Source organism: Tinamus guttatus, unplaced genomic scaffold, assembly GCF_059628265.1.
Source record: "Tinamus guttatus ecotype Peru unplaced genomic scaffold, ASM5962826v1 Tinamus_guttatus_pri_ptg000142l, whole genome shotgun sequence".
NCBI classification, from domain to species: Eukaryota; Metazoa; Chordata; class Aves; order Tinamiformes; family Tinamidae; genus Tinamus; species Tinamus guttatus.
Genome location: NW_028288676.1, coordinates 199,587 through 343,765, shown reverse-complemented (window position 1 = coordinate 343,765; position 144,179 = coordinate 199,587). Strand labels below are relative to the sequence as shown.

General features: G+C 40.4%; 1 protein-coding gene across 2 annotated transcripts; it reads left to right on the top strand.

Annotated features, from left to right (window-relative positions):
• Positions 1-66,676: 66,676 nt before the first annotated feature.
• On the top strand, positions 66,677-134,731 carry PAM (peptidylglycine alpha-amidating monooxygenase). 2 transcript variants are annotated; one of them, XM_088522001.1, is made up of 25 exons: positions 66,677-66,768; positions 67,932-68,052; positions 75,984-76,041; positions 81,435-81,522; positions 86,455-86,540; positions 88,203-88,286; positions 96,928-96,976; positions 97,501-97,568; positions 99,005-99,085; positions 99,206-99,282; positions 99,648-99,751; positions 102,151-102,338; positions 103,646-103,717; positions 114,449-114,754; positions 119,461-119,590; positions 123,973-124,089; positions 124,665-124,737; positions 125,263-125,470; positions 125,990-126,190; positions 127,350-127,468; positions 128,610-128,709; positions 130,044-130,097; positions 131,854-132,051; positions 133,273-133,329; positions 133,820-134,731. In XM_088522001.1, the coding sequence occupies exons 1-25, from the start codon at positions 66,677-66,679 to the stop codon at positions 133,999-134,001; spliced, it is 2,913 nt and encodes a 970-aa protein (XP_088378127.1). In that variant the 3' UTR covers positions 134,002-134,731. The 2 variants fall into 2 exon arrangements, with proteins under 2 accessions (XP_088378127.1, XP_088378128.1); XM_088522002.1 differs by lacking the exon at positions 114,449-114,754.
• Positions 134,732-144,179: the final 9,448 nt, after the last annotated feature.

Sequence of the window (144,179 nt, the reverse complement as noted above, 5' to 3'; positions counted from 1 at the left end):
CTCCTGCTTACAAACTCTGTGGTATCAATTTGAAGTGGCTGAGCGCTTTCTTTAATCCTTTGTTGATTAAATCTTCCCAGGATAACATTTCGAAAGGTAGCGAAGGCCATGTCATGAGGACAGAGGTGCATGTACCGCTCTGGCTGTGCTTCCTCCAGCCCAACACAAAAACCCAGCAGATTCGTGTACAAGAGCATGCAAAATATCTAGTTCCCCAGGGAAAACTGATTGCTGTTCCTCTGCAGATTGATTCCTTTTTTTCTGCTGTGCAAGCTTCAGACACCCATTTTGAAATCTCTTGAGAGCATTTTCTTAGATACACAGGCAAGAGGCACCTCCCCAAAGCCCTCCTTTATTTTTTTATGCACTGTTGCTTTAGGTGTATGTAATTCAAGAAAATATTTGAAATGGAATTTTGAAGTGTAATTAAAAATGAACAAAAAAGCAACCACCAGACAGTAGGTACTTGTCAAGGCCCTCCGTTGCGGCTGAGAGAGGCCGCACAGCTGCTCTTCTCTCAGGTAGTCAGTACCTGCATCACGCCCCGGAGTCGCGGGCAGGGGCAGGATAAGCGATAGTCTTGGATTAATCTATTCCTGCTTCTTCCTCATGCCCTTTTCAGGAGCATGGGTACAGAGAGAAGAGGGCTAGAGACTGGCCCCAGTGGTCTTCACAGGACTGTGTGTCGCTCTGCTTGACCTGTGGACACCTGAGCTGCCCCACAAAGAGAACCATAGTGGTTCTGACCACAGCTGTGAAAGAATGAAGCAAAGAAATACCAGAATCAAATACTTATTTCTGTCTGATGGCTGATGCGTTTTAAGGCCCAAAGCCAGAGCACTTCATTTTTGATGTTTTTATTTGTTGAATACCAGCAATGTTTTCTGTGCTTAAAAAATGCCAAGGTCTCTTCTTTGACAGAGCTGCTCTCTAGATGACATGCGCAGGAGGACGGACACACGCTGAGAGCTGGAGGATAGAGCGTCTTTTGAAGCTGCATTTTCACTGATTCGCATGCTTGTGAAAAAGCCGCGCTTTCTTCCTTCGATGCCTTCAAAATGGAGAGGCGAACAGGATCAAATATTTCTCCTGTCTGTTTAGAAGCTTCCCTTCCTCCTAAAAACAGCTTGGCTGAGTTTTCAGTAGAAAACCTACTGCTGTAAAGTCCATGGATCTCTGAGTCTTCTCATTGAGCACAGACACAAATTCAGCTTCAAAACGTGGTCCTGTTTAATTCCAGCTCATGCTTATTTGGTTATTCTAATTTTCAGAAGTCTTTCTGCTTACATTCTCAAAAGGACCATGTTTTCCTTTCTTCTGCATCAGCAGTTTTGTGCCTACTGGGAGCTTGGTACCCTTCAAGTTTCTGGGATTGCTCTGTCACTGCAAAGAAGAAACTCCGAAATGCATATGTTTTAAGTAATCTCTTTTCTAAAGCAGCATGACCTTGTCAGAGACACACTGTTACATGTCTTGCTTGACACCCTGTTGAGCTTTACATCTGGAAACCGCCATCGTGTGCTGAGGTTTTATAAAATGCGACTGTCTCATACAGCAAGGAAGGTCTATAGTCTTGCTAATATTTTTGCTAATATATTTCAAGTTTGTATCTTGCAAACTACAAAGCTGAGATCTAGCTTTCTTTTTCTTTTTTTTTTTTTTTGGCGTCATATAGCATATAATCCTTGTTTCAAACAGGGTGAACATTTTTACTTGCCTTACAGTAAGAGAAGTGGGCAACATTTAATATAGTCTTACAACTCTCTGAGAGACTTTACTGAAACAACTCTTGTTGGCACCTGCAAAAGAGAATCACTTTGTTTCTCAGATTTTCATTAAACTTTTACAGTCTAGTTATTGCTTGTTCAAGGGCCACAGCCTCCTATGTAAAAGATAGCATGAGTGAGAATAGAGTAAGAAAACTGCCTCTGAAAGGATTGATATTTGCTTTATCTAGGGGCCAGCCCTTCCTCAGACCTCACGTCTACCTGCCAAGCAGTCTAAAATGTATCTGCTTAGGAGGGGTGTCTAAATACTTGAGATTGAGAAAAGGAAAACCAGGTTATTTGTAAGGATCTGGTGCACAAATGAAGTCTCACAGTGCATGCAGTTCTTGGGTCGAGTGAATCCTGAAGCTGCACACAGGGTCTGGAAGTGAATTACGCAGGATGGGATCTGGCTTGCCTAGGAGAGCGTTAGGTTACTTTCAATAGTGGTTGTACTTAATGTGTCTTAAAATGAAACAAAACTGCTTAAATTGAAAGAGAACCTGTAGAACAAACTATTAACTGCCTTTGGGGAGGAAAAAAAAAAAAAAAAAGGAAACTAATGGAAACCAACAGTGATTAGCGGGAAATCAGTCAAAACAGATGAGGTTGGAGGTGCCATAGCCCTGCAGCCCCCCCTCTCCCTCTGGCATAGGCTCTTCCTCTCCTTTAACCCTCACCAGTGTGGACTGATGAGCCGCAGATTAATCCGGACTTCAGGCAGGGCTGCAAATGTCAAGCCTAATGACAGGCTCGGGTGTACAGGGTCTCGGATCATGTGTCAGCCTTATGGTACGCTGAGCTTTGATACAGTTAATGTATGCTACACAGGCATCTATCTATACACATGTCCTGTTCTGGGCTACGGCTTCAGCTTCCTTCTCTCCCTGCTAATTCGCAGCTATTTGGACTGCAAACAAGACCAAATAAGGGACAAATGTGGAAGGCCTGCAGGAAATGGCGTAATGCACCTCATCTGTCTCCGTGAGGAATTAATGCATTTGCTTAGAGAGCATTATTTAAACATAAACATTATTAGCTTTTCCCTCTCAGGTTATTTACAGTGTGGCGACTGATGGCTCATCGTGGTGCAAGAAGCAGACTGTTTTTAAGGAATGGTAGCACGTTTCCCCTCCCCATTGAAAAAAAAAAAAAAAAAAAAAAAAAAAAAAAAAAAAAAGAAGCCCTAATGCTTATGCAATGCTGGAGATGATAGGAGTGGAAATAACCTGAAGGAAAGGCGAGCCTATATAGTGTACAAAGATCACATAACACAAACAACTAGGGCTGTGCTATGTCCTCTAAGTGCTCGTGCTTCTTTATTTTTGGCAATTTCTTCAGGCAGATGTTGGAAAAGTTGCACTAACTCTCTGCTGGTCTTGCCCTAATGTTGTCTAAACCAGTCTGGTGAACATCAGTTCGCGTCCACACTTCTCTAGCCCTGCCATCAGCACTGCAAGAGTAATTAAACCGCGAGGAACTGAGGAGGGAGATAAATCTATATCAGGCTGAATTTATTATAAAATGGTTTTCACCTTTAAAAAAAAAAAAGAAAAAAGCATGCAGGTGTTTTGCCTTGCTCTCTTCTTTTCTCTAAGTGGACCAATCCTAAGAATCAAAATAGAATAAATTCCCTCTGGCCAGAATAGCCTAGCCTGTACCATAACAAGCTCCACTGATGCCTGGAAATGCCCTTGGGATGTTTTTCCAAGGCACTCTCTCCAGTTACTGTTCAGAGATCCGGAAATGATTAAGCTCTTTATCTGGATCCTAGACAAATCTTGTGGGTCTCTGGGAGAGTGAGTGTGGGAAGAAATGCCGTTCTGCTTTGGGGAGGAGGGAAAGACACTGATGCTCCTTACCGAGCCAGTCACTTGGGGATACAAACCAGCATTTCCTTAATCTACATTCATTTTTCTGTTTAATTATAAAGCAGGAGTGAGAGAAAATGGGAAGATGAGCCGGAAAGCAGTTTCAGGAAACTTAGAGCAGGTCCTCTTTAATTTAGCTTGAAATGTTGGTAAAACTGTGTGGGGAATAATATGGCTCTGATTCTATGCAGTAATATTTTATTTTTAGGTCACTCAAGCTGTGAATAAAGCAAGAAGCCCTTGGGAGACTTTTCTTTTTCTTTTGCAGACCTGGCCTCCTGCTAAAATATTTTTCCTCAGCTGTGGTGACATGGGTTTTCTATAGGCCTCTGTATTGGCTCCACTTACACTCTCAGAAGAAATCACTTTAATTATGGATATGGGAATACACACAGTGCTTACAGCATCTCAGGGAAAGAGGGGGGAATTAGCCGAAGCCCGAGCCCGTGTTGTAAGTGACCAATTAAGCAGATTCTAGGTCAAAAAAAGGAAAAATTAGCCTGGCCTCTAGCCTTGCAGCACTTTAATTTTCATGACATACTCTGCACATTGCATCTCTAACTAGCATAAGGTCCAGCTGCAGTCCCCTTAAATCTTTTTTATGAAGGTAGTTGTTGGTCTAATTTATTCCTAGCTGTGAAATTTTCCATTGACATCAATTTTGCAAACATAGCAAGGTTTTTCTCCTACTATTATTATTAAAATGGAGGGGGTAATTGTAAGGTTAATTTATCAGCTCCATCCGGAGCTGTAATTACAAGGGATGAGTGAATTGGTTAAGACAGAGCAGGACTGAATACAAGGCTGGAAAACGAAGATGCTAGAAATTGCCTGCCATGACGCTCTAAAAGGGAGCCATAAGTCATGACAGCGACAGCAAGCAAGAAGGAGACTGACTACCTTGAGGACATTGTTGTGAGGCTTGGAAGATGCTGGTCCTAACACCAGTGCTACTGGAAGCTGCATGGCCTTTGGAAAGTCCATCTGAAAGATGATTCCAGCGGGCTCTAATGGAGTAAAGCTGCCCAAGAATCTTTATGGCATAGTTCAGCCCAAACCTAAACTATCTGGTTCATTCCAATACACAACGTGCGCTGGCTGACCAGAAGACAGCTTTGTGAGAAGCCTGTATAAAAGTATAACAAAAAAAGTCCATTCTGAGACAGTGAAATCTGCCACTGCAGGTCTTCATCAGCCAGCAAACTAGTTTCAGAGGTAACGCTCCATCTGCATGCAGGAATATCACTCATTCTCTGAATGTCTACTTTACTTAATGTACCTGGCTGCATGTGCACTTGCAGGTTGCTGGGGGAATCATTCAACCCTGCAGTGATCGATTTGGCCAAAGACAGATAGATATATATGTATATAAAGCACACATATATATTTCCCCTTAGCTATGACTTATTCTTTATTACTCTTTCTCTCTTGTGTGCACGAAAACATTCAGATGCAGATATCAGAAGTCTTTCCATGTAGTCTTGTCCACCTGGGTAAGCAACCTTCATCCTGCAGTATCCTGACATTATCCCACCCAGAATCTAGCAAAAGAACAAAACAGCTTGTCCAAACCCCTTACACTTCAAAGACCAACACTGAGGATGATTCTTCCCTCTAGGATATCTATTTGTAACAAGCTGAGATGAAGGAGAGGAGGGAAAGAAACAGAAGAGCAAGAGATGAGGCGAGCGACGGAGCAGGCCGCCACAGTGGTCAGAGAGGACGTAAGGCCTGGTCTCTGGGCGGACACTGCTGAGCGCGGGGTCACACGGAGCCCCTGGTGAGACAGTCTCTGCCCTGGGGGCCATGGCCGGAGCGGAGGCACTGGGACCACCTGCCGGCTGGGGATGCTCCCCAATGCAGCAAGCGAGTGGTGAAAACAAAACGGCCACAGCTCCAGCCTCGAGAACCAGCTCCTGGCCTGGCTGCCAGCCAGCACTTCACTCCCATTTCACTCCCGTCCCAGCAGTACCCCTGCCTATTTCCTATGCCTTTTATCAAGAACCCCCCTTCCTTTCCACACTGCAGTTTTGTATGCTCGGCATCCTTCACTTTCCCTCCTTTCTTCCCTTGGGAATAATCTGTGCTTTGATCACCCGCGCACGGCGTTATGCCTCACTCCTGGAAGCCACATTCCTGTTGGAGTTGCGCTGTGCTGTGTCTGCAAGACAGAAGGACGCTGGATTGCTCCACACGGAGATTTACACACTGCTCTTGAGGGCCTTCTTGGTTTGGACACGAGTCCCTGTGTGGTCACCATTGTGGGCCATGCGCCTCCAAGAAGACATCTATTTCACCGATGAAGCAACAAATGAATTTGCTCTTCATCTTCATTCTTGCATTGAATACGATGCATTTTCAACAACAAGATTAAGTTCAGTTTTTCAGTCACAGAGGTTGAGAAGGGGATCGGAGAGTTTTATGATGTGCAGTCACTTCCATACATTGTAAGCATGCCAGCAATATAGCAGAGTTATAATTACTAGTTAAGAAATGTTTGTTATTATACAAACCACTTTCCTAGCTTATTCAAATTATGTCCTCATGATAAAAGTCTCTTAAACAAATATGAAATAAAAACAATTAAATTTTTATATAACTAAAACCCCCGTGTAGTAAATGATGTAATATAATTACTGAATGACTGCCTAATCTGTTAAATGAACCAAATTCCTAAATGAGTAAATCTGCTGGATACCCACAGATTCCAAGGCAAATAACTTTGTGGCTATATTGTTAAGGTTGCAGACATTTTGCCCTTCAACTCAGCACTTACAGGTTTGTGTTTGTCGGTATAAATAAGAGAGGCTGAGACAAGGCTCCTCCTAGGAGCAATATGTCTCCAGTGAAGATTTTTCAGTAAAGAAAAAAATACATGCAATGGCTGCAAAATTAGGATGCTTTAATTTCAGATATAGGCCACGTATCGTAGCTGTCCCCCTTACACATGGATACAGATCAGAAACCCACAGTATCAGGCACCAGGGAGAGACACAGGATCTTTGCTTCTGGATCATCAGTAAACAAATTCAGACAACCTGCTGACTGCTTTTAGAAACATAGTATGTGATGCTCAGTTTTTGTCACCCGAGGTCAAAAATGTGCACAGAGCTCGGCCTTGTTGGCTATACGCTCTCAGTGAAGAAAAGCAAAATACATGGCGAGTAGTGAATATACTGCTGCAGGCTCTGATGCTGCAGTTCTTAATTTCAGACTAAAACTGTAAGCACTTTTCTACACTGATTTAGAATAGACCAGTACAGTGCTAGCCCCTGAGACATGAAAAATGACAAGTTAAATAAATGTAACGTTTTAATATTGCTTGTTTGTATACTGCCTACCAAAAATGTAAATGGAACAAGTTAAATGTCTATTCCTGAATCATAATTTACCAGAACAAGCAGTTTTCCAAAACCACTTACTTTGAAGGAAGATGATAATGGCTATTTCAATATTCTGAAATATCCTAGATGTAGGTTACAGAAGATAAATATGGAGGCTTTCTAAAACAAATTTATAAGATCTTCAATAAATATACACTCCTCAGTGCAATTGTTGAGTAGAAAACCTCCAGAAAACTGTAAGTTTTTGTACAGATATTCATCCAGTAAGTCCCTGCATAGAAAGAGTTACTTCTCAACTAACCAAGTTGCTTGCGTAAAGCTGGCAGAGCCCCAAAAGGCAGAAACACTCTCAGTTTTTAAGTCACAAGAGAACTATTAATCCTAGTTCATATTCCTAACTAGTTTGAATTTTGGTCTTGCACATCAAATATATGGCCTTAAACAAGGCACATTCGTTTTCTTAAATGCTGCAGTGGAACTTCATGCATCCATGAAGCCTTTGGCCATGCTCATTTCAGTGGTTTGTGCTTTTTTCTGGATTCCTTCTTGGCACATGCAGGCTGTCAAAAGCATATTTATACATATCTATGCATATATATGTGTGTGTGTATGTATATGAAACAATAGATAATAGATAATAATCACTAAACTGACAAAAAGAATTGGGAATAACGTTTTCTGCACAGTGGTCTTTCTTGTACATGTTACGCTCTTAGGTTAGTTAATTGGGCCAATCTTGAGGGGCTTTGCAGAAAGCTGCAGTCACGGTAGAGGGGATATTACAGCTGCAGGGTTGCTCTAGACCCTTTCCTGCAAGAAAACTTAACTGTCCATTTCTGTCCCTTTACATTTAGGCAAGCTGGCCCTTGCCTATGTTTTCAGATTTGTACATGCAGGCAAGTCTCTGATTTCTTTCACTGGCATATCAGGAAGGGTATTAGTCTTGCAGCCTGTCAGTATGACAAAGACAAAAGTTGTTTCATTCTTTTTTTTTTTTTTTTTTTGCTCATTAAGCTTGCTCCCCTGTATTTGACTCAGTGTGGGACCTCAATCTGTCTGAGGTTAACAGAAAGAATAGACAGAAAAGTTGTATTTAAAAAGAAAACTGCCCTTTGGAAAATGAGAGCTAGAATGAGTCAGGAAACATCTCCAAAAGATTCCTCTCCTTTTCTGCTGACAAAGCTTATAGTAGAGGCTTTTTTCTCCCCTTACAAAATCATTTCATTTTGAGACTTTCTCACTTTTTCTTTTTCTGACTAGGAAAACTAGTATTAGAAATTTCATCAAATAATTATGTTCAAAATCGCTCTCCCAGGTTCAATTCCAGTGTTAAAGATTAAAATATAGCTATGTAGGTGAAACTCAGTCATGAAAAGCATTGCATGCTAGAATTACACTACTTTTAGCTTATGCATTTTTAAATTGGATATTAGCAAGCACAACCATAAACCTGGGTACAAATACAAGCAACTATATTAGGACTGGTTACTATCTGCTAATGATAAATGTTAATAATTATAATGGAGAGAGAGACACTGGGAACGTAAACATTAAAAAAATGAGAAAGATAAAATGGAAGAATGAAAAAATATGTTTTTGTTTCCATAGGAAAAGCTTTTAGCGTGCAACTTTTTTTTTTTTTTTTTTCCGGATGCCTGCTCGCATTTACAAAATAATCAGTTACACAGTCTAACCCTGTAAATCAGCGTAATGAATCTCTCTAGAACAGACCTCTGCCCCTCAAAAACTACCACCAGAAGCCATTGCTTCTTCCAGAAGATTCCCAATCTACATATCAGTGAATCCCAGTCTCGGGATGCACCATGAGGCTTGCCAGCAGGCAATGCCTTTCTGTCTTATTTGGGCTATGATTATTTATTCAAGGAATATTTAGTAATTTAATTCTTTCATTTCAGTGAATAGAAGCCAATATAAAAAAGTGAAAATTATATTTAATATTCAGTGTAATTTATTTTTATATTTTTTTATTCCTGCTGATAATTTGATTCCTCTCCATTAATCTTCCCTACTTCATGTCAAATGTTGAATGTCTTCAGCTCTATTAGTGGGATGCTTGAAGAAATCTGTCCAGCTCATTTCCCAAGTGAAAACTTTTAATTTAAATTCAGTATAATCCAGTAATATAACTATACAGAGTCACACAGAATTCTGTAATAGGCTTCTGGAATTGAATTCTGCCAGCGCAGCTTATACCTGAGATGACATAACAAAAAGCTGAATGAGAGGTGGCTTATGCATAGGTTGGTAACATCACAAGCTACACACAGTGCCTTTCATACTGAGTTGCCTTGTCCTGTCAGTGAGTTAATGAGCAATAGCTCAGTTTGGCTGTCCAGATAACCCACTAATGGGAATCTGAGCTGGCCTTAACTACCCCTTCTGCTCCTTACAAGTTTTAGGCAGATCTGGCTGCTCACCTTCTAGAATGGTTCGTCTATTAATCTTATTTGATGAAATGAATTATCACATGTTTATAATGAAAAGCTCTTGTTACGGGACATACACAAACATATCACATTCCACATCTCCTTTTAACAAGATGAGGTTTACAATGTTTAAAGGACCTCCTGAGACAGAAATGCCATTAAAATGAGACAAATGTGTAATTTCATAAAAACAACTACGAACAAAAAAAATGGCAAAAATAAATACTAAATGCTAGCACCAACAGCATCAGAGATTAAAAAAACATCAACATGATTGGAAGGTTATTAGCAAAGTCATGGCTTTTCATTTGCATTCATAATGTTGAAACCAGCTATACTTTTAAAAAACTCTTACTGTTTCAGAAGTCTTTACTAGTGAAATGCTGTGGAGATAAGTCAGGATTCCTACCACATCGAGTGCTATGCTGCTGTGTTTTCAATGAATAGGACCAGGATTTCTTGAAATCTTTGTAATGCATGAACAGAACTACTTATTTCACCTTCAGGGAAATCCATTTTAATAAAGTAGGAAACTCAAACATAAGAAGTTACTCAGGAGCTTTTCTCTTACAGAACTGGGCACTAGGCCCATGCCCAGAAATAAGTGAAGAAATAAGTGGTCATCCTTTAAGGATTGATTAGTATTTTTCAGATATATTTTCAGGATATTTCCCAAAACGTTAAGGCATTTTTCAGTATTCATAGTGTCTATTTCTGATTTTTTTTTAACAAACCAATATTAATTTTCCTCAATAGGAATGCTGTTTCCTAAAATAGATATTTGTCTTTTTACTCAATGAACACCGCAGACTCTGTACTACAGGCAACATTTCTTTTATTTCTCATAAACAAGTCATACTAACAGCCATACTAATTCATAGCCATTAATAGCGTCTATCCCTCTACACTGTATTTCCCACTGCCCTCTGCCCTATGGTTAAAATATAAGGGGACTTAATGGTAGCTTGTTTAAATTACTGAACCCCACCCCTGCTGTTAATATTTTAATGGAAATGTAGCTACTTATTTTATGATCTACAGTTCACAGAGAGACTGACTGTGTTAGCGTTTTGTCACTCTGCCATCCCAAACAAGAGGCCAGCTATTAGAAACTGTGGTTTAATAGGACTAATATTTCCTTTCCTAAAACTATCACTGTGCCAGTGGTAGAAGTAAAGGTCAAGCAAGGGAAGGCTAGCTGAAAAGAATATGGACAAATGCACTATTTTATGGTTTTAGGACAAGGTCCAGCAAAGGACTTATGTAGTTAAGTGCAGCACTTCACTTAGAGGAATTCAAAACACAAGATGAGGGACAGTCTCCTGGGCTGCGTACACAATGTGGTGAAATAGGTGTCCTAAAAATCTTCGGCAAGATGCTGTCCTAAAACACCTACCTGCTTGAGCAAGGAATCTGATAAATTTAAGCTCCAGCACCGGTTAACACAGACTATGGGGAAAGGAGGAAAAACAGGCAGACGTCTTGAACCTTTCTGTTCTCCAAGGCTTATCTTCCTGAGTCAACGCTGAAGGCAAATGTACCTCAATACCTAGGATGCGGAGATAGGAAGCTGGTCTGCAGGTTGGTATCTATGTCAAAAATTCCTCTTGAATTAATGGACTGTGGCACAACTCTCTGTTAACCAGATGTGCTGGGGTGCTGCTGCCATATTTAGCAATTAAGCCACTTCCCAAGAGACCTTTCACCTGTAGATTCTTAACACAACTGCAAATTGCTTGCACACAGAAAAGCTTCAGCCATACCATACTTTACTTTTTAGTCAAGATATGTTTTTGTCAGATGCAAGCATATACCATTTTGCCACAAAGACTCAGGAATTTAGTAAATAGCTATAGTAATGCATCTGCTCTGAATACACAAAATATTTATGTTCAGAAGGACTGCTGAAGCATTCCTGCATTAACATTTTTCATTCACTTTTAGAAGTTTGTTTTACATGCCAGAAGAAAATCAAAAGGGATTGAAGTCATGTGGCACTACAAATATCAATTAAATTTAGATATTACAGGTCTTTATTGCCATATGAATATTCTCATACAATACAGCTGATCTTTCAATGAGTGAATTTACATTTTAGAATTAAGGACATAATGCCTTAATTTATAAACTATAAGGAAAGTGGTAGCAGAATCTAACAGGAGAGAAAATGATATCTCTTGGAAGATATCCAAATATCCAAATTTCCAAATATCTCTTGGAAGCAGCACGAAAAGGACTACAAAAATCAGAGGGAAATGTTCTGAAAATTGAGGGCAATGAATATGTATCTTAATTTCATGTCATTAAAAAAAAAAAGTGATTTTTTTTGTGGTTGAATAGACTACTCTGTGTCTGTCTAGAACAAGCATTTCTCACGCAATTTATGAGGAGGGTAAACTTACCATTAGAGTTACAATGGAACAGAGAACTGAGTTAAACTTCTTTCTTTGTATTTTGGGGAATCTGATGCATTCCTACACAATAGCAATAGTTACATTTGCCACAAATGAAAATGGATGAGAAACAGGTTAGTTGGCTCTAGCAATACTGCATTCAGTGATTTCTGAAGAACCATATACCAAAGTAAAATTGTGGTCCTTTACCTTGTTACCTGCTCTGTTGCAGGATCTAATGAAAGAGATTCAGCTTCTGGAAATCTGGGTCCACTGGCCACAGACAAAAGCATGTTGTGCATGAGGGACTCTCAGGTAGGCCCACAGGCCTTGTCAGCTTTCTGCCTGAGAGCCAGAAAAGAATGAGTTTTGGTGGCAGGCGATAGAGTCACATTCTCCCACAAACTCCAAATTGATTTAATAGCTTGTTATCATTCTCTGTAGGTGATCATTGTTCACCTGAGGGACAATGACCTCCACAAAGCAAACTCTAATCATTAAGCTGAAGGACATCTGCCAGATTTCAGTACTTTCTCCTGCTGTTTTCTTGCTCTAGTTAGGGGTGATTGGAGGAGGAATCTCCTGTTTGGCAAAGATCACTCCAGGACAGAAGGAAGCGAAACAGGAAACGAGCAACACTTTACAAGAAGGAATATGATTTCCCATTTTAAAGATTAAATGCATTTCTAGAGCTCTGTCTAAAGAAGGTGGAGCAAATCTGTATGATAAATGGTTAGATATCTGTCTTTAAGGCCCTCAGGCTTTGAAGCAGGTTTCCTTTGTTGGTGGATGTCTGAACTGGCTCCTCTCTTTTCAAGGGAGTACAATCTGGGCACCTTCCTCAGACATTTTATGGTGATGGGACCCTGCCTTTCACATTCTGGGAAAGGAGGATAGTTTGAGATCTGGGCTTTGTGACCTGATTGCTAGTGACTATTGCCCTTTACTCTCTAAGATTTGTAGAACTTCGACTAGCAAATTCTGTAATAAAGAGGGATAAGGAAAATATGGTAACCAAGTCATATTGACTGATAGTTTAATAAAGGTGTTTCAGTTAGTTTGGCATGTTATCTAATTGGCTCTATATCCACAATCGAATACCTTTACTTTTACTCTTAGAGAAGACTAGTTGTCCAAATACCACGAAACAGAATAGAATTGGGGAAAACAGCTTTTTTTTTTTTGTAGTGTTGTTGTAAGGCCCAGTTAGTATTCAAGTACTGCTTAGTAAACCTAAAGTACTAAGTAAATATTAAGTCGAATCATTTCATTTCTTTCACCTGTCTTTCTTACCAGTGTTGTAACTTCATTCTTCCCCATCAATTCCCCCCGTAAATTCAGATTTAATTTACTGGGTGGAGAAAACTAAGAGCTGCTGTCCACCCAGCATCCCACTGCTTGTTTTGGCACACACATCCTGGGATGCAATATATATTTGTGACAGAATAATCTCCCCAAGTATTCATACTGAGGTTACATCCTCACCCGGAACATTATTTTCTATTGTCTGTGTGGTAATAATTACCTTGCCCACCACGAAGTTAGCCCAGAACAAATCCCTCTGTCTGGATTTTAAAAAGCTGTGGATAGTCGGTCCATGAAACTGCTTTCATCCTGGTCCAACAGCAGTAAATTTATCCCTGGATAAATCATGGCTATATGTTGCCATGATTTCAATTGCTTATTTTTCAGTGCTTTTTTCTCACACTCTGCAACATAAATCTGCTCATTTATACACAGCTGCCACAGTAGCATTTGTTCTGGACTCAAAAATTGCCTCTCTGTTCATGTGCCCCTGGCCACAGCTACCCTTAAAAACTGATGTTAGCATAGAATAAAGTGACTTTGAAAGTTAAACTGTTACTGTGAGTTCAGCAGACTTTGCTAGCGGATTTTGTCTTGCTCTATGCAAACAATCATTTATATGTGCAGTCAGTCAGAGATGCATATGCAGAGTAAGATATGGCATTACCTCTCATCTTCTCCCTTAATCGATTTCATCTCTTCTGTCCACAGTTATTCTTCCATAAGAAAAATTATCAGACCTCCTCCCTTCTTTACAATGTGCCTGTGGTGAGCTCTCCCAAATTAGGCACCAACAACTCTGGAATTCTGTCACAAAACTGAGTAACGGAAATACTACTTAAATACTTAAAACAGAGCAGCAGCCCAAACCACTGACAAATAAAAAAGATTGCTGCAAGACTTTCTTAAAATTCTTTTTAAAATTATATGTTACTTCCCTTTCTACATGCAAGGGTTATTGCACTAGGAAAAATTAAACCTTTTACAATGATGTATTTCACTAGAGATCTCACTCTCATACCTGCAGCACTCTCATCAGGTTTTCTAGGTAAGTATGACAGAAATCAGTCATAAACTGGGATTTAGTATAAGTCACTGTTTAATGTAATTATGTCAAACATAAATCAATGCAGAACCACTGTTTTCCTGAACTACATTCTTAAAAATTTTAAAGATGCAGTGGAAGTCTCGTTCATTTCTGCTTAGTATTTTTGGAAAGTCTCCTTTCCTTATTACCACAGATGTATGACCTTTTTTGTCATACATACATGTCAGAAAAAAAAAGGGTATATAAAAAAAATAAACTTTAAGTACAACATGCATAAATCCCAGAGGCAAAGGGGCAAGAGTAGGGTTATTTAAAGACACAAGAAAAGCCTCAGGGGAAATTTGGATAATTTTCAAGGACAGGTATTAGAGCTGGCACATTCGGATTAATGACAACTAACTGAATTATTTGCACCAGGGTGCCAGTAATCCCAAGGAGGACATATATTCAGCGCTGTCAGATTTCTTTTATGCTCTAAGATCAAAAGCCCAGTAGTGTGTATGTAAGACAGCAACACCCAAAAATACTGACAGCAAGGACAACAAATATTTTCCATTTTAAAGTTATGTCTTACTAGAAACCACTCTCAGTTGTACATAAAATATGTCACTGCTCTAGGGATTACAGTGTTATCAATAATTTGTCCTTATGATATTGCTGTAATTTATTGTTTTATTATTTATGTGTTGGCTTGGCAGAGCTAGAGATGCAAATCTCCTGTTCACAGGCGAGGCACTACCAGTGCCCCAAAACTTTGCCTCATTTGCGGCCCACAGAAACCATTCATTACACACAGGAGTTAAAAGTAAAGTTTAGCTGAGCTGGGTTAGTGGCATATTTACCAGAGACAAAATTAAACCTCCGATGCCTAAGTATTTGTTTTGTAGCATTTTCATATAATATTGAGGTATAAAAAGGACATTAGCTATGCGTGGGTTACATGCCTATATAATATGTACCCAGCTCTCTGGGACTGTTTTTAAATTGGAATTTATCTTGGTGAGTGCGTGAAAAAATCTTGGAAAAAACGATGAATAAGACTGCAGCCTGAAGGAGTTCATGGGCTGATTTCTATCCTCAAAAGAGCTCTTCAAAGACTTTCATCCTTTATGCTGCCAGCATGCTGTTCCATTTGCAAAGCAAAATCTCCATGCAGCTCTCCAGTGTCTGATGCAGTCTGTCCTTTTATACATGCTAGAGAAAAAAGGGAAGGTAGCATTCTGTTTTGCCTGAAACAGTCAGGAAAAAAAAAATAAGCATCTGTAGCAATATAGAATAAGTGATGCTGGAAACAAAGAATTAAAAAAGATGTATCTATCTAAAATATTTCATCAAAATACATGCTACTGCCTTTTATGATTTAGTACCTTTTATGGCTGTCTGCCAATGACAATATTATTGTTTTGCAGAAGTATAAGCAAAGGGATTCGAAAGCTTTTTCGACAAGTTCATACAATACTTCCTCATATATCTATTAATAGCAGGTGGCAACTGTCTGCATGGTTGAGGCACTCATCCCGAAAATCTTCAGGATGGAAGTATACTTGTCACAACACAGGAGCTTGGGACGTGCAATTACATCCACTCCTGCATACAAGGAATTCCTAGTCCATTACTGCGAGGCTGCAGCTGCAGACCAGTCACCTCTTCTAATTTTATGGTACTGTTTCCTCTCAAATCGCTGGATTTAGTTACTTAAGCAGGTACCTGACTTCCTGGCGCTTAAATTCCTTGCTGAATTGGGACCCAGTGCAGAAGTCTGTAGATCTGAAACATGGATTTGCAAACCAGCTGCTGCACCGTTTAATTTCACATAAAGCCTTATTATAAATGGTCTTTTATGAAAAAGCACATTCAGAATATTCTGTTCTTATTGGAAAATCCTTAAAGTTAATAACCAATCGTCTAAGATGCCAAGGATTTCACTGTCCCCAGGAACCATGTTTTGGGGGAAGTGGAGTACTTTATAGGACCTAGTGCTTGGTGTATTTATTTTTTCTGCGCTTCATGCTAGGAGGTTACAACATACACCACAAAAAAAAAAATCAATTTTTCTATGCAAGGTAATATTGAATTAGAGAAAAAGGCACTCTAAGTCTTCAGATTACAGACAGGAGGAGGCAAAACTTAAACATCACATTTTAACTTACTCATTTTGACTGCCTTTGTGAGGCAATACAAATTCACTTGGCACGGATATCACCAGGTAGGTAATATAAGCAAAATTAAAATCAAAAAGCATTCAAACAACACTCAAAGTAATGAAAGCAATATGAGCAAATGGAGGTAAATACAGCAGAATTATTTAGAGAGCCATTAAACATGAAGTCTCAGGTAGGCTGCCGTATGTTTACAGTAATGAAAAATAAAAGACTTGGCAGTGTCTACTCAAATTAATGACTTCATTACTGCTGAAGTAAGGTATTCTCAAAAAAAGAAAAAAAAAGCTGAGACTTTGATTTAATTTTGAAGACAAAAGTTGTACAAATTTAAAATATAATTTTGAAGGAAATCCCCTTGGTGAGCCCCAAAATTTACAGTATCGCTTTCGAATGCATTTTCGAAGAGTTATTAAAACAACCCTTTTATGCTCTCTTCCTTATAATCACAGAACCATTACGGTTGGAGAAGACCTTCAGGATCAGAGTCCATCCGCGAGCCCCCATGTCCCCACGCGCCTCATCGATGCGTTTCTTGCTTGCTGCCAGGGACGGTGCCTCCACCACTTCCCTGGGCAGCCTGTTCCAATGCTTCACCACTCTTTCCCTGTAGGAATTCTTCCTAATGTCCCAACCTCCCCTGGCTCGACCTGAGGCCATTCCCTCTTGTCCTAGCGGTAGTCACTCTGGAGCGCACACGGACCCAGGCCTCCCTACAACCTCCTTTCAGTCACTGGGAGGGCGATATCCTTCCTTCCTCAAGGCACTCCGTCGTGCCCGCGAATCAGGCGCCTGCCCTTTCCGAGCACGCGGGGCCGGATTTTGACACCCGCGGAGCAGGGAGAGGAGATGCGTGGGGCAGCGCGGCGCGGGCGGCCGCCCCCGTCCCGCTCTGCGCAGAGAAGCGCCCGCTCCGGCCCGTGCCCGGCACGGAGCGGCCGCCCCCGGCCGGGCCCCGCGCACCCTCCGCGGCTCCCGCCACCCCGGGCGCCACTTCGCGCCGCGCGTGGCAGGGGGCGCTGCCCCGCGGCCCCACGCGCCCCGCGGGCCGCGGTCGCGGCGCGCAGACGTGAGCGGCGCCTCGTCCCGGCGCGGGGCGGGACGGGGGCGGCGCGCGCGGCCGCCGGGGCGGGGCGGGGCGGGCGCGGCAGCAGGAAGGGGGTCGCGGCGGCGGCAGCAGCCGCGCGGTGCGGAGCGGAGCGGCCCCGGGGAGCGTCGCCGCCGCCGCCGCGGCGGGTTTCGCCCCGTGAGTTTGCTGCGCGCCCGGCCGCGGGGGGCGAGGCGCGAGGCGCGGCCCGGCCGTGGGGGCGCCGGGGCGGGGGCTGCGCGGGCGGCCGTGCCCGGTGCCGGGCGGGCTGCGGCGGTGGCGCCTTCGCTCCGCTCGCCCGTGGCCGCCGCGCCGCAACTTTTCCGGGTGCGGCGGGAGCGGGAGTCGGGAGCGGGTCGCCCCCCTCGCCGCGGTCCCGGTTCGGGGCGGTGCGGGAGCCTCCGCTCCGCTCGGCCCGGCCCGGCCCGGCGGGCAGCGGGCGGCCGTGCGCGCTGGTGCGGCGCCTCGGCCGCTGTTGTGACTGCGCGCTCGGTGCTTCCGAGCCGCGTGTGCGGGAGCGGGGCCAGGAGTTGGAGCCCGCGCCGCGGATGCGGAGCGCGGAAGTGCGAGTCGCCATGGGAAAGAGGAGCCGCTGCGGCTGAGGTGCCCAGCGAGCCCCGCCGGGGGGCTCTGAGATGTGTCCCCCAGGGCGGGTGAGAGCCCGTGTGTCCCGCTGAGGCGGAGCAGCCTCTGTCTTTGCAGGTACTGCGGTGTTAAAAATACTACTGGTAAATCCAGCAGCTGTCGGGAGATTGCAGTCACATCTTCAAATCTGAACCAAACTTCACTTTCCTCCCCACCCAAGACTTGGACTTTGGTTATATTTCTGTTCCGTACTGAGGATCCGAATTAGGGAGATGGCTGCAGAGCTAGGTGCAGAGAGGAGGCCGGTGCGCGTTGCCGGCCGCAGCCGCCGTGCGGAGCGGGCAGCCGGTGAGCCCGGTGGCCGTGCCGGGCTCTTGGACGTGGCCTTCCCAGCACGGCCCGGGAGCAGCCGTGGGACAGGGGCCCTTGTGCGGCAGCGCTCCCGGGACGGAGGTCTCTGCCCCGTCCCGTCGGGGGTCAGCCCGCGCCGCAGAGCCTCCTTCTCGCTGCTCTGCGTGCTTGCTGCCCTGCGGAGCGCGATACCCGCCAGCCTGCTGCGTGCCAGAGAGGTTTTCTCTCTTCAAAACATGAAAACACTGTGTCTAGTGAAGCACAAATATTTTAAAGCCTCCCGTAGTAATTTGCCACTCTTCTATTATAAGCATAATGTGATCTAACCATCACAGATGACATTTGAGTTAAAGAATTTATTAAAGGTCATGGGATGCTTACGTAGATAGCAGTAATAATATGCACAATTACAGCTACTGGTACAAACATTTGAAAGGGATCACAAGCCAAGGCAAATGTGCCAGAAGGTGTTTCTGACTTGTAACTGGAAACAATTTATAACAATTAGGAGTGCATTTTTTCATGGAGTAGGTCATATTGTATGTGCCTGGACAGATTGTGCATCTTCAGAAGGCTGTCTGGAGCCAGCTCCTGCCAGCAACTGGCTGCTAGAATAGCTGAGGTCAGGTCCAGGGTGATGGTTTCTGTGTTTCAGGTCAAATAATCTGAATAAGAATTAAAAAAACCCAACTTGATTAAGGCATTATAGTGCAGCAGAATATATAGAGCACCTACAAGCATTCTATGAGTATTCCCAAATCCAACTCAAAACTGAAGTTGCAGTTTCATTTTGAGAATAGCTACAAATATATGCTTTTTTTTTTTTTTTTTTTTTTTTAAGTTACGAAAGGAGCTTGGGCATACTCTGAATACAAGCCTAGCTGGAGATCTACTTTTTCGTGCTGCAAAACGTGGGTCACTCAAACACAAAGTTTTTCCAGGGACAGCAGTAAGTGTATGGTTGAGCTGGCTACATTCAGGCTACATTCTGCATTCAGAAAGGGACGGAGCTATTGAGACTTTAAGTTTTTGAAGATTTTGAAGCTTCTGTCAAAACTTCAGTTTTCATTTTCTGCTGTGTTTTTCCCCCGGCTGCCCCCTGGAAATGACAATACAATAAAAGCTTTTGGCTGCGAAAAAAAGAGTGAGGTTTTCCATCTTTAATAAATAATCCCTTTTAATATGACATTTGAGAGACTCTGTTTCTGTTTTGACAACTGTATTGGTTCTCCCCTTCAGTTTTCTGCCAGTGCATGGAAAAAGGAGAAAGTATTACTGTTGCTCAGGGGTGTTGAAGGAAATAGATACCAAAACACTGTGGAGTAATGATTCAATATCTCTGTGCCAAAAAATAGAGAATTTTATTGATGTAACACATCAAAAAAATTTAATTAAAGCAAATATATCAATCTGCTTGTGCATATTACAAAAAATCTAGAGGTCCACTTCGTATGTAAGAGTGTGATAATTCTGCTTGATTTTTAACTTTTACTTTCAAAACTTTGTGAGAAATAAGTTGCAGTCACATGAGCAAAAAGCAAACACTCTCGAAGTTCAAGAGCTTGTTTGAATAGTTCTGGAAACTTGATGTTTTCCAGGAATGCACATATATCCTGAATGGATTGTGTTGTGCGTTTGTGTTGAGAAGCACGAGTTGCATGTAGGATGCACCTTCCTTTTTCTCTGTACATGAAAATGTGAATGAATTGTGAAAGTAGACTCTAGAGGGGTACATGTAGGTACATATATGAAGAGGCTGAAAGGAAGGAATATTTTCTGATTTAATGACGAGAAACAAGCTGCCTCTCCCTGAGTTAGGAGCTTAGCAGTGGCAGAGCTCTCTGCAGCCCTCATTGCACTAGGCATTCTCTAACCCATCGTAGTTCTCAGAGGGAGATTTTTCTCTCACTGCTTCCATCCATCCCTGTTTTTGTTGTGGTTAATCTAAATATTTAATAAGAGGAATCCACAATTTCAGACATAAAAAAGTCTGTTTTGCAGAGACCGTAAGAAATAAATGGTAACTTAAGTGTTTTCACTGTGTAACAAGCTTGTTATGTTTTATGCAACAAATGTCACTAGGAAAACATCGCTTTTAAGATACTGCTTTTCTGCAACAATGGAACAACGTGTGCAACCAGATAAAAGTGAAACAGTTGGAAGTGCAGCCACTCTCATAGTAAAACTTGGTGCAGTAATCTGTAGATGGGAAGATTATTCTTTTTTGGAACAAAAACAAACTTCAGTCACTCATTTGTTATGTTTTATATTATATATATATAATATATGTGTGTGTGTGTATATATATATATATATATATGATGCTTTGACACTGATATCCTCATATTCCTGTATACTGGTGCCAGGACAGATGATGTCCCAGCAGTTTGGCCTGCAGCACTAAGGGGAGCAGGGGATGCTGGCCGTCAAGTCCCTGTTGTGTCCCTTGGGTCATTCATTGGTGATGCTGCTGCATGATCTTTTATGAGCTTAATTTCAAGGTTTGCTTTTGGCACCTATTGAAACTGGCTTATTTCTTTTCAGGATCTTGTGTTGTTAGTGTACTCCTCAGGTCTCTCATGCTCATAAGCAAGAAGGTTTACTAAAAGCAGAAATGTGTGTGTTACATTTCGGATTCATAAAACTTTTTCCTTCCTTAGTCACCGTACTAACTCAACATTGGAGGACTACTGTAAAACTGTAGAAGATAATGTATTATTTATTTATTTTTATCCCTCCCCTTCCTCAGTGCAGGAGTGATGTTTTTTGATTAGTTGTGCCATTCCATTTCAATTATAGGCCTGTAAATAATGTCTTTCAGTCTTTATAACGGTCGTGTTTGATCTAGGCCTTCCCGGCTTGTTTCCAAAAGTATCTTCCTAATTTCCAGCTGAACATTATTTATGCCCTCTATGTACTCATCTGCTCGTGTTTAATACCATCCTGTGGCTTAATTGTTATTTCTTTTCTTGTGGTTGCTCTGTGTAAATAGACGATGGTATGTACCATTCACACTTGCTCTTAGATTTTTATGTTGCTAGGCTAAACAAGCCAGGCTGGCTTAGCCTCATTATATATATTACTTGTACGTATATGAAAAGAGAGGGAGAGAGATTATTGAAAGCCTAGTAGCCTTTTTTTCCCATTTCTTTCTTGTGTACGGTGACTGTGACTTAATGTTATGCATGAAGATGATGACAGTAGTTACTAGATACCTTACTATTCTTTTTCTCTCTCTTTTAAAATTATTATTATTAGTTTATTATTATTACATCCATCATGATAACTATGATCATGGGATCTCCAGTTGTCTGTTCTATTGATAATCTAAAATAATTGAAATTTCCTGTTGTTTGACATTAATGTAGCCATCTTTGAATTTGTTTTTGTTGTCTTGATCCTCAAGATTATACATGCATTTTCTTTAATAATTCTCTCATCTTCCTGTAAATAGATGATACCTGCTCAGTTGTTCTTCATCAGTTCTTACATGTGCACTCTATTATTCTGTGCCAGTTGCATTTATAAAATATTAAGAATCTGTTTTTGAGTCCCTCTCAGTTAACGAAACTACCACAATAACTTAACTATTAATTGAATGTTACCTGTAATTGTCTTAGCTTTAACCAATTTAATACTGATTTTTGTACATCTTCTAATTCAGTTTCTTTTAGCTGAACTGATTATTCCATGGTATACTAAATTAAACTATCCTGAATTACCTCAGACAGGCTTGCCGGCATTTTATTCTGCCTAAGGTAGGGGAGGGAAGAATCTTCTGTTTTATCAAAGGAGGAGGTTGTAATCTACCAGGACAACCCGAATAAATTCATATTTTTAGCTCTTCTGCAACACCATTTTTCATTTGCTTCAATCTCCAGTGGTTATTTACTTCAGAATCTGTTTCATCTTTCCTTCACTTTAATTCAGTTTTATTAAAAATGCCTTCAGTAAAACTAAAATACACTCTTGTACAAGGCCATAGATATTAAATAGTAATAGCTGTAAGGTATACTTCTAAACTTCAGGATGACTTTCAGTCTTGGGTACCTACAAAGGTTGTCTGATACTTCTCACAATAAGATTCTGAGGTCAGTTTCTTATAACTGATAAATTTTAGATATTGGTGCTGAACCCTTCCATGTGAGGATTGAGCTGTTGATTTGCTGCGAAGAGAGTAGGGATGAGGACTTTTACTAGAGCAGAAGCTGAGGAAAAGTAGTCTAGAGCTGAGATGAAGCTCAGCTACTGAAGTGATAAGCCAGTTTGCAGAGAAATAAAACGTCTGTAGGCACTGTTGGGATATGAGCCGGTGGGGATGTATGGTCAGGAAAGGAGAAATTCTGTTAAGTCTGTGAAGGGGCTGACGAGAAGCAGGATCAGGTGAGGAATTGGAATAGGACAAGGGCTATATGGCTAGAGGAGAGAATATGAGGCAATAAGGACACAGTGGGATGGTCATGCAGCTACCCTGCTTGGCCAGAAATGTGCTCCTTCACAGGCCTTCGTTAGCAGGTGTTTTAGAGCCCCACTTTTTGAACCTGCAGATTATGTCAATAATTACTTGGCATAACTGGATGCTGTGCTTTGGGGTGCTTCGGTATGCATGCCCAATCCAACATCATTAATATACAACTGCATTACCTCAGCTGTGTCTCTCAATGAAGCCACAGCATTTTCCTTTAGAAGCAGGTTCCCTTCTGTGGTCTGTGATTTCTTCAGCTTCTCATCCTGCTTGAATCACCTGTACACAAACTGCACTGTTATTTCTTTTCAGATATTGAACTGGTATTAGCCCAGTGTTTTATCCACATCACCAGGGCTTATTGCCTGGGGACTGTTTTTGATTCTGGAGTGCCAGTGATTATTTTGCTCCGTAAACTAACTTGCTTAATAGAGGCCCTTTTCTCCTTGAAACAGTTTCTGGGTCACAGTCAGGGAATATTTCTAAAGTTGAGTATTTCCAGAGTGGAGGCAGGAGCTTTTATCATTTTCCAAATCAGACTGGTGTGTTTACAAGAGTTTTTTTTTTTTTTTTTTTTTTTTAAATTGGCAGTACTCTGTTGCAGGCTTCTGTGTGAAACACAGCCTTGGTATCCTGTGGATTATTTAAACTCCAATTTTTTGCATCCAGTTGGTTAAATCCTTTCATGTACATGTTGTACCCTCAACCTAAGGTAAGGAGCTGGATTGCATGGTACTAAGAATCTCAATCGCATTATAGAAGAGATTAGGATTTCTCATTTTCCAGTGTTTGGGGATTTTAATACATCTTTCTCATCCTGATTTTGAACAAATAGCTTTTTCTTTCTCTCCTCCTGCTTACTGCTGTTTGTGATGGAACAGTGTTAATGTATTTTGATCACAAAATTAGTGTGCTTTTATTTAAGCATGTTAGTTTAGACTAGTCCTTTCAGGAGACCTTTCTGTGATGCCTATTTTTAGAGAACCTATCTAAAATATACCTTAGCTTTTATTACATGTGACAGTTGATGAGACTGTTGGTTTCATGTATTTCTTTCAGCAAAAACAGGCTGGCAAATCCTGTCTTTCTGATACTCTCATCTTCTAGAGTGCCGAGTTTCTCTCCCTTTGAGAGTGATATGGAATCGCAGAATGGTCCATGTTGGAGATGGTCTAATCCAACCCCCACTTTGAAGGGACACCCTCTTTAAGGCAGGTTGCTCAGACTTTTGCCCAGTTGAGTTTTGAATACTACAGAGGATGGAGGCTTGATGCACTTTCTGGGTACCCTGTTCCAAGAGGTGACCACCATCACCATAAACAAGATGGGTCTTACATTTAAGTATGACTTCCTGCATTTCAGTTTGTGCCGGTTGCCCTCTGTCCCTTCACTGGACACTGCTGAGGAGAGTGGCTCTCTATTTCCACACGCTGACAGCTATTAATATACATTGATAAGACCCCCCAAGCCTGCTCTTTTTCAGTGTGAACAGCCCCAGCGCTCTCATCCCCTCTCATATGAGATGCTTCAGTGCCTTCCCTGTCCTTGTGGCCCTTTGCAGGACTCAGTACAGGATGTCCATGTCTCTCTTGACCTGGGCAGCCCGGCACTGGAGAGGTGTTTTGGCAGTGCTGATCCAGAGGGGAGGAGTCATCTCCCTGGGCCTGCTGGTAACACCCTTCCTCATGGAGCCGAGGCGGCTGCTCATCCTCGGCCTGTGCCACGGGGACACTCGGGGCCTTCTGTGCAGAGCGGCCTCGCAGCGGGTCAGCACCAGCCTGCACTGGCGTAGGGGTTGTTCCTCCCAGCAGCAGGGCTTGGCATTTCCCTTTGAACTTCATGAGGTTCCCGTTGGACCATTTCTCCATCACGCAGGTTATTAATGAAGGCTACACCCAGCCCTAGCTGTGGAGCTGATCCCTGCAGTCACCGCTGCGTCGCTAGACTCCAGTTGGGCTCTGCACCGCTCGCCATGGCCCTGGAGCCTGGTGCTTTGGCCAGGCCACGTCACCCTCCACTTACATAGTCTTTACCATGTCAATTTGTTGGTGAGCATCTCATGAGACACTTTTTGAAATACACTTAGTTAGGTGCATATTATTAACATAAAAGTCATCTTAAGCATTATTTATATGGTTACTTTCAAAATTCACAGAAAAGGAGAATTCTTAAATGCTTATCCCAGGATTTTGAATGCATCCATTGCTGCCCAGTGGAGGTCCAGCTCCAGCAGTGCTTGATGATGTTTGTTTGTTTTGTTTGTTGTTTTTTTTTTCTTTTCTGAAAATAACACTGCAGGCCTAAAACATGCTCCTTTCAGATGTGATCTCAAAATCTAAAGTGGGTTTAAATTGTTAGTTAATAAGGCACAGTGATTTATGCAAAAATGTCTTCTAATTCCCATAAGAAATTGCCCATATAATTTACTCTCGAAGGGCAATTATCTTTTGTATTATCCATAACTCACGAGCTGTGATGGTAGTGGCAGTGAGTTATTATGGTCTTTCCTGTGTGGAATGGACCTTAATAACTCTATCACACCAAAGATGTTTTAAAGTTATGGATTGTATGAAAGGAAGATAATAACTCTTCTTGATGAGAATAATCTATATTTCTGTCCGTAAGCCCTCAGTAATTCACAGCAGTGGACACAAAGCAATCTCTTCTTTTGCTGTGTACTGGGGGGAAAATATCAGAACAGCACCTCTTCAGAATATAAGCTTCATACTTGCCTATGCTTACGGTTAAAATTGCTTCATTTCTGGAATTGGTTTATTTATTATTTAAGTATTTTATGGTTTAGTGTAATTGCTGGAGACAAAAGGATGTCTTGAGATAGTTCTCTCTCTGCATATTTGAAAATGAATAGAAGGTAATGCTTTTACTTTAGCAGATTTGCAAAACTCTTAAATGAACTGGATCAGTTTTTATATCCTACCTCATATGGCAGTGCCTCTTTTTGTAGTGGTGTTTCTTTTTATGGGTAGACTTATGTGAATTTTGTTTAAGTAAACTCTTAACGTTTTCAAATAAAGTGTGCTTATGTATTTTAATAACTGAATCAAAGTGGTTTGAGTTGTTTGTGAAATAATGTAACTAACTGGAGTCCCAAGCATATGGATAGACAAATACACAGAATTTCTAATCATAGTTTTGAGGTAAGAATATGAATCTCAATGAACTTGTGAAAGAAAAAAACACCCGTAACTATTTTGGGAATAGGCTGTTCTCATCTGTTTTTGCTTCTTTTTTTAATCTTAAAATGTAAGCAGGGGTTTATGACTGCAATATGCATAAATAGCATGCTCGGTTGCTAACGCTTATACATGTGCAAGATGTACAACTTGCCTAGGCTTTAAATGAGCGTGCAAGCTGAGGTAATTTGGGCAGCTCATGGTCGCCAGCAGAATACTTGAGGATTACTCTGCGTGGGCCTGTAACACCTGCCTTGCCTGTCGCTGTCCATGCTCTGACTTGCGATGTGCAAGACACCTCATGCTATATGGTGAGAGTGCCGATGCATCTGAGACTGTCTAACTTGAAGCAAAAATAAGCATGACTAGATGCTGTCAAATTGAGCATGTTGCACTGAAGTTTTCTCTCTTTCCTTATGATTTAAAATAAATAAATAAATAAATAAATAAGATCAAGCAGACAGGCATTATATTAGTCTGCCTAAGTTTTGGTCCCTATTCTGCTATTAGCCTGAAAAGTTTGACACCAGCTTTTTGTTTATATATATTCTTCATATGTCTCTGTGTGTGCATGTGTACATACCACAGAATGGTTAAGGTTTGAAGGGGGCTCTAGAAATGATCTAGTCCAACCCCCCTGCTCCAGCAGGGACACCTAGAGCACGTGGCACAGGGTGGCATCCAGGTGGGTTTGGAAGATCTCCAGAGAAGGAGACTCCACAGCCTCTCTGGGCAGCCTGTTCCAGGGCTCTGTCACCCTCACAGTAAAGAAGTTCTTCCTCACATGGTGGTGGAACGTCCTGTGTTTCAGCTTACACCTATTACCCCTTGTCCTGTCACCAGCCACCACAGAGAAGAGCCTGGCCCCATCCTCCCTACAATCACCTGTCAGCTACTTGAACATGTTGATCAACTCTCCTCTGAGTCTTCTCTTCTCTAGACTAAACAGGCCCTGTTCGCTTAGTCTTTCCTCATACAATAGATGCTCCAGTCCCTTAAATCATCTTCGTGGCTCTACGCTGGACCCTTTCTAGAAGCTCCACGTCCCTCTTATACTGTGTGTATATATTTTATCTTTATATATATAGATATATATACACTCCATGGGATAGATAGAGTGGATGTTGCTTCTTTCTAGCCACTTTTTCTATCAAGTAATCTTTTTCAACTTCAGAGGTGTTTTTTGATACTCCTTTCTCTTTTTATATGATCTTCAAAACATAGTTCTTGATTTGCAGGATAGACTTCAAACACTAGTCCATGTCATATGATAGGTTGCGTTTTTTCTTGAAGCTGTATAAGGCTAATTAGAAAAGATAATATTAGTTAAAATGATACTACGTTATTATATCGACTCACGTGCTCTTGCTGCGCTAATGATGTGCTTAAGCCAGTGCAAAGGTCTTCTGGTGAATTTGGTGATAAATTCACTCCTTCCACCTGCTATAGTTTGCTTTTGAGTGTAATTGGAATGGGAACAGTTGTGTATTTATTACTCAGACATATTTTTATGGGTATGATCTGAACTAGCAACGTACTAAGGAGCTGGAAATGGCTTTTGACTGTGGAGCAGAGCTTCCTACTCTTCTGCCGCTGTGGTAACCGTGTCAATCTTGTTTGTGTGCTGTAAAAATGAGTCTTGTTGATATGTTGGCTTTTGTCATCCTGTGACATAGCAGTAAAGCAGTTCCATTGTTAATGCAGTTCAGCAAGGAGGATGTCTGTCCATTTGATTATTTGTGATTAGATTACTTCTTGTAGTAGTTGCTGATTCAGAAGTGAACTGCAAGGTGTTTTTTTTGTTGTTTTTGTTTTTTGACATGCCATCCCTTCAATGTGAAGTACAGGATCAGCAGTGATCTATTTTGGATAAAATGTTTTGAAGTGTTGTCTGTGCTTAGCATCTGACCACTGCTTGATCATTGAAGAGGATCTCTGGTTTGTGAGAAGTATCTTCCAGTTCTTTGGTCATCCCAAAGCTGTGTTCTGAAGTTTGTCTTTTATTTTTTCCCAAACAGTAAGAACAGGATAAATAGCTTCTTGCATCAGTTTTGCCTACTGTTTGCATGATTAAGTACTCAAAAACTTTCTGGTATTCACTGTGGATTCATTATGGGACTGTTTTGTTCTTACTGTGTGTTTTACAGTGTAAAGGTGCAGGAGGATGCTTAAAAATTTATCTTCTGTTTGTTACTTTTCCTTTAGGGTCTAAATAAATATTTTGATATAACTAATATTTAGTTTTACTAAAAAAAAAGCTTTGTATTTTTTTTCTTTTTCTTTTTTTTAAGACAAACTGGTCAGCTATGCAACACTTGCTGACTTGCTAAGGTGAGCCATAACACACAGTGCTTTACTCTGCCCTGCAGATAGAAAAAATAGTGGTATATTTTTAGGAGATATATAATTATGATTGCAGGAACTTTGTAAAGCTAATATTGAGTTTAAATGTTTATCAAGACTCTTAAACAAGTGTGCCCTATGAGAAGTGCATATCATTTAATCTATTTTATACAAATAATTATTGAATATAGTAGTTAAATATTCTTACGGCATATAGATTTTTTTTTAAAAAACTTTATTTCAGAGTATTTGTTTGTGGTGGGGTTTTTTGTTTGTTTATTGCTGTTTTTCCTGCTAAGATTCATTTATGTTCAAAGTGGCCCAGCCCTTAATGTGGAAACTGTAGCTAGGAAACAGATGGAACAAACATAATATCTCTGGCTTTGTAGAGAAAACATGTCAGCTTTCATTAGAAGTACCTATTATTATCTCTGGTGGATGAAGAGTGTAAAACTAAAATAGGAAAAATGACTTTGCTAATGTAAAATGGTGACGCTGGTCATGCGTCTCAAAGGTGATGGGAGATACAGCTTCAGTATAGCACAGCAACACTAAGCGAGTGCTCCAAAATCTGCACTGGTGCTCAGGCACCTGAGAAAATCTCTAGCAGGGTTTTTAGACTCACTGCCATGCTCCACTTGGGGAGCTCAGGAAAATTAAACTGAAATACCTTGTCTAGGACATCTGTAATCCACTAATTTTTATTCAGTTCAGTAAGACTTCCTGCTGGCCTGTAGCTCCTCGTGCTTCGTAACCTGTTAGGCTTCTCGTCCCTTCAGAGCCTCTAAGGCAGTGGCTTTGCTTTTTCAGGGTCCTACATGACAGTAAGGACTGAAAGACCGAGGTGCTCTCAAAGCTTTTGAAATGAGTCCATGGTGGAAAGCAAGCTCTAACAAAGTGCTAGCATGAATAAGTAAAAAAGCTTCAGAATCCACAAAGAGGGATTTTCTATCCCAAGCACAAAAGCACAGTCTAGTAAAATGCCCTAGATGACTTGTATAAAATATTGCGTGTGTTGTACTTTTCTAGTGTCAAACTAAAGGGTCTTCTGAAAACAAAAGGCAAACAAAAGGAATTAATGGTTTAATTAACCCCAAGCCTATCTCTTTTTGTTTGCATAAGTGCAATTTCCTGTCATCTTCAGGCAATTTGCAGGCTTTTTTTTCACTTATAAATAGTGTTCTCGAAATATTTGGTTACTCTATTTGACCTCTTTTATGCAGATTCTGTTTTGATTGTTCATTTAGCAGGTATGTTTATACTTACGTACATATTCATGTTTCAGCTGTATTGAAAATGGCTTCAGAATGGACTATAAAGGATTATCTTATGCATCTTCTAGAATTTCTCTTGACTGTTCGTATATATGTTTCTAGCAGCTTCAGCTGTAAGATGCCCTCTGTATTTACTCAGGTAAGTTCTTAAAAGGTGGACAAATGTCCACCTTTAAAGCACTTTTGTCTTTAAAGTTGTTGATGCTGTCGAGATCTTTCTGGCAAGAGCTTAATGGGCCCTGTGGCTGCCAGCCCATTACAGCTGCCTGTGTCCTGTCCCTGTGGCTGTGGATCCTCGTGTCCCTCCGTAGCTCTTGGCCAACCTGTCCTTTCCTATATCTTGTTCTTGCCTGCCCTGTTTAACCAGTCCTGACTTCTCATTTCTTCAGCCCATCAACTATAGACGTAGTGTCCCCAAACACCATTCTCCCATTCTGACAGTTGTCCCCTCTTAATTCAAAAATGGGCATTTCTCCTGCGTTACTCTCGCCAAGAATTTACCTAGTTACAGGAAAGAGTTTTTTCCTGGGTTCAGTTAAGGTACCTGGCTCTGGAACCTGAGCTTGTCTCTTCAGAACCTGTTATCTCAATCAAATGTGGATATTTTTTGGTGAAGGAAGAAGTGCTAGAGTGGCAATGCTGTATCAGTCCTCAACTGTGAGCATGCCAGAGCTGCTGTGTTTGATGCCCTGCTGCCCCGGTGCCTTCCAAGGAGCCACCTATCAGTAAAGAATGTTGCCCAGGGCTGATGACGTCGCTTTGCTGAGACCTTCTTCTTGCTTTTTTCTTTCTTTCTTGCAATGTTTAAAAATAACAATCAGCCTGATAGTTATATTTTCAAAATATTAGTTTGGGACATTTGTTTACTTTGAAATTGGCTTTTGGAATTGGGCAGTTTTCTGTAGCTTTGTTGTTGTTTTCTGCTCTGTTGATAATTCATGAGTTTTGTGCCCTCTTTTACACTTGATTTATCATGTCATATTTTCATTTAATGCTAAGCATTTTTTCATTAAGCAACTGAATTAGGGGATCCAACACTGAAGTATTGCTTTAGTTGAAACTTGGAAGTCCTTAGAGAACTCTGAGCTCTTTAGACTGATTTGAACTTTCAAAATTTTTGTCTTATTAGATGTATTTGGAAGTGAGTTTCTTTCCAAAGAATGGAATATGTTTACCAGTGATGTGTGAGATTTATTTTCTCGGTTAGTGCTGAGATGCTGTTTGTACAAGGCTCTGTCTCTATAGTTACTGCGTGTGGTGTGGCATGTGGTTTTTCTGCTTGTTTGTTTATTTTAAATTTATTTTCCCATTCTCTGCCTCTCCCCCGCCCCCCACTGCCGTAGGCATTAAGGCACTTTCTTGGAGGATCTTCTAATTGTGAAGGTGTCCCTCTGTGTCTTATTTAATCTTTTTTCATCTTTGTCAAGATGGCTTGACTCAAATGCCAGCAGGTTCTTTAGGGAAAAAGGTATTGAATTAGTGTGTGTATATATGCTAATTGAATGTGTGTGTGTGTGTATATATATATATCTATATCTATATATATGTATTTTTTTCAAGTAATATTCAATTGTGACCAAGCACCTGCTGAGTCATTGTATTTGTAAATGATCTTTGAGGTAAGGTCTTTGTCATAAACCCATACAGCCTTTGGAGTATGAGTTTTGTTCGAGGTTTGTTATTTGCTTATCTATTGATGTATAAAATAGGAAGTTCTCCAGGACAGGAATTTGTCACCTGCCATCCTTGACACACGCTGCAGGTTGCAATTCTACTTTGAGATGTGTCGATACAGTGTCTTCTTCTAAAGCCGACCTGCATTCTACTGCTGCGTTACTACTGCAGCCAAAATCAAGTCCTTGAGCCCATGAACGGTTCTGTCAATCACTCACCATGGACATGGCTTGTGTGTGTGTGTGTGGTTTTCTTTTTTTCTTTTTTTTTTCTTTTTTTCTTTTTTCTTTTTTCTTTTTTTCTTTTTTTTTTCTTTTTTTCTTTTTTCTTTTTTCTTTTTTCTTTTTTCTTTTTTTCTTTTTTTCTTTTTTCTTTTTTTCTTTTTTTCTTTTTTTCTTTTTTTCTTTTTTTCTTTTTTTCTTTTTTTCTTTTTTTCTTTTTTCTTTTTTCTTTTTTTCTTTTTCCTTTTTTCTTTTTTCTTTTTTCTTTTTTCTTTTTTCTTTTTTCTTTTTTTCTTTTTTCTTTTTTCTTTTTTCTTTTTTCTTTTTTTCTTTTTTTCTTTTTTCTTTTTTCTTTTTTCTTTTTTCTTTTTTTCTTTTTTTCTTTTTTCTTTTTTCTTTTTTCTTTTTTCTTTTTTCTTTTTTTCTTTTTTTCTTTTTTCTTTTTTCTTTTTTCTTTTTTCTTTTTTCTTTTTTTCTTTTTCCTTTTTTCTTTTTTCTTTTTTCTTTTTTCTTTTTTCTTTTTTCTTTTTTCTTTTTTCTTTTTTCTTTTTTCTTTTTTCTTTTTTCTTTTTTTCTTTTTTCTTTTTTCTTTTTTCTTTTTTCTTTTTTTCTTTTTTTCTTTTTTCTTTTTTCTTTTTTCTTTTTTCTTCTTTTTTCTTTTTTCTTTTTTTCTTTTTTTCTTTTTTCTTTTTTTCTTTTTTTCTTTTTTCTTTTTTCTTTTTTCTTTTTTCTTTTTTCTTTTTTCTTTTTTCTTTTTTTCTTTTTTTCTTTTTTTCTTTTTTTCTTTTTTTCTTTTTTCTTTTTTTCTTTTTTCTTTTTTCTTTTTTCTTTTTTTCTTTTTTTCTTTTTTTCTTTTTTTCTTTTTTCTTTTTTTCTTTTTTTCTTTTTTTCTTTTTTTCTTTTTTTCTTTTTTTCTTTTTTCTTTTTTCTTTTTTCTTTTTTCTTTTTTCTTTTTTCTTTTTTTCTTTTTTTCTTTTTTCTTTTTTTCTTTTTTTCTTTTTTTCTTTTTTCTTTTTTCTTTTTTCTTTTTTCTTTTTTCTTTTTTCTTTTTTCTTTTTTTCTTTTTTTCTTTTTTTCTTTTTTTCTTTTTTTCTTTTTTTCTTTTTTTCTTTTTTTCTTTTTTTCTTTTTTTCTTTTTTTCTTTTTTCTTTTTTTCTTTTTTTCTTTTTTTCTTTTTTTCTTTTCTTCTTTTCTTCTTTTCTTCTTTTCTTCTTTTCTTCTTTTCTTCTTTTCTTCTTTTCTTCTTTTTTTTCCTTTTTTTGTCTCTGTGGACTATCATTTAAACTTCAACATGTGACATTAAGACATGATGATGTGGATAATCTATTTTGTTTGCACATGTTGTGTGTGTTAGTTTGGGGACAGAACAGGTCAGTGCTTCCTGATTGGGTTTGCCCGTGCACATCCTGTAATTGAAAGTACCTGCTGAAAGAAAGCTAATGGCTCTTATCTTTCATATGTTTTCCCTCCATTTTCCAATATAGAAAGAGGCCAAGAGATTGGTGCAAGCGGGGCTCTGGGGTTAATGATTTGCCCGCTTATGCGAACGTGGTGCGTTTTACGCAGCCGTGGAACGGGCTGTGTTTGTTCTGGCGGCAGCTGCCGCTGCTCCCGGCCCGGGCTCCCGCTCCGGGTTAGCGTTCGTGTTTGCGCCGTGCGAGGGAGCACCGCTGCAGGCTGCCGCCTGCCTCCGAGCGGTCTCTTCTGCCCATCAATCCGGCCGTGCTCTGACAATGGAAGGAGCTGCTTTTAAAGAAAATGAGATATCGAGGCCAAGGCACATGTCCTAGGCAGGTGGATAGGCAGTTATTTCAACGCCTGCAGCTCATGTTCAGCTGCATATTTTTTTCCCAGATAACTGAATTGCTGCTTGCCTACCCTTCAGTCTTAAATATGAACGCTGTTTGCACGTACTCGAAGGGTGTCCTCTGAGCCCAATTAAAGCAAATATTGTTCCGCTCTGGATTTTTATCTTTGACTTTAGCTCCCCCGAAAGGGGCAATAACACAGACCCTTGTAAAGGAGCAAACGAGATCTTGTTGTAAAGCAATTCGAGCGTCTTGTGTGTCTGAATCCTCTGAGGCCATTGCCCTTGCTATATGGCAAGCTGTCAGAGCATTTTTTTCCCCCTTGCTCTTAAATTTTGAGGTGCCTGCAGCAGATCTGGTCTAATCTTTGCTGAGCGATACCCGAAGTCCTTCTCTCCTTTTAGAGGAGCTCTAGGGGGGAGGTGGTTTAATCCAACAGTCCACATCAGACAGGGGTAGGCCTGGGATATCCAACTTCGACTAAGGTGTTTTTGACTGGTGTACAAGCCACAAGAGCACTTGGAGTAATGAAGCCTCTCACATACCCATATTGAGGGAAAATAACGTGTTTGCTGGGTAGCAAAGTGAAGCTTTAAGAACTGTGTAAAATACAAAGCAGTTGTGCTGTGCAGTGGATGTGAGGAGTGTGGTGCCCTTAGAAGGTGCATGCCAGGCTGCTGCTTGCACCCACATATTTTCATTTGTATCAAATTTCATAAAAGCCAGTTAGTCCTGAGTTAGTTCTGTTCATGTGAAACTGTCCCTTGATCCCTTTGGTCCTGCTAAATAAAACCTTAATGCTTATCTGTGTATAACACTTCTTGAAGCTCGTTTTGAAGGCCAACTGCAGCATCTGCATAGGCAGTACGCTGGTTTCTGGGGCTCCCCCGAGTACTGTGTTGACGTGGCAGCACCAGATCCTGAGCGTAAGTGCCGAGATGTTCCCAGGATGAGATATTTGGGCGGTGTTGGTGTGGAAGAAGCGCCTCACGCGGCCTCCTCCGTTCCCTAGGTAGGAGGTGAGGGCTGTCTCCACCCTGGTGCCAGGGAAGGTGTCAGCAGCGGCCCTACAGCACTGCCTGACAGGGCTGCTCTCTAACAACACCAAAATATGATTTATGGACGAGACCTCCTGTACGTCTGGCTTGCTTTTGTGGCCTCCTCGGCCTTGAAACAGCCTGTGGCTCCTAATAATCTTCAGAAGCTGCACCACTACATCCACTGTTCATACCCTGGGGACCTGCTTGCTGTTTCTTGGCGAAACCTTTTTGACTGGTGCAGGGGCCTGCGTTAACACCAGCGTTAAGAACAGGAGTTGCATATGCTACTAGTAGATTGGGATTTAGGATTATGATGGACGCCAAGCAGGCTGTCTTGATAGGCTTGCATGCAGATAAGTAAAAAGGTGCTTTGCTTGATGACCTATTTCACTCCTGCTTCTTAATTTCTCGTATGCTCAGTCTTTTCAATTTACTTGCAAGAAAATCTTTCTCCTGATTCTGTTAACTCTTCTGCATGTTGCCAAAGAGCTCCAGTTAAGCAGCAGATCCCCATCAGATGCAATTTCCTACATGTCCTGTATTCTGGCACAGAATTAAGGTTTCATGTTCTTCATGTCTACCTAGCTGCTTATGCACGTGGCCAAAGAAACTATAGCAGAACATGATGCAGTGACAATTGGTTCCCCTTTGATTTTTCTCATATCCATTTTTTTCTGTTAACCGGGCTTTCTTGGGGTAAATGCTATAGATATTGTTCTTGTGACTGTTTTGTGGAGGTTCCAGCTATACCTTTGTGCCGTCATGTCATTATTGATGGTTATGTACAAATTCCTTATTTGAATTGCCTAACTCAAGCGTGCCATGTCCTCTTTTAACAAAATCAGTCACTGTGAATCATCTTTAAACAAAAATAATCCTTTCGACATGCTCTCTGTTTGCCTACCTGGAGGGTCAAAATGGGAATATGTATTTCTCCTTTCACCAAGGAGCTCTGAAGGCCGAGGGCTCTCTGTGCCTCCCTCCTCAGTTCATTTGGCTCTAATAAAAGCTGCAGTCACCTGTGAGTGTGCCTGCCTGGCTCTAGAGAGAAACTTGTCATTTCTTACCTGCAGAAGCAACGTATAGTGCTGTCACAGGCCTTCTGGAGATCTCCAGGCAGAGTAAGGAGCGTGGGCTGCATCTTGAAATGGAAGTGGTGCCAAATTACGGGAGGGACAGTGGAGTGCAAAAGAGGCCTCTCCTGCTAATGCTTGGTGTAGTCACATCAGCTTTCATGCCAGCAAAGCATCAAAGAAAGCTAGCCTAGCCCTCAGAGACTGAGGGATAACCCTATCTGAGGGCAAAGCAGGCAATCGCAAAACAATCTGCGAATACTCTGTGAAAAGCTGTGTTGCCCTGCCAAGGGTGGGACCGGGGAGGCTATCTAATAGTTAAGCATATGTAGATAGAAATCAAGAATAGGGGTTAGAGGAGAAGAACTTGCATTTCTCAATGTCTCTGGGGGGAGCAGTTGGATAGAGCAACGATAAGATTTTTTTTAGATAATGGAAAACTGGGATTTAGTTTGGAATTTTTGTCCAAATTGCAGAAGTGGAAAATGAAATGAGGTTTGAACTTCAGTACTCTTGGTATGTGCATTGCTTTGTGTTCTGAAACAATGAAATATGAACTGCTTCCTCCTCCCAAATGTAACTAGATACTGCTGTGTGCACTGGCATTCCCTTTAAAGAAATAATTTCCAATATATGAGAAATAATCTCTCCTACTGTTTGTACATTTCAAGGATCAATACTTGCAAGGGGCGAAATACATATGGGTGTTGTAGTACTGCATTTACGTGACTGCTTTCATCTTCAGAGCTATGCTCTTCAGAACTGGATTACAGAGCATCTCTTGCTTTTTTTTTTTTTTTTTTTGAAATATGAGTGTATCAGCTAGAAACAGTACTATAGTGTTGTAACTTTATAATTATTTGCTTTTTTATAGCTAATATCTGGATATTGCATAAAGCAAAAGTGCTTGGGCAGGAGTCTTTCTATGCAGAAATCTAATTAAAGATGCATAAGTTTTCTAAAAGTGCATTGTATTTGAAGTGTAGCAACAACAAAAAAGGAATGGGGTAGCTGCAGACAGAACCAGGACACAGTCTGCAAAAATAAGTAAATAAAAAAGGAAGCTGTGTCATCATTCTGCTGTTGGTATTTCTGTGAACGCCTTCTAGGACTACCCAGTTCATACTGTTCCTGAGGCAGGCCCAGTGCCAAGTAAGAACCACTTAGTTTGCTTAGGCCGGGTAGCAGGAGCAGATGCCTGGCCCGAGGCGCGCCGAGCGCGTCGCTCACGCGCAGACATCCGTGCGATAGGGGCCCGCTGCTCCGGAGCCTTGCCCTTCCTCTGCCCCATGCCGAATCCCAGCGCTCTTCTGGAAACCTTCCTTGCTAGGGAAGGCTGGAGAAACCCTCCACTAGAAGATAAGCCTGTGTAAAATAAAGCAAAATGATCTCCTAGTTCAAAATATTTTTCTAATTGAATATTCAGTCAATAATTCCTTATATGCCATGAGGTAAATAGTAATCTTTTTCTCCATAATACAAATTTATTGCTTCCTGTTTAAACAAATAATTGTCTAATTCTTGTCAATGGTATTTTAATTAGTGCACAGTGTTAACATGGTGAATATTTTCACTCGAAAAGCTGGTAGGTTTTTATAGATTTCTTTTTTCATGCACCAGTGCATAAAATGGCTTAATTTCGTATTTTAGTATGGGAAGGGATAAAAGGTGTTGAAAATATTTGGATAAACTGTAGCAAATGTTGTGCTCAACCTCCATTTCTTAGGGAAACTTGGAAAGAGGAGAGGGTTAGGGGTCTGAAGTAAACAGCAGCAAGTAACTTGAAATGCCAGAAATTTAGAATATGCTGTCATTGCTTAAACTACTGCTGTTTTCATTTCTTGTACCGCTGCAGAAGCAACATTTTTGTTTTATTTTTGGAGGGAGAGGGGAGAATCGAGGAAAAGTAATCTTCAAAGTATGAATAAGAGCATATGAGGAGACTATCAAATGTCTGTAAAAACAAGTTAAGCTTGTTTTTATATGCACTGACTGTAACTTTCCAGTACTTGACCCTCTGACTTTTTTTTTTTAACTGTGTGCTGCTGTTTTCTATCATAATTTGCAATTGCTGTTTTAGCATATGATGATGTTCTGACCCTGCGCCTGTCTACAGTCATATTCTAAAATTGAAAATAATGTAACTGCTTTATTTTTTTGTTGTTGTTTTGTTTTATTTTACTCTGGGAACCCATATCTTGTTCAGCTCAAATCAGCCTCGAAGCAGCATGCAAATCTGCCATTAGGTTTATAACTTGACCTAAATTGAGTGAATTTTTGTCCAGGTTTCAGAATGAACAAGCGCTGTTGCCTTACAGCATGAGCTTCCTGTAGCAAATGAAGTTACTGTGCAAGGGATGAACAAGCTGAACTTTCTTCTTGTTTATCCGTTAAAGCATTTGAGTGAGCGAGCTTGAACTAGCCCCAAAGAAATGCTGTCTCTTGAGATCAAGTTGAAGAAACTGAGGCAGTTACTTGATAACTAAATAAACTCCCCTTTCAGGTGATGGAGGGGAGCTATGAGAGGCTGGATGCTGTTTTGTTCTTGAATATTATATTCCTCCTCTTTCCAAGACCAAAAGAAGGTGGTGGGAAAGGCATTTCGGATAACCGGATTTTGGCATTTTGGATAAAGCTATGTGCCTTTTAAGACTGTGAAGGTTTTCATTTTCATCTTTTGTAACTATATTTGCTACCCTGTAAGCAAGGGAGTAACCTGTCACTTCTGCTAGAATAGGCTTTTTTGTTCGGCTTCAGGCTGGTCTGTGTGGGCCTTCTTTTTGTTTTGCTGTCAATTTCCTCGAAAAGGAGTTGGTAGTGGCGCGCACCTTGGTATCTCCCACATCCTGCCTTTAGAAGACATTTTACCGATGTGTGCCACGGGGAGGAAGATGCTTGGTCACTAGAGATGCCTAAATTATTGCTGTGTGCGTGGTGGTGGTTTGATGAAGGCAGCTCCTTGTTCATCACCGCAGCTACTCTGTCAAAGGTGTCCCACACTCCTACCTGGAGGCACGTTGCTTTGATACGGGAGCTGACATCAAAGGGCTAAGTGGGATGAGGGAAAACAGAGGGAGGAAAGCAATAGTGAAACAGTTGTGATGTTTATTCATGAAGTGAGAGGACTGGGATGAAGAAGACAAGGAGAAAAGTGAGGGATTAAGTCATGTTTGGAAGTAAAAAGGAAAACATCGAGTTGTTATCCACTTTGAAAAGTAGCCCCCGTGTATGTGAGATTTCAGAAGGGAGCCACATTTCCATGGAAAGGAGCCACTGAGTTTTTAAAAACAGATGTGCGAAATTTTGTCCGTGATGTTTGTCATCTTGATTGGCAGCTAATTCTGGAAGCAGAGAGGGAAGATAGGACGGAATGAATGGACAGACAAATTGAAGGAGACAGACTGTGAGGTTTAATAGCCTTCTCCATCTACCATGTCATGATCAGGACCTTCCAGCAGCTTGCGGAAAATAGAGCTTCTTCTTCCCGAGCACTTGATCCTGTGCTGGGCTGAAGCTGTGCTATTAATTTATGCAGCCTTTCTATGGCAACTCTCCTGGTTATTCCCAGCTATGGGAATCCTAACTAGTAGCATATGTGCAGAATCTGCATGTTGGCATCGGCCTCCCACATAGGAGGTACTTAATGGTTCAGTAGGAAGAAATGGATATTTTTGCACAGACACACTGCGATAGGGTGATGTTAGCAGGCACTCGTGCTTGATACTAAGCAGTAATGGGGCAGGGGGAGGTCAGGCTGCTGGCCATGCATAAAGCTTCAGTATGGTGTGCCTGTCTCTTGCCTCCAGAAAAAGCCCAAGCTTCCATTATTAAGATGCAGTGAGATTTTTGAAGGGTTTCTTTGCTCCCTCCCATCCCTCACCTGTCTATTTAGTTTTTAGGTAGTTTTCTTTTGCATGCAGATTGAAGAGATCAATATTGAAGTTTTCTGAAAACTTGAGCCAAAGCTTCATAATAAATCCTAAAGATAGCTGTGTATCTGCCTACTCATAGTATTTACTTGAGCTTTCTCTTTCCTAAGTGGTGTTTTGGCAGGTTTGACCAAAGCTGAAATGTGCAACTCTTGGATAAGTAGGAGATAGTCCAAGGACCTTATAGCACGGTTATGCTCTGCCTGACTCATAGTATTCGCCTGCTGTTTGTCGTGATCAGTCTGTTGACCTTCCGTTATAGAAACAGGCCCTGTGTGAAAAGCAGAGCTTTGGAGAAAAGAGTATCTTCCTTAATGCAATGATATCGATAGGTGCAAACAGAGCAAACAAAATAGGGATGCTTATGAAATTGCTACCTGACAGTATTATTTCTTGACCTGTGACATCTGGAAGAGCTCGCAGATGTCAGGAAATAACGGTAATGGATTCGAGCTCTGACACTTGTCACTTTAGAAAGTCACGTCGCAATTAATAGATGCAGGATTCATTGAGTCCTTTCTGCACGGTGTCACTCTCGGTGCTTCAGTGACAACCTTCATTTCCTCCTTAGCAAATGGCAGCCGGGGAGCCGGAGCCTCAGGAAGTTGTTAAAGCAATTAAAGGCTCCTCTGCGAGTGCCTCCTCGCGTGGTTACCATAGTATCCTGTGCCTCCAGCCTTTCCTGCTGATGTCAGTGTGCACGCAGGGGTTGTTCGGAGCATCTGCATGAGGATGATTCAGCCCTAGCCTGGCATCGGGAGCTGCTCTCCGCATGTTCTCTTGCCTAGTATCATCTTAGGGATGCGTGAGACCAGAGGGTAAGTGGTCTTTGCCTCCTGCTTTGCAGTGTTACCTGTCCTTGTGCTGCGGGGCTGCTCTTTTTTTGTGCGTCCTGTGTTGCCTCGTGCACTAAATACAGAGGGAAATGTTTTATTTGCACGAGTTTCGTGGCTTATGTAACTTGGACTTAGCCAAGTCTAATCTAGCTGATGTTTGGTCATAGCAGAGCCTGCAAACCGAGAATTCCTCAAGTTAAAAACTGGATTATCAAGTCATTAGTTTCCTACCAATTAAAACTCCTAAATCTTTTACTTATAGTCATTGAGTGGAATACAGAATACCTAACAATATAATACCTCACTAATATATTACCTCATTTTTAAGTAATGTACTTCAATCTTCCCCCTCAATTCCCTCTACTTCTAGGTGAAGCATGCTGAAGCAAAAATCTGCGTTAGGGGTTAATATCTGGGTAGTGGAAGGTATGTTTTATGTGCAAATATTCTGCATGCAATTTTGTTTATATAAGGAAATGTGAATTCTTATTGGAATCTGTTATATGGATCTTTTAACAAGCAGAGGTTCTGTTTCACATTTGAGTAGTGGTAAAACATACAAAATCCTGAAGAAAACGATTTAATGGAGAACTTGGAGGACTTACACTTATATTTTGGCCTTGTAAGCTAAGTTTATTTGCAAGCATGTGATGCAAAGCTGTTAAGTATTTGGTTTCAGAATTGATGGATATTTTTCCCCCTTTCCCCAGTCCAGTTTCTACATTGTTTTAGATGATTGTGTCTGCATTTGGCCATGGCCAGGGACTAGTGTGTTTGATTCAGTGCTGTTAACAAATATATGCCTGCAGGAGCTGAAATACGGAATTAATAAATTAAATACTCTTTTCATTTTTTTTAATGGTGTTTATTTATATATAAATACATATATATAAATATATGTAAAATCTGTGTTGAATATTTGCAGAAAGGCAGGGGAATGGTGAAAGAGCTACTAGTGCAAATGAAAACATTTGTAAAAGGAGTTTCGTATTGCACGAAGATGTGTACATTAGTATATATTATTTAAAATGGATATTTTGTTCTAAATATACAAGTCTGTTAATATATGCTTTAGTATTGTTGTTGTTTTCCTGCTAAGCTTATAGGATAAAATATAGTAGTTATTCTTTCAGTCATTAGTTTTGAATATGTATTTTTCTGGCTACAGTCTCCATTGTTTTTTTTTAGATTGGAAATCTGGAATTGAGGTGCTGTAGTGACATTTCTTCACCAAGGTATTTAGTATGCACTGGGTATTAAATAAGGCACGTGGCCCAAGCTAATGATACAGGAGATCAGATATAGAAATGACATTAATGCCGGTAGACACGATGTATTAGAGGTGTGTCTGTTGTCAGACAATTCTTCTGGTGGGATTTTCTGCTAATTTTAAGTCCATGTAGACTCAAGCTTTTCCTTGTCCTAATGAAAAGGATGTGCTGTGTTTTCTTCCTCTGCTTGGCTTCCCTGGATATTTATATAGGGAGGAATGATATTTTCCTCCCTATAAATTGAAGAGGGCACCTCGCCATGAAGTTTTGCCTTTGATACTTACTAAGGACTGCTTGTTTAAGTACTAAAAGCCCTCTCAGTTTGTTCACAATATATCCTCTTTTATTACTTGGCTTTTGGTGTTATCTCTTCATGACTGGACGTCACGGTAGACGACAAGTTGACCATGAGGCAGCAGTGTGCCCTCGTGGCCAAGAAGGCCAATGGGATCCTGGGGTGCATTAAGAAGAGCGTCCCCAGCAGGTCGAGGGAGGTGATCCTGCCCCTCTACTCAGCCCTGGTGAGGCCACATCTGGAGTATTGTGTCCAGTTCTGGGCTCCACAGTACAAGAGGGATGTGGAGCTGCTGGAGAGAGTCCAGCACAGGGCCACAAGGATGATCAGGGGCCTGGAACATCTGCCCTATGAGCAGAGGCTGAGGGAGCTGGGCCTGTTCAGCCTGGAGAAGAGAAGGCTGAGAGGGGACCTGATCAGCAAGGGAGAGAGTGAGGAGGATGGCCTCTTTTCAGTGGTGGCCACTGACAGAACTAGAGGTAATGGCCACAAACAGAAACACCAAAAGTTCCACAGGAACTTAAGGAAAAATTTCTCCTCAGTGAGGGTGACAGAGCACTGGAACAGGCTGCCCAGAGAGGTCGTGGAATCTCCTTCTCTGGAGATCTTCAAAACCCACTTGGATGCAGTCCTGTGCCATGTGCTCTAGGTGACCCTGCGTGTGCAGGGGGGTTGGACTAGATGACCTCTAGAAGCACCTTCCAACCTTAATGATTCTATGATTCTTTCCTTTGCAATCTTAATCTGGACAGGTTCCCTAGCAGACAGGTATGGCCAATAAAATGTATGTGCAGAGTGCTTGAGTTGAAGTTGCTTGGAGATCCCCCCCAGAATTTCCAGTCTTCACAGTGGCATCAAAAGAGCCAATTCTGGCGTTTTTGTGGTGCTTTCAATGTTCCTTTTGAGTGACTACATAGGGAAATCGCTAGGGGAATGTATTCCCAGGTGTGTGTGTGTGTGTGTGTGTGTGTGTGATGCAGCACCTCATGAAGTTAACAAGAAGGCTGATAGATGGGTTTACATGCAAATAAGACTGTGATCCCCCATATTAAGAATAGTCCTTCTAAACCAGAAAGTGCTTTAGAAGACAGATTATGATTATCTGGATATTGTGCGAGTACAATAAAGCATTTGTTCATTTTTCATGAACTGGTAAATTGTTTTCGTTAAGCAACTTCATGTGCCTTCTGGCCTAAGTAAAGCTATTGATAATGTGGTGATTTACAAATGGAGATGTCATACGTGAAAGAACGAACCAAACTAGAAAAAAAAAAGGAAAGTCTAAATCTTCAAAATCACTTTCTAAATTTTGTTTTTATAACCCGTGACAGCAGGATAGAGCTCTTTCTCAAGAGCCTCCTCTCTGCCTCTGGTAGCAGGAGTTTGGGGTCAGCTGGGGTTTTCTTAGGCAGGAGGCTCTGGCTTTTTCCGAGCTTTTGACTCTACATTCACATTTCACAACTGAACAATTCTTTCAGCAGCTCTGTATTTGTTCTTCCATTTAAATCGTGTTAGGTCACTTACAGATGTCCCTGTTTGAATGAACTCTATTTATATTGTAATACTTGTAAAAGGAGTTGAAGCCCTCTAATAGAGCAGTGTCATTAATCATGGGCTTGTTTTCTGTGCTCGAGGAGAAACGAGGCAAGGTGTTAGGGGGCTTGAGGAAAAGGATAAAGACAGGCTTAAAAATGCACATTTTTGCTTTCAAATCTAAGACATGGGCCTTGCAGGCTAGTGCCATGACTGAATTGGAGGGAATTTCAAAAGGATGGTGAGAATGAAGATATTGGGATACTTATCTTACAGGGAAACCTCCTGAAGAGGTTCTCAAACAACAACAACAAAAAACTGTGTGTGTGTGTGAAATATATATGAGTGTGTATATATACAGAAATGTATCTGCCTGGTGGAAATCCAAAGCTTGAAGCTATTTTGCCTAGCGAGATCTTTAAAGCCTTGAGCATCTCTCCCTTCCTCCTGCAAGTTAGTTAGTGGAGGAGTGCAATCTGTGATATTTATTCAGCCCCCTCCAGTGTCTCAGGACTTTCTGCACAGTTTTGCGCGGGACGCAGTGAGGAGGGCCGTGCGGTTCGCGCCGTAGGAGAGGACTTGCCTACTAATATCAGTAAGATCCGCTGACTGGATGCCCAGGCTATTTTTAGCTCTGTCAAAATAACTTACTTAGAGATAAGCATATGCCTGGTTCTGGAAGATTGGATTTTTATTTATTTATTAATTTTGTTTTGTTTTAATCAGCAGGGTCAGAAATAGAGAAAAGTTAACATTCAACACTTGAGCGCATCATTCTCTGAATTTCTTCTCTGTAGCCTTATTAAAATGAGGAACAGTCTGCGGAAAATTTTTACAACAGGTTTCTTTTAAATTTCTTTTGCCCAGGACCATGTGGAATTTAAACTAAATGAGTTTAACAAAATAACAGCCAGACTAAAGTAGTAAAATAATGGTTAAAAAAATAGTAGTCTGAAGTGGTATTTTTTTTAAATGGGTTATTATAGATCTGAGATTTTTAGAAATACTTACAGTACGTGCTAAACCATTTTCTTTCCACTAGTGTGTTTACTTCTATAATGGTATTCTCCTGTTCTGAAACCGTAGCTTTCAGATCTCAGGAATACTATGATATACTGTGAATGTGGTTGTCTACCAGCAGGTGGGTGGCTCGGCTGATTGTTTTTTAGAAGAGGGGTGAAAAAAGCATCGAAAAGGCAAAGAAACAGCAAATATAATAATAACAAGAAAATGCCTTAATGTTTGAAAGGGTTCATGTTACCCATGAACTGGGTTTTTGTACCTGTGATGTTTCATTACAACATCTAATTGGAAAAACTTCTAAAAAGCAAAATAGCAGCTTTTAGCTTGTCCTGCATGAGGAGGGGATGGGAGGAGGAAAAAAAGATTAAAAAAAAAAAAAGACGGTAAAGACCTAAGATTTGCTTTGGTGGTGGCTTGTGGGGTTTTTGATTTCTTGTTTTTCTGGGGTGGTGGTCTGTTTAAGTCACCTAGCTGTTGTGCTGTCCTACCTGTGTGTATATTTGTTTTTTTCCACGATGAAAGTGAAATTGGTGAAGCTGCACCGTTAATCAGCAGTCAGTGGTGACAGGCTGTGTAGGGCGCTGCGGAGCCGCCAGGACTGCTGCGTGGTGGCCCGAGGCCTCGCGCGGACCCGCGCGTCCCTCCCCAGCCTGAGCAGAGCGACGGCTGCTCCCCAGAACCGCGCAGGCACCGAGAGGAAAACGCGGCAACGCTCTTAGATGTGTCAGGATAAGAGCTGTTGGGATGTCCAGGTGCGTAAAGAAGCCCCAGAAAATTGTGCATAAAGCCTTTCATACTCTTCCTCCGAGAGTGTTCTTTAGGAAAGATTTTAAGACTCATAACAGTCAGTGTAGTACCATTTTTTTCTTCCCCTTTAGCTTTACTTGCTATTTCAGGGCTGCATAATGTGTGTGCTTTACGTCTCTCGTATGATTCAGTAATGCACAGCACTCTTAAGTTAGGATGAATTTAATACAAATAGGTAACATCTTTTCTGTCATGTTTATGTATGACAGAGGGCTATGAGACTCTTCAGTGTTAATGTAATATCCTTAAAAGCGTTATGCTGGAGTTCAGAGAAGAATGCTTGAAAAATGAGAAGGAAAATAAACACGGGGTTTCTTGTATTTCCAAATATCAGTACTTCAGTGTAAAATCTAAGATGAAAACTTGCATTTTTATATTAGTGAGAGAATATGAGTTTGTTTAACAGTTACTGTCAAGATACTTCTACCTTTCTCCCCTCCTCCTTCTTCCAGGAAGCTGTGCAGCTTTATTCACACTCTAATATTTTATTTTAACTTCTATTCTTTTCCTACAAATACTGCTCAAGAGCTAATCCTGGTAAGCTCTTTAGTTGTTTAACTTTGAATGTTACCCAATGAATGATTTTGCTATAGTAACTAAACACAAATATATACGGCAACTAAAATGCAGATGGGAAACCTCCTTCAAGTGTTTTGAGTGGCAGCTACACTGGTCAGTGCACTTGGTGCTGACCGCAGGGACCAGTTGTCCTCGGCCTGCTCAGACAGGGTGGTCTTTGTATCATTTTTTATGTTGTTGTCCTTCTGGTAAGGCAATTTTAACTTTCTGCTGAAATATGTTAAAGATAATTGGGAAACGTGTTTAACAAAATAATAATTCGTTATTATTGGGTAGCAATAAATTATTATTGGGTAAATGAGAGATTTGTAGAGTCAAAGCATTTACTAAGGTGGCAATTTAGTGACACCAGTAGTTTTACCACCAAGAGTGGCTTGGGTCCTCTCTTGCATCTAATAAAAGCAAGTCTGTAGTACACTAAAGCAGCCATGAGAATGGTTTTAAATTTAGGAATAATGTAAAATTTAAAGTTTCCTTATGGAGATAACTCATGTTCTTTGAGGTACTATAAGATCAAACTTAGGCTAATTAAAAAAATCTGTTTAAAATTTCTATTGGGGCATGCCTGTTTTCTTTCCTTCCTATCTTTAGATTTGCTCTTTGTGAGACTGAGGTTTTGACTACATCAGGAAAGTAAGAAAAAAATCTTGTTTCCGTCCTTTTCAAGGATCTCCTGACAAGCACAAAATGGCAAAGCAATGATGCAGCTGTGTCTGTTATAGCTGACAGTCTGAAACAAAGGACGGATGCAAAGTATTTGTTCTTTTTCACTTCCAGCAAGAGCTGAATTAACTCTGAAGTATAATGATTAAAATTTCAGAAGTTTGATTTCCTCGCTGATCAAAGGAGAGATGTGAGAGCTGCTGTAGGCAAAGGTTGGAGCAGCGCAGCTGCTGCAGCCTCTCCTTTGGAAACGTGGTTGGGTGGGTAGGTTTTTAGCTTGGGTCTAGGGGTGGGCGAACAGGGAGAGCAGGTTTGTTTTCCCAGGCAACCTGAGTTTGCTCAATTCAAGCCTGTCCATTTTCGTTATAAACTTCTCTCTGGAAGCAATCTTTGACATTACGCTGCTGGTTTACTTACGCTCTTATGCGGTTTTCAAAAGGATCTACACTGAAAATAGCAAAATATCTATCCAGGAACACTTGCACCCTTTACCATAAAAAATAGCTGACTTTTAAAATTAGGATTGCAGCTTGGATTATTTTAATCCGGATTTGAATTTGCTGACAGACAACTTGGATTAGTTAAATATGATCCACATTTGATCTTGTTTTGAACTTTTTCATCCTTGGGTGAAGTGCAATAGAGTATGAGGGAATCTCTGATTTTGGAGTTGTAACAGGAATAGCTGCAGCAATTAGGGAGATACCACATTAGGGAGATCCCGTTGGTTCTGGAAACGTCATTTTGAACAATGCAGCCTTCACCTTACTTAAAGTGATCTTTGTGTGTCTCGTGTAAATATGTTGTGTGTTGTGAATATATCTCGGATATGGCTTTTAACTCAACAGCTTTCTTTTGATTCAAAGGTAGAGTTTTAATTTGTCTGTTCAGTTTTATGAGCATTATTATCTACTTTTCTGGTTCTCTTTGTGCAGCATTATGAGTGACAGAACTGGAGCTGAAACTGAATAGTTGGTTTAATGCTGTGTACAGTAATGGCTCATAGAACAACTGTTCTGGTTCCTCTTTTCAAACCAACAAAAGCTGAACAGAAAAGCAACCTCCGACCGGATGCTTCATCTCTTTTCAGAGCAGTATCTTGAAAGGGCAGTTGTAGCTGATGTCAAGACCAATATTTTTTTCTTTCATTCATAGGGTGCTAGCTATAACCTCTATGAGCAAAGCCCATGAAAAAAAGCCCCCTGAATAAAGCCTTTTATTTTTCCTATAGCATAAGAGCAATCATCAAATTATTTCATATCAGATCAAAAAATGGAATTTTCTGGTGCAAAATTATTGCAATACTTCACACTAAATATATGATGAGGTCTTTTTTTTTTAATCAATGCTAGAACATGGGTTTCAGCAAGATAGCATTTCTGTGCAGAATTTTCAATACTCCTATAAAAAAATTTGGATTTTTTTCTACTTTGCTTGCAGCTTTTTTTTTTTTTTTTCCTAACCTCTGCACTCTCTAGTGTACATCATTTGAGTAAAGATACATAGGTGAAAATAGAGCTTTTATGTCAAAAAAATCTGTGTCATGTTTTGTTTAACAGTTGGGAGGTTAGTGTAGGGAAAAAGAGTTGTTATCAATCCGTAGTGTCCGAGCAATGATTAGAAGCTTAAAAAGTTGAATGTTTTTCGTGAGTGGCACTTCCCCTTCACCCCACTTAAAGAAAACAAAAGTTTTTTAGCCAAACTAATTCCAAAAACCTGCTATAGTGGGAATCTGGTTGTCAAAATTCAGAAATCTTGTATCATGCTTCATTTGCCATGGCTTCGTTACTACTATGTGCTTGGACCTGACTCAAGCTTATTCCCCAGAGCTCTTTAGTAGTGCAGGACACTTGTCTAATTAAACATGCTTAGACCTTCCCTAATCTCTCCTACCCACAGACATGACAATTCAGTAGTTGGCAGTGTGGGACCCTAGCTGTAGTTGTAGGGAGCTCTATGCTTTGAATGTCTATAATTCTCTCAAAACACTGGGAGGAGAGGAACCAGACCCTCTGTTTCCTTTTATCGCCTCCCACGGTGTCTCTGAGTGACAGGGGTACAGAGGCAGAATGAATTCATTTGAAAATAAGTTTGGCAAGGCTTTTATCTGCTTCTGTGCTTCCCCTTAACCCGCTTTTATTTAATTATTTTTTTCTTGAGCACTAAGCATGTGTTTGGTTATTCCTGAGCATTTTGTATGCTGGAAATCTGTTTGATGAGCAGTTTTATTTGATGTCTTGAGTTATAAAACATTTCACAGGCGTCTCAAAAGACTTTAATGTATTACTCTATTGTGGTAACCTCTTCAGGTCTCGGATCTAAGCAAAACAGTGACTGTTGTCACTGAGCCTATTTCTGCTGCTGCTGTTCTGCTGTTGTCACTTGAGACTATTTCTGCTGCATTGACCTGCTTGACAGGGGCTGCAATGCTATGTGGTCCTATCCCCTTAATTTTAGCAAAATGTTTCTGTTACAGAGGAGTTGCACTCTAGATCTCGGTAAGGCTAAGCCTCATGGGATTGTGAGGGGTATGTATATATGGCGCGTGCATGTATTGTGTGTGTACGTGTGTGTGTGTGTGTTTTGTGTCTGGGTCTGTGTGTGTATGTATATATACAATTTTTTTGTGCTAGTGACTTTTTTGCCCTCTCTATATCTACCCATTTCTTTCTCTACAACGACAGTGATTCTTTGATGAAACCTGCCTACTCCAGTAACTAAGCACAGCTGCCATCCAGTGCCTGCTGGAACTGAGGCCCCTGTTGGTTTTCCTTCTGAATGAGGTGTTATTCTGCTATCCCTCGTAGAGTCTAAAAGAAAATTAACCTGCAGAAGAGGTATAAGCAGGAAGCCTATGTGGTTCTTGGCTGTGGGCAAGTACCTCAGTATCTCTGGGTGACTCTGAAGAACCCGTGCAGAGGCAAAGCATGTGGTGCTGCTCCGAGGGCCTAAGGAAGGGGGCAGGAGCGAGGCCGTGAAGTCGCCGCTACCACGAGGCAGACTTTGGCTTTGGGAATGGCCAGAGGGTTCGGCGGAAGGGGCGGTTCAGGGAAAGTGGAGTAAACGATGCTGTAGTCCTGTATGTGATGGCAGCTCGAGTGGCTGCGTGCCACCTGGGCTGCGGGTAATGCTGAGGCAGCGAGGGAAGAGAAGTTGAATTTGACTTACCTGTTTATACACACATACACGCGTGCTGTCTGGTAGACTCAATGTACAGTTTACAGCCCCTCTATTGTTCATGGCCTTTGAGGGTAGAGACCATAACTTAAATCCTAGAGGCCTCCTGCCTAATAGCACTTACATTTCTGCACTATTAGGCCACTTTCCAAAGGGCGCTCCCTTTGAAGCTTCATTTAGGAGGCTGCTTTCTAGCTATTTGTTTACTGCTTGGCAATCTCTTCAGCTCACTCTGAAAATAACGCTGTGGCACCTGAAATAGAAAAATGTGAGGTTTTGGAGCCTGTGCCATGATAGATCTTCCGGATGCGTCACAGGGAGAGAAAAGAGCTCATAAGCAAGCCAGGGGGGAAGAGCAGGCTTTGGACTAAAAGAACAACGCAGTTATTTCTGCTGGGGCTTGCACCCCCCGACACCTGGTCTGCCCTGGAAAACGGGGATCACTTGTTTGCATTTAGGGGATTCTTCTGCAGGATTGGTTTTTGGGAACTTCAGGTGAAGTTTTTGGGATCTAGTTAGGAAGCAATAGTGCTGTGTTTTATTGTGCGTTTATGTGAGGAATAGTGACAGAAGTGGAGTAAGTACTTGTGCATTTTATTTCCACATCTGTCAATGAGTTGCATAAAAGGCTATGTTAAAAAGCATATGTGGAAAAAGGGAGTTACACTAAATGTGCAGGCATGTCCTCTCCCTGCTTTTTTGCTTTGTTTTAAATTTTGTGACTTCGATAGTTTCTGAAAGGCTTGACTTGGTCGCAATGTCTGCTGTAAAAGAAAACTCTTCTACACCTTCAACTTTCTAAATTGTATACTAATATGGGAGAGTTGTCATCTCTGAGTTTCTTGAATGCTTGCCAGTTTGCTGGCTCTGTTGCTCAAGTGTTTTGAATCTCTTTTTAGAGATACAGTTCAAGGTGAAAATTTCTTTGGTCTCTATATTGTTTCAAGTGTGGTATTCAAGGATGCTTTGTAATCAGTCTTGACAACCTTCATATTATTGCTTCCAGAATTTGTTTGAAGGAGCCAAATAATTTGACCTTAACTATAATAAAAGGTTTTAATCCAGTGCTGGCAATTTGGAGCTCAAAATGTTTTTTAATTTTAGTTTTTTGGAATTATTATTACTCTTCTGAAGACGGTATATGTTTTCCTTTACATGTAATACTAGGCTAATCTTATAATTAGGCTAATCTTGTAATGTAATCTATGTAATAGGCTAATCTTCCTTGAAGATGCCTTTTTCCTCTTTCTTCAAAGGTTATTTTACAGTTTATATATTAAGAATAACTTATTGTTATTAATGAATACCAGTAGAAAAATGGGCAAAAGGTTCTAAAAATATAGAACTCTGTCTTGCTACTTTTATTCTGTACATCTTTACAGAGAAAAGACACTGAACAATGTCTAAAAACAGCAATCTATTCAGAGGAATAGTATCATTTCAGCCCCTAGCTGAAGAGATAAAGCATTATGTTTAGACTAGTCATAATTCTGTGTTATAAAATAAGCTTTCTCTATAAAATGGTGTTGGAGAGGGGGATTGTCCAAAATCTGACTAATTTTCTAAATGCTCATTTAAAGGTTATATGGTTGCTGTGATGTTTAGTTTGGGGTTGTTTGCAGAGCCCTGTACTCCTCCTCCTCCTGCCCAATTTAATAGGCTCCTGATAGACTCTGGGAGCTTCTCTGCTTCAATAGCTTTTCTACAGCAGCTGTTAGTTAACAGGAGTCGCTCAGATTGGAGTGCTGACATAAATCAGGTACGTGGCGCTTAACAGAAGGTGATGTTTTGACGTGACAAGACACCACAGAAATTAAGGCTGTTCAAGAAAACCAGTCATTTTAATTTCTGCTCTTGCAGAGAATCCAAATAATCCCCTGATAAATGTAAAAGGCAGGAGAGAAACTGCCTTCCAAAGACAAATCCAAACAATGTAAGGCATATAACAACAACAAAAAAAGGCTGTGTGACAATTATTTTATTGCAGTTTGTAACTCTTCAATTTTCCTCCATTTCTGTCCCTGTAGTGGTCGAATTAAGGAGCGTAGAGATAAGTGGAATTTATAGGTACTCAGGTTAGGAGAAGGAGGCAATCCTTGGCATTTCCCAAGATGTTTCTGTATATCTTAATTTAGAGTTTATTTTAATTTTCAGTAAGCAGTAGTCGTAGTTTGAGAGCCTGAGAGCATCCCTGCCTGTTCCCATACCACTTGCCAGATGTGCGCAGATCTTTGCATTTGACTACAAAAGCTCCCTTGCTAAGCATAAATCTTTTTGCCTTCTGATACGTTGTCTCAGAAGGGATTGAACTAAAATTCTTGGGGGCTGCCTAAGAGATATATTCCAGAAGTGCTTTGAGCTCGTATCTGTACCCAGAGCCGGGCACTGTGCGAGCAGCTCCTGGTGTTTTGGCAGATGGAGGGGCTGCTTCTGAATCCAAGGGGTAAGATGAGGATGCCCAGGTTTGGGGAAACACGAATATCCATGGATAAGGGGCTCGACATATATTTCATTGGGATCTTTACAGACCCACAAACATGCTTCTGATTTTTCTGCTAGGAAGGGAAAAACAGAAGCACTGCCTGCCGTGCCCTGCCTTGTCAGGTTGGGTTGAGACCCAAAACCTGTGACCCTGGCTGCCTAGTGGTGCCTTTTTGCTCATTGCTGCTCAGTGCTGTGATTTGACACAGGACTGACGAGTGCTTCCTGTCTTCTTTCATTACTGCAAGGCTATCATTCACTTCTTTACAGCTTATTTCACAACAGTGCTCTTGCTAGTCACTGTAAACAGTAAACAAAAACAGCGCAGTAATATGCATCATAAATCCCATTGAAAATGAATTTGCATGTGTAACTTTTATCTTCAGTGTTTTGTTTTGCAAGACAAAATGTACTAACCACATCTGCTGAATCATCATATGTATCATCACATTTTTCAGCCATGACTTTGATAAAGGCTGATTATTTGTGTAACTCCCTCTTAGTAGCAAGTCTTGTCCTTATTTGGCTTTTAAATGAAGTAGGTTAAGGCTATTTTTCAATATTTAGATTCAGGATATATAAGTCTTTAATAATTGCTTTCAAATAAAGTGAAAAGTGGAAAAAAAGTCTGTACTCATAAAGCTTTCTGTGGAGTAATATAGCAAAGGCAGATTTTTTTCTCCATATCACTATTTGTGATAAATAGCAGTAGCTTTACTTGATGCTGCTATATTGCTATTATATCTCTTATTATGGTTCTAGTATGTTCTGTGCAAGATCATCTCTTAAAATGGGAAACCATCCCCAGCAAAAACCGTATGTAAAAAGCCTTCTGGCGTTAAACTGAAAAACATGTGTATGTGATATCCCCACTAAGCTCCAGGAGATACTTTCCTGAAAAGACTCATTTGTTATTAAGTGCATGCTGGTACAAAGCATGCAGGTGACTGTTCAAATTTATGTGCAAAACATGGCTTTGAAAGAACGAAATAGTCTCAGGGAATGCTCTGACGAAGCTCAGTGCAAAGGTAAGCAGGTGAGATGTGCTGCTGTGCAGGAGGTGAGAGCAGCTCTTGCAGACCTGTCCCGACCAACCATGCAGCCCCATGCAAGGTACATGGGTGTCTTAGGGATGGCTTTAATGTGCCTTGTGAACACTGTGCTTGATGCACACGGCAGGAGCTGAGCTTCTGAAACCCCCCTCCACGACACCTGCCACACTGAGGAAAGCGGCTCTGGTGCAAATCATTAAATCAAATCTGGTGTAGATATGTAAAAGAGCAGTCTTTAGTTTTGGCGCTTGTAAGGACCTACTCCTGAAGGAAGGCTTGCTGTGTCAGTGGTTTCTCGTTCTGCTGCTCCAAGCTGTGTGTTCAATATAATCACAGATAGGTCTACCCTTAAACCACAGGTGCAAGTAAACAGGCACTAATGAATTAGCTTGCATTATCCTGACAACTAGGGCAACGTGTAGACTAAGAAATAGCCATACAGGCTGTGGAGCGGGAAGGAAGGAAGCATGTGATTTCTGACCAGTGGTAAAAGTTTTAAGTATGGAAATAATGTGGTTTTAGTTGGTTTTGAGGGTGGCTTCTTGATTTGCTTTTAATGTCATCTAGAATGACAAACTTAATGATGGTGGTAAGTCAACAAGCTGTTGGAATGGCACAAGCTAGGTATCTCACAAGGATGTTATAGATAAATAGCTTGTTTTATCGTACTGAGGTTCTGTAGATATTATATCCCTCTTCCCTGGGCTTTCATCCGAAAAAATAAAATCAAAGGAGCGTGAGGCAAAATGCCTTTCTCCAGCAGGCAAACACTGCAAGTACTGCAACCAAAGCAGGCAACAGAGTTGCTAGTGAGTCTTGGATTTGGAGGCTATTCTGCTTCTGGGGCAAAGGGAGACAAAATATCATTTGAACTGTCATTCAGTTGAATTCTGGAGACTTCTCAGATTTTCAGAAGCTGCTTCTGCATAAATTGGTTTTCAACTATGTTTTTAAAATGCCGTTATCCAGAAAGAATAAGCTATCTTTCCTGATTTTGGGTAGATCTGACTTCATATCTTTTTTTTTTTTCATATTTTTTTTCCTACAGCTATTACACCTTTTCCACTGCCCCACTCTCTTTTTCGTGTGGATGCCTTTTGTGTAGGGATTGAGCCTAAAATTCAGGTGTAATTTGAATAAAACAAATAAACAAAGCATATTCCTGTTTTTCTTGGATTATTTTTGCTAATATTGCTGGTATATAGCTGAATAATGTTTGTCATATGGGGATATCATGGTACTGTGGAAATGAGCAAGCATCAGTGAATTGAAGATTGTGGGGGCTTTATGTGACTGTACAATTCCTGACAGACTTTTGGTCCTGGATTGTATATAACAACTTTATGGAGCCATTCTTAAACAGTTGTACTACATTAAAAACCAACAGCAATATCAATTACTTCTTAATTGGTCCAAACCTGATTGTAACTGCTTCACTGTTTCCTGATTTATCATTTTGTTTTGCTTAGTGCATGGTATTCCTAATGGCTTCTCTTACCAATTTTTCTTCCCACTAACTCCATTCACGCTGCCCCTAACTAAGGCAAGATGGGTTTATATAAATTCTGTTTCTGTATATAAATTCTGTATAAAACTGTTGGCTATTGATTTGTTGCCTTTTAAAAGTTTTTGTGGGACTGCTTTTGAATACATAAATCCCCCCTGCTCTTATGACAGGGGGGTTATGTAGTAGATTGCTTTTTCATGAGCTATGAATTACTGACATCTCAGCTGTGTGCTTTCAGAGATCATCCTACATGACATGTATGCATGAGATAAACTTTTCATAGGAAGAATATGATTGACCTTTAGTGAATGTTAATTGGGTCTGTTAATTTGCATTGTGCCATGACCTGAGATGATGAGTTTATCTGATTTACTCCTTCCTTGATAAGAATAGCTCCTGACTCCTGCCATGGACTTGCATGTTTGGTGCTAAGAAATAGATCCTAGGATCTTCTCAACCTAGTAGTTCCTCAGAACTGTTGCATCGTTGTTTTCTGGTTTGTTTGGGGGTTATTCATTTATATATTAGCTCTTGCTTTTCCCCCATGCTCAGTTTTTCTTTCACATTCTCCCATGAACTACTTCTGTTACTTTCTCATTTCCAACATTGGCTGCTGGCACAGGGACTTGTGCACTTGAAGGTCCCCTTTGCTTTACCGTCTCTGTCTTTATATAGGCTTCTCAAGGAAAAATCTAGAGGCCTATGAGAACAGACATACATAGCATCAAGCACGTCTTTATTTTTAATTAGCATTTGCTTCTTTAGCTGTCAGCTGAGAAAGAAAATCCCAGGGTCTTGCTGTCCATGATAAATTTACATAGAGTAGCATGTATCCAGCCAAGTGGTGTAAAATCTCCCAAGTAAAAATTTCCTTTGTACTTACAATTGCAGGCACTTCTTCTGCATTGCTCTTATCAACACAAGTTGTAGTCGTACTCTTAAAAAATTCCACTTGATGTTTGTGTTTGGCTGAAACGCTAAGCTGTTTTATGGTGTGTGGTTTCCTTAGTACTAGCATTCGGGTATTTTGTGTTGAGAATCTGGAGCTCTTTCTTACTAATAGGTTTGTGGCATTTTTTTGATGACTACAGTTTTGTTTTGTTTGTTTTGTAAGTATTAGTTTTGAATATCATATTCAACTAGCTTTTATTCTATATTATTCTGTAAGCTTATATTCCTTTAAAAAAGGTCCATAATACTTAAATTCTTCCATGTCCTTTTTGTGTGAATCCTTTACTGCTCAATTGTTCGCTAATGCTAAATTGAATTGGACGGAAATAACTTTTTAATTAAATGATCACGAAAAGAGTGAAAGAGAAAAAAAGTGCTGCTACCAGAGTCTTTCGGAACAGGTCAAGATGACAAGATTAGTTTTCTAATAAACTCACCAACTTTTGTTGAATTATTTTCACTAATTAAGGTGCTTGTAATCTTAATGCAGCTGACATGCCCCAAATCTCTGCTTAACTACCATTGCTTAAGCTGCGTCTGCGGGGACTGTGTTGTAGGTTCTGATCAGGAAGGGCTTTGGAGTCCAGGCCTGCTAGAATTAAAATAAATAAAATGAGGGGTGTGGGGGGATAATCTTCTCCCCTAGATTTCTCCTAAAGAAAATCTTTTTTCCTTTCCAGAAGATGGACTGCTTGTAACAAAAGTTACAGTGGAATAAGTTACAACTCAATTAGTATTTACCTGTACCTCATCAGAAGCATTCTCATATTTTGTGCAGCACCAACACCTTTTGTTAATTAATAAAATCAGCTTATTTTAAAAGCACATGCCCAAATATTAACAATTGTACCTCTTTCCCTCCCCCACCTTTTTTGAAGATGGTTCCCTTTCTCATCCATGTAATGACATGCGTCACTTGTCCTCCGGTGCTCCGGTGTCCTTCTGTTTGTCCGATGCTCGTTCATCAGATACCTTGTTGAGCTGGTTGCACTCACTAAGCTGACAAAAATTAGTCAAGTTTAAGCAAAAACCCAGCGCAGGGGCCGGGGTGGGAGCAGAGGAGGGAGAGGCCGCGTGCGAGCAGGGAGCACTGCCCGTGGCGCCACTCGCGGCCTCGCTGAGGCGGCCGGGCCCCTTGCGCGCTCGGCCTCGCCTGCGCTTGGGTCGCCTGAATCGCTTTGCCATGGATTAAACGGCTCCATTAGCCAAGCTGCACGCGTTTTGGCTGGAGAGAAGGCGGGTGAAAAGAAAGGTTGCTTTCATTCTCCTTTGAGGATATGATTTGTACATAGAGAACTCAAGGAGCATGATTTGAAGTCCTTTTTGCAAAGGAACACGTCGTGTCGGTGTTCGTGTGTGCTGCATAATTGAACTTAAATATTTTTAATGATCTCTCATTTGCCTTATCCTTGGAGGCTCGTTGGAACTCAGTAAAATATTTTCCCTTTGGTGTTTTCCCATTTTGCATAACAAAAGGGGGGAAAAAAAGGGCACTACAGTGAACCTTTATCCTTCTTACATGGCACTACTGATAGCGATCTGGATATAAAAATGTAAAGAAGAAGCTTCTTATGTATTTTCCCTTTTAAGCAAATAATTAGTACCATCTAACATGTTCTTTTTTTTCTTTCAGCATACGAAATGAACATTTTTTGTAAAGTTGTCATCTTTCGCTGAAAAGTGCTGATCTTCCTTGACTAGAGAATCTTTTAGCTATTTTGATTACTGGTCAAAGTAGAAAGATTGCAAGGTGATTTGTTATGAGTAAAATGCTATTTAAAAGCTTGTGGATTATAGCATGGGAAAACTAAAAGCCCCTCTCTGTGCTTTCAACTTCTGAAGGTGGTCTGTGTTCCTTACAAAAACGGAAGTAGTTTTTGCAGTTGACTGATACAGGATTGAAACTGTTTTCATCAGTTTATACAGGATTATAAATAATTTCAGTATCAATTTATTAGGATTGTTGAATTAGAAAATTGTGGCAGTTGTTAATTAGTTTTATAGATGATTGGAGAATGTGGGGAGAATTAATAGCCTTTCATTATAGACTTTCCAGAAAGGCATACTACTTTTCTCATGTTTTCTGACTTTTCTCATCTCTGGATGTGTAGGACGACAAGTCAAGATATAAATGTGAATTCTCACTTAATGAAATCTTAAAATGTTTTAATAATGCAAGTTTACTTCCGTTAATAGGAGCAGAAAGGGATTTTGCCTCACAGAGGTGGTTTACTTACACTTTGCTTTATAAAAAGAAGGGAGATTCCACAGTCTTAAGTTTAGATCTGATAGTTAACAGTGTGCTGATGGAGGCAGGGAATCCAATTGTTTGAATTGTGCATTACACTTTGAAAATCTTGGCATAGGAACGTAGGATTTAGGTGGACTTAAGTTTCCAAGATTCTTATATTGCTCTGAAACACCTTTATGTGTCACTTCAGAAGATCTAGTGCTCCGTCTCTTTCTTTTTCCTAGTAAGTATCTGTCTGACATCGAGTCTAAAAACAGTGGGAAAAGTTAGTATGTACAATATTTGCTCCTCCTGGATTTCCTAATTTTCTGCATATGTTTTCTAATATGCCCGGAATAATTCTGCGTTTGTTTTCAATGAAAGGTTATTCTGCAAAGTCATAGGAGAAAATAAAACTCATGTCTAAATTTCTCCCTGTTCTTTCTCTGTGCAAATGCGTTTTAGAGCCTTTTTCTTAGCTCTCTTTTAATTTTATTTTTCAAGACTGCTTCTGCTGTTGGAGTTGCTTACTGGGTATGATTTGAATTGCTCAGTAAGGAGGCTCTAGCTCATGTCTGGGTAATAGAGTTTATGAAATCTCTGAGATTTTTTTGCCTTAAATTTCAGATTGCCAGCTTGTGTGATGTTGTGAACCTATTGATCTCCAAAAGCAAAAAGCACAATATAAATGACGATTCTTTATCCTTTATGTGTTGATTGTAGAAAGCTTAAATTATTCTCCAAGTAAGCTGTCTGTTAGGTAAAAGTCTTCGTCCGTACTGAAACGGTAGTGCTTTCCAAGGACTTCTCTTTATTTTATTTTCAGCATGGATAGTTGGTCTTGAGATAGCAAGGAAAACTCGACTACCTAGATGTAGTACACATTTTTTTCTGCCTATAATGGAAGTGCCCTCCCTACATCTTTCTTACAAGCATGAGAAGAAGAAGTCTTTAAATCTCATTTTCTTTTATGTGACCTTGTTTTATTAGTAACATGACTTCTATAAGCAGAGTTTTGATGACCTTTGAGATCCACCATGACAGTGCGTTTGACAACACTGAACTGCCATAAGACTTGATGAGTAAACTTCCCGCGTTTTTCTCTAGTTGTCCTGTTCCTTCTAGGCCAGGATCCCTGGGTGATTGAGGCCAGAAGGCACCACAGGAGGTCTCGAACACAGCTCCTGTCCCTCGCATGGCCAAGTCTGTGGTCGAACCAGCTTGCTCGGGACTTGGTGCAGCTGGGGCTGCAGAGTATTTAGATGAGAGGCAGCGCAACCATCCTGCTCAGCTGTCTATCTATTGATGTGATGAAGCTTCTCCAGGAATATATCCCCTTTTATCTTGTACCTAGGCCCTTGTAGCACTTCTCAAATTCATTGTCTGTATGACCTGTCAGTAGGTGTAGTTCTCTGAAAAATCTCATCTGTGGAGATTTATATTTTGCATCTCTTCTCTGGTATCTAGCTTGAGACTTTAAAATGTATTTGGGGCTTGAAAGAAAAGAGATGATCTGTTCTAGCGTATTCATAGTGTTGCACCTGGGAAAGGCTGCTGGAGCAGATTTGTTGTGCTTTAGCACACAGGTACATTTATGTTTACATTAGAATTCTTGCTCTTCAGGATTTGGTGTTCAAAAGTGGAATGCTTGGTGTGAAAATAAGGAAAATGTACACTCCTCCCACTAAATTAGAACACTTTATGTTTTATATATATGGATATATTTCATACATGTATATGCGTGCATATATATATATATATATATATATATATGATGTGAACTGAAAGTTTTCAGAGCAAGAAACAACTGGATTAGTATGAATCAACTTAACAGCTTTATATTACCAGTCATCTTGGCCTGGAAGGGGTTGCGTGTCTCATCATCGGAGCACTCTGAAAGCTGCCTGAAGAGGCAAATGTTTGATCTGACAGAGAGCATAATGATATAAATGAAGAATTTGTGGGCAAGCTACACTTTTGATGGCAAAAAGATGTGCTGGAAGAGAAGAAAATACCAGGTTTGAATGATCAGCAGTCTTGACTGCAACAATCCTAGCTAATAAAACCAAGTCATTAAATATCCAAGCAATCAGCATCGGCATTAACCTTGCCATCCTTTCGCAACCCTGGGGTCTGTATTTCTGTCTCCTTCCAACTCCAGTTGTGAGAGCATTTTTCAGTGTTGAAATCTGGTAACTTTTTAAATGACAACTCTCATCTTCACTGTTTGCAGCGCAGCTCTGTAGTCCTTCACCTTTTGGCTCTCTTTTCAAGATAATACTGCCTGTAGTTAGAAGCTGATGAATATTTATTTAATCTTAACTGAATTCTGCATTGTACTCAGAATACAAAATTGACTATTTTTGTTTGTTTGTTTGGAGTTTCTTGGAATCTGCTTGGTAAATGTTTCCCAAATGTGTGTTTTTTTTTTTTTTTTTAAAAACTCACCGAGGAAAAAAAAAGGTTATTAGATGGGGAAACTGAAAAAAAAATCAGGCAGATTGTCAAAAAAAAAAAAAAAACACAGGAAGTTTGTGGTAGAAAAAGGTTTTGGACATAAATCTTCTGGCTCTTTCTTGGTTTCATCATGTTACTGCACTGTTGAAGCCTTAATGCTGACATCCATAGCTCTGTGGAGTCTCTAGTCATCTACGTGTCGATACTGAAGGGCTGCATTGAAAATTGGGGCTAAGCACGTCAAGTTCCTCATTTGGAAAAATGTGGAATTCCTAATGAGAATAATTATGGGGAAAAAAAAGCTTGTTTCAAATGGCTTGGTCACGTGCACAGGCTTTTCTTGTTGGTATTTAGGAAAAGACAAAGATTTTTGGGCGGCATGATGTTACCTTAAATAAGTGGTCAATTTGGTTGATTTTGTTTAATTTCTTACTCTCAAGTGGCCTACTCTATTCTCTCTTTCCCTTCCTGTTTCTGCAGTTAAAGACTCTATACTTCTATAGAATCCTCATTTTTTTTCTCTCCAGTTTGTCTCATATCCTGAAAATCAAGTGATAATTATCATGCTATAGAAGACTGTCTCAGAGTTGCACCTATTTATGATGCATTGGTTTTTCTGACTTTATTTAAAGCTTTGTTGCTTCAAAATTGCATTATTTGGAGGTCATTCGTGTGTCTGTGTATCCTTCATAAATACAGTAATAACTTATTTCAAAGGCAATTATATCAGTGCCAGTAACTATTCAGTTGTCTTCAGAGCTGTCTTTATTCACACAACAACAAAAATGGCAAGATCTAGCTTAACTAATTAGGCTAGGATTTTCTCCTGTTCCGTAGTTTTTATACCAAAACCATGTATTTACATGTCTTCCAGAGAAGACAGCCTACTGTGTTTTCCAGGAACCCTTTCTGTGAACTATTCGTTGAGATTCAGTAGCCTCAAGAGGTTTCATGCTGCTGTGGAAGGCATTTCTCAGATAGGTGCAATACCCTCTTGTGTCCTCTCCTAAAGCTACTGTCTTTTCCCAGTGGGAAACCTGCAAGTAATGCTCCATTTAGCAAAGAGCACACACATGATTAACAAGCCGGCAAAATCCATCAGGAAAGTTTGACTGCTCAGTTATCCACCTTTGTTTTTGCACATTTTGCATTCTTCATAAATTACCTTTGTAAGCACTTTTTAATATGAGTATTCATGTAGTACTTCTAGTCGAATAGGAGAAATACATATTTATTGTACGGTTTCAATACATTCTGAAAGCATGAAAGGAGTGAATCTGTTTAAAAAACATCCAATTAGTTTGTTTTTGTCAATAGATGCAACAAAATTCAAGTCACAGGTGTTGATAACAAGTAGAAACACTGTGCTTCCTCTAATGGAATGGACAGTAATTTTCCTAATATCATGAGGTTTTTATTTTAAAGACACCCACCATACATATGTTCAAAAGACCAAACTATAATAAAGAATAGCCAGAAAATAATGATGATAAAGGGGAAATACGATTGCTTTTTACTTCCCTATCCTTATCTGAAGGATTTTGGTAGCAGTGGATATGAATTTGTAAAATCCTAATGAAACCAAGAGCAGCTCCCAACTCTTGCAATAGATTGGGTGTGGAGTGAAAGTTTAACTTCTGCTTTCATCAGAACAGTCCCACAGAAGTCCAGACTGCAACAGCTTCTTTTATGGTAAAAAATTAACACTTGGTTAATAAATTGTTGTAGCTGAGGATAATTTTTGATATTTACTTTAAAAAACCTCTACATATGGTGAAACATTTGGCTGACGTACATGAAGTTAGAAGCCACACAGTGACATTCAAGTGGGCTGTATGTTCTTTGTACTCGTGGCTGTGCTGGCTCCCAGAAATGTTTATACTGCTCCGTGCTGCGCTGTGGTTTGCTTCTGCTGTCTTTCCTGAGGAGTGTAATAACCACGTGTGCTTGTGGCATCCCCTCTCACAGCCCCCGGGCGCTGGCGCGGCCTTTGCGGGGCGCTGGCGCTGGCGTCGCGCGCTGCTTTCTTGGCTCCTGGGCCTGTTCCTCCTGCTGTCCTCTCGGACCGAGGTGTCGGAGGTGGCTGTAGTCTACGTGTTAATGAACGTGACTGCTCCCCCAACGCGCTGATTTTTGGCTGCATTACAAGAAACAAATTGCTTCAAGCTGGAGGCCTGGTGACAGTTCAGCAACTGGCCTGGCTGCTGCTTTATACCCCAGGTACCTGCATAGCCAGGCATCAGGTATCTCCTTTGATGTCTCGTCTGATTAATTCATGAAGACCTAGCACATCCTCTGGACGTAAGAGTAGGAAAGCTATAAATATCTGATTATGACATAGTAATGCTTGCTGTCACAGATGGACTTGAGATCCGTTTTGATTTTTTTTCTTTTTTTTCCTGGGAATCAAAATGTTCTCTTGTAGTTATCCCAGTACTTAAATAGCACATGCCAGAACTTACTGGGCTGCAAACAATATTGTCGTTGGTCTTTATGGGCATGGCACCAAACAGCCTGCTAACCAAATAAGCAGGTGTTTGGAAATCAAGATTATTTTATCCAGTGTCATGTTTGAGCTGATTCAGTTTGAAATTATGTGCCAGAGACCTACGGCATGTACTCGGACCATATGCTCTGTGCATTTGGAGAACTGGAGTACATGGATCTGGGGAGGGTTGTCTGTGTTAGTGCTTGCCACATCGTGTAGCAACAAGCACAACATCCAGTTTTCTGTTTGACTCTTTTTCTGATTTTGGGGGAATTTTCTTTCATCTTTTCCATCAACTTTTTCCTGCACTCTGCTGCACTCCTGGTGTTTGGAAAGGTTTCCTGTATGGCTTTCCTATCTTGCTGTGTGTGATTTGGATGAACATGAAACAAGAAAAAAATTACCAATGAGAGGTTACCCCCTGTGACAGACTTTCACATCACTCTGCTGTCACGTGTGCTTTGTTTTGTCCCCTCTTTTCCTTGCCAGCCATGGAGAGTGAAGGTGAGGTTTCTGCCTGTGACTTCGTTCCGTTTGTGCTGCACCTAAAGCTTTCTAATCACTAACCCTGAGAAGAAGAAATGGTTATAGCCCACTTCTGTGAACTTTTAGTTGATGCAGAGTGTTTTCTGTAGTCCATTTTTGGTAATTGATCAGCTAATTGCTCCGCTTTAGAAAAGACTTGCTCTTTGGTTTGCTTTTAAATGCCAGGGAAGTATGATTACTTGGTTTTGCATGCTTTTTTTGCATTGTGTTTGGAGTTTGAGCTTTCTGGCCATGTCACTTCTCAAACTGTTCAGTAAGATCCGTTCCTGCTGGTCGCAGGTGGCTGTTGAGTCCGTGTCTCTGCTTTTTGTTGCGCTTGTTTTCTTTTATGTCAGGTGAAGCATGGCAGATCAAAGCACATGCCCACCTTGCCCAAAATAATCTCCATCTCCCTTATGCTCTTGTCTCTGTCATTAAATACCTTGATTAACTTCACTTCTCCTGCTCCCTCAGGATCCCTTACTCCAAATTGAAAGGAAAACAGTGGTATCAAGATGTCCCCGTAATGAACCTAAGTAACCGTGTAATCTTATTATGGAATCTCTCATCTTTGCTTTTCTCTCTCGCTGTCTGGTGGACTTGCTCATTGCATCGTATCTAAAATTAGATGAAAATCTCTTTGGGATCAAGCTGCCTTTTCCCCATCCCCCTGCTTTTCCCCCTGCTTTGCCTTGGTGTGCAAGGGCCTCTCCTTCAGTACCAGATATTCTTAATTTTTGTCCACTTAAAAGTTCCATCCAGTTGATGAAACTGCAGTTAAAAACAAAATTGGTAGACGAAGTAGGCCTATGTTTAAGTAGCATATGTGGTTGTTAGGCATGAGTGTGTTAGGAGATCATTAGAGACTTAATTTCTTTGCTTTTTCAGATAATTCCAAGTTGTTTTCTTTACTCTTTTGAGCTGCCTTTTGAAAGGTGTGGATAAATATTTCCCTGTAATATTAAGCTATATTCTAGTGACTTGTTCCATATCTTACCCTGCTTAACTCTACAAGGAGAACTGAACGCTGCTGCAACAAAATCCCAGTGTTAATTATCATGTTTCTCTGTAGTTTTCTCCAGATAATTCATAAGCCAAGCAGACGTTTGTAAGAAACTTGAGGTAAACAATTTCCAACTTCGTGGAGCTGGACAAAATTAGAAGCACGTGTTTATTTCTCGGTCGCTTGGAAATATCTTTCCAGATTCCCAGCCTTGAAGCTCCAGCTCTGTACACGTTAGGATGTAGCCTCTTCTTTCCACCTCTGCTTTCCAGAGTGCTTCCCTGTCAAATGTACTTACCCATGTGCCCTAAGAGCAAGGGGAATTTCTAAGCATCAGCTCCTCCTGACTTGATACCGTTTGGTAAATGTGTTAAATAGGTTTCAATTTTTTATTTTTTTTTCACCCATTCTACTCTGTGCTTTTTTTTTTTTTTTCTCTGAAGGAAAGAGCTAAATAGCTGGAAAGCTGGTTAGATATGTCTAGGGAAATATCAAGCATTTCTTCAGCCGTGCTATGCTCAAAACTAATATAAAAGAAAAGCATATTGGAAAGAAAAAAAAAAAGAATAGAGGAAGAAAAAAAACCACAAACCCTCAGAGTTGTTGCATAGAAACCAGAAAATCAAATCATAGCGTACTGTAATATCTCAGAATTCATTTCTGAATTCAATTTTATTCGTTGATCAATAGATCACAGAAACAAAGAGATTCAATTCTGTGTAAATGGCAGGGATGAGTCGTGCATCACTGCTTATGCGGATGATTTTGGACAGCTTTGGCCTCTTTTTGACATGCTGAAAACAAAGATGAAGTCTAGATTTAGCTGTTTGTGATGGAATCTTTTGTGTCAGCCTTAAATGAATAATATATCCAAGTTTAATGATGATTAATAAAATCAAGGGTGGGTTTTTTTTGTCCGTCTTTTCTGAATACTTGGATGCAAATGGAGCCCAGCTGCCAAGCAGCTGGCGCGTTTCCAGCACGGCTTTTAGCGCCGGTTATGAGCACTCGCCTTTCATTAGAGCCTTTCAGTGCCCGCGCGCCGGGACACGAGTGATTTACTTCGGCGTGGCAGTTGGAATTCTGCTGCATTTCAGAATTTTCATTTCTTTGCTATCTTACCTTCTGCTTGTGTGTATGACTATGGTTTCTAGGAATTGGAAGATAGTGGGTTTTTTCATTTTGTTCTTCCTAAATTAATTATTTTTATAAGAATTACTGAATAATACCTTAAAGCATCCATTATAAAGGTTTTGATCTGAGTTATGATCTGAAATTTGTGTCCTGCCAGATTTGGTAAGCTTAATAAAAACTCTAGTATGTCATTGGTAGCACGCTCGTTACTGCAGGGCTATTTTTTTTTTAGTATATTTTAAAAATAAAAAAGCAAAAGAAAACAACAACAACAAAACTCCAAAATCCCCCTAGATTTTAGAAATTGAAAGACATAATCATTAAAAAGAGATATAAGGGCAGCTAAGACAGAAGTTGCGGAGAGGAGAGTAATGGCTTAAACAGAAGTAACCTTAAGGTACAAAAGATGTGTTAGTTGAATGCTGCTTCTTAAAGCAGTTTGATCTCAGTGGTAGTTTTTGTGCAGTGTTTTGGGTTGCATTATAAATAAAACATTCTGTCAGCCTGCCAGAAGTGCCAAAACATTTAATCGTAGCTGTTGGGATTTAGAAAGGTTGTTTCTTGCCCTGTGAGTGGGTGCTTGTTCTTGGGGGTTTTGTTTGTTTGGTCTCTGCTGCTTGTAGGACACGTTACTGTTTGTATGTGAGAAATACTCCAGGCTTCGGCTTTTTTTTGCCTGTTTGCTGTTTTTTCCTTCCAGGCAGACTAGGAATTCTAGTGGGAGTTCTGCCTCTCAGTATTAAACGTATCAGTGTGTGTCTCGATGGGCGGGAGGGGAGGAACACACAGACTTTGGTGCATTCTTCCCTGGGCTGGGCTAACGCTCACCAAAGTCCTAATGTATTAGAAAGCCTCAGCAGGGATTTGCCGAGAACTAATGCTGCAATGTGTTAGTCATCCGTTATCCGCTTCTATTTTTGCAGGTTCTGGAGGATGACTGACGTGGGCTTTGGCGATGCCACTTAGCGCTGCCGGCCGTGCGGCTTGATAGGCGACCTGCAGGACCGCCTGGCGAAAGCGCTGCTCCGCAAGTGGACCGAAGCAGGGGCTCATCTGGCTGCGAGGGCAGACTCTTTGCTGGCCTCCTACAGCTGATCATAAAGCCGGGGAAGCTCCATCCTCCTCGCCGCTTCGCAGCGCGTCACCGCGCGAGGCAGATGGTGTGTCGGGAGCTGCCGGGCGCCTGCCGCGCGCGCGGGAACCAAGTAGCCGAGTGATCCCGCCGCTGCCGCCGCCGTCTCCCTGCCAGCCGAGTTGCCCCCTCGCCGCTCCCCGCGTCGGGCGGACATGGCCGGCCTCCTTAACAACCTGCTCCTCCTGCTCCTGCTCGTTCAGGGCAGCTGCTGGGCGCTCCGGAGCCCGCTCGCTGTCTTCAAGAGGTGGGTTGTGCGGAGGAGCTTGATTCCGGGCGTGCTTTAGGGCTGCCCCCTATGAGGGGGGTGGGAAGTAGTATGTCCGGCTTAAAAAAGCCTGTGGGGTTTGTGGGGTTTTGCTCCCTTATTCTGAGCAGCCTTTCTGTAATATCAAAAGGGCATTCTTTTTGTTGTGTGACAGCCTGGCTATTGTTTTACTCTCACATTGCTCTCTGAAATAGGCATTTTCTCTATTAGAATGATTAAACAGTAATTAACAGAAATTCTTGTAGAACCCCCAAGGGTATTTGAGACTTGAGACTTGACTTTGAGTCAGTGAGTAAATATATGTTCCCTGCCCCTGTTAGCTTGCAGTGTAAACCTATGTGCTTCAATGAGGAAGCATTAACTAACTTAAAATGAGAGAATCTCAGAGATATTTTTGGAGTCCTGAATGTAAAGTTACATAGACAGATTTGAAAGTAGCACATAGAGAAACAGTCTCTTAACTCCTCAAAAAAGTGTTATTGTATATGAGGAACACTGTGCATTGTAGCTTAATATTATTTATATATATACATATACATTCAAAATGTATACTACAGTTGAGTTACATCTCATATGTTTTAGCTATTCTTCATAGTGATCGACAACCTTATTTTATGTTGCATTCAATACAGACCTCCTTAACAATCATGTGAAGTTATAAAACTTGCTGCTTTAATGACATAGTGTCTGAAATGAAAAATTTCCCCCTTACATGTAATTTAGTTTTAAATTATGTAGTATTCAAGTATTAAAATTCTACATTAAAAAATACATCTAAAGTATTAAATTCTACATCAGGTATGTAGTCTTTTTTTTTTAAAAAGGTTTTTTTTTGTGTGTGTGTGTGATTTAATTCTTTATCTGCACACATAGACTCTTATTTAGAGGAATTGACAGGGTGCATTGAGTATTTTATTTCTTTTAAACCAATGCTGTGTAAGGTAGTCTATCTGATTGTTTATAGGAACTGCTTCCAAACATGCTTGGTAACTAAAGTGCTCTTGCCTGTTCACAAAAGAGTGAAGCTCCCAGATTGTTTTTGGAGTCACTCAGAGTTGTCCAACTTTTTGTTTCAAAGTCCAGTCTTTTTAGAATGATAAAAAAAAAAGTCAGTATTTTTGAAATCTTTCCTTCTTTTTAAGGTATAAAGATACTACTAGGTCTCTTTCCAATGAATGCCTCGGAAGCAACAGGCCAGTGATTTCTCTTGGTCTATCAGATTTTGCACTGGATATTCGCATGCCTGGGGTAACTCCTAAGCAGGTGAGACAAATGCCTTTTTTCTTACTGCTGCTTATTCTTTGTTTCATATTTAGGAAAATAACGTGTTAACTTTTATGCCAGCAAATAAGCAGGGTAACTTTCACAAATCTGTGTGTGGTTCAGAGATGAGCAGAAATCAGAAAAGTCAGATGAAAGAAAAGTCTTTTTACTTGATGAACTTGTAGCATGTTGGTTTTATAAGCTGAAATGCTGAAGTTTATTCTGGGGACATAGCAGTGGAATAATAAGATATTAAAACAAGGAGAATGACTCTTTTTAGAGTGAAATACTCTACTACATGTGCTACTAAGATCCCTTTTTTTTTTTTTTTTTTTTTTTCATATTTGCAGCTGACATGAAATCTCAAGTAGTGTCTCAGTGCCTTCAGTTAAACTGAACATTGCACAACCCGGGCAAGTGGAGAGAGACTAATCATAAAGCACTCTTTAAGATAATAATTATGACCCAGTGTTTTAACCCTTAAATTAGCCCAGGAAAGCTACTGTAAACAGCTTCAAACAATAAACCATTTAATATCAGAAAGAGCATATCTTCTACTGAGCCAAATGAGTAAGAATGAAGAATTTTTTTTCAGGTATGTGTATTAAGAATCACACACAATTCTGAATCTCTAGTGTCACTTTTGCAGATAGTTTCATTAAGTGAGATGCAACTGATTGTTTTTCTTGCAGCCTGGCCATGCACGGAGTTATGTATGTCATTAAAAGACCATGCTTTTCTTTAAAAGGGCTGCAGAGGGTTGCGAAGAACATGATGTTGTGCTGCAGTAGCTGATGACTCATTGTTGCAGATAGCACTTTCCAAAAAAACTGACAGGGAAAGTGAGGTTTTTGGTTATTGGGGAGCACCCCTCTTTAACATGTAATTTTGAGAAAGCTGTGTCATTCCAGAGAGCGCCAAGCAGAAATGTGTTTTTTCTAGAAAACCTCTGTCTGCATTAAAATGTTAGATGCTTTTTGAAAAGATTGAAAACTATTCTCCATTTATCAAGCTGCATATTTGGAATTTGTTTTGTTTTTATTATTTAACCTTAGGATGCATTAGATGAAGATTTAAGAACATGGTAAACTGTGAAGAGATAGGTTACTTTACTTCTTCTCCCACCACATTTTTTTGGAGAAAGCTATAGTAGTTGATGGGGGGGGGGGAATATTCCCATTCATTTATGTGGGCCTATGTCCAAAAGTAGTCATCCAGGTGGTAAACTTAATTTTTACACTTTAATTAAGATTTAGGGGAGGGATAGTGGGAGAAAGAGAGCAGCAGAACGCAACGTCAACAGGTAAGGGAAATCCTGAATAATTAGCTGCATGTATTTTAAGTTTTGCTCACGTTTCTTGTACTTTTTCCCCCCTCTACTGCTGTCCTCAGTGCCACACACTAACTATATAGGAAAACTTGTCTCTTTTAGACAAATGGAACATTGTTATACTCAGCAAGAATTAATGGCAGAAAAGATGCTCTTTATTTTCTTGCACTCCACAGCAGTATGCTGCCAACAGCTTTGTCGGTCTTAAGATGGCTAGTTTGCCCTTGACAGAAAAATCACAAAAGGGAAGGAATTCTATACCTATTTTAGAGGATTTTTATTTTATTTTATTTTTCTTAATGTAGTGCCTTGTTACTAGTTAAGTCACCTTTTTGGTGTACCCATTGGCCCCAGTTGGGGCTGAAGATGTGGGCTTGGTGAGTGTGGCTTTGCTGTGAGTTCCAGTTGTCCGTATGGGTGATTATATAGGAGGGTATATGGGAAAGAGAAGGGTTTGTGCTGCCAGGATCTGTATGCAAGTTTGCCTCCCCTTGGGCAGGATGCCAAAATACGTCAGTGAAATGAAGGGGACAGGGGCACTTCAAGTGCTTTATTATGAGCTCTTGGGAGACGTGTCACTATTTTGGTGATGCCTAATTCCAATTCCTGAGTTTTCAATCATAACTCTTTGTGTAGGGGAAGAAAAAAAAAAAGGGTGAGGGGGAGAAACAAAATCACTGGAGATGTGAATGAATTAAAAATGTAGAGAACAAAGCAGTAACTTTAGAGCAGCATTGGTACATTTTATAGTGTCTGTTTTTTCACTTGTAATTTGCAGGGAAGAGGAAATACTGTGTTTCAGTTGTATCATTGTTCTGTAGTTTGATGCAGAGAAGTAGAAGCTTTATTCAGGTCAGCAATTGGTTAATCTGGGGAATTAAGAGTGATATATTTTGTGTGATGGGGAAGAACTTTCTTCTAATGTTCTACATGAAAGATGCAGAAGTAATAGTGCAGATGGAAAAGGCTTCAAGAGGAAAACTGAGTAGCTGCAGTGCCAAAAAACAGGGCTATATTGATTATTGAGATTAAACTCATTATGAAAGCTAGTGAATCTGCTAAATGAAGAATTTAGTCTCCTGATTGATCAAAAAAAATGTCTGCTTGCTCATTTAACGTTTATATATTTTAATTTTCTTTAAAAGATAAGTAATTATACAAGGATATAGTAAAATATTGTGCTAATTTGTAATACTGTTTTATGTAGTTGACGATGTTGAATATGTAAACAAAGTATGTTGTTCAGTAGGACTCAAGTTAATGTAGTGTTCAAGCAGAGAATTCATGAATTATGCTGCTGGAGGGGACCGTGGTGATGATCTAGTCTAAGCTTTTGCATGAAGCTTGCCATTGGATTTTGCTTAGTATTTTTCATTTGGAGGCCCGTTACTTGTGATCAAGCTAGAGTTAATATTTTTAGGATGACTTGTTAGTGTTCATTTGAGGACAGTGAATAGGGAATAGAAGCATAGTTAGTTTGCAGAAAGGGGTCTCCTAAAACTACTTAGTTCTTTGTACCTTATGACCTGCAGTAGACCTGCAGTTGGAAGGGTTTTGTAAAATGATGTGTTGTTCCACAAAAGGTTAAATTCTTGGCTGTTTAGTCAAAAATAGCTCCAAGCTGGAAAAAGAAAGGCCGGTATTGAGACAACATTGCTGCTGTGTTGAATGCTTCCATAGCATCACTGAGGCAATCACCTTTAGTTTTAATTTCTGAAGTCCTTGATATTCCACTGTGGCCTAATTCCCTTGAGCTTCCCAGGTAATTCTTGTCAGTTGAAAACAGATCATGTAAATTAACTTCTTTGGATTCCAAAAAGCCTAACCATCTGTGTGTATTACTGCAAAACAGAGGTGAAGCTTTGGGCCTACCTGTGAGGGTATGCATGAGAACACCCTTACGAGAATTCATGTTGTTGTTTTGGAAGGATTACTGTAGGGATCGTTGCATTCCCTTAATTTATAGGCATACAGGTAACCTACAGCTTAAACTCTCCAAACTTGTAAGCCAGGTCTACAGAGGAAGTGAAAGCATGTGTTCAAATAGTAAGAGAAGGAGGAAGGGGAAAAAAAAGGCAAATGTAATCCACATGGAGAACACATTATAGTGGTGGTGGCAGTACAGTTCCTAGTGCATGGTTTGAACATGGCCAGAGTCCATGTCCCTCCTTCTATCTGTAGGTTGGCTGTGCACCCTTACATTAAAAGATACATTTGTAAAGTTAGGCTACAGGTTCTGTTTAAAGTCACATCAAATTTAGTTCATAAATATTGCATGTGTTATCTAGGCTGTGGAAAGGTTACCATGATATTTTTCTTTTTCCAGGGACCACTAGAGTTAATAAGTGTGAAAAATCTGTGCAATATATTGGGAGTTCAGGCATGGCAGGGGCTGTGGTGCTTTATGTGCCTCTCTTAAGTAATTCAAATATTTTCCAGTTCGCAGGATGTGATGACCTTTCTGCGCTTGGGTTTTTCTGTTTTCGCGTTATCTTCTGCAGCTGCAAACACCCCGTGGGGGGATCGATGAGAAGTGCCCTGCACGTGGCTCGAGGAGCGCTCTAACTGTGCACATGTGTCCCTGACAAAAGGATGCCCGTCCCAGCTCTGAAGTGGCAGAGCACGAGCAGTCATGGGCAGTGATCCTAAGCACTCCTGTGGAGCAGGGGTCACTGAGCTGTGCATGCCAGCAATATGAACCTGAACATCACCAAAGTAGTTCTCTGCCTTCAGAAAAACGTGTGCTTGGCATTCATTGGCACTCTTATGAGTGGTAAAAGAGCATCCAGAGCGCTTAAATTTTTATTTTGTTTGTTTTCTTAATAGTAGTTCCAGTTGCAACACAGGAAAAATGCAGCTACATATATAGGGCGAAGAATAACTTCAGGGGGCTGTGCAGCTGGAGCACCTCTAGGAGCTGTAGATCGAGAACCAGCCTTCAATTCTGAGGAGTAGTTTCTATAATCTTTATTAAGATAGTTTTAAGAAAATCATATCTGTTCACAGTAGTCTAATAATGCACTACCATGGTTTATTTAAAAATAAAGTGTTAGGAGTTTTCTTTCCCAGAAGGGATTTGAGCAGCTCAGTTTGAAAACATGTTTACTCTGCCAGCTTTGCAAGCCAGTGACAGTTTTGTGGTTGTGAATATCTGCTTGCTAATCAACAAATACAAGATAATGATGAAAAAAGAACAGAAAGCAGTTAATGCTGTAGGTCAAGCTATTCTGTTTGTTTAAAAATAATTAATTTTATGTGATTGAGACTGGACAAACTACCTTCACTTGAACTTGGTTTGCCCATGTAATTTGGTACAGTATTGCTTCTTAGTTGTGTGCTTGTAACTTCCTAAGTGTTGCAGAACAGGCAAAATGTGATAAAATGTGCTATTTGGTGGGATTTTAATAGGGAAAGGGTATGAGTGTGTGTGGGGGGTTCTTGTCTGATGGGCTTTGCAAGTCTCCTTTGTAAACTGCTTTTGAGCTCTGCTGCCTGTAGATCAATAGTGATTTGAGTATCTATAGATTTCATCTTGTAGTTCAGACTAAAGTTTCTTATAAAGATTATAAAGCGTAAATTTTTGCCATACTTACTATGAAAAGGTAGAGCTGTTTTGTATAAAGCCTATAAAAATAAAGATGAATTTTATATAAGTTTTATTAAACAAGGAGGAAACTAGGTCCGTCAAACATGCATAAGTTTTTGTCACTTCTTTATTTCCCTTCGTTACCAAAGATGTAATTGTACACGCTGGAGCATTTCCTTTCTTTCTTTCTTCATTTCTTAAATACTTGGGGCTTACTACTTACCCAGTTGAAATTTCTTTTTGAAGGCTGCTCGAGCATGTGCCCTTATGCTCACAGTATGATGAGGCAGAGAGAAAGGGGCAGCATGATTGTTGATTCTGGAGTGAATGCCTCTCCTAATGCTTCTAATGTTCATGTTTGTGCTCTTTTTTGTGTTCAGGTCTGGTGTGAAGTTTTGACAATTTGAGATCAGCTATCAGAATCTGTTTTGCTGAATCTAGAAGCTGATTATTCATTTGTTTACCTTATCTTGCTAGCTAAGTAGTGCTTGGCTCTACATCAGAGACAAAATTGAAAACACTTGACTGTGCCAGGAGAAGTTTTCGTATCAACAGTGATAAAGACTTCAGAATAATTACGTTCATTGGTTATGTTATCCATTTGGCCCAGCAATCTTTTTTTCTGACTATACCTAGTAGCCAATATTTATGGGAAGAGGGTAAGGAGTAGGATGGGAGAGTAGGCATTGCAGTAACTAAAGCATGCTGTTCTGCTGCCAGTAAAAAAGAAAAGTTCCTGACTTGGTCGAGTTAATCATGTTTAATAGATCTTGGTAGCTCTTTGGGTTACGAATCTGTCGAGTTACTTTTGTAACCCATCTATAATCTTGGCTTTCTTTTCTTTCCTCTTCAGATATGCTTCTTGGCTTTCTATTATTGGAATTATTGGAAGCATTTTTGCAAGGCATTTAGATTAATTTTATGGAGTTGTAGCCTTGTTTCTCTGGTCTTGAAAAATACATGTGGATAGGGAGAAATAGGGGAAAGAAGAGAGAACTTGCTGGGAAATAATATAGGATGGTAGGCTGGAGCAGTAAGAAGAGAGGGGTGAAGGATGTGGAACTCAGTAGAGTAAGGTGAGTAATACTGAGCAACAGGTCAGCGGGTGGCCTGTGCTGAGCATCTGTAGGCTTGTCATGCTCCAGCAAGTGCTGCCCAGGATTTCCAATTAATGAGGTGAGGTGGCTCCTCATTATTTTTGGAGAGCAGGCTGAAGACTAACTAATAGAAGGCAATGCAGGTGGTAGATAAAAATAACACAACAATGTGACCTGGGAGGAAGTAAATGACTTGGAATTCTTAGTTTCCTTTCCAGAGTAGCAAGTATAATTAACTTTTTAATTTTTTTTCCACTCTTTCTTAAATTGAAATCTTAACCTTCCTAAACACACAGCAGGTTACCTAAGAATACTTCTCTAAGAATCGCAACATAGAGTATTTCAGGATCAAAGAGGGAGGAGAAAACATTCAAGAAAAGTTTACTTGGGACAGTTGCTACTTGTCAGTGTATTAGAGCACTTGGTTAGGGATGCATGGTTCATTTTCTGTACAACTAAGATAAATGATGCCTGCTTCAATGCATCTGTAATTTCCCATTAACTTTTTTTATTATGAAGTGAAAGAAGAAAATATGAGTTGATCTGCGCTCTTATACAGTGCTGATAGCATGAAATAAGCAGCAGAATCTCCTCCCATCATGTCTATTTTAAGCTTTTTTACCTTGTTCTTACTAATATAGTTCTAATTTGGAACAAATAACTACTTGTCAAAAATAGATCTACTTTGCTGTCTAGACTCTTTTCATTACTAAACTCAATTGGTGATTAAAAACAGGAAATTCAAGATTTTATTACAACTACACTGCTAAGCATTGCTGCTGTTGACTTTCCAATTTTGGATAGAGGGTCCTAAATGAAGTTTACAGAACAAACAAAAGAAAATCCTAGTTCTGAACATAGGTAATAGAAAAGGTAGAATATTTTTTCTCTAATATAGAAAAAGTAGACTATTTCCTTTTACATTCCTTTGTTCAACTTGGCTTCCTTCATATGTTCAACTTGGCTTCCGTAGGTGCATATATCCAGGACACATAAAACTGTGTCAGTAGACATCAATCATGTCTACTGACCTGTGTTCGTCTTTCCCATCTTCTAGGAAAGAAACACAAAAAGCAGCCTCTTATCTGTGTACATCACTGCTCTGTGTAATCACATACCGTTATCTCCTGTGTACCTGTCCTTCCCCCTCACTTGCATCTCATTGCTTATTTACAGCCTCCTGTTTTAAATTAGACTTCAAGGGTTTTTTTGTTCTGTTTTGTTTTGTTGTAGTGAGAAATTGATTTGTTTTGCACAAACCTTGTGGAAGTCCTGTCAGATTTGGAGTTCCGATCAAGTACTGATAGTCTTGTCTTTCAAAGCCTCAAAGTTGGAGGGGGAAAAAAAAAGTTTAAAATGGTTTATAGCGAAGCTGTTATCCTAAAAGCCACATTGCTGACCAGATGGAGTACTCTGAATATAAGCACAGTGTGATAGTGAATTAATTTAACAGAAATCCATATATCATACTTTGTCTTTGTAAAGAGACAGTCTGAGTAAAGCAGATGATGGTGTCCCAGGTACTTCTGTAGGAGCTTCTCTTCATTCAGCAGTCAAAGATAATGCTGACTTCACTGTTCATTTTCAGGTAGTCCACATACATTTACCAACTGTAACTGTATTGTACGAGAATGTTACTGTTTTCTTTGAAGGACGAGTACCACAGCATAAGAGCCTTCCTTTCAATAGGACCCTCCAGTTATGGATTTGCTGCTTTCCAGGATTTCAGGGGTTGTTTAGCCAATGCAAATCAGTTCAGTGCTGAGCTACACACTTCATAAGAGTGTAATCTTCCTATCAGTTTTATTTGGTACTGCCATACTTGTCTTCAGAAATGTACAGATCACTGATGCTTCTGTTCATTCTAAGCATTGCCTGATTTTTAAGGTAACTTCTGTTCTTTTGTGTCTCTTCATAGTCCGATACCTACCTCTGCATGTCAGTACCCCTCCTGGTGGACGATGAAGCCTATGTAGGTGAGTGTTGGTTGACTGGGTATGTCTAGTAAGCCATTAAACAGTGAAATAAAAAGTGCTTTGTTTAGTTATTTATTTTTGTCTATTATCAACTTAATCTTGGCTGCCAGAGTTTCTAAAATGCATTCATCATGGCTAATGCAGAAACAAACTAGAGAGAGCTACTTAGAGTCGAGATAACAAACTGTGTCTGGAGAGATTCATGAGCAGAAGCAGTTAAGGAGCTGCATGCAGATGCCTCTGGCAGGCAGTGCCAAGCAGCTCCATTTGTAATGTATTGGCTTTCTGTCTCGGGCCGGATGCCTAATTCCACTCTGCTGAGCAGACTGTTTATTTACCTGCTGTTTTGGGCTGTAAATCCTTCGCACTTGCAGGCAATAGTGAACGCAGTGAGATCGTACCTGTGTGTGTGTGAGTGGGGGGAACCAACCCAACCCAACCAGCTCCTCTTCCCTCTCTGTTTGCTGGTGTTGTGGCATGAATACGACGACAGGCAAATAACAGGGTCTACTGTAAGAGAGTGCCAGTGATTGGGGCATTTAGGTCTGGCAAGCGACACTGTCTGTTCCGAGTGTCTGCTGGGTGCTCTTAATTTCATATTGCCTTGCTTACCTATATCCAGTTGTGTAGGCAGAGAGAAGGCTTGTGAAGAGTTGGTTTTACTGAAGGTAGTTTCACTGTCGTAACATGTTCTATAGAATGAAATAAGAGAAAACATTGAAAAATAGAGAGTTCTCTTTCTCCTTTAACTTTTTTAGTAAATTTTACTCTATTGTCTCCACAAAAAAAAAAAAAAGACTGTGGAAATATTGTGTAGCTTTTATTGGAGTCTGTTATGAGACAATAGTTGCACGTGAGTATCCTTGAGTAAACTGATATTTTAACTAAAAGCAGCGGGGTTTTTTTGCATCTGTAGGATTACTAAGAAAAGGAAGAAAAAAAGGTAAAATTTATTCGAGGCTTTCTCTCAGATTTATTAAAAGAGTCAGTCCCTGACTGCAAAATTAAATTTTGGCCATGAGATTAACGCTGGGAGGAAAGATCAGAAAAATGTGAGAGATTGAGTGTTCAGTCTCTGGTCATCTATGGCTACAATGCAATGGTTGAAGCAGACTCTTCTGCCTTTTTTCTGACATGTAGTCACTGTTCTGTTGATCCCTGTGCTTGAGTACATGTGGCACAAAATAATATGGGATCTGCATGAAGAAACTATTCCAATTGCCAGTTGAGGTTTTGGGGAGAGCAAGAACTTGATTAGCAAATAATTAAAAAAAACTGTTCTGTGAACATAGTTTTCCCATAACACCATTACCTAAATTTATATTTGTGTGTCCTAAAAGCAGAACAAATAAAATTGCCTGTGCTTTATTGGGGCTGTTTTCCAGGAAAACACACAAGTATGTGGTTAATATTTAGCATATGATCAGCTCCATTGGACTTACGAGAAGTCACTGGCAAGTGATTCCAGTAGAAAATGATTTATCAGATCGGAGTCTCCCCAGTCAACAGAAATTGTGTAAAAAATTGTGCCTAGAAAGGCAAGGCACAGACATCTTCAATTTGGAGTACATAAAAATGCAAAATGACCTATCACAAAAATAGATGAATAGCAAATTAAAACTCAGGAAGGAGAGTATAGTAAGAGGTTTTTACAATAAGTATCATCTGAAAAATGGGATGCCTAATGGCATTTTTCCTTAACTGTTTCTTAATATCTTTAGGCAATATGGAACTAGTTATAGCTCGCTAGCATATATTTTGTGTTGCTTAAATAAGCATAAAAGATTGATATACACAGAATGAAATCGCTCTTTAGAAAATGGCAGCTTCTGTATTTTTGTGTCTGGTTGAAGCAGATTCTGCATTTGCTTGCATTGTGAAAAATGCAAGGAAAATTATACAATGTTATCTAAGTAAGTAAGGTCTGACAGAGGGGTCTTTAGCTTGGTTTTTGCTTGGGAAACTGCTGTGTGAGCGTTAGCTTTCATAGATTACTGTTTTATTTTATGATAGAAGCTTCTGAAAGTGCAGACAGGAGCTTCTGTAACTCTGGGCTGCTTTTCAGCCCTCTGTTGAGAAGGCAATATAGGATCTAAAGAGCTTGCAGCATGAATGGGTAGGAATGCAGAGGGTGCAAAGAGAGCAAGCGTGGGAAGGAGAAACACAGAGGGATGAATTACCTGAGGGCACGTGGCAGTTCAGTGGTAATGCTCATTTCTGTTATTTTTATCCTTTTCTCCTTTATTTCTCCCCTCTTGTTGCATGTTGATGAAATTTAAACACCTTGGAAGAGGGGACAATGCTCTAACACTGCAGGCGGCCAGTAGTGCCTTCATTAATAAGTAGAAAACATAGAATCATAGAATGCTTAAGGTTGGAAGGGATCTCTAGAGGTCTTCTAGTCCAACCCCCCGAAGGGGAAAAAATAAATAACAGAGCTAACTCTCTTTTTATGGAATTTCCATATGTGATTAGGAAATAATAATTAGCTTCCTTACTGAGCTGAGCTTTCATAACCAGCAGGCAGGCAGGCATGTGCAGGCTTGGGGCTGTGAACACTGACCAGGCTGAGGAGCAGTGCTTGTTTTGAGGGATTTTGGGGATAGATCATGCCATGGGTTTAACATGTAACTTCATGTTGGATACATGTCTCTTGCTCTTGTGAAATGCCTATGAAATCAGTGTGTAAAACATAGCTGTGAGTGAGATTAATACGTCCATTTTTAAAGAAGTCAGATTACAGTCATATTTAAAAATAAACCAAAGGTGTTTTTTTCTTCCACCTCCCCTTTGATTAGCATATATGGATAAATATAGCTAAAGCAGAAAATAGACTGAGTCTTTAATGGTGCAGGCTTTAATAAAAATCAGCTCATGACTACTGAGCAGGAGTGATGGCTAAAGGGTGTTCCTCAGATCCTCACAGGAACCGAGGCTGACAGGGAGCCACTCAGCCAAGAAATTTGACTGTCATCTTCATCTCCTTACTTTCCCTCACATGGCTGACCAGTAAATAAATGTGTCTTTTTCGTATTGACTGATGATAAGGCCCTATCTGTCAAATGGTGCTTTACAAATGAGAGGGAGCCTGTTATGCTCAGCAACACAGATGGTAGCAATTAGATGATTTATTGCTCTTCTCCCCGACAGGGCTGTGGGATGTTGTGGGCTTGTTACCCTAGTCTGACGTAGATAAACTTCCTTAATACCTCTGCACAACAGCTGCACTGAGTTGAGGGTCTTGCTAATCTGTCACCCTGAACACTGATGTGTTGACATCTTTCTTTAAGGGGAATTCATTGATTATCTAGAAGGAAGATTTTTGATTAAAAAATAAAAAGGTGTCAGTGTTATATGATAGGGTTGTTGCTTACAAAGATCAGCCTGTTAGAAATGAATTGGTTAGGTACGTAGTTTAAGTAACATTGTTAAGATGAGGTTGATGTCCTCTCCAGGCATTTCTGGTCTGCTCATTCCTGTTTCTTACGGAGTTAATGATTCAACGCAGCACTTCATTAGGCAAGGAAATCAAACCAGATTCAGTGTAGTATATGCTAAAACTGTTACTTTTCTATTGTTTCAGCAATCACTTTTGTGCCAGTTTAGATAATACTTTTTTTGAATGACTTTATTTCACCTCTCCATCCCATTCAGAAAGACTGATATAAACTTGGGAGCCTTGTCAAGAAAATTGCTCTGTGAGAAAATAACTCACTTGGCAGAGCACACTCAGGCTCAGGCAGACTGAGAAGTTTTTAGGGCTCTTCTCCCAGTGGGAATGATCAGATATATGAGCTAAAGCAGGTGTAGAGTTCATTCAGAAAACTAATATTGCTTTAAATGTGGTGCATTATTCCCCTTGCCATTACTATTAGTATTTTATAACTTCTGCAGTGCTGTTTAAAGGTCGCATAGACCAGAATGTCATTGGAGCAGGCGCCATGTGGGGACGGAACAAAAAAGCCTTCGTGTCTCACACGTCCAAGCAAGTCCCAAAGGGGACAGGATGGCAGAGGAGCGGAAAGAAGCAATGAGATGTCACTGAGCGGCGTGGCAGGCGGTGGCTTCAGCGGTCAGGGCCATAACCTTTAGTGAAGCTGTTCTTCAAGGTTGTCCCTTCAGGTGCCACTTTGTACAGGTGTCAGGTTCTGGAATAAAGAGCGTCCTATTTCACATTTATGAACTGCTGAGAAACTCCTTCAGAAACTCACTTAAATCAGGAGCCTCTAAATGGAGCTAGAAAGTCCACACACAATCACATACTGTCTATCCCACACAAAAATTAGTCATAGTTTTGCTGTTAAATATTAACGATAAAAATGTCGAAGCAAAAGGTCTTGCTTTAACACAAGTTTGTTTAATGGCTGTGGAATGAGTAGAATTTCCTAGTGGAGGGGACAGAAATTATGCAGTCTTTAGACTTCAATCCTGCTGGCAAGTTTAGCAGTTCTGAAGTCATTTTTAAGAACACGCAGTGTGCAAAATAACTCCATGCCAGCCCTTTTTCTGGAGCATCTCTGCTGTGCTTTGGGTCCCGGGCAAGGTGGGTGGCTTTCATCTCCCAGCTCCACTTAACAACCTTAGCCTGGGTGAGGAATGAAGGAAAATTCCTTTCCTTCCCTGTATGGGGTGTATTTCAGTATGAATAAAGAGAGTTCAAGTATAGCTTGTTTCATTTCTAGAAACACCCTCCTGAGCATCTACAGTCCTATCCTGAGCAGGAACACTAACATTGGAGACACCAGCAGAACTAATGTTTTTGTGGAATTGTACAAAGAACAGAGATGTTTGGATACTGAACACTGACCTTCATCTATGTTGCTAATAAGAAAGAATATTTGGTCAACATGATTGTATTTAAATTAATATTGGTTTCTATTCCAAAGGAGCTTACATGGGAGTGAGAATACATTATATTATTTTTCATGGAACTTTTGTTCTAAGAAAGATATAGCAAAATTTTTGCTAGAAGAAAACATTACTGCAACCAATGCACAGCCCTTAACTCAATTTACTGTTCATTTGGTATTTTGGTGGAAACAAGAAATTTAAAAAAGGAGTAAAAAAGCACTATTAAATCACAAGTGCGAATTTTGAAGTTAAAAGACTGGGTATGCTAAAATTTGCTAGTTTATACGGAGATGTGTACTAAGTGTCATATTTTACATGGGAGAAAGATATAACAGCTTTATGTGGAAACTTAGTTTTTTTGTTTGTTTTTAATTACTAAATGAGGTATGATGCCTTAGCTTGGAAGAAAGGCTGTTGAAGGGAATTGTAGCATAAGTTTGTAAAGTCGTAAGTGTAATGCAGAAGGTAAGAAGAAAGTGCCTGGGGATGCACACTCCTTGTGTGGAGTATTACAGACCCTTTTTTATAATTTTGTCTTTCAGTTGACTTTAAACCCCATGCCAGCATGGACACTGTCCACCACATGTTACTCTTTGGATGTAGTGAACCCTCTTCTACTGAAAATTACTGGTAAGATTTGCAGGCTTGCGTTTATAATTGTATCTTTTCCTGTATTGTTTGCCTCCAAATAAACCTTCTCAAGAATCACTTTTCTTTTTTTTTTTTCTTAAGTGGAAAAAAAAATGCGAAGGAAGAAGAGATGTGTGAGAGTCTAGTCTGCCCACGCTTCTGTTTTGATAATTTTTCTCAAAGATTTAAGAACTGTAGCTAAAAATATGTCAGCAATATGTCTTAAATATCGTGGTTGGAGTAACTTGGATGGTCTTTCTCAGCACAGCGGTCAGCACACTTTTCCCAGATTATGTCCACAGAGCATGTCTATACTCTGTGTTCTGTAGTGGATTAACGTGAACTCAGGAATGAAGTAGGTTTCCTAAAGTGGAGGGATGGGGCGAGGAGGGGAAATAAAATGATCATCTTCAGAAGAGAAGACCAGAGAAAATCCATTTTTGAAGGTATGTTGGTGTATGCAAATGTCAGATTTTTAGAGCTGTGATGTATTTGACTGTCACTTTGCAGCACGATTTATTTATTTTTAGCTGTAAGCCCCCTGTAAGGAAGGGAAGCTGTTTGTTTTCTACATTTTGATGCCTAACTGACTGTCTTGAAGGTGTAAATATGCACATCCCTGCCACAATAATCCAAAATGGAGACGGCCCAAATATTTGACAGGGCCTAGAACTTGGGGCGCTTGACAGTGCCTTTTCTGCAAACCTGATGAATACTGTTTCTAGTTCAAAGCACTGAAATTGCGAGAATTGTTGTGGCTTGGCACCACTGAGTACTGAGAAATCTAGACTTCCAATTCATATCAAGAAGCCCAAATAAATGTTCTACTTTTTCAAAAGTGAATGATGAGAAGCTGTCTCTACAGCTGAGGAAATTAAGCTGTCCATGAGAATGGAAAAACGGGATGTATCTTCTCCCCCCCAAAATTACCGTGATGCTCGCTTGACAGTGAGCATAAACATATTAAGCTTTGTGTTTGTTTATTCTAAGTCAAGTTGCTAATGCAGCTGTAGCTCCTCTAATTGGAAAAATATTGATATATATATATATATAGCCATATATATACTATATATATATGGAAAAGCTACTGTGCTGAGTGAGGGATAAAAATACTTCTGAAAGAAGAGAAACTTTGAAAGGAAAAGAGATATTCGTATTTGAAAAATTATTAGACCACATCAGCATTTTTTTTGTCTATTGACAGATAAAGTAGTTATAGTATCTAGATGAAATTACATGAAATAGGTATTAAATAATCTGAGTCCAGGTAGTACTATTTCATTATTTTAAAAAAGTTTATAACAAATGTTTGTGGGTTTTTTTTGTTGTGGTATATATGTATTTTATTTATTTATTTATTTATTTATGGTGGGAAGACTTTATCTCTTCCCCTGAGTCAGGCTTGGGAAGTCTTGTTTTATAGAAAAGACTTTATAGCCTGGGAAAAGGTATAAAGACTGTTGTACGATTCCTAGGGAGTGGATGTGATTCAGTTCTTGAAGTTAATCTTCTACTGAGGACAACCTGTGTCTTGCAGACAATGGCTAAGAAAATTCAAGAGCCATTTCATAATCCAAATTCTAGGGAGTTCTGGGAAATCCAAATTACATCATTGTTTGCACATGGATGTGAAAGGAAACCTGGAGAAAGGCAGGGATAAAACACTGTCAAGTAGTTGACTTAAAAACAAACAAACAGGTTTTATTGGATGTGTTTTTTTTTTTCTGACTTTTATATTTATCCTTCAGATAGTTTGGGTTGGCAGTCTCAGTGACCAATCCACCGCATTTCTTGACGCTTTAGAAGTCGTGTGTTTGGCTGTATTCCCATTCCGCTTTGTATTTCTCCTCGGTCATTTTTTTTGTGCAAGAGGTCCTGTATGTTCCTCATTTTTTCTCATTTTGATTATCCCTCAGTTTATTAGAGAGTGTTTGCTAATGCTTACATTAGACCAGAGACCTAATTCCTTCCTCTATAGCTTGCCCTTCTGTGTGTATGGAGAAGACTTCTCTTGGTGTCATGGAAAATGAAGTAAAAGTAAACTAAAGGAAGTTGTCCATAGCAGATGGTTTGGTAGATATCTTGCTTTTCAAGATGCTCAAGCTGTAAGGGAAGCTTCCCGTACCACTGAACCAGATGTGACGATCCAGAGTGCTGAGAAGCTGAAGATGGCACTAGCTGGGGAAGCTGCTGGTATTTAAGCAGTGTTGGGGAGCAGCGAGCCTATTAGGAAGCTTTGCTGGCAGTGTAAAAAGCTTCAGTAACCGAGTTTGATCTGCGGAACAATTTTAATACAGATTTTCTTGTGCAGCTTGGTAATCTGAATTTATCTTTTAAATATTTACCAATAAGATAACTGGAAATGGCATTTAGAGGCAATGGACTAGTATAATGTATTTTTCACAGAAAAAAAAAGTATGAATCTAGCACTTACAATCATCTCTGTAGGCTTTTGGGAAATGATTTGGTCAGTATTTAAACATATGACAAACTTTCATCGGAAGTTTTATTTCCCTTGTACTTATCAATGTGAATATTTATAATGAATGCTGTGATCTTGTCCAGCAAGAAAAGCAGATGAAAATGAAACAATGAAAGCCCAGAGCTGTTGATTCTCTTTCCAGCAGTCTGCTTTTTCTTCTTTCCAATGTCTTCTGCTATTCTTCAGAGTGTACTTTCTTCAATAGTTTAAACTTAGGCGAAAAATATACCAACCTAAAAACCATTGCAGTGAAACACACTGCATGTGTTTCAAATTAGATCATACCTTGAATGACTTTCTTAAAATCCAGTAGATAGTAGATTTTATTTCAAACGTGTTTTGCCTTCATTTGTTTGGGAATAGTGTTGTTAGTGCAAACTGTTCAGTGCCGGAGAGAATTGTTCTTTTGTAGATTGATCAGGTACTCAAAAGAGAAATTTGGCACTACTCAAATGTATTTTGTCTAAGGCTCAGTCTTGTACGGAAAAGGAAATATCCATTAACCATTCCTCAAACATCTTGATTGATGGGAGACTCTGCAGCATTGAGAGGAAGAACGACAAGCTGCTTTTAAGGTGCCAGGTTAACAGCCTGGCAGGTATCTGGGGGTGCTTGCTGGCCTAGCGATGGCAACCTGAGCAACCAACGTGTCAGCAGAGCTGTCATCTCAGTGCCTCTGAGGGCCAAGCTTAAAACTAGACCCTCAGATTGACCCAAGCTGGATCAGGCTTGAATTCTAGGCTGGACTTGGATTCAAGTAACTTCATCTCACAGGCTACGTGGTCATTTTTTGTAGGTGAGAACAATAGGGAACTTGCCAGCAACACTGCGTGCAGGGTGGGAGCTAATGGAGCTTTTGTTCATGACAGTGGCCTGCCTGTCTGATGGAGAGACTAATTCTCTTAATTAATGTCAGGTTTAAATCTGATCTTTGTGATTTGCTTTATGTGCCAGTTTCAATTAAATCTTTTTTTCTGTAAGCATTTTCAGAATATGAACGCTTCACCCAGGGCCTCACCATTTCACATCTCCTTTACTGCAACAGATTGCAGCAGTTCATCTTGCCTTGCCGGTAGCCATCTGTAAGGCTGGAAGGATCATCACATCTGGTGTATATAAAAGCAGGCTTTTCAGATTTCCTGAATGTATGCCTGCTTGACTCACGTGCACACACACATATTCAGGCATGCTTATGTAAATGTCTTAAGTTTTTGTTGTTGTTGTTTGTTTGTGTGTATATGTAGTTAATATTGTGTGTGTGTGTGGGTACACTTAGACTTTCAGATGTGGAGCATCTGTTGCACATTTAAGGTAGTTCAGAGAGTAACTGTAATCACCTTTAAAAGCAAATGTTTTCTTGCTAGCTTAAATGTACTAGCTTTAGTTTCCAGCTGTTGTAAACAATTTTGTTATTCTTTTAACTGTGCATTGCTAGGGATATTTTTTGATCTCTCTTTTTCAAGTTTTGGTTAGAATCAGTGAAGAAGAGTGTAATAGAGAATTTTTTTAAAAAAGTTATGCAGATATATTTGATTTAAAACACTGGTGTTTTTTTCTCCTAGAAACTTTGTATATGTTTTTTCCCTTGATCTCTCCTATTCATATATGAATTTTAAAATGTAATTGCCACAACTAAGGTCATTCAAATGTCATGATAGGTTTATTAATCTTATCTGGAGTAGGCTATGAGGAGGCAGAAGGGGAGGTGCTGCAAGATGGACTCAACAAGACTTTGGAGGTGGCACCACTTGAATTGGAAAAATTAAGCCCCTCTTCTTCCAGTAGCATAAAAAGTGCCATTTCTGGCTGTCATTTATCTCTGAAAACTGGGATGTCTGAGTAGTTTGAGCACAAGCAGCAGTTTCAGTGTGCTACATTAGCATGGACTTGTATTTCCTAAACTTCAAGATCTTAATTACGTACTTGCAGCCCTAACAATACTTGCAGCCCTAACTTGCAGCCCCCCAGTATCTCAGGGACGTGATGGAACATTTTGCCTTTGGCCTAGGTAATGAGTCAGAACCACAGTGTCATAAAAACGCAGCTCCTCGGCCTATGGAGCACTGGGGAGAATGACAGTGTTGCCTCCAGGGGAGCTGAAAAGAGCTCATAGGGAAGCAGAATAGAGGAGCTGGGAGGAACAGCCAGTGAGCACTTTTACCTCAACTCCCATAATGAAAAATTGGTTATAGATATTACAAAACAAAACAACAATAAAAATTATAATTATTAGTTGTTACACTTAGGTTTCAATTATGTTGTCTATCAATTACGTTGTGTACACTTAGTCTTTTAAATATGTGTTGAAAGTCAGCACTGACGCCCAAATAAAAGAGTGGTTTTTTTTGTTTGTTTGTTTGTTTTTTTGAGTCGTTCACCTAGCATTTGAAGCTTTCAAAATGGAGAGAAATAATCATATTCCATTTTGTTTTCCTTCCTCCTGTTTTTAGGGACTGTGATGAAGGAACATGCAAAGACAAATCTAACATTTTGTATGCTTGGGCAAGAAATGCTCCACCCACCCGGTTGCCCAAAGGTATGGTGCCTTTTATGTGAAGTTCTTGAATTTGGGGGCGAGGGAGAGAAGAAGACATGGAAATAATCACCTGACATCTCTAGGAATCCCCTGTAGTATTTTATTATCTCTTAGTTGATGCTGGGTAAACTGTAACACCATAAACTGTGATAACATTATGCTGTATAATATATTTGGGAGGGGTCTTTTTGGCATGCTCTTTGCTGTAGCAGTATGGGCTTCAGTAGAGGGGGAAAAAAAGACTCAAGGAGAGTATAGTATACGTAATGTTAATCTTGGATTTTGTGCAGTGTATTACTAAAAGTGCTCTATTTACACATCGTTCAGTAGCACAGTTTATAGCCTCCCTCTGAAACTGTTAACATATTTTCTTATGTTCAGGAAAGCACCTAAAAAAATTTCATCTAAGCATTCGTATTTTTCCATGGTCTTAATATATTGGGTAATTTTACATATGTTCCATTTCATAACGTTTTGATGCAGTTGGACTGCACGTTCATGTTTTTATATAAGTGAATGTTTTGGCTGCATGTGGTCAAAATTTCCTAGGCTAGTAAGAATGGCACTTCTGAAAGATGTTGAGAAGTGGTTCTTTCTAATAATCTCCCAAGACTGCTGCGAATATTTCCCCTCTATAAAGCCACTGTTTGAAAATACCTTGAGTTTGAGGGGTTTTTTTTTTGCTTGCATTTTTACTACCTGTTTTCATAACCCAAAGCAGTGCACTGTGCATTTATACATTTATCAGAAACAATGTTATTTGGTTTGGTTATCAGCATGTAATATGAAAAGAAAAAAAAATTGTTGCTTCGACTCTGTGGAGGCTTGGCCTTTACTCTGGTTTTAAATTCCAGTGAGTGGTAATTTTCTTGTGTCCAAGATGCCCATAGTGGGTTATTTTATAACACTATTACCTCTTCAGTCACCTTTGCAGGTAGGTTTTGCCATTGGAAGTTTTTAATCCAGGCAGATTCACTGTCTGAATAAGCAGAAATTGATTTTTTTTTTTCTGGTTCTTTCCATGTATATAGAATCAGTATTAAAAGTGCCTTTATGTGATGCAATTTGTGTTCATTATTTCAAGTTCTTTCTCTGTCCATACTGTTACTGCTGCTTAAAATACCTGACTTAGCTTCATAACTTCCACAGGTTTTTTTTCCGGACTAAAATATTTTGGAATGGAAGTGAATTGTGTAGTGCAGTTTTTATTTTTTTCATTCTCAGTCTGTTCTTAGGTTAGTTTTAATACTATTTCTTCCACAGAGTCTAGTAATATTAAAATTGAAAATTTTGCCAAAACTGAGAGAGGCGGCCAAACCTTTCTTTTATTATTCACTTATTTATTTTCCTTCCCCTTAATAGTTGGGCCAAATCTGTATGTCTGACTTCAGCTCTTGGAATGGGAGGCTTCTTTGCTTAAAGCAGGAATTTATTCAGTAATAATAGCTTAGAGACCTACCTCCTTAGTCTGTTTGGGAGTGTATTCTGGTGGTTTTCTCTAGCTTTCAGGGTAGCATTTGCCTCCGTGATGTTTCAGGAACACTTTCTATCTCTTCACTATAAGCCACTTCAGTATTTTGTATTTTTAGATACTGTCAGCAGTGCCAAACCAGTTTACCTTTTGTTATTTCTGAAATCTTAATGAGTTTTCCTTCTCTTAAGGTGTTGGATTCAGAGTTGGAGGAGAAACGGGGAGCAAATACTTCGTGCTCCAGGTACACTATGGTGATATCAGTGCATTCAGAGGTATGTGTTTTGAAGCTTCATTCTGTAAGTTATGTCAGGTACAGAAATTCAGAGCATCAAAAAAAAGTTCATTATCTGAAGAAATAAATTTTGTTGGCAAAAATAAAGATCACTATGTTTACTTGCAGTAAAGTTGATATATTGGCTTGAGATTTTTGTAACCTTGCTTTATCTTTAAATGTTTGAAGGTGAACAAGGATTTCTTTATTTTTTTTTCCTCAAAAAAATCTATGGTGGATGACTTGACCTAACAAAGAGACATGTTATTAATCTTAAGATGAGGATGGCACCTCTTTTTTTTTCTGTAGAATATTGTGTTTTATTTAAAGTTGAGTGAAAAAAAATATACGCATAAACACCCTAATCCCTCTTACTTGAATACTTGGTGAGAAAGATAAGATATATCTGCCAGTCAATTACAATTTCTGTATTTGGAGTGGTAAAAATTGTAACCATTGGAGATGGTATCTTTTGTTATCTTAAAACAAGATGAAATGTATTCCTTTCAGGCATGGAAATATGTCCATTGCTGTTGATGAGTGTTTGGATTTCATTAATGCAGATATGTTGCTAATCTAATGAAGGACTGCTTTGGACAAGTTTAATTACCATTTTTCTGATTTATATTTCATGTTGTAATCTTTAAACTTTAAACCAAATTAAGGTACAAGGATTAATTTGCCTTATTCTGACACCTTTAAAATGCATGATTTTTTTAAATTTTTTGCTCTTGTGAATCTCTTGCCATGCTTGACGGCCCGTGTTGCATTGAAAAGGAGAGATCTTGCATCATCAGTCTTACTAAGCTCTGCTATAATACACTAGTGCATAGAGTTGAAACAGGAACGTGGACATCCTCATGGACTTGAATAATAAATGAAAATGTTGGACTTAAAAGAAGAAAAAAGGAAAAGTAAAATCATTAGCAATAGTAAGAATTTTAGTGTTTTTTTTTTCCTCAAAATGTGCATAGCAAGAAACAAGCATTAACTGTAGTAGTATTTGAAAAGTATTAGGGAAAAATACCTTGTCAGTGCTGATGGAAGTGAGTTCACAAAGTGGAAGTGAAAAGTGCAGGGCACACACTGAGAGCATCCACGAGTAATTCCACAGTAAAATCTGTGCTGTGGTAAAAGATGGACAGATTGTACTGAGTTCTCAATACCCACATATCCTTGGGCCACAGCACTTATTTTCTTGTGCGCTTCTTGCAAGTTTGGGCAAAATTTTCCTATCTTTTTGGCAGCTGTGTCCTACTATCTTTACTGGTATAGTTTTGCTTAAAGGTGAAGGTAAGGTTTGTTTTGAAATATAGTATATCCTGACTGGAACTGTGTAAGTGGCAGTGGTGCCTGTGCATAGCTGGAGACAGATCGGAGCACTAATACAGCCGTGAGATGTTTCACCTGCCTACAGTAACTTATAATTAAAGTTGCTGATGTCTAATGAGAAAACATTAGGCAAGAGCCTGCTCTTCGTTATTGCTTGGGGACAGTGAGATAATCTTTGCTCTTAAGTACAATTTGTGTGCCTACAGTTACAAAAAATAGAGGTATCAAATAACTTCTGTTGCTTATTAGTTGAGGAAGTGTTAGGGAAATCTTTGTACATTAATTTGATATTCAAATCTCCTATTTTAAAACAAACAGAAAACCCCAAACCCTCAACCCAAACTTCTTCACATAAAAGAAGCTGTATTTAATAAACTAAAAAAAAAAAATAAAAAATTTATAGCATTGCCCTCTCAGCAGACTTTCTTTTAGGCTTTCTTTTAGACTTTAGGGAAAAAAGAAAAAAAGAGAATGAAGGGAGTTTAGAGAAGTGTGTGCACTGATAAGAAGGCTGTAATTTTGGAGAAAAGAATCTGACAGATGCCCTCTGTTTTTATTTTGGCACCTCTTTAAGTTGGCAATCATATCTTTTATTCTTAAAGTGAAAAAAAAACCTATTTTATCTTCTTTATCATTTTTGTGAGAATAATATGTTTTAACTCTTTTCTGGCTGTGAAAAACAGTTTGAGTGGGTAAAAATATAATTTAAATCTCTAGAACTTTAAGTGGTGTATTCAAAGCTATTTAACGCAGAACCTTAGAGATGCTTTTAAACTTGAGGATGATCTAAAAGATTCTTTCTTTGTCTCTGCTGAGATGTCAGCTGATAACTGGGACTTTTCAGAATGCAGGTATTTAATTGTTGTGCTTCATGTGCAAGTACATATAGTTGTCGCAATTTAGAGCAGCGGACGAGTGATGAAAAACAGTAAGCTTGCAGCAGGACATCAAGGATTGGGAAGCAGTGTTTCCAGAGCTGAATTTTCTGGCTTTAAAGTCATTGCAAATCCAAAATATTTGGCTTGAAGTAAGAATCATTAGCATCCAATTCTACTTCCTATCAATTTGGGAAAAAAAAGGAAAAAATTCTTAACTCATTTTCAGTAGTTTGTAAGAAGGATATTTCATCATTTCATTAACCAATTATTAAACTAGTTATGGTTGCCTTTCCTTCCTTCCTTAGCCAGTTTTAAGTGTTTTCACACTTAAATATGCATGTGGTACTCAAATATCAAAATGGAGTATAGTATGTCCTTGTCCTGTCTAAAATGCACATATTGAAAAATCAACTAGAAAACCAGAAATGAATTCACCAAAGAATATGTTTAGATATGCTTAAAGAACCATTTTAGGAAGGCAATAATTGCTCTATTTGGCTTTTTCTTATTTTTAATACTACTAGAGCAAAAATGATGTGGCGTTGGACTTACGTACAGGTACAATAGCAAGTACAATTATGTTATGAGCAAAAAGTAAGTCAGAAGACTGTCTCCTTTTTTATATACTCACAGGTATTTCAAGGTTCCAATTCAATTTAAAGAAAATTCAGGCATTTTAAGACCTATAACCGCACACAAACAAGTTCAAGTCTGGCCTGTAGGGACATGCAGTGCAGTTGTCATCTGATTCGTGGTTTGTCCTTCTATACAAATGGCTTGAGATTTGATTTTATAAAATACATCTTCTTTAAATCTCTAGAGGTTCTTTCTTCCCTCATCCTCCTTACAGTAGATTAATGATGTTCCTACCCTGCCATACCAACATCTTAATCCTTTTTGAAGGACTGAAGTAATTAAATGCAGTCAGAAGCTAGGTAAAATGAACATGTCTGTGGCGATGTCTTTACTTTTTCTGGAAGAAAAGTATTCAAATATGGTCATTTTGTATGTGCTTAATGGGCGCTCTGCTCAAAGCAGCAGCAGCCTTCGGGGGCCTCGCTATCTGCTCATCTTGGGCTATTGTTTGCTTTTCCTCTAACCCACACATTTCTTTGCTGAAAATAAATTTCTTTTTTCCTGCTGTCATTCCCCACAGGTTTTGTGTTACCAACACTATCTGAAAATCAGCTATACTTGGGTTTTCTTTTTTTTCCCCACTGAGTGTAATTTAGGCTACCCACCTGGGAGTTGTCTCTTATTCATAAAACCGTGAATTGTAAGCTGGCATTTGAGTATCAGTATTATTGGAACCCTGAGTACAGGGGGTTCTCTGGTAGCAAGAAGGCTTGATATTAATGGGCCTTGAATTAATTCAGTCTGCATATTGGCCATTTTAGATATTCATGTCTGCAGTATTATCCACAAATCGGGCATCTTTTGCAGGTGATTTGCGGAGTATTTATTTATTTCAATATTAAAAAAAATAATACATGACCAGAATCAGCATTAGTTTTCCTTTTTTTCTTCTTGGTTGGGTGATTGTAAAAATGACAGTGGGGAATCAGTGCTTACATTTTGTTTCCCAAAATCACTGTTCAAAAGAGGGAGACATTTTTGACCTTCCAAAATTAACCCAAGATGGAATAAAGAAGTATTTTTGCTCTCTGCTACTAGATTCCTAAAAGGACATTGCCAAAAGGGTGTTGGATGAGTGAGCAGGTGAGCAATAGCCAATGCCTGAACTTGCGTGAGAGAAGGAATTCAGCTGCGTTGTTTTGCTATTGCATACTAGGTGTCAGAATCAAATGTAGAGTATTGAATTTGGCTCTTTCTTTAAAAGGATTAGGCTCATTTTTGTACTCAATTTCTTTGTCTTTTGACTGTAACTTGGAGAAGATGAATTCCTAGCAGGCATTAGCATAGGAATTCCCTTGCTCAGATGGAGCCCATGCTCTGAATCTGAGGCTGCTGCACGTGGTTAATGAAGCCAAGGCATTTTGAGACCATACGTAGAGATTGTGGAACAAATCAGAAAGTTAACTTCTGAAAAAGAAGGGGTTTGGAGCTTTAGAAGAGGCAGCATTCTGCTGTGATGAAAGCTTGCAAGCAGTCCAGTAGCCATTTTTTTAACTCTGTAATGCTATATAAGCCTGTTAAATACTAGAATTTAAAGCAAAGAATAAATGGTGATATAATGCATAATATTATATAATGAATATGAATAATGTTTCATTATGTTTCAACTGAATGTAAAGTTTTAGTCACGTGCTCTCATGAGTAATCCATGTTCCCTGAGTGTCAGGAAAATAGGTGTCTCAGGGCTTTATTTTTCTAATTCTAAATTAAAAACCACAGGATTTTCTTCAATATCTAGGTAAACATGATAGCAAGTGAAATGTGAAAAATAAAAGTCCCCAGCCTGTTGTGAATCTTTGAAGGATTCGGACGTGAAAGCACTCGCGGTAGCCGAGGGTGAGCTGCTGCATCCCGAGCTCCGGCCCATCCCTTGGGAAGCCTCGGAGCTGCCCCCTGCACGGCAGCAAGTTCTGTGTCTGCTGGGCAGCCCTGGGAGCCCTGGCTTTGGTGGCAGGTTATGTCCCAGGTCACTCGCGCGTTTAGGGTTGGACACCTGGGTAGACAGACTGGGCAAAGTGGCACTGGAAGCCACGTCCAAGTCGGCATGTAGAAAGAGATCTCTGTTTGGGATCATTTGGCTTCTAGGTTTGATTTAATAGCCTGTGATTATTGCCAGTATTTGGGCTGTTTCTACTAGAAAACTTTATAACAAGAGTTAATACAAATGATTGTCTGTTTTGATTTTTTACTGATCTGTGTTTTGGCTCTTGAACGTTGAATTGCTGTTATAAAGCTGTCATGTATGAATTTTAAAACAGAAGATATATTTAAAACACTGGAAGCCACTGTCAGGCATTAACTTGCGCCATTAATTTTGTTTGACATTAGTAAATAAGGGCAGAAAGGATTTTCGTATGACTTTGCTCTATGCATGCAGCCTATAAAAAGCAGTGGTAAGCGCTGCTGCTCGTTCGATTTCTGATGGAAATTCTTCATGGAGAATTAGCTTTGAGATAAACGTGTCTGAGTTGCATAAATGCATTTTTTATGTGTCTTGTGCAATCTATTCCTCCGTTACATTAGACTTGAAAATAAGCATTGCAAGTCGGGTTCTTAGGCCAGAAGCTGCCCGTATTGTTGCAGGTACTAACTAATATGATTGGCCCCTGTAGGAGCAGGATCTCCCACTGATACTCTTCAGTTCGTTTGGATGTCGCTCCATTTGGACCCCCATAAAAGTCTGAAAACACTTGAAAACAGACAAACAGCAATATGTTTGAGTCTCCTCCCTGCCTCCCCTCCCCACCTCTTTTTTTTTTTTTTTAAAGGGACATGATAATATAATAATATCATATAATTTTCAAAAGTGACTCATGTTTGTAGGGCATCAGACTTTATTGCTTTTGGGGTGTTTTTCAGTGCTGTTTAGAAGTCAGTGGTATTTCTAATTGTAATTCCCAACCTGAGTGAGAGACGCAATTGCAAATTTGCTTTTTAAATTGTAAGTTAAGTAATAAATTAAGTAAAATGTTCTCAAAAGAAGCAAATGTTTCCCAACTTCCATTAAAATTGAAGAAAAATCTCCAACAATGTCAAACTTGTTCTTAAAGCCAGCTTCTGCAGTCATCTGTGCAGAAAAAAGCTTAGTAACCAAGACCTTGTATCTCAAAAATAGCTACTATAAGGGAAGTATCCTGCTAGAGGGTGGAGGATTTTATCTTTAGTATGAACTTTCTTTCTAAGGTGATGGAAAGTTCATTTTTCCTTTCACAAATGTTTTCCTGTGTTTTTTCTACTTTTTGTCTAAGGCCTTGGTCTTTCTGGTGCTTTTTGATCCGTGACTTGGCCCTTTGGAAGGAGCATTTGTTACTTGTGACTGATAATTAGTGCTTTTTCTGGTTTGGGATAACTTTGTTTTATCTTTTTCATGTGGATTGTCTGACCACATCTTGATTTCTTTTGTGATTTTTTTCCCCATCCTTTTGTGCTCTACCTCATTTTGTTATTTGGTCTTACCTTTCTCTCCAACTTCTTCCTCTACCTTCTTAGCCCCCCTCTTTCCTATCTCAAATAGAACAGAGAAAGCAAATCATGGAAACTTTTGCACGGAAAGCTTTTTTAAAAGAGGTCATAAAATGAAGTTCAAGTTAATAAAAAAAAAAAAAATTAATTATTGAGGAAATGATTGATACATTGGAGAAATCCAGCTTCAGTGATTAATGTGTCTCTATTTCTTGCTCCATACTACATAAAACCATTTCTCACCTGGTGTCTTTTTCTATAGCTGTTGAGAAACAGCCCACTGATTGGGATGAGTCTCATGAAGAGTGTAATTCGGGCTTGCCATGCGCTGAAGTGTATTTATGGAAGGATATAGTTTTATTGTCATTTTTGAAAAAGGCATTTGAAGACGATATTTTTCAATTTGGAGAATTACAAATACTCCAATTTGTAACAATGTTTAGATTGATTAATTATTCTGTGTCTAGTTCAGACATGTTAGTATACTCCCCAAAAATGTACTATTTTACAGAAAGTGTCTGTCACTTGGCTATTTTGTAGAGCAGACACAGGGTGGGAAATAGGGCAACAATAATTAGCTACCTTGAGTGTTATTTATTTATTTGGCATGCATGGTCTTAAAATACTCTTGTTTTCATTGTGATTGAACTCTGTGTTTGTTAATACATTGCCACCTCGTATTTAATCCATTCTGCGGAATACATGTATCAAATTCTCTGTATTTGAGCTGATGTTACATGGAGCTGAAAATATGCAGTCAGATGCTCTGTCTGCATGGCATTGATACACCTTTCTTTCCACACTGTCACTTGAATTTTCATCTGCTTTCCTTCTGCATCATCACCCTGGGTTTCAAAAATGGGCATTAGACATGCTTTCCAAACATCCAGTGCGATGATGGCACGCGCGTAGTCACGATCACAAGATGAGAAGCTACCTTCAGATTTTTCTTCTGTACGTACAGTGTAGGGTCTCCTTTGTTTGCTGCTCTTTGCTGGTACAGCTGCTGTGTTTTAGTGAATCAAATTGTTGAATTTGGAAGTGTCCCTCAGTGTATCTCAGAGCTGGAGATACGTAGCAGTTCTGAGCTGCCGTCGTGATGAGCACTATGAGAACCTAGCCACAGTGGTTTAAAAACGCCTTCACTCAGCAAATTTATACCTGTAAAAATGTAAATATAGCGACAGATGTAAAATATGTAAAAGTAGTGACAGGATTGTTATTTTTTACTAATGTCTACTTTATGAAAATACTTGAATATAACATCTAATACCAATTTGGTAAAAGACAAACCAAAGATTATCAGTTGTTAATACAATATTTTATGATCAAAATGTCTATCTTTAAATAAAACAAACAAACAAACAAAACCCCTGATATCTCTTAAGAATCATGATTTAGTCCCACTTTAGCCATAATCCTTCCTTGTTCAAACACAGCATTTGTTTCAGGTCTGAATCTAGGTACCGATGGGAGGAAAATCTCTCTCGAGGTAGCACTTGTCGACTGGAGTAGCGCTGTTTTCCTTCTTACCTCAAGCTAATGTGATTAAAGGATATATAATTCTTTCTTTCCACTTGTTCTGTTTGCTTACTTTAGAGTTATATCCATCATCCAAACGTCGCTTATTTTGGTATAAAATGTAAAAGGAAAGGAAACTTTGTTTTTCAGTGAAGATTGAAGTCCTAGGATTGCTTTTAACTCAGTGCTTGAAATCGAATAGCTGTCAAGACAACAGTAAATTGAAACATCAAACACATTACAGAATGAAGATACAGTATATTAATAAATGATGCAATTATTTTTATTATTCTTCTAGAATATCCAAGATACTTAAGCAGGCCTTTTTTGGGGGGATTTTGTATCTAAATTTCAAATATTGATTTTTATTATGAGCATTTTTTGCTACTTCACTTTTATAGGCTGAAATTAACGCTTTTCCACAGATGCTTCATTTCTATTAATTTGTATCAAAATAAAAATTTGAAGCAAAATTACTTTTTTTTCTGCTGATATAAAAATGATGCTATTTAATTTCACATAGGCAAATAAAGACTTGCAATTTCTAGTGCCAGAAAAGCAGTGTCATTTTTCATCCCCCAGAGCATTCCTTTGTATTACAGATTTTGCTTTAAATAAAGCACTGTGATGCTCAGTTTGCGTAAAATTAGATAATATTTCCACTATATGAAGGTTCAATAGTCTTGCTGTTTGTAGTAGAACTAAAAGTAATATGGTGTTCCTATATTTATTTCATCCAGTAGGGTATTAATGTTGGAATAATTTTGTGTACTTTCAGATACTAATAATTAAAATGTTTCATGATTTGTACAGATAAACACAAGGACTGCTCTGGTGTAACTTTACATCTGACACATCAAAAGTAAGTATGTGTGAAAATATTTTTCTATTTTTAAGTCTTATTCATCAGAACACAATACATTGAAACCCCTGTAGATTACTTTGAAAGATGTGAAATAAAAGTATAATAAGTAATGCTTAATCCTGTGATGTATGTAATGCTATTTTAGAAGCCATGTATTATCTCTTGGTAAAATATGTTCTTTCGTATTAAGAAACTTTGATGCTATCAGCATTGAACTAAACCTTCATGGAAGGTTTAGTTTATGGAAGCCTCATATTCAGAAATTTGTGGCAAGGATAGGAACTAAGTAGAGGGTTATTTTGTCCAAATAAATTTTGCTTTGCAAAAGATGCTTTAAAATTGTAGCTCAGTATAACAGAAGTGAAGGAAGAACACTATGCCACAACTCCTTTCTGTTTGTCAGAGGCAATCCAACATTTAACAGCTGGTGGTGTTGAGTAGCATTGCACGTTGTATCACTCACAGCAGAAGTCTGCTCTTACAAAGGACTTGTTTAGCAGAGCTTGGGTTTTGAATTACAGGCAGCCTTTGATTGCTGGAATGTATCTTATGATGTCTGTGAACACTGTAATACCACCGGGTGAGAAAGGTAAGTTGTAACCCCACAAAGTGATAATGTAATTTTAACCTCTGATTTCTGGGTTTTTTTTTTGTTTTGTTTTGTTTTTTTTTGGTTCTGTTTTCACCTGCTGATTATGGAAAAAGAAACTTAGCTGACACTTGCCAACCTGTAGATGGAAGCATTAATTGCTGTGTGAAGCAAATGATTTAAAAAAAATAAAGTAATAATTTTAAAATGGTATCATATTTCCAGATGAAATCCCAGATGCATTTGTTCTGTAAATTTTTGGCTTTTAAAGATTCAGTTTTAATAGAAGAAACTCTTCCAGTGAGGATTAGCTCTAAAAATTTTGTTCCTGTGTACCTTGGGTTAAAATGTCAATATGCTGAAGAAATATTATAGAACAAATTTTACGTGAAATTCAGGTTAGATTTCACAAGTATTTCTTCAAGCTGGCTTGGAATGTTCTATTTAAAGCGAGTCAAACATCTGAGGACTCTATCCCTCCCAGGTACAGCCTAGCTGCCTAATAGGAGAAGGTAGTCAAATGTTCAACTGACCCCAAGTGTTGGGTCAATTCAACACCTTTAAATACTTTTGGGGGGGAAATTAATTGTTCATTTTTGTTTAAAGATGAGTTGCAACTTAGCTTATTTTGTTCTGCCACATAAAAACATCAAATTATTTTTTTTTCTGCTGAAGTTTTTGATTAATTCAGTAATTGCATTGAAGTTGTGGGAGGGAGGAGGAAGAATAAAAATAGTTCTGTCTTCTGATGTCCAGTCAAATTTGCAGTTCTTAAGTAATGCATCAAGTTTGACATAAGCAGTAATGAGTCTGCCAGTCTGCGTATGAACATATATCTCTCTAGGAGATATCTGCAGAGGAGTTCTTCTGGGCTTCCTTCCCCTTACCTGTTACATCCGCAGCTACCAGCCAATAGATCTTGTTTGCACAACTGTTCTCTGCTCAAGGCTGAATCTGTAAGGCAGGGCTTGTAATGAACTTAATAAGAACTTTAATGTATCATTTAAATATTAGTACTTCTTTATAATCTCTACCAGTTTGTTTTGAGTTCCTCCTGGTTAGACTGACTATCATGTGTATGCTTAATTTCGCTCAGTGCAGTCTGTAAGTAAATGCGTAGTCTTACTTTGAATAGTGGTACTGGAAAAAAATATATTAGGGAACCTTAGTCTCATTGGATTTATATAATTGCAGGAAGTCATTTGCACATGACTTGTAGTGTGTTTAGTATATATATATATTTTTTTCTTAACAAAAGTCTTGAGGTAGTGGCTATAGAAATGCAAGATGCTATTCAGTGTCTTCTAAAATTGTATGTTGCTCATTGTAACTGTACTTCTTGCATATTTTTCCATGTGAAATACTGCAGTTGTCATTTTCTTCAGTCCAATGAGTAATGTATTTTAAACTTGTTTATTGCCATCATATCTTAACAGTGGTTGATGCAGATATTGCCTGCCATTACAAAAGATTTCCAATGCACCTTTTTGCCTACAGAGTTCATACCCACAGACTAGGTAAGAGTTTTACTGCAATACTAGGAATATCAAGAATTTGTTGGAAAAATACTAAACCTACAATAATGGGGCTTTCTCAAAACTGCACTTGAGGCTCACCTGCACATTTGTATGTCATAGGTCAAGTAGTAAGTGGATACAGAGTGAGAAATGGTCAATGGACATTGATTGGTAGACAGAGTCCACAATTACCACAGGTTGGTGCTTTTTTAAATCTATTTTATTTTTATTCTAACTTACATACTTTAAATGATAATTATTTAAAACTAAGCAGTTTAACTAGCAGTTCTCTATCCATAGGATTTGCATTGTGAAGTTTCTTTTAATGTTCGCTAAAAATGTGCTAGAAATGACTACTGCCAAATAATATTATGATGTCATGATGGAAAAATAATGTGTAATCCATAGTAGTTCAGGGTTTTTGTAGAGGGAGTTCCAATTTTCCAAGTGCAAATTTTGGGATTTACTTTTCAGACTTGTTACACATGTGTCCTCATGTGCACATTCGTGTAAATAATGTGAGACGCTGTCGCTAGTTCTGATGGCTCGTGCTTTCTTGCAGGCCTTCTATCCTGTGGAGCATCCTGTAGATATTCGCTTTGATGACATCCTCGCAGCTAGATGTGTGTTCAGTGGTGAAGGCAGAACTACTGAGACACATATAGGGTAAGTGGTCTCTATTTGATTCATTCCTCTAACCGCTTTTCCCAGGTATTTACTAGATGTGGAAACGCATTTGTTTCTTGTCTTCCAGCAAGATGATTGTAACAAGCTGTTAAAATGTTGTTGTCCAGTCCCTAGGCCTAAACTTTTAAGCACAGTCTCTACAAAATTTATAACCTTTATTTCCTTTTCTGAAATGCTGAGAACATTTTTCAGGTGAAGCTATCCTGCCCAGCACTGTGCTCAGATGTATAAAAGTTGAAATACTCTGCACTTAAAGCAGTGGTTTAAGATATTGACTATTCAAAACAAAATAATGAATCTCACAACTGTTTTTCTTATTTCAGAAAGAAAGCTTATGACAGTTGCTGAATTTCTTATAAATTCTGGCCTGTCTTGACATTTAACCAAAAAAGTGGAATAAAATGCCAGTTATTTTTTCCGATGTAAAAATCTGCAGACATTTATGGAGAACAATTAAATCATAAGTGACCGGTAATAGAAATAGTGTGTGACTAGTATTTCTGATATAGAAATAGTATATGACCAGCTAAGGAAAATATCATTGGCTGCAGTATGTACTTGTTAATCCTTCAGGCTGAAAATAGTGTAGTATGTATCTTCCACTTTTGACATAGGTTTAATAGAAATTGCACCATTTAAGAGAAGATCCCTATATCAGGTTCATAGGTCTACAACAAAACTTAAGATTAAATAGTATGTCTTTTTTGGATGCTAAATCCTGTTTCATTATACCAATTTCCATGTTGATAGTGTATGGAAATCTAGACGCCCTCCTAGATTTCTGTGGCTGTGACGTGTAGGTGGTTTACAGGGATTTATTTTCTTTTTTTTTTTTTTTACTTGCTCCTCAGCATATCTATTCTTTAAACTCCTTCATTCACAGACCTCACAATTTCTCAGTAGTTCAATATCTAATGGAATGCACCTGCGTTGTGTGCCTATTTACTAAAACTGTTACTGACAGAGGGGTTTTTTTATTTATTTTTTTTTTTAGACTGTAAACATTTAAAATTACCCACTTGGAAATGTTTAGAGACAACCAGCATGTGTCAGGTGAAACACAGGTCATCTGAATTGCACATCCCCTTTCTACTGGCCTTTCAAAGAGCAGGCAATTATACTGACAGCTATTGGAGTCCAGCAGCAAAGTGGATGATTTCTAAAAGCTTAAGCAAAGCCTGCCCAGCCAGAGACTGATTTTTCTGGTCTCCAGGGGACACTAAATTTTCAAAGCCTGGAAAAAACCCAATCCCCCTTTGGAAAGCGGCTCCGCTCCGTCCCTGCGGCCGGTGTCCCTGCTGTTGCTATGGAGAGAGCCGAGTGCTGCGTGGTGCCGCTGGAGGAGTCGGCGCTGACGTCCTTGGCAAGCAGCTGAGAGGCCGCCCCGTGCCCGCTTGTGAGCGTGGGCTCACAAATTAATTGTGATAGCTGGTTAAAAATCTTCACGTGAAACCCGTTATTTGGCGACCCCTTCTTCGCAAGGCCTCGTTTACTGCATTGCCAGGCTGGTAGCTATGTACGTATGCAGAGACATGGCACATAGAAGGAACAGAAGCAGATCGCTATTATAAAGAGGCCATGTATTTTCTGCTTCATAAAATAATATTTTTCAGAAAAATTCATATTTCACACCAGCTGTTGTTTTTCCTTCAAGGACAGGATTATGTAGCAATACAAAAGAGCCTTTTCTGTTTCAAGCATGTGCATAACACGTATCAAAGAACTTAATTTGGCTAGTTTTGAATCATTCCTGCTTCACCAATATTTTTCCTTGCAGACACTTGTGACAAAGTCACTGTCAGGATGGCAGTGCTGTCTTGTCATCAGGAGATTGCATTGTGACCAAGGTGGAGCTGGGCAGTAAACGGATGCACTTGACTGTGGAAAAAGACCTTCTTAAATTATAACTATTGAAATTAAACATTTGCATGAGTTTTTATTTTGATTTATTGTAGATTGACAGAGAGGTATATGAGTGGTAGAACAATAAATGATACAGTTTATCTTCTTTCATCAGAACATACACCCAGTTGATGACACACCAAGGAGAGACTCGCACGGGAGAAAAGAGGAGGAGACAGTATAAATACATGCTGATACCATTCCTTTAGAATCAAAATATAAATCTTGTTAATTTCTGAAAAAATGGGGAAATCTAGTAAATCTTGGGAATTTCTGAGAAGCCTGGTCTTCTCTATAAATCAAAAGCAGTTTCAGTTGCTGGTTCCCTGCAGTGAAGCTATGTGATGTTTTAGGTGGGACTGGTAACACTTCCCTGCACCTTTTTAATACTAGATTAAATAAGTTAGAAATGAATAACAGAGATACTCAGCTATTTTTTTTCCTCTTCTCCTTGCTCTTTTTTTTGTGCTGTTTAGGGGAACAGCTAATGATGAAATGTGCAACTTTTACATTATGTACTATATGGAAGCCAAACATGCTGTCTCATACATGACCTGTACACAGAATGCAAACCCTGAGATGTTCAGGAACATACCACAGGAGGCAAATATTCCTATTCCGGTCAAGCCTGATATGCTAAAGATGGCGCATGGACATCATGAAGGTGAAAATAAAACCTTGGAATGCATTTTATTTAGGCCATTTTTCATGGATGTGTTTGTTTGTATTGCTTTAAGGTGCTAAATTTTCATAGAAGGGAAATGGAGTTCTGAATAAACCCCTTGTTGCTGATGATAGAGCAGCATGAGCTTTAGCAGGATTCTTCTGCTTCTCTTTTCCCTTGCTTCTCTTTTGGGGGGGAAAATGTCTGCTGTCATTTTTCATCCTTTTCATTGTCATCTTTTCTTCCAACTATCAACATTTTCTTGTTTTTTTGTTTGTTTTTAATAGCTGCATGAGCAATGTACCCAAGACAGTATCTTCTTTACTGTGCCAAATCTCAGTATATTATACTAACAGTCTCTTCATAACGCATTAGTTATGTCCATTTCTTGTGAGGCTGAAGTATGACGTTTTCATAACATTCCAGGTCTTGCTGCCTTCATGTAAACATTTTTATGTTTGTGTGTTTTATATTAAACACTGCTATGCCTACATATTGCCTCAGCAATATTTTACAGGAATGAGCTGGCTGGTCTATATAGTAAAGTACAGTTCCATGCAGGGCACTAAATATCAGACATAGTGTAGTTGCATCAGCAGCTTGGAAAAATAATAAGTAGTTATGGCAAAATACTGTTTGGGACAGAGTTACATGGCTGTTCATGCTGGAATTAATTCTCTTGGAGTTATTGGGCAATACATTGCATACTCTAAATACTAAGACTTCTAAAAGTTAGGGTGTAGGTCACACCAGATATTAAGTAATTGGAGGATTATCAGAAAAACACAGAAACACTTACCAGTTTTCTTTCACTGACTTCATTGACTTGGGATTGCCATTTAAATTGGATTTTAAGCCACTGATCAAATCGGTTTATGCTACTGTATCCCAAAGGTCTTATGAAAATTAGAGCTTCATACAAAATTGTATGTCACACATTGTCTTCGGTTTGATTTAAATAAATAAAATACCATACATTCCAGCTCTAGAATGGGTCTACCTACATAGAGCTAGATTGACAGGTAGTCGTATAGATCTAAACTTATATTGATACCTCTCTTGTTTCCTTGTTAGATGCACAAATCTGAATCTTTTATTTCAGTTATTTTAATACTGCATTGTTTGCAGACTCCAGTATAGACAAATAAAAATAGCAAACGTCAGGAAGTTGGGTTTTTTGTTTGCTTGTTTCTATTCTGGAAGTCTCCCTCCCCGCCCCCCCCCCCCTTTTTTTTTTTTTTTCCAAAAATGATTGTCAATTCCTTTCACTCAGAGGTCAATATATTCTCTTTTTTAATTTTACTTAGAGAGCAAGGATGCTGATAAAAGTACATTGCTGCAGCAGCCCAGAAGAGAAGAGGAGGAGGTTTTAGATCAGGGTATGTAATTGTTTATTTCTCTATCAAATAAGGGACTCATAAATTTAATTACTGGCTAAGCATATCCTGATTATTAACAATTATTGTAGTTTTATCTGCTTTCCTTTAACAAATATAAATTAATATGTTCTGTGTGGTTAATAATATTGGATGTTATATAACAATTAATGAGAAATTAGTCTAACACTGGTTGTCTCTAGTCGTGCAGGTACATTTTTTTGGTGCTTTTCTCTGCACTTAGTTTAATTGTCTAAAGACAATTACAGTTTATCTGTAGGTGTCCTGAGCAACACACAGAAGCAGTGGCATCCTATAGGATGAGAATTGAGTAACTGTTCTCTCATGTGATTAATTGTGTAATCGGCTATTAGCCCTTCTCCTGCTATTTCTTAGTTTGCATTACTATGTATGTATCAGTTGTAATGTATGTATGAATTGTATGTCCTCATGCCTGAGTACTAATCCAAAATGCGACGGCTTGAGAGTGATGTGCTTGTGTTTAGTGAAAAAGGATTCAGCATTACCTTTTATAGGTATATGCACAAACATACCTGCACAAGTGCATACTGCATTTGGCTGCAGAAAAGTCCATGACTCTTGTTTTTATGTTATGTTATGAATGTTATTTAGATATCAGAGATGTTTTAAAATATGAGAGTATTTTGAAGTTCTTGGGGGATGTACGTCAATAGGTACAGATATTAGTTTGCTATCGAGATTTTTTTTTTCCCCTCACCAGAAGTCCTTGCTTAATACTAGTTTGATACTGGTTTATCTGAACATTGTTGGGCTTGAAAGAGAATACTGAATCAGGACTGCCAAGAAAGAATGGATTCATAAAATATACATGAAAGACAAGATTCTGAAAAGCGTATTCAGCATTAGCCTTTTTCTTGTGGTATTTAAATAGTAAAATTCGTTTCACATTTAGTGAGAGGAAAGACTACGCCAATGCTTGGTGCTTTTGATAACTTCTCCCAAAGGGGCTAGCCACTGTATAAAGTTAGCTCAAGTAATTAATTTAGTTGCACAAAATCTAGCTTCCACAGTATTAGAGCATCTTGACTAAAAGCATCTTAAACTACCAGAGACAATATTTACAACTCTGTATTCAAACCTTACCCTAGACTACTCAAGTTGAATACATTGAGAAATAAATGTAGTTCTAAAAATCATGATATACTCTCCATGATTTTTAAACTCATTCCAGGGGAGAATGAGCTAGCCACTTATAGATCAAGATTTATGCTGACAAGCAGCTTTATGCTAGTGGTAAGCACATTAGTATCTGATTGAAGTGCTTGTTATCTGTGTTTGACTGAAGTCATTAACGTTTGAAACCAAATTAGTTTAAAACAAACTTCTCTTTAAAAAGCCTTTCTGGGTTGTCTTTGAAAGGTGTTTCAAAGCCCAGTATCTGCAATGCAGCCTTGTTTGCTGAGACCGTTGCTTGGTATACGTCCTCATCTGGCGCGTTTCTATGGAAACGGGCTGCATCGTGTTGCCTGCTTGGAGTTAGTTGGGTTGACGATGTGAGATAGGAAAACACGGTAGTTCCAATGTTTCGTTCCACGCTCCTAATTATTAGTTCAAGGTAAATTCTCCCATCATTTATAGTGGCTTAGCTCTGATTTTATGTCACTGTAGCTCTGACTTCAGTTGACTTACGTGCATATAAGTAGGTATAGAGGAGGAAAAATAAGTTGGAGGCGCTTGCAGTTTTACTGTTTTCAAAGAGGGAAAGTTGTATCACTGTTTTCGAAAGCGGATTTTGGTTCTACAAACACTTAAGCCACTGTCTATTTCACTAGGAAAATCAGGTGGCTGAAAGTGATGCGCGAAAATCTGCCTGTGAAAATTGCGTGTAGATTGGAGTCCAGCTTCTTGGACGCTTTAGTGGGGCAAAGCTGGGGTTGATGTGACTGCATTGCCGAATTGCCTGTATCTTCCAGTAACCTTAAGAAGCCTGACCCAAATGTGAGAGAGGTCTTAATGACATGGAGGTTCCTCAGGTTGGGTGCAGGCAAAACCCCCAGCCTTCGTGCATGCCCGTATGCGTGTGTCACACGCAGAGCTATATAAATACTTCTCCTGAGGTAAAAGCTGTGGAATATATTTTCCGTTATGGTCTGGCATGAAAAACTTTATATAAAGGAGCTTATCTTCAAGACACAAATCCATGAAAACTCAGGCTTTGATTAGTTCTACTGCTGCTGAGCTGTTGCTTAGTAAATTCAGCCTTTGATTAGCTCTGGAGATAGCACTTCAATGGCTGTTTTTTTTCCATAACTCTGTGTTTTGCCTCACATATTTTAGCAGATTCTTGTTTTCTTTTTCCTTGATGACTCATTGTAGCAGCTTCAGGTAATGGAAATAAGCACTAATAAACACTGAAATCACTGAATCACAGAATGGTTGAGGTTGGAAGGGACTTGTAGAGATCACCTAGTCCAACCCCCCTGCACAAGCAGGGACACCTAGAGCACGTGGCACAGGGTGGCATCCAAGTTGGTTGAAGATCTCCAGAGAAGGAGACCCCACAGCCTCTCTGGGCAGCCTGTTCCAGGGCTCTGTCACCCTCACAGGAAAGAAGTTCTTCCTCACATGGAGGTGGAACTTCCTGTGTTTCAATTTACACCCATTACCCCTTGTCCTGTCAGTGGCCACCATAGAGAAGAGCCTGGCCCCACCCTCCCTGCAGTCACCCTTCAGGTACTTGAACATGTTCGTCAAGTCTCCTCTCAGCCTTCTCTTCTCCAGACTAAATGCTGAAATACTGTTTAAAAAAAAAGTCCTGGAAATACTTGCAAATCTGTGGAAAAGGAAAAATAAAGGGATGATCAGTGAGACAGTTTGGTACTAAATCTGTGTGTTTGTCTCAAAACAGAAGTTGTCCCTAAGCTTAAAAAAGAAAAAAATACTGCATGAAAACCTTTCTGCCAGCAGTGTTTCTATAGAATAAAAGAATAGATTGAATATTGAATGAAATGAATATGCCTATAATAAGTATATAAAATGAAAATGTAATTCCTGTGTATAGGTGCTTTCTCCTACATGCAGTCAGTCCAGGAGTTACCATGGCTTTTACTGTAACTTCTCAATTCACACATGAATCTATTCTGTCACCTTCACTAATGAAAAACGCGTTAATAAGCCATGTAAATATGTTGAAATAAATGGCAATCATCACAAAGTGAGCCATCATTCAGCATGAGCAAAGCCGACAAAGCTAAATTCCTTTAATGTTGAAATTAAACAAAACTTACTTGCCGTAATGAAGCCAACCTTGTCACAGGGCTTTTGAAGCATTAATGGCACTGTCAGGTGAGCGGAAGCTGTTGAGAGAAAGCTAATTATTATAGCAAATGCAACCGGCTGTTGCAGCTGTGCATATTTAAGTGTTCCCTGTTCCTGCAGAAGCACCAAGTGTCCTCCATTCAGCAAAACGGGTATTATTTACATTTCTGTTCATCAATAGAAGCACAAGTAAAGTGGATTCAGTAGTTGGAGTCCTGAAAAGCTGTTATCTGTTCATAGCGTTCCCCATAATGTCCGCTAACTATCCCCTTTTTCCCTGAGGGAAAAAAATACCTCCGTGTGCTTTTTTTCCCTGTTTGTTCAAAACCTTCCCTGCCGGGTAGGCTGGGTGGCATCATTTAATCAATCTTTCTTCCCAAAGGTCACCGCAAGCTACTCCATTCCCAAGATGCAGTGGATATGACAAAAGTACAATTTGTAGAAGGAAAACAGTGCATGACCTCTGGTAGTTGGAGGTCTTCAAACACCTTCAGGGAAGCAGCACAGTCTGGCAGTGGTGTTAGGCTAACTGAAGATTTACTGGGCAAAAAGGCAACAGCAGTTACATTGCAGACACAGAAATAAAAGGCTACTTATAAATATAAGTTGTATTTGTGTGCGCTGGAATACTCTTCCATTCATGTACATAGCTGAATAATATATACTCGCTACCAGAACTGAAAAATAAGTGCAGAGTTGACCAACACTTATTGTAATGTTTACATTTTTTTTTTAATCTATATATATTTTGGACAGACACATGCTTCAGAGAGCTTAGGTGTGTTTTGATAGACAAGCAGTAAGGCAGCCTTGGCTATCAAGATAGTCTGCTGCCGTACCTGGGAGCTGTGCAGACACAGTGCAAGGAGTTGTCTTAATGACCACCGCAGAGGGCAGAGGAGACGATTATTCAAGTGCCTGTTACTTCCTATATGTCATTTATGTGCATTATATGTAATCAAAAACTCTATTTTGAAGCAGAAAAGGCAAGTGTTATTCCTAGTACAATGAGTATAGTTATATTTAAAATTAAATATTTGTAAAATACAGTGTTTATATAATATCTATATAACTAAGAAAATGTCAAAACTGGCTTGAACTAAAAAACTGTTTGCAGCATAGAAACCAAAAATCCTAACCAAAAATTAGTTGAGACTTTTATTTCAGAAAGGCATAAGCATGCATAATATGCGAGAGAGATGGAATTTTCATCTTACTTCTGCTATTATGTTTATTGTGAGTTACAAAAGTGCACTCTTACTAGTGTATCTTAAGATGCTTAAAAGTTACTACCAAACAAGCAGCAGTCTTTCTGCCTCTTGTGCTGGGATCTGAAGCACAGTCAGGATTGCCATTCTTTTGCCATCGGTGTTGGTCAATTTGTACTGGCAATATACTTTTTTTCAGTTCCACTAATTCTTAATTTTCATGAGCATAAATTACTCCAGGAAGTCAAATGGTGGAGTTCAGTACAGGTGTGCTTGAGATGTGTCTTTTTGGATAGGACAGCGTGACTTATGTGATATCCTCATTCCAAAGCTGTAGCTTTTACCTGAAATCTTGTTAAGCTGCCCACATTTAAAATTAATATTACAGTTTGAGATGAGTTTAGTTTATATAAAAGTAATTTGGAATTATGGAAGCATAGATGGTGAGGCAGGGGGAATAGAGAAAGGCCCCACAGGTCATCGTCTCCATTATTTTCAAGATAAGAAAGTGTGCAGTGAGTAAAGCCAAGAACACCTTACAAGACTATAGCTCCCGTTTAATGCTATCTATTAAAAGAACATGTTTCCTTCCAGTCTCCACCAGAAAGTTAATCAGAGATTTTAAGCAGTTTAGTACCTGTGAGAAGTCTGATTTATTTATTTATTTTCTGATCTGTGCTCCTAATTGTTCAGTAGGGACACAACAACTGGAGCTAAATTTTGTAGTAGTGTCACACATACACAGTTCCTGCTGAAACTGCCTGTAGTTGTGCTTGGAACATATGGCATGTAATATAATGTTAAGTACCCTATAAACTTGCACTTCAAGCTATTTCAAGGTGGGCACCCAAAATTAATGTATGCTAAATGACAAGCCTAGCTATAAGCTCTAGCTAAATAGCAGTAATAATGTCCCTTGCTTTCACAGGGCAGGCTGTGGTAATGCAGTAATTCCGCGTAAGTACGTGTTTCATAAACAAAGATGATAGAATAGAATCAGAAAGGAGAACCCTTTCTGTTCATTTGAATACTTGCTTGGGAGTGCTTGAGGGTATATTTTGTATCAGGTTACATAAATGTGTAGTGGCTGCCTATAGATTGCACAGAGGGGATTTTTTGGAATAGAGTACGACATAAACTTTTCTTGCCTCATATCTAATGCATGGAAGAAAGGGGCTGAATTAAGTTTGCTCATAATTCTGGTGTGTGTTAGCTGTTGGATGCCTGGCTGGTCCTTAATTACCTTCCATTGCTGTGTGTACCCACACGCTTTTCCACAGCGCTTTTGCAACGCTGCTGGAGTTGTTTTGCAAGGCTGTGGCTGAATTGGGGTAGAGGATGGTGAAATGTCTCTCCAGGCTTGCGTATTTTGCTGTTTAGTTGCGTATTTTTCAGGAAAGCTTGATTCCACAAAAATGTACTGAACAAAGCTTTTTGCCTCTGGAGAAGGCTTTCCTACTGATTAAGGTAAAAGGAGGTGGAAGAGAGTACCTGATCTTCTCCCCACAATGTCATGTGGAGCATTCCTGTGGTGGTACCAAAGAGCAAGGGCAAGGCAGCAGTGTAAAACTGAGATGATGTGTGCTTGTGCCAGAGCATATAGCCATGCGTTACAGTGCTTTCTGAAATAAATTTGGCATAATTCATCTTAAAGGCTTTCTTTTGCTAGTTAGTGTGTGTGCTTTTAGGAAGAGGGGAGTGTGGTAGGATACATGGTTAAAATATCTTCTGTTGGTAGAAGAATGAAGCTTGAAAGGAAGGACAAATTAGCATTCCAGCTTTGACAGGAGATACCTAGATTGAAGGGCCAGAAACAGTTTTAGATTTTTGCCAAGCGTTTGAGAAAAAATTTAAGAAATTTTACATTTTGAGATGCTTTTTTGTGCTAGAGATTCAATGAGGTCTCTTAACAAGAGTAGGAGAATTGCGACTGAATTAAATTTTGGAAAAACATGTTACTCAAAGATGTTAAAAGCAACATTGACATTTAGAGAAGCAGAGTAAGGAAGAGTGAAAATTGCTGCAAGCATGCGTAAGCAGTAGAAGAACATAATCAGCATGAAAAGAAGACATCTCAGTTTGAATGTTTAAATCTCCACTGTTTTTCATCTGGCTTATATTCTCTGATTCTTACAAGTAGATGGACTTCTACTTTTGTTTTCTGTGATGCTAAAAGGCTAGTGAACAATGAGCAGCTGCAAAAGCTTCTTGTGATAACCATTAACTTGTCTGAAGAAATGGAAGCTGATGTTGAATTAATCCAGGGAGGGTTCTGAAAAATGGTTGTGATTTTGATAGACATTACAGTGAATAATTCATAGCACAAATATGAAACACACCAACAAGGGTCACTTTTATTCCAGACTTTTTTTTTTTTTTAATTCAAATGCCATTTTTAGACTAAAGCATGATGGTGACGGTGCCAGAACTATAAAAGAAATAGGTTGGAGATAGCAGAATGACTCTTTAATAAACATAGTCTCAGATGTGCTGCTCTGTGCAAAGAAATGTATTTGCAGGTATATTTGTACTGCATGAAATAAAAATTGAAGGTGAAGCAGTCATACGGTGTGCCTGAACTGCAAATGTGTGTAATCGAGCTGAATGAGGACAGCAGTCACATACAGTAAGATCAATGTGTTTACAGCTAATCATTTAAAATGGCTGATAAATACTTTTCATTGTAACAAAAATGATGGGTGGTAGTCTTACTGGTGAGGAAGGAGAGGAAAGGATAGGGCAGGTGACTAATTGGCAAACTGATCTGTATTTCTTGTTCTTAAGTGCAGTAAAACTAGTTTTCACTTCTGCATATTGACAGCTGTGCATTCATACCTGGCTATGCATATAAGGGAGGGAGAGATATGCATATGATGGCTGGACTGCCTATTTTGTGTTGCTATTCCAGAGAGTGAGTTACATATGTAATAGTTGAGGCTATTGGAAGGGATAACCCTGATGAGCTTTTGCTCTGACATGGTGCTAGCAGGTTTGCTGAGGAAGCAGTTCATGACCAAACACGAAGTCTCTGCACTGATGTGTCGTGGGACAATGCTCTTTCTACCAGAAGTTCCTGGAAAAGATGTTTGTCATGCTAATGATGGTACCAAATGCCAGGTGTGTTTTTTTTTTTTTTCATAGACAACTTGCAATGGAAGAAGATTGAATTTTATGGGGGCTCAGTTGTTGCTTATTTTCCAGAACGCTGTCCTAGATGAGAACAGACAAACCTACCATTTTCATGGCCTCAGCCTGGCGGCCTCTGCCAGACTGGTTTTGACTGAACTTCTTCCTTCTCTCTCAGCTTGATCTTGCAGCACCATGGCCAGAAACTTCACCCAGGTCAGGAATAGACACATCCAGTAACGTAAGCGTTTGCTGTGTGAGAACCATGGACAGGGGCTGTTGCCTCCAAACAGGGAAAGCCACATTAGAGAGATGAAGAATGTGGACTATTTCCACATCTGGATAGTTCAATGCAATGTGACTGCTAGCCAGACCTCGGTGGTCAAATTACAGACCTGTTGCACTGCCATTAAATGAATTAGGTAACTAACTTTTTATCAGGTTGAGGTTCAGCTCACATAGGTGCACAGCAGTTTGTGATTAACTTATTGATGTTTTGATTTGTTTAAGATACTGTTCTGCAAAAGAATTTTCCTAGTATGTAGAACATAATATTAAGGAATATAAATGTAAATTTTCAGGAATATGATTTTGTGTTGTCCCATTCTGGAGATGATAGTCTTGACAGCTAATGCTTCATCCACAACAGAGAATGAACACTAGCTGTTTGTAGCTGGTCACTTTAGGCTGTATTCCAGAGAGGAATTTCCTGGGAACTTGCACAGAGTATAAGGAGCTCGTGTATATAGCCTTTCTAAAAGCAACCAAGTCAGTCAGCTTCCCTGTTATGTTCCTGAGACTACGCTCAGTATTGGAAGAAAATTAATTATACATGCTGGAATTTTAATTATTTCATCAGGATTAATCAGTTCATTCCCCTATGTGTTTTTTTTTTTTCTCTAGTCACACCAAGGTTGTCCAAAGGTCAAGCCATCTCGACTCGGTCACTACCAAATGAATAATGCCAGGCATTTTGCTTATGTTCCTTTCCCAGTGCGTATCTTCACTCCATCAGAGAGCAAGCAGCAGCTGTTCCAGCTAGTACGAGACATCTGTATGACAGCAACGCAGCATCATGTTTTGATGTTTGCTGGATATTCCAATATCTGCAGATAGTAACTGTTAGTCAGAGACAACATGAGTCTGCTGCTTTCCAGTTATCAGCTGTGAACTTTGAGCTACTTCTTAGAAGATGCTGCTCATAAATATATTGGTATCCAGCTGAAGATCAGAAAGGAATTTTAAAGAAGTTAGTCCCAAATAATATGAGCCTCAATTTAGGTGTGTAGAATTTAGGGAGCAGTTAGTTATGTTCACTTACCAGAAGTTTTCAAGACAACTATTTCCCCTTTTTGGATCCACACCCGTTCTTTCTGCTTTGCAACTACTGTGAGTAGCGCTGTCACGCCAAGAAGTTGGCAGAGGACTTCGGCTTCCTGTTTGCACAAGCGTACGGAACTGTTGGGCAAATGCGTGGCTCAAAAATACAGCTAAGGCCCGTGAGGACCACTTTAGTTCTCACTGTGGTTCTCTAGGTAAAGGAAATTCCAAATATGTTTCGACATCAGTGCCAATTCCTGGCTGCTTCGAGTAGAAACTAGACAACCCAGAATAAATATGGTTGCATCCAAAACATCTGTTGTATCATCCTTTTTGAATGTATGGGTTTGTTCTGAATCAGCAGCTGGACTAGTTGAGTGGCAGTAGGATGATTACGGAGCATGCCAGATTAACAAGTTTTTCTCTGATCTAATTTTCTTTGTTCATTTCATTGAAATTGGTCCTATTACTTCTGTAATTATTTTCTGTCAGAAGTTTTCACCTGGGAGATTTCATTTTTCAAGGGCAAGGAGTGGAAGCCTAGCCAAAAGTCATTGAATTAGGACTGTTTATAAACATGACAGAATCTCTTTAGGTCATTTTCAGAAGACATAATTTCCTCTGTTCTGAGCTGCTAGTGGTGGCTTGGCTTTGTTTTGGTTTGTGAAAGCTTCCAGTTTTACTTCTCTGTCAGGACTGCTCTTCTCTTACTCTTCACAATACAATGCACTAACACAAATTCTTAATTATCAGTAATTTGTAGTTAAAATGAAATAGAAGTATAGTTAAATGAGCTACAAGTGCATGTTGAATGTCTCTCTTCATTCAGATAGTGTAGCTGAGGTTGGCTCTAAAAGAACTGGTATAATTTAAGGCAGCAGAGATGCTTGGTTAATCAGTTCAGACAAGCTGGATACCTGCTGGTTAGTAGACAATATAATTGTTACCACTGAAATCCTTTTTCTAGGATTAAAGGAAAACTAATCTAATGAAAACCAGTTCAGAGAGTCTGAATGTTTTTGTCAAGAAAGTAGGACTTGTAGATTTTGTGTGATTTAATTTTGGGAGGGTTGAGAGGTACTGAAAACCTTAATCCCTTCATTCCCACCTGATGCTATGACTGAGGGCTATTACTAATTTCTTTAGAAGAAGGAAGTGGTTCTGCAGCAGTTTCATGAACTTCAAATATAATAGACTGATGTGGTGTTTAACAGTCATCTTTTTGCAGCCTGTTGTATGGAGTCTTATTTGCAAGTGTGAGGATTTTTTTTACAGCCCAAGCTTCTTGTGTGATGACAAATTTCAAATAAATTTATTTTCTAGTGTGTGGCTGCTGCTTTGTTTTATTAATGCATAAGCTGATGAAACTGTAGAGTTTTTATCCCTTTGCGTATACATATATGTGTATGTGTATACGTATACATATGTGTATACATATAAAAAAAAAACTGCAGTAGTCTGATAATCCAGATTAATCTCATTATAAATATTGCTTTCAGAAAGTATCCAGTTGTTGGGTGTTTGCATCCTCCTCCCCCTCACCCTGCAAGAATATCTGGGCTGGGATGCGATTTTTTAGATGGCAAAATGTCTAATAGAAGTGGACGTTTGTATGTAAATCTAAGGTGAAGAAGGTTTGTGGAGCAGTTCCCTTTTATACTGCATCTGACTGTGACTGTTTGAATAACATTATCACGCTAGACTTTGCTGAAATTTTAGAAAACTGCAATCTAACTGTTTTCATTTCTTCCCCCTCTCATCTTTTCTCTTTTCTGTGCAGGTGATTTCTATTCACTCCTTTCCAAGCTGCTAGGCGAGAGGGAAGATGTTGTTCATGTGCATAAGTATAACCCTACAGAAAAGGCAGACTCGGATCTGGTAGCCGAGATTGCTAATGTAGTCCAAAAGAAGGATCTTGCCAGAGAGGTCACAAATGTCGATGAGAGGGACAATGCTGTTCTTGTCAGAGACAGAATTCACAAATTTCACAGACTAGAATCCACCTTGAGGCCACCAGAGAACAGACATTTCTCTTTGCAACAACCTACACGTGGTGAGGGGAGCTGGGACAAAGAACATACGGGAGGTGGGTTAGCAGCTGAAATAATGACATTCAGTGTGAGAGCTGTGATTCACATTAGCAAGATCTGAAGGGAATACAAATTGGCATTGGAAAGTATTTTACATGTGTCTTCCTACTTATAAAAATTGTCTCCCTTTATTTTAGAGCTATTTTAATGGGAGTTTTTTCTTCCTTTTTATGAAGAAAGAATGTGTACAGATGGGACAATCCTCGTGCTTTTTGGAATGTGGAGGATTTTTTTTCCACTGTCAACATTCGCAATTTGATATCAATTTTGCTCAACCCAGGTGAATAAAGGATATAGTTGTAACAGAAAGGGAGGTGTTTTCTTAAGTAACTAACTACTATGAAATAACTCACTGGGATAATCTTTATAAGTTGTTTTCTGATGACTCGGTTTGTCAGATAACAAATCTTACAAAAATTATATTCTTAATCCTAGGGCTGTTTTTCTGTCATCTAGGAAGTGTGGTAAATCCTGAAATATTCTTCAGAATTATTATTTTGTTGATATTGGCTAGCCTAATATTCAAGGCATGGCCCTTTTATTATACCAGGATCATGATCCGTTCCCTTCAGGTTTCTATGACAGCAAAAGCCATGGAAGTGGTGTGTGTGTTTCCTTGCCTTTTGCTCTCTGTGCTGCTGATTGTGCTTAGTCTTCCTCGCTAATGTGGAAAGCCGGGTACTACAGCATGTGTGGAGCATCCCGTACGCGAAGGTGACACGCGTGCATGGCAGCCATTGCTATGTGGGAGCTGTACACGTGCTTGCTTTTATGTTGCTTGATGTTTTCAAGGGCTGTGCAAGAGGTATACATCATTCCTCATCCATCTGATTTTTATTTTGGTTGCAAATACTAACCTGGAGGATCTCTGCTTACCTCTGAGATTCTGTTACAGCATTCAAGTACAGCAAAATATTTAATTTGTGTTTAATAAGAGACCAAAGAGGAAGACTTTGCAATGTTATCCCATGGCGCTCGGTTTAAATGAGAGCCTGCCAAGTGACTGGCATAGAGGGAAGAAGCAAGTGAGAGTTGTCATGTGCCTGACATAAGTGCAAATCATAAATATAACTCCATGAGCGGCTGGCATTACTCACATGCTTGGAAGAGTAATGTCTGTATGCACTTCTGCAAAGCCCGTTTCTTGAGTTCAGCCTGAAAAATGTGATGAGAGAGAGGAGAAGGGAGATAGAAACTGCCTTTCTGTTTTATTCAGTGAGCTGAATAAATGGCTTGACTGGCACGCAATATGGCACCAGTCCTGACTGCAGGAAAGAACAGTTAGTGTTACTGTTAGCAGAATTTTTTTTTGTATTGTGTCAAAAAGCAAAATTGGAATAATCTTAAATATTTAGTACTGACACTTTTTTTTCAGTTTTTAATTTTTGTAATGTTGCTAACATTATAGAAATTCATAATTGCAGAAGCTGTCAGCGCCATCTTTTGATAACAGGATTGCTATAGCAATAAAATCTTTTAGTGCATGTTTAGTGTCTAGTTTCGGAAGTATTTCCATACTAGAACAGAACTTAGTTTCTCTAACAGATCCTCCTCATCCTAGAGGAAGAAGTGTTGAGTTGTTTTAACTTGTTTAAATATATATAATTAAAAAAGTGTGTGTATTTACACACACACACACACATATATATATAATATATATATCTCCGCACATATATATACACATAAACACCTCATCTCCTAAGGTTGCACGCACAATCTTTGCTCATCAAGTTCATAGGCTAGATACCAGTTCTTGTTACCAAGATCTTAAAAGATTTATGAATGTCTTTGAAGACCAGATCCTAGTTTCTATTAGGCATTCATTTCATTTAAGTGTTGAAAAACTTGCTAGAATTAAAGCTATTTTTAAAATACTCTAAACTAAAAACTCTCCGTTCTTCTAAATATCACAATTTTTCTCATGTAATAGCCTGAAATAACAAGCGACCACTATATTAAGTAAGGATGGTAATCTTATGCTTATAATCTTCTATTCCTGCTGTTACTGCAGTGCTATTTTATTATAACTTGCCACTAATCGATCGTTCTATTTTTCAGCATTGATGAAATTGATGGAATTATGCCTTTTAATTACAGCAAATAGTGTAGGTTTTTTTTTTTCACTTCTAAAACTCCTTTGTGCAGTGCTTGCTTCCATTAGTCAAGATTTAAATGACTCCTCTGACTGGAGTGCATAAACACAGCATGAATGAAGTTTGTAAAGTCAAGAGCTAAAAAGAGCTTGCTGAGATTTATGGGCAGTAAATTGTAATTTTACCAGTAAACAGAGGGTCTATTTTTTAACTTGTAGATTACTTAGAGGCTGATTTTCACATGCTAAATCTATGTAGTTTTATTGAATCAAATGAATTACTTTAAATTGCAATATGGAAGACCTGGTTCTTGATTTAGAGATCTCATTAACAACCAAGAGTGAAAGAGGGAGAGGGAGGGAGAGAGGGAGGGAGAGGGAGAGAGAGGGAGGGAGAGGGAGAGAGAGGGAGGGAGAGAGAGAGGGGGAGAGAGGGCGGGAGAGAGAGAGAGTGAGGGAGAGGGTGAGGGAGAGGGTGGGGGGGGAGAGAGAGAGAGAGAGAGAGAGAGAGAAAGGGAGGGAGAGAGAAAGGGGGAAAGAGGGGGGGGAGAGAGGGCGGGAGAGAGATGGAGAGAGAGAGAGTAAGGGAGAGGGTGAGGGAGAGAGGGTGAGGGGGAGAGAGGGAGGGAGAGAGAGAGGGGGGGAGAGAGAGGGGGAGAGAGAAAGAGAGAGAGAGGGAGAGAGAGAAAGAGGGAGAGAGAGAGAGGGAAAGAAAGAGGGGGGGAAAGAAAGGGGCGGGGAGAGAGAGGCAAAATGATAGGGAATCATTTTAATGCGGAATGGTATTTCTATTTATTCCATATATGTGTGTTTCCTGATCTTCTCAATATACTTCTACAATAATTTTGTGTTTTGTTATGAGTGCCTTCTGGAAAACACCATTTTGCAAAGGCCAAAATTTTGACTTTCCATATGTAATGCTTTTTTTCCCTCCCTCCATTTTCTTTTGGGAGAGGCTCAAAGATTGAGGAGCCTGAAGAGCATTGCAGCATAAATGCGCACAAGCTTTTTGCAGGGTAGCTCAGACTCCTTTTTGGATGAACAGCTACCATGCAGGCTCTAATTTTCCAGCCTTTTTGTATCTTTCAAAACTCCTACCATCTATGCCTGCACCAGCTATTGCACCTGCCATTACCAACTGAACTGTGCACAAGTACTGGAGGTTTGATGAAGATGTATGATTTTTTTGTTTGTTTGTCTGTTTTCTTAATGATTTTTTTAGCTTGGAGCTTTTGCTAAAATCACTGTACAAAAGAGTTTCTTCTGGGTGTTTCTGATAACTGCCTCATATTCAATACAGATGCTGATTTTTAGGTTTTTTTTGTTAGCGAAGGAGTTTCTCCAGCACCTGCCCTACCTGTGGTATCCGAAGCTACATGAGTGAAATGTATCTTCTAGTTTGTGGTAGGTTTTCAGTGTTCAGCCTCCCTCCCAAGATGGTCTCCCGGGGCTGCCGGTTATCCCAGCAGTCAGGCTGCACGCTGCAACCTGCAGGTTTGGGGGGAGGTCGTGTCCCTTTGCATTTTTCCTCTGCTTAGAAAGTCACCCCAAACTGAGCCCCCTCAAACCACTTGGGTGCTAGTCTTAACTTCTGTGAGCTGCCTGGCTTCAGAGCACCTTCTGAAAGGGTTTTCTGGGGAAGAATGCTCTGGGGAAGAATGCCCAGAGGTAAAGAATAAAAAATACTGAACCCCCTGAGGAAAAAACAGAAAGGTTCGTGATTTTTTTCCCCTTATGTTTCTTTCTCCTCTTCTCAAGGGACATTAAGATTTAAGAACTCTATGCACAAAAAGTGTCCACCCTTTTAATGGCATTTAGTAAGTGACCCACTGTGCTTTTGATACATAGTGTAAAAGACCAGATACGTGTTATTCAAAAACTACTCAATATGTGTTTTTAAAAACAGTGAGCTAAAACATAAGAATAGCAGATGTTCTACCCTTCTTGATCTCTTCTTTAGACATCTCTTACCTTTTTATGGACATAATATTACTTGGCTTAGGATAAAATCTTAGGCAGAGCTAATGCTGTTTAAATTTTTTTCTTGCAGGATTTCCTGAGTTGTTTTTCTTCTTTGTGTTAACAATTGCTTTTTTTTTTTTTCTTTTTTCTTCTCACCTATTTATTTATTTTTAGTGAATCAACCTGAGTCAACCCCTTCTGATATTTAGGGGCTTTGGTGATCCATGGTTTAGAATACATTATTTTAGGTTAATAATAGAAATATATAAAATTGCCTGCTGATTTTGACTGGTAATTGTATGTTTCTATGGTCTTTCACTAGAGAAAGCATTCCTAGGTCATCTAATATCTGTGCACCTGTATGCTGATGAGATGGGGGAAAAAACAGTGCCAAAAGTGGTTTTGCAGTTTCTGTCTCCACATGCATATTGGGATGCCAGTGCTTGTGCATGAGATGTGATTTATTGTGATTAAAATAATGCCTGGAATCAAACTGCAATGCATTGATAGAAGTAGTGCATGTAAGAAAATGTTCATGTGGCCTCCAACAACCTTTTCGCCCAAAGCCAGTTAACCAGTTTTCTATTTTTATGTAAATAAAATACATGAATGTGTCTTGTTTTGTTTTGTTCTTTCTTTCTCTGATAGATTTCCACATAGAAGAGGTGGTGGACTGGCCTGGCTTAGACCTCAAGCTGGGCCAAGTTTCTGGTTTGGCCCTGGACCATGAAAATAACCTTGTTGTCTTCCACAGAGGTGATCATGTCTGGGATGAAAAGTGAGTAGACATTTGGCAGAGTGGCATGTTGGAAGATGGGACTGGTGCACGCTACAAAGGGTATCAGGATTGCAGCTCCTTTCCTGTCCAGGTCGAGATTTATCTGCACTTAGCCTAAAAGTTTCTTTGGGAAATTCATAGGGATGACCGGCCATTTCAGGACTGTGGGGTTGCCAGGTCTTCAGACAGCAAGAATGAGTCTGCAGAGAAAAGGTAGTACATTAGGTCCCAAAAATGTAGAACAATGTGAACCTGATCTTCACCTACATTAATTACCCCTGCTTCTCTGTAACTTTCAGCAGGGCTAATTAGTCTGGGAGAATAATGGTTTAGTATAATATACTACTATAAGGACGTGAGCTTGCAATATGCAAAGGTAGCTCTGGTATAGTTTGTTTTTTCTTGCATTTATGACCTCTCAACAGAACTGGGATGTTACAGCGCACTTACTTGAAAAAGGCTTTGATCTATTCAGTTGATGACACAGCATTTAGTATCTCAAAGAAAAGTCTAGACTTAAAATGAAGATTTCTGCAGTGTTTCTGACAAATGTTTTTGACCCAAATGTACATTATCTTAAAAATAAAAGATTCCGAATAAGTATGATTTTTCGGGATTATGGTACCTTTTATCTATGAACTTGAAAACAGTATGTCGTACTTTCAAATGGACATTTTTTGGGGGGAAAAATGCCATGAAACTATAACAGAACACAAGGGGGTAATAATCTTTGCTTATAAAAGAATATGATGTGGCTTAAATATGCTTTTTTGTGTTCTTATCGACTTCTCTTTTTTTTAATCTTAATTCATTTAATTCATGAAGCAACTTCTGAAAAAAATAGAGCAGTTTTCTCAAATTTATAGTGACACAGGATGCTTAGAGTACTGCTTTATGGTAATGTCTTGTTGTTTGGTTGGATTTGAGGGGGTTGATAAGTAGCGTAATGTAAGAGATAAGGCAGTCACTTACGTCTCTTTTGCGCATTATATCAGCCATCTCTGCAGCTCAAGTGTACACAAATATAGACTGCACAATTTTGAAAGGATGACGCATGTTGCAACTTGCATTACTCAGACTTCAGGTGAAAGCTGGTATTGATTTGGTTCTTTTCATCCTCCTACTTGAGATTATAAATGCCGTTCTATGTGTCATTGAAGACAGAACTGAATCAAAAATGTTTGAAAATAGACTGGCAGTGGTCGTAATTCCTCACTTTAAATGTGCACTTGGGGAGGCTGGCAATAGAGATGTTCCTGCAGACCAGAGCGCAAAACTTTGACAAGCAGTGGGTGGAGAAGCTACAGACGAACAAAACCTTCCCATTTCATTTTTGGCTCTGACATAGGTGTACGAAAGAGGCTGGAGACCTTTTCATGGGTTATGCTGAAAAGGAAGGAGTATATCTCCATGTTTTTCAGTAAAAGGGAAGAAGAATTTGTTATTTTTGAGGGCCATTATTGCATTTGATTGGGGGAGGCTTAGGAAGATATCAGCCTTGTAAGTTGGTGTTTATTATTAGCTTGCAAATACACAATTAATTGAGTATATAATATTCCTCAGCAAATCATAAAAGTGATGAATCTAGCCCTAAGGCCCAGAATTTTTCCTGTTTCGGTGCTTCACCAGCACAGTATAGAAATAAGTAAACAAATTATCTGTGCTATTAGACACTGCAGAAATGTTGCCAATGCATTATTAATACGTGCTATAAAAGCTAGATTTTTATTCAACTAAATGTAGCCGAGTGAACAGTCTATGCTGTTTTATAGTGCAATTGTCATTTGCTGGAGAAGGCAAAAATAGGTATACAATGTGAGGCCTTTAATATAGTAGCAGCTTTCCAGTGGCTTTAACATTCCTCCTGTGAGGGATTTTTTTTAAAGAAAAAAAATAAATAAATGAGTCAGATTCCTTTACCCCACAGCCTCCTCAGTTACAGAACAGTCTTTTGTGCAGTATGTGGCGCATGCTATTCAAAATGTAAAAAACGAGAATTATTCGGCCAGCTGAGCAGTGAATTACTTGAAAATTCTTCTGTTTTTTTGTGGTGAAAATGAAAAATGCATGTTATTTATGCAATCTATGAAAGGCATAATAAAGAATATCAAGTGCATTCCTGGAAGGCTGCTATTGCCTTCTTAGACAGCAAAGGCTAGACAGGAGAGTTGAGGTGGGGGTATCTGTCAGGAACAGAGCTCAGGGTTGTGCTTGCCAGAGGTCGGAGATGAGGTGCTCCATCTGAATTGAATATGTAGCCCATAAAGGTTGTGCGTGGTGGCAAGCCAACAGCTGGAAAGGTGGAAGAATAACACAGGAAGTAAGCTGAGGGTGGAAATGAGAGGTGGTAACGTACGCTGCGGATTTTAGAGGTGCTCTGATTTCAGAGTGCAAAACCTCGTCGAAAATGATGCTGAGAGCAGAACCATGTGGTATTTAATAGTGAGCTGTTCAGCTTTTACTGACTCTTTTTTTAACTAGCAGAAGTCAGTGTGGTTTGTTTTCTCTTGTATCGGTTGAAAAAGAGGAACATTGATTATGTTGGAGATTGGCCTCAAACTCTAGGGAGAAAAGAGTGCCAGTGGTTTTGTTGTCCTCTGCTCTTGAGAGAGGAAAGATGCTACCCCTGCACAAGGGCACTTCCTAAGGAGCAGGTGCACAAAAGACCTCTCCCAAAACTACAGTCCAAGCTCCCTAGGTTTTCTTTACTACAAATACTACCCAGTTGCATATTTATCCTGAAAGCACTCAGTTCTCAGGAAAAAAACTAGGTGGTGGTCGACAGAGCATGCTTCGGACATGGACAGGACTGTTATTAAGAAGATATCCTATATTTTTAAGCTATGTAGATGGTCCCTTCTCCAAAGAGATGCAATTGGGTTTTCTGGGGAGCTTGTGCAGGACCGCTCAGTCAGTAAGACTCTCTTCTGCGATTAGCTCTGCTGATTAATAATATCACGTATCTTGCACAGAGCTCAAGGCTAGAGAGGATAAATTGTTCTCTCCGTTTTGTCTTAAGTGACTCCATTAGTGTGGGACAGACTGAAACACTTTCAACCAAGATAAATCGGATGTGCAAAAGTATCTCTCATGCTGCTGTGGAAAGCAGAAAAGGCAGAAAATCAGGCAGGAGCTGGAAGAAATTTCCTGGCCCCACAGCACGTTCTTTGCAAGCATTTATGAAGTTACAGCATCATCGTAGGATAATTCTGCACTGGGGCCAGACATGAGTATAGTCTTCCCAGTGCTGGTCCTCTGGTGGTGGCCATCCACTCCTAGAATAAGTCCTTAAGTGCATTAGATTCCTAGATCCCTTCCACTTACTGAAATTGAGCCAGGAATTTGGGCGAGTAGGGTTCTTTTTGGTAAAGTTGTTTTAACACCAGGAGACCTTTTCGTAGGCAGTTACGCTCAGGGATGCTAAGGAATGAAACAACTGCAGAACCATGGTCAAATAAGCAAATTTAACATCCCTAGGCTAGTGTGAGCCAGCACTATTTACCCTGCATCTCCTTATAGGATTAAGACAAACAGTTTTTAGGAGGGCTTAGCGGAGAGTTTAAGTAGCTATCACCTTGTGCATAACCATTCATAGTAAACAGGATTTATTGCTTTCAGTTAGGAACTAAGTAGGTAGCAGCAGGTAGTTACTATATATAATGGTAATGTCTAAACATTGCTTTTTAATTGTAGTCTCGACAGAAAGTTAAACACTTCATATATCTTGCTGGTTATATATGAAGCCAGAATTGCTTTGCCACATTGAATATTCTCAGTACATGAATATTTAATGTAATGCAGAGGTTAGGCTGCTAGGGTTGTACAAGATAGCTTTAAAAGCTGTGTTTGTGGCCTTTGCTATTACAAGTATATTCTTGTTTATCATCTTGCATCAATCAGAGTTGGATTTCTCTTTGGAGGGACTAAGAAATGGTTTTAAAAATTGGGAGTGAAAGGGGGAGCATGTCATGTTTTCCAGCATTTTAGTTGCAATCAAATACCTCAGATAGTGTGTACCAACTCATACGGACAGTTTTGCCTCGATGAATATCTATGCTTTTGGTTAGGCTATGTTATTTCACTGAGTCGGAAACACCATGATAGAGCAAACTCCATGTTTGTTTGTTTCATTTTAATAAGAGGAAAGTTAGGTTTGTCTTGATTGTTGCCGTGTTGATTTGATGTTTCAGAAGTCATAACCTCAGCAGGAAGATTTGACATCCAGCAGTATAACCCTTACGTAGTGGCACAAAAGTATAATAAGGTTCACTTAACAAGAAAAAAGGCTAGAATTAGTCTGGAAAACTCAAGTTTGAGTTATGTGTATTGTCCATCAGTGGATCCTGCTAACCCTAGCTTTGTGTTCCAATATTTCTGTGTAGCTCTTTTGACAGCAAATTTGTATATCAACAACAAGGAGTTGGACCAATTGAACAGGACACCATTCTGGTGCTGAATCCAAGTAACGCTCAACTGCTTCATTCCATGGGCAAAAATCTGTAAGTTATTTTCCTGTTATTAGTAGAACTAATTACATTTATATGTATATATATTTAGACACATACACATATACATGTTTTTTTATTTATTTATGTTCTGGAGAGTCTCCAGACCTTTCTTGTTTGTAAGTTATGTTCCATGGTTGTAGCCTCTGAGTTTGCTCAGTCCAAAAAACATTCTCCCCCCACCAAAAATAAAAAAACAGGATATCTGACTCACCCATTTGGCATCCTCAGCACTTTAGCTTTCTAGCAGTTCATGTCATTTTATCTGCTAGCCAGATTAACAGAAACAGATTAACGAAAAGCAGTGGTGGCCAGTGTATATCACCCTTAAAGATAGCATGTGTTAGTCCCGGTAATGTACCTGAGATGGAGGGAATTCCAAAGCTGAAACTCCTGTTGAGAAACTTCTTATCTTGTAATGCTGATTTCTTCATTAAAGGCTATATGTTATTAATAAGTAGACCATTTGGTGGCCTGTAGATTAAAAAGTGAAATCATGAAAACGCTCTTTTAAATTGTTCTTCCTGAAAAATGTTTTTAACTCGATCCCTTGATATTTGTGATTACAGATTTTATTTACCACATGGCTTGACTATAGACCAAAATGGTAACTACTGGGTCACTGATGTAGCGCTCCATCAGGTATGTTTCTGAAGCCTCACTGCCAAGACCTTAAAACTTATGCCAAAGATAATGTCTATATTTTCCTACAGATCTGATACCAGTTATTTAGCTAGTACTATTTGTAGTACATTAAGAAAACACCTGAAAAATTTGAAACTCAGGGCCATAGTGGCATATAGTTGTGTGGAGTAATTTGTTATGTGGATATGCAGAAATGAAAGTTGATCTTTTAAAACAGTGTCTCTTCTGTACAAGAACAGATTATTCTGCTATAGCTCTGCTTGGCAATTCCTGAGTTTCCATACCTTGAATGTAAAGCTAAACCGTGCATTGAAATCACAGGAAATTTTTATTTTGTGCAGAAATTTCCCTCTCCTGTAAAGTCGATAGTATATTTCGTAGTCAATATACTAAGGTAATGTTTGGTAATACATTTATTTTATACCAAGTAATTGATGTGTTTTTCCATGAGCAACAATACCTCTAATGTATAATCTTCTGCAATTAAGACCTCTTATCTTTTCCCATTGACTTAAAACAAAGGTTTTCAAATTGAGAGCAGATGATAAAGAGCCATTACTGATGTTGGGAACGGCGCTACAACCGGGCAGTGACAAAAATCACTTCTGTCAACCAACCGATGTGGCTGTGGATCCGGTCACCGGCAGCGTCTACGTCTCTGACGGCTACTGCAACAGCCGGATCGTTCAGTTCTCCGCGAGCGGGCTGTTCCTCAAGCAGTGGGGTGAAGGTACAGTTAGAGCTCGTGGTGCTGAACTGGTATCGCCGCTCTTGGGAGCGTGTGTCATCACGAGCCAGGAGCTTGTCAGTGTTATTTCTCTTCTTTGGAGCTATTGCAGTTATATCTTCAAAGGCGCAAACGAGTTTTGGCCTTCTAATTCTCTCACTTCGTACAGCTAGCCAAAGTGGGTATTTATGAATTCTCTAATAATAGGGGATTTTTCAAAGCAGTTAGCTGGCGTGTTCTTGGGCATGTTTCTGCCTAACTCTGCCGAACTTACATGTTAAGCCTTCTGCTACTCCAGGTTTTTATAGAGAAATAGCTAATGCATAAATTCAGATTTTGCAAATACAGTAGGGTAAAGCAGCACAGCTTTCCTAAATGAACAAACCTGTTAAGGGGTAGAGGGAAAGCAAACCAAGTGAGTTCATTCTTTTCCTATGCATTAGGTGGAATATTGTTGTTTCTAGTCGGAGGTGATGGTTTCAGTGTGTACCTTCACACAAATCTGTGTGTCTTGCATTACAGGCACTTCTTCAGATGGAGCAGGACCTGGGCAGTTCCGTATCCCTCACAGCCTAGCCCTGATCTCTGAATTCAGGCAGCTCTGCGTTGCAGACAGGGAGAACGGTCGCATCCAGTGCTTCGAGTTAGGGAGTGGGCAGTTCATAAGGGAGATCAAGCACAAATCATTTGGAAGAGAATTGTTTGCCGTTTCCTATGTGCCAGGTAATTGCTTTTCATGTTCTTTGGATTTCAAGTGCTTTTTTAATGACACTGTATCACAATATATAGTGTTATTCCATTAAGTGTGCTATTGTGCATCTTAGGCAAGATATTTATTCTCTTTCAAAGGTGTGCTGATGTAACGGAAAATTTTAGAACTGTATTATTTTGGGAAGGAGGAAAAAAAAAAAGCTTAGAATATAACATCTACTCCTGAGAAATGATTAATTAGATTCACTAAATATGATGTCACAAGTAGGTGAGACTTTGTTTTTCAGTGACTCTACAGTCAAATAATTAGTTAATAACATTTTAAAATATTCATTTCAAGCTCCATTAAACAGAACAAAATAAAAGGCTCCCAAACAATCAAGGAAATGACTGAATTTCTGGGAAAAAAAAAAATATAGCCTCCCGGGGGATATAGATATATATAGATATAGATATATATATATATATAGATATATATATATATATATATAAAGCAAACAGTTCTTAAAGCTGTGGGGTTTTTTATTTTTCTTTGATTTTTGTTTTTCCTATCAAAATCTGAGTAAGGATTACTGTATTATTAGGTTAGACATTTGATACTGAGATGCTCATCCATGTACTCGGGAGTCTTATTCTGTTATGGACTCTGCCATCTACCTGCGGATGGAAACCAGAATCATTGCTCTCTACCTCCCAGGCACCCCTTTTAGTCCTTTCTGTAGATAGCAGCAGAGTACCAAAGTAACTCCTGCTTTGGAATTGGGCTCTAATTTCTTATTTACGTTCCTTCAGGACTCAGGTGAACACCATCTAGTCCTGTTAATCTCTAAATTATCTAATACCTTCGGTATTCAAACTGAGATGGCTCCTCTGACAGCTCTACTACAAAAAAAAATATATATATGGACTAGGGAAGTCTCCCCAACACCTTCAGCAATAAAGTCAACACAAAGACTGACCTTCATCATGTTGTTTTGGCAAGCTTTCCATATCTTCAAAGCCCAAGTTACACGTCTGGCTTTCCTGCAGTGCTTGGGTTTTCTGTTGAGTTGCCTCTGATGCGCTCACGGTCTTGTCTGGAGACAGCTGCTTTCATCTGTGCTGTTATACTTGCTCCCAGCTGCAGTGAGCAGTGTATGGGTTGCAAAAGTAAGTGTGGATGTTGTTGCAGGTGGTCTCCTCTTCGCAGTTAATGGAATGCCTTATCCTGGAGAGACGGAACCAGTGCAAGGATTTGTGATGAACTTCTCTACTGGAGAAATAATTGATACTTTCAGCCCCGTTAGAAAGGTAGAGTATTGCAGAGACTGCATTGTGCATCCAGTTGGTGCTGCTGACATCTTACTTCTCCTCTTGTAAGACACTTAGGGAAATGAGATGTTTCACAATGTATAGAATAGTATACAAAAGGAATTTTTTATGGTATGAACTTGATAAAGACCCTTGAACTATGGGCCTTATATTCTACCTATACCACATGCTTAAAGCCTCAAGACAATCCGTCACCCAGAAGAAGTTGGGGCTTTTTTTTTTTTTTGGTTTTTGTTTTTGTTTGGTTTCTGGCAGACAGTCCTGTGAAAAATGAAGGTCCGGAAATATTCTTGTCACAAACTTGTCTGTACCTCTTTTGTGGTTATGACTAATAACTATATGTCAATATAATTACTGATATTTCTCATGATCTGTTGTCTATAACATGCCTTAAAGAGTCTAATACATTGTCTGTAGTAAGTTACGGGATTTCATCCATTAAAATCCTAGCTTGTGAAATAGGATCCTGTGTTCACCTACTCCATTTGGAGCATTTATAAGCAATGATGTGTTTCCACTGAACGTCAGCACGCTGCTGTGGGTAAAGGAACAGCTCGGTCTCAGGCTGAGTTGATAGGAAATTAGTGATATAGCTTAGCAGCCATGTATCAATAATTAGAGCTGCTCTTCTGGTGGCATGTTTGTATGCTGCCTCTTAGCATAGCTTCCCTTGCTTAAAAGTTTAAAAAATATCGTTCTATAGTGGGGATAGAGCCATATCATTACAAAAAATAATCTCTAATTGATAGGCTACGGTTAGCTTAGAAGTCTGTTCATGGCCATGGCTGATAATCTGTGTGTGCAGTATGTATCTCTGTTAGCAAGTTTAGCTTTCAAGTGGATTATTTCAGAGGATAAAATTGATTGCAAGAATATAAATATAAATTGTTTAGCATGAGTGTACCCAATAATCTCTGTGTGGATGTCCCTAGAGAAAGCAAACATGCACGATAGGTAGGAAATTGCTCCCCTTTGCTCATATTAGGCCTTGGCACAAGGATCCCCTGTGATTTCAGGTCTAAGGACCTGTCCAAGTTCAGCATTAAACCAACCTTTTTATTTTCTGTCAGACTGTGAGTGCATAGATGCTTAGGTAACCTGTGCCTGTTTATCCTTACAGAGCTTTGAGATGCCACACGATGTTGTTGCTTCAGAAGATAAAACAGTGTTTGTTGGAGATGTTCATGCCAGAACAGTGTGGAAGTTCACATCCACAGAAAGTGTGTTCTTCTTGTTCTCAAGTGTCCCAACTGCACACTTTGTAGCCCCGGATAAGTAAATGCTGTCAAAAGCTTGGTGGCCTAATGATAATTTTCATATACTGGGAGTTCTGCCATAAGTTGTATGTTGCAGCTCAGATTTTTTTTGAAAGACCACTTTGCTGTGTATGCTGTTAAGAAGTCCTAGGCACATAAACTGATTTTTCACAGAAGGAGGAATCAAAAGGCACTTGCCTCACAGTATCCCTTATCATGTTGCTGGTACATGCTTAAACAAAAGCATGACTCTTCAGCTTGTAAGTGAGGATTGCATTTATTTCTTTTACTGTATTTTTTGCTGTCAAGCCCACTGCTTCCTCAGGGGTTGTCACATAGGAAATTCTTGGAGGCTGAAATAAAGCCACCAGTCAACATAAATAGATCTTCATCTCATTGGGATTATTTACAGCTAGAAAAGGAATCCAGTGTAATTTGAAGTCCTATTCCCATTAATTGAAAATACTTCCCAGTTTAATCTAGTAACCCCCAAACCAAGCAGCTTGACTTCGAGGAGAGGAACCTGATTATCAGACATCAGTGTGGCAGGATTCAGAGAGGGATTAGACCTTTCATAGCAATGACAATATAATCCACTGTTAAGTTATATAGGGTGGAAAAAATGTATGAGAGAGAAAGCCTCAGGCTTCAGAGCGTTAGTCAACCAGCTGAACAGTCTGCTGTTATAAATGAACTTCTGGCTAAGCCAGTTATTCCATATTTATCTGTTTATAATTCATGGATTTTGCTTTGAGGCATCTGGTACCAGCTGCTGTTGATAAAAGGAAACTGGACCAGATAAGCTGTAAGTCTGCCTGGATGTGTCTCTTTCTGCGTATAGCAGCGTGAACAAGAACACTCCAGGCTTTTATTCAAAGACATATGAGGACACAAAAAATACTTACCATTTGGATTCACTTACCACTTGCAGGTCAGAGAGGGTCCTGTGTATTAGTTTATTCTGTAGCATATATTGCAGTATAAAACTGCAGTAGCTAAGCAGTCCTTATCAGCTAGGCTTTAGTCCAACATGTTTCTGATTACAATTAAGAGTATGGTTTTTAAAGGACTTTACGCATACCCATAAAAGCTCTCTCTAGCATGAGAAATATTTATTTATTTATGATGGGGTTGTGAGCTGTTGAATGCTTTATATTGATTCTCCTCGATGACATTCAGGTGCTAACGTAGTTGTTTCCTGTGGGGTTGTGTGGTACATCAGGGGAAGCTAGCAGGGAAATGTCACTGAGTGGTTTTTTAAGTTTTCAGTTGTCCTGAAGATCAATTGTGTCTTACAGAAGTGGAGCATCGGTCAGTTAAAAAGGCTGGCATTGAGGTGCAGGAAGTGAAAGGTTGGTATGATACATAATGGACATGAAGGGACCCTCTGTTTTACCCTGTGACTTTGTGTGACTGTGCTATGATAATATGATTTTGCTCTGACCACTCACGCTAAGAACTTCTGGAGGGGAAAATGCTGACTAGCTAGTTCTGTTTATCACCATCATTTTATGCAGTTACTAGAGATAAAAAGAGCATAGGAGGCAAGAGAAGGCCTCTTGTCACAGCGTTACCTGGTAGACGCTGATTTTGCAGCCAGTCCAAACATTTATTTTCCATCGGTGACAAGCACTTCCCAGACCCTAAACCTTGAGTTTGGCCAGTGCATCATTTCTGTATCACCATCTGCTGTGTCCAGATTGGTATCTGTGTCAGCGCCCTTAGATGCAGAAATAACTGTAATGTGACCACGATAGTTACTGCCCAGAGCCGCTTCCCTCCTGCCCTCCCTGCCGCAGGTATTCTCAAAACAGCAGTTGGTTCATCTCTGTGCGTGGTCTTTCAGGCCTGCCAGTTACATTGCTTAACCAAAAAATAGCCTTCTCTATATTCAGATTTATCTCCTTAGATTTGCTTTTTTTTCCTCTCCAATTTATCTGCCTGAAAAATGAAAAAAAAAAAAGAACAAAAAACATGTTGGGACTTAATCAGAGGAGATAAGAAGCATGTATAGATGAGGTTGAAAGGGGTAAGATAATAAGTCAGGGAGATGAAAAGTAATTATTTTAAACCATTAATCTTCTGTCTCATCAGTCTCCTGGATGGAAGAAGGAAATGTTCATTTCCCTTTCAGAGCAGCAGTACCTGGCTATGGAGAGGCCTTTGTAAAATGTTAAATTGTTCTTAACTGGTTTTCTTTGATTGAATTCAGAGCTTCTGTGGATTGAATTAGGCCTTTGGACACAGAGAGATATATGAAAAGATCCAAATGGCCAAATGCAAGCGCAAAGTAGAATAGGCTGACAGTATAAACAGTAAATTCCTATTGCCCAAACTATTAGCCTTCTATTTCATCTCTATTGGTGCATCCATCTTCCCGAAGCACTCGGAAGAGAAGTGTTACAGCATCAGTGGTATGATGGATCTGGGGAGAGGTGGATGCGTTTGAGCTTTCCTGAGGCAGCCGCTGTGCCGCCTGCTGCTTCTGCTGTTACACAGACAAATGCAGTGGTACCACAGGGGTATTTGCAAATAGTTTCTTATCCATCTCTGAAACTGCATAGGGTACCGAAGTTAAAACAGGCAGGGATCTCCCGATGCAGCTTGTGAAAACTCTTGGGACTTCAAGAGCCAAAGGTCTTTCATGGGATGTGGCATTTGAAAGTTTAGCCCTTTGTCACAAATTATTTGAAAGAACAATAAATGCTTTCTATTTTATGATAATATAGCATGCTGGATTTTTTGGTTTAATTTCTTGTGGTAGTATTATTATCAAATGGAGATATTTAATAGATAATAAATCATATGCCTATTTGCAAGAATTTTTTTTTTAAAGGATTTGCTCATGTTTTAAATGATAGCTCCTCATCAGAGGAATGGAGAGGGCATCCTTTCTAGAAAGTAAAGTGATTCAGACTCTATCTTACTTTGGAGATGTATCAGCAAGAATTAAAATTGTCTCATAAATGTTTGTCTTTTGTTTCCTTATTATTCAAGACCTCAGGTATCCTAGCCTGTTCTTTTCCTTAAGGCCTTGCTTTGTGTTGCTTGATTCATTTGATTGCTTATTGATTGATTCTTTTTTTTAATAATATTTTTTTTAATCAGAAACAATTATAGAAACCAAACTGGGAAACAACCCACAATCAACAGAGCCTCTCAAGAAGGAGGAGAAGCAGCATTTGGTGCACCAGGCCAGTGCAGGGGTTTCCTTCGTTCTCATTACGACTCTGCTCATCATCCCTGTCGTGGTCCTGCTGGCCATTCTCGCCTTCGTTCGGTGGAGGAAGGCAGCGGCCTGTGGAGGTAACCCCGGGTCACTCGAGAGAATAGTTATCTAGAGCATGACAAAAATCATCCCACGCCAACACTTCTTCCCTTTGGGATCTTTAAACCACGAAGAGCAAAGACCCTACTGTATGGATGGGTGTAAGCAAAAGGCAAACTGTAAACGTGTCTGAGGGAATTACTGTTCACTACCATCTTGTGCGTTTTGTGAGTCAAACATGTTCCTATTAGGTGCCTCCATCCATTGCTGTGACAGCTTTAGTTAAGAGTAACAGTGCTAAGTATGTAAAGTTGTCTTTACTTCATATCATGCAATAGCCTTTTGGAGAAATTGAAAGGCTGTAGTAGCACTTTGATCATTGCACTTGTTATTTTGTGTGACATAAGTCTCTTTATCAAGTTATCCTCAAGCAGGGAAGAAGGGGGATATGGAATGCACCGATAACTTAGTTCTGCCAATATCATAGGCTGGGATGTAATATAAAAGAGGAGGTAATTCAACGTTGCAGTATTATTGAGTAATTGAGCTTGATGTGTTTTATTTGAACATTTCAGTGTGTAGCTTCCTGCCACATTGTGTTAAAATAAATACATTTAGCATCACAGGTGCTACCACTCTAAACTACAGCAGAAGAGTAGTCCATAGTAATAGCCCAAAATAACATCTTTGCATTCCAGTTGGATCCATGCCTGAACCTGAGGCCCCTGAGGGTTCAGCGCCTGAACCTCCTGTGTGAAGGAGCATAATACAGTTACACTGGGAAAAGGAAACTCCTTGCACACACCTGCAGATACTGAGTAGTATATTTAAAACAAACAAACGAAAAAACAGCTTGGTCATGCAGTTTATATTCCTAATAGAATTACCAAGATGGGGGAGTTTTTCGGTTTGGTTTTGTTTAGGGATCCTTTTGTTTATCGGTTCTCGTTCTCCCCATAAAATCTTCAGAGTAACAAATGTGAACTGTTGAAAAAGTGACATTCTCAGAAATAACTCATCTGTGAATCTTCTTAATGGCCGAAACAGCATAAAGTGAACATTCATAGTACGATTTTTGGCTTTTTTGGTTAGAAATCATAATTACACCGTAGCAGGGAAGCTGAAAAGTGTTAGTTTTGTTGTTTAGAAGTGCTGATCAATTTATTGAGTGTCTGTGGTTTTTATCAGTAAACACAGTTAATGATTTAAACATATATTATGATTTAAAACTTATTTCTGAAATCTCCTTTATTTTTCAGCTGATGCAGAACACAAAATTGATTCAAGTTCAGGCAGAATTTTGGGCAGACTTCGAGGTAAGTGACACTCCAGGGCCTTTAAGAACCCAGCAACTGGAGTTTGTTTCTGTATTTGCTTCTAATTGAATGAGAGATTTGAGATCTGGGAATAGAACTTCCTCTCAGTGAGGAGTAGAGGGAGAAATTCAGCTACTCTATGAGGACGCGTCTTTGAAACCACCTTTCATCTCTGAACATCTGCCACCAGAGAGGATGTGGCCCTGCTGGCGGGAGGCAAATAGCTGAGGTGTTATCTGAGTGTCTGGGAAATTAAATGGTGAATTTTGGCCTTACAGGCAAACTGAAGACAAGCAAACCGGTGGGAACACAGGCAGCTTGGGCAAAGGCTTCTAATCCAACTGTGGATGTTTAAAAAAAAGCTTTTGAAACTTTAATTTAAGTGGTTTGCAGAAGGACACTTAGAATAATCTCCGTTCTCGTGTTAATACGTTTTTTTTTCACTTTGTGCAATAAAGCAAAGCTTATGGCACGTGTTTGCATTCCACAGGAAAGGGTGGTGGTGGCCTTAACCTTGGAAACTTCTTTGCAAGTCACAAAGGCTACAGCAGGAAGGGGTTTGACCGGCTCAGCACTGAAGGAAGCGACCAGGAGAAAGATGAAGATGATGGCACAGACTCAGAGGAAGAGTATTCAGCACCTCCACCGCCAGCAGCACCGTCGTCATCCTGAAACCAGCCTTTGACTTCTCCATTATACGATTCAACCCAGAATGTCAGATTCCTTTTCCCTTAAGCACGTTTAAGATTTTGTGTATTTAATTGTAAACTGTACTAGTCTGTGTGGGGCTGTACACTCATTCCTTTATTTTTTTTTGTTTGGTTTTAGTTCTGATTTTTTTTTTTTAAGTGGAGGAGTGTGTGGAAGTTTCATATCAGTGCCGTTGTTTTTATGTGAACATCTTAATAAAGCAAACTATCTTCTTTTAATTGCAGCACTGATTTAAAGCAGTAGTATTTTCTCATCTCAATTTTGGGACCTCTTCTGTATTTGTAAATAAGTCCTATTATCTGCTTTATCCAAATATTTTTCCCGTAACTCTTCTGTTGCCAATTTCTTTTTTGTGCCTTTCCTCTTCAATCTCCTTAACCTGTTGCAGTACAGAGAAAATACAGTGCCACAAGAAAATGAAGCTGCTAAATCTTCTTCTATTTTTTTAAAATCACTAACATTATATTGCATTGAAGGAAAGAAAAAAAGTATCTATTTAATTTTTTTTCTTCTTCCTGACTTGATGTGTTTCGGGGATGTCTTATTTTTAGATGGTATCACTGTTAGAACACTATTTTCAGAAGCTGAATGTAATTTGTGTAATAAAGTGTTCGCAGAGCATTAGCTGTCAGAGTGTACTTTGCAATCTTTGCATACTTTAAGGGTTTTTTTGTATACGACTTTTGTAAAAGTTACACAGACCACTTAATACAGTGAAAATTTTCATGTCTTCTACCAGCAGAGAAAAAGTGCTATTTTGTATGGAAGCTAGACAATATTTTCCTATGTCACATTTTTTTTCTTTTAAGCAAGACTAATTTCCATACATGTACAAAATCAAGCTTAAACCTTTAAAAAGAAATTTTACTTGTATATAAAAACTGCAGGGTATTTACTTTAATAAAACATGGTCACAGCTAAGAGGAAACCTGTGTCTCAAATTACATACGCAAAGCAGTCAGGGTAGGTGTCTAGCGGTGCCTGCTTTGGGGCGCTGGTTTTCCCGTTTCTCCAGGTTTCTTCCTTCCTTGTTCATCCAGGAACTCTCGTTTCGGTCAGGCGCTGCCTCGTGGAAGAGGAGATGGGCAGAGGACCCGCTGGATGGCACCGGGGCCGCGTGAGCAGCTGCGGGGTGGAGCGTGGCGGGACACGGCGGCGGCTGAGCTGCTGCCGTCGGGCCTTGTGGAGGGACCTCCGTGTTGGATGGGCCGCTGCCAACGGGGAATGAAGCTGGGAAAATGAGTTGGGGGGTTTCTCTGGGGAGCGGGGCAGTGACTTTTTGCAGGTGCTTTGAGGAGAAGGACAGGGACCCTGGAGCAGAAGGGGTAGGATTCTCCCCTCAACCAGCAGGACTTGTAACTCTCTTCTTGGAACAAAGCTTAAAATCCTCAGCAGGTTGTTATTCCTCGAGAAGAGCAAAATTTCTGGGATAGCTTTCTAAAATGCCGCAGTACAGATGCTATTCCATGGTTTTTGTCATTAGCTCATATTCTAACTTTTTTTCCCTTTCCAGCTAATTTATATTTTCCTAGTGTTGCAGGGAGAAAGCATCCAGTTTCTCTCTCATTGGTGTAAAAAAGACAGGGCTATCTTTATCTGTGGGCTTGATTGCCATGTATGTGAATAAAAAGGAATATGGCAATTAGGAAGAATCTTCTAAAACTTTATTTAAAGAAGAAAGTCAGTCTACAGGAAATTTTCTGAGAGCAGTTGACTTGCGACAAGCAAGCTGTAGTGACACAGCTATCAGAAGTGGTGGCATCAGCTCTGCAGGATCAAAGGGTTTGTCAGAGGCCATCAGTGAGGGTGAATGTTTCTGGCATTTGGGCAGCTCATGGTCCATCCATCTGATGTTGGATGTTCTCTGCTTTCAGATCATAGGCATCTGCCTCCTTCCTTTTTTTTGATGTTCATCTGCACTAAGAAAAAGCTCTGTTTTGCTGATGGTTGGCGGAGGTGAGCACAGCGTAATTGCAAGTACAAACCAAGACAGACTAAACCCGCATTAACCGGGGTCCTGGCCGGGTTGAGCGGCCCCGGCAGCGAGCCGGGCTCTGTGGCCGCGCCGGGGCAAGGCTGGACGGCTGGTTTCACGTGGGCCGGATGGCCGAGCGCGTGGGCGTGCTTGGAGGCACCGACTGCTACCTCCTGCTCCTGGAAAAGCTGCACTTGGAGAATAGAAGCTACCAGTTACTTCATCAAGCAGCACCAAATTTGCTCAAAAAGAGAAGCACGGGCTTTCTCTTCTCACAGGTTTAACTTTAATAAGGTAGCAGATCATTCTCTATCCCAGCAGGTTATATAGGCTAATAATGCTGTTTATGTGCTAAATGTTGAATACTACTTATTTGATGTGAGACAGTGGATTTGGAACAAACAGATTTATTTGAGTTACACCAATTTGCCCAAAGAAAAGCCCATTTTATTAACAGGCAACATTTAATTGCCGATTTTAAGATTTCAGCGCATCACAACAACTTTCAAGAACTGCCAGTTTTTTTTTTTTTTTTTTTCTCTCAAGTCTCTATAAACTGAAAAAACCAAACCCCATAGCATGTGGTGAATGTTTTCAGCAGCCTCTGGTCGCGAGCGCTGGGCTCGTGAGCTCGGGACCTCGCTGGAAAGCAGCGCGAAACCCCACGGAGCACCACGAGGGGAACAAACCGAAGCGCAACCCGCGCAGGCCGAAGCAGCACCAAGTCATCTGAAGGTGCCCCAATTAAATGAAATTACCATCCCAATTAAGCAGCTGTCCTTGCCATAAGTATCATTAGGTATAAATTGATTCCTTGGGAAGCATCTTGATTAAGTAGAGTTTTCTAATTAAGCAGTGCACTGTAGTAGTTAATGAAGATTTATAGATCAATACAGTAAATTGCAACAGTTGCTTGCTTGCCAAAACTAGATTTATTTGTGTCTTATCAGAATTTTTAGGTCACTTACGTCTGTCATGCCAGAGAGCATTAGGAGTCAGTGTGGGTCACAGTACAGAAGAGGGACGCCAGGAATTTCTGCCTTGCTGTGGAAATACCTGCGTGTGGACTATACTGCTTATGGCCTAGCAATACAGCATAGGGCAGGGAGATTACTGAGCAGCTCAAACGTAACTTTATTATTTAATTGCACATTGAGATGCATGTTTAGTTTTGACCAGGTGTGTTATGACACATTGCACAGTTTGTACTCTTGTAATGTACTGAGTACTGGATGTACCCAGAAATGGGGAAATGATTCCTCTGTCTAGGTCATGAGAGCCAAAATTAATGGTGGTGACATTGGTGACAACTTTAATGTACAATACAAAGAGTACCAAAAATGTTTCTGTCCATTGAAATTGAGAGTAGAAATATGGTCATTGTGTTTTCTGTTTACAATAGACCCTGGTAAACCCTAGAGTAGGTTTTAGCACCATTTTTCTCTTAGTCATGAAGAAGTGTATTTTCAGTTCTTAAAAGCAAAAATATTCTTGCTCCTTTGTGAGTTATCAGAACTTTTTAGCAAAATTCACACTGTGGTATAAATGCCATTCAAATTCCCCTCCAGTTTCTGAGGAAATAGAGCTGCAGAGCTAACCATTACTGGCAGAAGGAAAGAGGGGAGCTGACAGCGTGCAGGAGGATTTGCAATCTGTGGAGACAGCTACTTAGCCAAGCACAAGCTGCAAACCCCTTGCTGTCGCTGGAGCCTGGGGCTGGAAAACCGTACGGAGCAGCCTGCCAGCATGTGGAGAGATGCACTAGGATTCCGGTGCTGCTGCTCACAAAGGTACCTTCCCTGAGCTACCCCTTCCCTCAACTCCTTTTTACCAGGGTTACTCCTCAATTGCATTGAAGCAGGACATACTGCAATCAGGTTTCTGGCTGACTTCTTTTTATGGCTTTAAATGAAGATGTGGGAGATGCAGGGCCAAGGCTTTAGGGAGCTGTGCCAACACCATCGTTTTGAAGATGCAGCAGAAACTCTTGTTCCAAATAAATGAGTGACAGTAGTCAAGCAAGCTTGTTAATAGAAAAGAGTTAGTGTCAGCTAATCCTAAATCTTTTGCTTAAAATGGAAGGTAAGAAGTAAGGGGGAGTTAGGCAGCCCATGCACTCAACCCTTAACAGTAATAGGCTAATGTTGGTACTAACTGTCATATCAATTTTAGGAGCATAACCCTGCTCCAATCATGGTTGCAGTGAGCACTAAGAGGTACTGGGATGCTAAGGACACTGCAAGGCCATAGCAAGTGGAGTGATGATGCAAGCTTCCTAATGTACAGTTTATTCTCCTATCTTAAATGAAGGGTCAGCCATGCAACAGGTGCTCAGAGATGCATTCATATTCCCATGATTAGCATCTGGATCCAGTTTCTGTGATGGTGTTTCACAAACCATCACCAAAGGTTTTACTAATTTCCTCTCTTTCTGAAGAACCGAACAGCTAGTGTCACAAAACCGATGGCCAGATGCCTGTGCTGTTTCTCAGGGTAAACTTCTACGTACTTGGACATACTATATTTCTTATGTATCTCCCCACTCCTCCTCAAGAAGGCGCCCTGTGAATTAGTCCTTGGATTAGCTGCTCCTGTTGGCGAATTGCCCCCAGGAAGAAGAGCCCCGATGATGGCGCGGGAACGGGCTGCGACGATGGCGTGGGAACGGGCTGCGACGACGGTGCGGGAACGGGCTGCAACAATGGCGCGGGAACGGGCTGCGACGATGGTGCGGGAACGGGCTGCGACGACGGTGCGGGAACGGGCTACGACGATGGCGTGGGAACGGGCTGCGACGATGGTGTGGGAACGGGCTGCAACGATGGCGTGGGAACGGGCTCCGACGATGGTGTGGGAACGGGCTGCAACGATGGCGTGGGAACGGGCTGCAACGATGGCGTGGGAACGGGCTCCGACGATGGTGTGGGAACGGGCTGCGACGATGGTGTGGGAACGGGCTCCGACGACGGTGCGGGAACGGGCTCCGACGACGGTGCGGGAACGGGCTCTGATGATGGTGTGGGAACGGGCTCCAACGACGGTGCGGGAACGGGCTCCGACGATGGTGTGGGAACGGGCTGCGACGATGGTGTGGGAACGGGCTCCGACGATGGCGTGGGAACGGGCTGCGACGACGGTGCGGGAACGGGCTCCGACGACGGCGCGGGAACGGGCTCTGATGATGGTGTGGGAACGGGCTGCGACGACGGTGTGGGAACGGGCTACGACGACGGCGTGGGAACGGGCTGCGACGACGGTGTGGGAACGGGCTGCGACGATGGTGCGGGAACGGGCTGCGACGACGGTGCGGGAACGGGCTGCGACGACGGTGTGGGAACGGGCTACGACGATGGCGTGGGAACGGGCTCCGAAGATGGTGTGGGAACGGGCTGCAACGATGGCGTGGGAACGGGCTCCGACGATGGTGTGGGAAGGGGCTGCAACGACGGTGCGGGAACGGGCTGCGACGATGGCGTGGGAACGGGCTCCGACGACGGTGCGGGAACGGGCTCCGACGACGGCGCGGGAACGGGCTCTGATGATGGTGTGGGAACGGGCTGCGACGATGGTGTGGGAACGGGCTGCGATGACGGTGTGGGAACGGGCTGCGACGACGGTGTGGGAACGGGCTGCGACGATGGTGCGGGAACGGGCTGCGACGACGGTGCGGGAACGGGCTGCGACGACGGTGTGGGAACGGGCTACGACGATGGCGTGGGAACGGGCTCCGAAGATGGTGTGGGAACGGGCTGCAACGATGGCGTGGGAACGGGCTCCGACGATGGTGTGGGAAGGGGCTGCAACGACGGTGCGGGAACGGGCTGCGACGATGGCGTGGGAACGGGCTCCGACGACGGTGCGGGAACGGGCTCCGACGACGGCGCGGGAACGGGCTCTGATGATGGTGTGGGAACGGGCTGCGACGATGGTGTGGGAACGGGCTGCGATGACGGTGTGGGAACGGGCTGCGACGATGGTGCGGGAACGGGCTGCGACGACGGTGCGGGAACGGGCTGCGACGATGGTGCGGGAACGGGCTGCGACGACGGTGCGGGAACGGGCTCCGATGATGGTGTGGGAACGGGCTCCGACGACGGCGCGGGAACGGGCTCTGATGATGGTGTGGGAACGGGCTGCGACGATGGCGTGGGAACGGGCTCCGACGACGGTGCGGGAACGGGCTCCGATGACGGTGTGGGAACGGGCTCCGACGACGGCGCGGGAACGGGCTGCGACGACGGTGTGGGAACGGGCTCCGATGATGGTGTGGGAACGGGCTCTGATGATGGTGCGGGAACGGGCTGCGACGACGGCGTGGGAACGGGCTCCGATGATGGTGTGGGAACGGGCTCCGACGACGGTGCGGGAACGGGCTGCGACGACGGCGCGGGAACGGGCTCCGATGATGGTGTGGGAACGGGCTGCGACGACGGTGCGGGAACGGGCTCCGATGACGGTGTGGGAACGGGCTCCGACGACGGCGCGGGAACGGGCTGCGACGACGGTGTGGGAACGGGCTCCGATGATGGTGTGGGAACGGGCTGCGACGACGGTGCGGGAACGGGCTCCGATGATGGTGTGGGAACGGGCTCCGACGACGGTGCGGGAACGGGCTGCGACGACGGCGCGGGAACGGGCTCCGATGATGGTGTGGGAACGGGCTGCGACGACGGCGCGGGAACGGGCTCCGACGACGGCGCGGGAACGGGCTCCGATGATGGTGTGGGAACGGGCTCCGACGACGGTGCGGGAACGGGCTGCGACGACGGTGCGGGAACGGGCTGCGACGACGGCGCGGGAACGGGCTCCGATGATGGTGTGGGAACGGGCTCCGACGACGGTGCGGGAACGGGCTCCGACGACGGCGCGGGAACGGGCTGCGACGACGGCGCGGGAACGGGCTCCGATGATGGTGTGGGAACGGGCTCCGACGACAGTGCGGGAACGGGCTCCGACGACGGCGCGGGAACGGGCTCCGACGACGGCGCGGGAACGGGCTGCGACGACGGTGCGGGAACGGGCTCCGACGACGGTGTGGGAACGGGCTGCGACGACGGCGCGGGAACGGGCTGCGACGACGGTGCGGGAACGGGCTGCGACGATGGCGCGGGAACGGGCTCCGACGATGGTGTGGGAACGGACTCCGACGAGGGCGCGGGAACGGGCTGCAACGACGGCGCGGGAACGGACTCCGACGAGGGCGCGGGAACGGGCTCCGACGATGGTGTGGGAACGGGCTGCAACGACGGCGCGGGAACGGGCTCCGACGATGGTGTGGGAACGGACTCCGACGAGGGCGCGGGAACGGGCTCCGACGACGGCGTGGGAACGGACTCCGACGAGGGCGCGGGAACGGGCTCCGACGATGGTGTGGGAACGGGCTCCGACGATGGTGTGGGAACGGGCTGCGACGATGGTGTGGGAACGGGCTCCGACGACGGCGCGGGAACGGGCTCCGACGACGGCGCGGGAACGGGCTGCGACGACGGCGCGGGAACGGGCTCCGACGACGGTGTGGGAACGGGCTGCGACGACGGCGCGGGAACGGGCTGCGACGATGGTGTGGGAACGGGCTGCGACGACGGTGTGGGAACGGGCTGCGACGACGGCGCGGGAACGGGCTGCGACGATGGCGTGGGAACGGGCTCCGATGAGGGCGGGGGAACGGGCTGCGACGACGGCGCGGGAACGGGCTGCGACGACGGCGGGGGAACGGGCTGCGACGGTGGCGCGGGAACGGGCTGCGACGACGGCGGGGGAACGGGCTGCGACGACGGCGGGGGAACGGGCTGCGACGGTGGCGCGGGAACGGGCTGCGACGACGGCGCGGGAAGTGGATCCGACGATGGCGTGGGAACGGGCTGCGACGACGGCGCGGGAAGGGGCTGCGACGACGGCGCGGAAACGGGCTGCGACGACGGCGCGGGAACGGGCTCCGATGAGGGCGGGGGAACGGGCTGCGACGACAGCGCGGAAACGGGCTCCGATGATGGCGTGGGAACGGGCTGCGACGATGGTGTGGGAACGGGCTCCGGCAGGGCGACACCGCCACCCTGCGACCGCAGCAGCCGCAGCGGGGAGCGGGGTCAGGTTTGGCAGTGCAATAATACCATAACCACCTGCTACACTGCCCTGCTGCGAGGTAGGCCGCTCTTCTTTTTCTAGGTCTTTAACTGGGGATTGGTGACTTAATTGATGAAATCTGATGTATCATTTTTAACTCACTTAGTCTTAAACACCATATGGGCTGAGGCAGTTCCTGGCTTCAGCTGCAGCTTGGGCCACTCCAGTTCTGCCCATCAAAGCGCAGAGATTCAACCCAAACAGTCAGAAAACACCCTCATGAGCAGCAACATGTACTTGTGAAAGGCCTTATCCAGAGGGGGTTGCTGAGCGCTGCCATGGAAATCTGCAGCGGGACAACATCACCTGCAGGACCCAAACATGCTTTCCTAGAGTCTTGAACCAGAAGGCTGGCAGGTCTCTTAGTCTGGGTAGAGCAGCGTAACACCAATTACCCCTAACGCACTGATAAATCCTGTTTTTTCTACCAATTTTACCCTTCCTCTTTACCCCATCACCTGCTCTAATAACTTTTAGCGGTGGGAGGTCTCCTCGTGCTGGGATGGGAGGCGGGCAGCTCGCGGGCAGCAAGCACCTCGCTGACCTCCCACCATCTGCCGGGACTCCACGAGTTGCACGTTGTGTTTTTAGGTAGTCCAATAAATTAATTGAAAGCCTCCGTTCTGCTCCCAGAAAAAAAAAAATCCATTATCTATTTTGAAAATGCCAAGCAGGTTACTGTGGGAACAGGTTTTGATGTGAGGTCATTAAGTAATGAGGCCTGCTGCAAAAGGCCATTGACATGGACATTGCACCCAAACAAATGAATAAACAAACTCATCAGGTCCTCAAGACTGACATTTCCCAAAGACTTGTTAACTGCTTGCTGTGAGAAGCAAACTGACTCATCAGCATCCTCCAGCAGGGAACGTTCAGTCCTGTGATGAAGGAGGGAGAAACTTTGAAATGTCACGGATTGTCCAAGCCGAAGAGCGCGAGCGCAGCATGGGCAGGCACTGCACACATGTAGCCAAGCAGGAGAGTTGTGGTTTTTACTCTGTACTTAACTCTCTGTGGCTGTACACAAGTTTTTCACCAGAAGTTGGTGGGTTTGGGACAAGCTTTCAACCAACTCTGACTGGTAATTAGCACCTCTAGCAAACCCAAAGGGTCAAAGTTTGCATTTCTGGGCTGGGAGGTGCAAGTATGACTGTATTTTCCCTCGTGCTGCACAACCTCCCCTTCCTCCTGTGCAATGCACCACAAGGGGGCATGGATTCTATCCCGTTTTCTTTCCTGAGCAGAAACTGCTCAGAACCTCTCAAGTTTCCCGGAGGGTTTTTTCCTTCTTCCTGTTGTTTTTGGCACCATTCATTTGAAACAGCTGCATTTTACCTCAGTAAACCTTTCATATGCAGTGTTCAGCTGGGTCCAGTTTAGCTGAACTGACGAGGTGCTAACACTTGCCTGTTAGTACAGCGGGAAGGGGAGGGAGCACATCTGCTGTTTTCCCTCTTCCACAGCCAGCTTTGCCTTTTCCTCTTCTCCAGTAGCAGAGCTCCAGGAAGCACCTACCACTTATTAGAGCTCTCCCTCCCCTCACCCCGCTCTGCAGTGCAGCTTTATTGCACTGTGGGTAAACAAGGAACTGTCCAGTTGGAAAAATAACATATGGGGTAGGTTTTTATTGCCCTAACAGAGCAGAAGGGCATATTGGAGACAGCTCCCTTATCCCCTACCTGATTTTGTCTCTGGCTCTGAAAGGACCCACACTTTAGCAGGAAACAGCCCCCTGCCAGCTTAAGAGATCCTGTTAGACAGGCAGGGCCATGCTGTAACGCGTCCACCCCAAAGAGCCAAAGGTTCGTGGGGAGCAGGTAAGTTTGGCTCAAAGAAGCGGGGCTCTGCTAGGAAGGATGGGTGCAGAAACTGCCTGCCAGGTCACTACCATGCCCTGCACCTCCAAAGCATGTGCCTGTCACCCCAGCTGCTGCATGGAGCATCTTTAAATTGCTATTCCTGAAGAAAAACACTGCGTGATCACCAGCTCATTACAGAAGAAAAGCGAGGTAAGACATTTGCTCTCAATCTCCAGCTTCCT

Bases quoted from the DNA above. Each gene is read 5' to 3' on its own strand.
- PAM (XM_088522001.1), top strand. From the start codon at position 66,677: ATGGCCGGCCTCCTTAACAACCTGCTCCTCCTGCTCCTGCTCGTTCAG. The intron at 66,769-67,931 runs GTGGGTTGTGCG...CTTCTTTTTAAG, and splicing joins CCGCTCGCTGTCTTCAAGAG to GTATAAAGATACTACTAGGT. The intron at 114,755-119,460 runs GTGGGTTAGCAG...TTTCTCTGATAG, and splicing joins GGACAAAGAACATACGGGAG to ATTTCCACATAGAAGAGGTG.